The sequence below is a fragment of the Pan troglodytes genome, chromosome 1 (genome assembly GCF_028858775.2).
Source record: "Pan troglodytes isolate AG18354 chromosome 1, NHGRI_mPanTro3-v2.0_pri, whole genome shotgun sequence".
Classification (NCBI taxonomy): Eukaryota; Metazoa; Chordata; class Mammalia; order Primates; family Hominidae; genus Pan; species Pan troglodytes.
In genome coordinates, this window is record NC_072398.2 from 120,944,597 (window position 1) to 121,072,500 (window position 127,904).

Consider the following 127,904-nt stretch of genomic DNA (forward strand, 5'->3'; position numbering starts at 1 on the left):
ATACTTCCTGCAGCACCCCAGGTGGGTGGGAGGGGTGGGGAGCCTGAGAGGACCTCACCCTTGAGCTGACAGAAGGGACTTGCTTTGGCCAGCATTCCCTTGGGATCACAGGCCCCCCAAAGTGGGAAACCACCCAAATAGTTCAGGATCCTGAAAATGTCTCATCTTTCCTGCATCTGCCACTCTCCAGACATGTGGCTGATAGGGATCCCACCACAAAGTTTGGCTGGCAGTTTAAACTTTCGGCCTCAATTCTAAACAAGTGCTTCTTATTCATTCAACATTTACTGAGTCCCTACTTAATACTAGGTATGTTAATAATTGAGTCTCTGCCATCAAGCCGAACAGGAGACAGAGATATGTCAAAATATAATTTCCAAAAAGTTAGAAACACAAGTCTCATACAGTTAAAGTATGAATATGTATCAAAGATTTTATTGAACTCATTAACTGACAAGGGAAACAATACGATAATAAAGTTGATTCAAAGAGCATTTGAGGAACTGGGATTTAAAAGGCACACCAAAATAATTTTTTAAAAAATACAAATCTAGTTAATGTCCTACAGAGAAATAAAACTGGGGTTATTTTTCCTACTGGATACAAATCACTTGAATCTCTAACAGGCAAAAGAAAACCCAAAAACAAAAACAAAAACAAAACCCTATAACATGTAACTTCACACTCTGAGCCCTTAATTAATGATAGCAAATGACAAAGTCAAACAATTATTGTCTTCTACTGCAGCACTTTCCAGTGGATATATAATGTGTACCAGGTGTATAATTTAAATTTTTCTGGTAGCCACATTAAAAAATAAAAACAAACAGGAGAAATTCATTTTAATAATTTATTTAACACATTCAAAATATTGTCATTTTGACATGAGGCACTAGCCACATTTCAAGTGTTCAATAGCCATCTGTTGATAGCACACTTCTAGAGAATTAATAATCTTCATGACAGACAAAGCGTTAGTATGATATTGAAGGAACATGCAGGCATCCTCCAGGTCACAGCTACATTCTGGATCATTTTTCCTACCATATCTACATAGGTCTCTGTGATCTAATTGGCCAGGGCTACAGGAAAGGTGGATCTAATCTATGGCCTTTGAAAGGGCCTGTGGAAAGCAGCCGAGTAAACATCTAGTGCAACATATGCTCTTGTAAAGGCATATCACTGGCTAAGGGGCGAAACATTCTGCCAGTGGGACAGGGTGGATTAGAAAAGACTTCACAAGGCCAGGTGCGGTGGCTCATGCCTGTAATCCCAGCACTTTGGGAGGCTGAGGTGGGTGGATCACAAGGTCAGAGTTTGAGACCAGCCTGACCAATACGGTGAAACTCGTCTTTACTAAAAATACAAAAATTAGCCGGGCGTGGTGGCACGCACCTGTAGTCCCAGCTACTTGAGAGGCTGAGGCAGAAGAATCACTTGAACCCAGAAGGCAGAGGTTGCAGTGAGCTGAGATTGCACCACTGCACTCCAGCCTGGGTGACAGAGCAAGACTATCTCAAAAAAAAAAAGAAAAAGAAAAAGAAAAAAGAAAAGACTTCACAAAAGAAATCAATATATCTAAAAGAAAGCCAGGCCTGGTGGCTCCCACCTATAATCCCTACACTTTGGGAGGCTGAGGCGGGAGGACTGCCCAAGCCCAGAAGTTCCAGACCAGCCTGGGTAACATGGCAAGACCTCATCTCTACAAAATATTAAAACTTAGCCAGGCATGATGGCATGTGGTCCCAGCTACTCAGAGGAGGATCACTTGGGCCTGAGAGGTCAAGGCTGCAGTGAGCTGTGATGGTATCATTGCACGCCAGTCTCGGTGACAGAGCTAGATCTTGCCTAAAAAAAAAAAAAAAAAAGTACCTGCACTCGTATGTTTACTGCAGTATTATTCACAATAGCAAAGACATGGAATCAACCTAAATGCCCTGCCCACCAATAGATGATTAGTAGATAAAGAAAATGTGATACACATACACATGGAATACTATTCAGCCATAAAAAGAATGAAATTATGTCGTTTACAGCAACATAGCTGGAACAAGAGGTGAAATACGTTAGACACAGAAAGACAAGTATGTTCTCACTCATAAGTAGGAGCTTAAAAATGTGTACACATGGATGTAGAGAGTGGTGGAATGACGGACAATGGAGACTCAGAGGGAGAGAGGGTGGGAGAGGGGTGGACAATGAGAAATTACTTAATGGGTACAATGTATGTTATTTGAGTGACCGATACTCTAAAAGCCCTGATATAACTACTGTGCAACTAGGCATGTGACAAAATTGCACTTGTACCCAATAAATGTGTACCAAAAAAAAAAAAAAAAAGAAAAGAAAAAGAAAGAAAAGACTTCACAAAGGATGAGCAGATTCACAGGTGGAGGAAAGCCAGGGGACACTCCAAGCAAAGGGAAGCGTGTGACCCAAAGCAGGAAAGTGCATACATTCAAACACTTCTATGTGCATGGGATTGGAGTGCGAGTGTGTGGGAGGGAGGGCAGGGACTGACTGAGGCCCAAAAGAGAGGCTGGGACCAGACGGTGAAGGTTCTGGGGAAGCCACGCTCAAGCTTCTAACCTTTATCCAGCAGGGAGTCAGAGAAGACTTTTCGGAAAAGGAAGGGCCTGACGAGACTTGTCTTTTAGCAAAAGCTTGTTCGAGGAGCTGTTCTGTGGCTGGAGGAATCTTCTCCAACTCCCTACCCTCTAGTCACACGGTTGTAAATGGGGATGAAGTCTGACTCATGGTTGGTAGCTAAAAATGTTTTCTGGACCCCAAGTGATAGATGTGATTCCTAAATACAGGAAGAAGAAAGCATTGGCAGAAGATGCAAGGTGGCTTCTGAGGTCAGGATGGAGTAAAGACTCCTTCTGGGATCTGGAAAAGGCTGCAAGATGACTTTTATAGATTGGTGATTTAGTAGCTGATACTCTGGCAGCCTTGAGATTGGGTTAACATGAGGTCAGAGAAATCCCAGTTTGGCATTAGCTTAGCCACTGGACAAGTGAGGCAAGAAACAGGCTTGGACTGTTTTTATCCCCACCATCTGGATGGAGATAAGAGCTGGCTTTGATTTTTCTCACCCTTTACATCGGAGAAGCCCAGAGTACTTCATGGGCATTCCCTACGATGCTGGCCACTACCTCCTGCAAGAAGCAGGTCAAACAAGGGCAGCTAGAGCTGGAACAGGCACAGATAGTACAAAGAGCCAAGAACCTCTTCGTTCTCTGAAACATCCTCCTTGATACCCACCCTCTCAATGTCAGAAAGAGGAAACTGACTTGTTCAACTTCTAGTTCTACCTGAAGACAAGATATGTGCACTGAGCAAGCTTCTTCAGGCCAAGAGAAGAGAAGAGGAAGAGAAGAGGCAGTGTGGAGGAGAGATTTTGGGATGGTTCCATAGTCAAGCCAACTCTGTTGGGCGTGCGTTATGGGAGCGGGGCCAAGGGGTCTTAAATCAGCTTCCTTATGGTTGCTGGTATGTTTCTAAGTGGCTAGTCTTGGAAGAGAGTGGACTTTAGGGTCCTATTTCCATTTAGGGTTGTACAATCACCACGTGCAGGATAACTACCACGTTGAAAACACTGACCGGAGATAAGTCTTCTAGCTTCTGACACTTTTTGCCACGAATTGATCACCAGCTGGGTCTTCATGTGAATGCCATCTGATGACGGGGAGAGCAGAGAATACTGAAGCCCAGAGCAGCAGGGTGAACTGAGTTAGAACTTGAGGAATGTACCTAGGTCTGCCAGCTCTCAGCCCCATGTTTAAAACTGAGCTCCACAAAATGTCAAATATTTTATTAAAGCCAAAATCCAGCCTGATTTCCAGCTGTGATCCAAATACCATATACAGGTTCAGTTGCCTCTCTGTCACAGAAGCCGCCAGCACTTAGGTTGAGACCTTCTGATCACTCATGTCTCCCCTTCCCTCCTCCACCAGACCTACCCCTCCAGCCCCAGCCCCTCATGGGGAGGCTGTGGGCTGGGCTGTGTTCCTTTTCTCAATTTAGCTTTCTTCAAAGGTTCTCTAGTGAATTGGGAAAGGTTCTTAGAGCTCATTCAGAAAAGAAGGGAGAGAGGAAGGAAGGAAATTAAACCTTATAAAATGTCAAGTTATTGAGCTAAGTAGGAGGGACACAGGATCTCATTGGAGCTTTATGAGAACCCGCTGAGGTGGGCAGTATTATCCCCAGTTTTACAAACGTGGAACTGAAGCTCAGCCAAGTTAAGCAAGTTGCCAAAGACTGCACGGCCCATGGTGGAAGCGAGGCTGGAGTTCGGGCCCCCTAATTCCTGTCCACATTCAGGCCCAAGTAGAGCTGACCTGAATTCTAGAGAAGTCAGTGATGAAGCAAATGCCCCACAGTGCAGACACCTTGGATTGGGCTAAATGGCAGCTCTGGGGGCCACTTGGCTCCAGTTATCTTCATAGCCTCTGCTGGTCCCATGTCTAATTTCTGGACTAAAGGTTCTGCATATTGTGTGTTGGGGGTTGTGGGGAGAGGAGGGGAAAAACACAGAGGTGGCGCTGCTGGTGATCAGGGAAGGAACCAGCCCATGGCAGAACCTCAGGTGGCCTGGGCACCTCCCAGGGCGAAGTGTGCTGGTGTGTGTGAGGCATGGTGCAGTTCTGTGAGCTGAGACAGGCAGGGCCCCTCAGGCTAGTCCTGATCCATCCTGGAACTGGGTTTTGTTATTTATTATTATTATTATTTTTAGACAGAGTCTTGCTATGTTGCCCAGGCTGCAGTGCAGTGACTAATTTAGAGGTGCTATCATAGTGCACTGCAACCTCAAACTCCTGGGCTCAAGCCATCCTCCCATCTCAGCCTGCTGAGTAGCTGGGACTACAGACGTGTGCCACTGCACCCGAGTTAGGGTTTGTTCTAGTAAGGGAAATAGTATTCCATTACACAGCTTAGATTCCTCAACCTCCATTTAGAAAGTGGATTAAGATCTCTTCTCCCGAAGCCAGTGGCATCCACAGTTAGAATAAGAACCCACAGTGGTCTTGGTCTCAAAGTAACCCAAACCTTCCACCTGCCAAGGATGGGGTGGCGTCAGGCTAATCCCGCCAACAAGCCAGCCTGTTAAAAATAATGATTACGTAAAGAAAACATCCCGGAAAAAGAACCCCGACTAATCTGTGCTGGACTGGAACACATGCCTCTTGTTCTGACCTGCCTCCAGAGTGAAATGAGCCACTTCTTCCTTGCATTGTTGCTCCTTTCTTCTCATTCACGTGCTTGCTCAGCAGACACCCAAACAAAGCGTTTGGGGTTTGCCCAGCTGTTCTATTTCCAGCCTGTTCAGTTCATTTTAGGCCCCGCAGCCTCTGCCCACAGCCGGGTGCAGTCCCTCCTCCTTCCCCTCCTCTGCCCCTCCCCCTTCCCTGCCTGCTTTTTCTCTCCCTGCTCCGCGGGCTACTGCTCCTCTCTCTGCCTCTCCCTTCCCCCTCCTCCTCCTCTTCATCTTCCTCTTCTCAGCTTCTGAGATCTGCTTTCAGTCTTCCCCTGTGCTTCCTCTCACCTCCCTGCCTCCTTTAATCTCATTCCCAGGAGCTCACAGGTGTGTGTGGAAAGGACTTGGGGCAGCTCCTGGCTCCAGCAGGTCCGGGAAGCAGGGAGAGAGGGGAATGGAAGGTGGGGCCGAGGTGCCCACATGCAGGGAGCAGCCTTTGGAGCCAGCAGCTGTGTGGGTCTCCCTCTGGCTTCTCACTGCTTCGGGAAGCAAGCACACAGGTGTCACTACTTCTGGGTCACTAAGGCGGAAATGGTCATGACAGTGAGTTGTCTCATGAGCACTGGTGTCCCAAGGCCCTGCCTCGAGTTGGACCTGCCTCCATCCTCTCAGTCCACAGTGAGAGGCCCTAGCAAGGAATTTCTGGAAAAGGACTTCTAGTGCTTCTGTTGTGCTCAGGCCTGCCAGGCAGGGTCTGTCAGTGTCAATAGGGAAGGACACACACTGAGCACTGTTTACTGCCTGGGTCTAGAGCCACTTCACATATCCCACCTCCATTTACTCCTCTGGGCAAAATCTGGAGATGTTTCCTTATCTCCATTTCACAGACCATGCTTAGAAAGGTTAAGTCATTTGCCCAAGGTCACGCAGCTCACAAGTGGCAAAGCCAGTGGAGCCGGAATTAGCAATCTGGCCGTGGACCAGAAATCGATGGCAGTGGTGGTGCTGGTGCCAAGGGGCTGGCCACAGAGCCAGTGTAGAAGCATGGTCAAAATCACCTGTGAAATCTATCTGTGAGATCTCCGTCAAATTACTCTCCGGTTTCCTCACCTGTAAAATGTGAGTGATAAAAAAAGCCCTTACCTCCTGGGGCTGCTCTGATCCATTAAGCCATGTAGGGGGCTTGGGCTGGTCGTAAACACTCAATCCACGTTAGCTATTATACCTTCCAGAGGCACCTGCCCTCTGACTCTGGAGGAACACCCAAGTCCTCGACAGAGAGAAAGCCAGAAGAATGATAACCCCTTGCCTCCAGTGGTGCTTCAGGAGTTCCAAAGGACCCATCCATCCACTCTCATTTAATTATCATCCCACCTTGGATGAAGGCAGGGGAAGCTTAATTCCCATTCACAGATGTGGAACCTCAAGCCCAGCAATAGCGTGGGATTGGCTCAGACCCCTCTGGGAACAACCCTTGCCAGCCTCTTTTTCTATGTCCACTTATGTAGCAGGAGTTTTGTCCAAGAGCACAAACCTGAGCACCTAACTAGCACTCGGAGAGTTGGGGTGGGTGGAAGGCTCACAGAACACCATTAATGAAAACTGAGAAGGAAGCAGACGGAGGGAGAAAGGACCCAGGACATAGCCCCCCCGCCGCTGTTCCAAGTTAACTGTGATGTAAATTGCGGCTACTAACATCAGGAAAGAAAGGCCCAGATGGCTGAAGCCTGGAGAGTTGAGGGGAAATGGGGAACTTTGGAAGGGAGTACCGATGGTGAGGGTGGCGTGGGTGAGAGGAGACTTGGCTGGCACATGGTGGTGGGATGGCAGAGTGAGAGGTCCAGCATCCCAGATAATTATTCTGGACAAATCTTACAACCCAACCATGGACTAGAATGACAGGGGTGAAGGGCAGAAGTCAGCAGAGGGCAGCTAATTCATTCACTCCTTACTCATTCACTCATTCCTTTGTTCATCTTTGAGCTCCTGACCACTGAGCAGGGGCTGGAGGTAAAAACATTAAGGAAAGCATCCATAAATGAGTAAACAAGCAACAAGTTATCACTGCAGTAAGTGCTATAATGGAGGAATATTCAAGGTTCTGTGAGAGCATAAAGGACAGAGGAATTCTACCTGGGAGAGCCCAGGAAGGATTCTCAGAGGTGACAGTTGAGTGGGCCTTGAGGGATGAGTAAGAGTTTGCCAGGCTGAGGACACAATAGTGGAATGTAAGAGGGGAGCACAAGGAGCAGGAAGATCTTCCAGACAGAGGCAGCCTCCATTGCATATCACTTTGGATTTCTCTTTTGTGCTCCACGTCCTTCTTTGTTAATTGGAGTCAGGCCAGAATTCCTTGTAGAGCTCCGGACCCTAATTTGACCCACACAGGAAGTTTTGGATTTCTTCCTCTCCTAATCGAAAAAATTATCTATCCTGCTTGGAGCTCTCTGGTGCTAGGACTTCCTATCACAGAGAACAAGGCTCTCACTCCACAAGTTGAGAGAAGGTCAACAGTCCTATCTCCTGGGAAATAAAATATACATGGACCCTAAATTCATACTAGAGTGCTGATGACTGACACAAGATACTTTCTTGTGCATAGGTCAGAAAATGAAGAGAGCAGGACGACTCTGGAAATGTGTGTTTATGTTTAGGTGCCAGTATGTAAGGGGACAGTAGTTAGCAAGAGCCTCTGGCAGGGGTGGGAAAGAACCCAAGAAGAAAGATGGAGAGTATTAGAGAGCAACTCTCCAGTCCTGTCCAGGGAAACCCAGCTTGTCACCACCTAGCACTGAGGCCCACAGGGAGCCTGGTATCACTGGAGCCTTCTTACCTCCCTGCTGCCCTCAACATCCCTTCCCCCAGGCGCCCTGGGAGCTGGTTGCCATCTCTAGTAGGGTGCTGACAGAAATGAGGTCCCTAATCAATTTTCCAGGGGGGCAGTGTCATCCCCTCAGGGGAAGAGCGGGTCCTGGGGCACACAGCGGGATGCTGCCGGGGTGTTGGAAGGGGGCTGATTGTGACTCCTGTTCCCTGGTACTGTGGCTGCCTGGCATGGTGAGATGATAGCACAGACTGGTCTCTCAGCAGCCTAACTAGGAGGGAGGCCCCAGGAGCAGCTTTGCTGTGGTGGCAGCCCTGGTGGTGGTGGTGGTGGCCGTGGTAGTGGCACTTGCTGTGGTGGCAGCCCTGGTGGTGGTGGTGGTGGCTGTGGTAGTGGCACAGCTCTGCCTCCCATGGCAGCTTAGGAGCCACCACCCCAGGGAGGGTCACCGTGGCAACAGCTACTCTGGGAACAGATCCTCCGGGCCTCTGAGGCTGGCCCCTGGACTTCTCGAGGGGCAGCTGGCAGGCCTGTGCCGGGCGTGGGGAGGAAGCAGGGCATCTGTCTCTGAGCCAAGCCTCTGGGGCCCCAGGGCTGAGGCAAGGAGGAAAGCTGGTGTTTGTTTTCCTTCGTTTGCTATGAACATTTGATCACTGATGCTGGATTTGGAGTTAATCGTCCTTGGATCAGGGGCTCAATATGAGGAGCTGAGGGGAGGGGAGCTGAGGGGAGTCTCTAGGGATCTCAGGGATGGAGCTGGGCCTCAGGTTAAGGAATCCTGGGCTCTCGTCCCTGCAGAAGTCTCTTCAGGAGCAGTCTCTCCTGCTCCGGGCAGCCTGGGGTCTGAGCTGAGTTCAGGGTGCCCTTGGTGTCAGTGGCAGGCTGGAGGAACCCTGCTGTCCCACCTAAGGCTGGGGCAGGCCCGGGAGGCTCCGAGTCCAGGAAGACTGGAAGGAGTGGGGTAGGGTGCTGGCTTGAGGTGGACACCGGGCCAGGGTTCTCTTTCCCTGTTTCCCACTCCCTGACCTCACTTCCCTCCCTCTGCTTCTTCACTCTTCATCAACCCCTTTGCCCCTCCCTCCTCTTCCTCTTTCCTTCTTTCTCACTCTTCCTTCTTACTCATTGCTTCCTTTCTCACCATATCCTTCATTCACTTCAACATTTCGCTGAGCACCTACTCTGCATGGACCACTAAGCTAGGCCCTCGAGTGGGAGCTGGGATGAACCAGCACCTCTGAGCAACTCGCCACTGTGGGAAGGGGAATTTGACAAGTACCAAAAAGTACCAGGTAGAAAGTGGTAGGTTCTAAAAGGAAGAGAGAGGAAGGGCTACGGGAACTCTCTCTCCAAGGCTTCCTCATTATTCTGACAGTTTCTCAGGCAGGAAATGCATAATGTAAAAAGAAGAGCGTTCATGTTATTCCCCAAGGACTCCCAGGAATGCCCTAGAAATGAGGTGCAAAAGCCAGCTGGAGACAGCTTGCGAGGAATAAGAGAGGATGGAGTTCAGCAGCTGCTCATGCCAGGCCTATCTCCAGCCCATTCATTCATTTGTTCATAAAATATTTACTGAGCCCCTATAGGCCCTAGCAACTTACAGGGAAGCAGGCAATACACAATTCATAGTTACAAAGGACTGTAAGTACCATGAAGAAAATGCACGGGCTGCAGTGATGGAAACTGACAGAGGCAGAGGGGTGTGGATGTGTGAGGGGAAAACGCCTCACCAAGAAAGTGAAATTTACAGCCAGGCCTTCTCAGCCAAGAGAAGGAGGTGGGGTGGGGCTGGACTGGAGTGAAGTGGTCCCCGTGAGGGAAAAGCAAGTGGAAAAACACTGAAGGTGAGAGAGCTGGGGATGTGTGGGAAACTGACAGGAAAGTGAGCTGCTGGTCTCAGGGGCTGAGAGCAGGGGCATGAATAGGTCTGCGGAGGCAGGAAGGCCATGAGGAGCAGCAGGGCATCATAGGCCCTCCTAAGGAGTCTGGATTGTACACGAAGTGGGAACCCAGCCATTGACAGGGTTCTAAGCAGGGGTGACATGATCTGATCCAGTTTCCATTTTAAGACGCTCTCTCTCTGGTGACTGGGTGGAGACTGGTGGCAGAAGGGCAGATGGGACCCAGGGAGACCTGGGAGGAGGCTCCTGCAGAGCTAGAAATGTAGAACTTGGTAATAGGTTGGAATACGGGTGGGAGATATTTTTTATCTATTGGTCTTCTGGCCTCTCTCCCTGATTAGAATGTAAGTCCCATGAGGGCAGGGATCCTGTTGGTCTTATTCACCATTGTTTCCCTGAGGACAGAGTTCACAGGTGTTTAATAAAGATTTAATGCACGAAAAATGAGTGAGTGAATTAAGGAATGAGAGGGTGGTTTTGACAACATCTATCTCAGCCTCAAGGTGAATGGTGGCAGCACACTGAGGGGGACCAGGGAGGCAGAAGGGTGGGATCACAGCTCGGCATCAGGGAGCTGTGAAGACACCCAGGCACTGCCACGCAGGTGTGTCTGTGAGCAGGGAGTGCATGGGGAAGGGGGTGTCTCTTTGGGTCCCTATTGTACACCCAGGTTGTAGAGCAGTACCTGGGACAGAGATGCCACATATGTTTGCTGAATGAATGAACAAATGAATGAATGGAGCTGACGGGATTTCTGAACTGGAACTACACAAGTGGATGACACCAGTACCTGGAAGATGTTTAAGGCAATGGGAGGGGATGAGGTCACCCAGGAAAGAGCATGTGAGGAGAGAAAGGGAGCAAGCCCTAGCCCCCACCAGCAACCAGAGGTTGCTCATTTCAGAAGCAGAGGCCCTAACTCAGCCCCAAGTGGAAGCCTACATTTCTGTAGACTTGTATTTGATGGCTATAGCATATGCTTGCTAACCACTGCTCTTCTAGGGATCCCTGGAGAAGCAGGCAAATAAGAGCGGGGAGTAGAGAAGCCCCCATAACCTGTGGGGAAAGAAAGGAGAGGCTTCCAGCGCCAACATCAGAAGGCCTCTGACCTCTTTGACTTGCAGCTGTAGCCGTTTGGCTCCCTCTCCTCACCCCCTAAAGCTGGGTCGGAGACAGCCTTGTCCCCAGAGTCCCCAGCGGCTCTTTAGCATGATGCTGCATTTTGAATGTGGTTACCACAGCCCCAAGTGACTGAGCCAGCTCACGTGCTACCTCTTGTGTGGGTACCAGTGTATGCACACACAGGGCTTGGAGCCAGGAACGGAAAGAAAGTGCTCACTGCAATAATGCCACAGGAGCCCCACGAGGGTGGGCACTGGATGGCATCACAACCCAGGCCCAGGACACTCCCCTCGCTCCAGACTAGAGGAGACACAGATGTCTCTCTGCCCTGCCCTATATCCCTGATGGGCTGGGAAGAGGCAGAGAAGAATTTAAGGAAAATCTTGCTAGGAAAGGAGCTCATCTGAACCCCATCTGAATACCTGTGTTCTGGACCTGCCTCCACCACTAACTAGCTGTGTGTGCCACGTGAGTCAGAAAGTCTTAGGATTGGAAACAGTCTTCTAATTCCACCTCCCACGCCGAGCAGAAATACTTCCCACGAACCCCGGTGCAGCACATGATCATCCACTGTGTCTCCAAACATTTTCAGGGAAGGGAACTTCACTACCCCGCAGGGAAACCCATTTTGATTTGGTAATTTTGTTAGAAAGTTTTTTTTTTTCAAAAAGCCTGGGAGGACCCACATCAGATGTTAACCGTGTCACCTCTGGGGAGGAAAGTGGGACTGACGAAGGGTGACAGGGGATTCCCTGTTGATTTGGTATGGGGATGGTTTCCAATACCTTGTATTAAATAAATGTTTGAAACAGGGTCTCGTTCTGTCGCCCAGGCTGGAGTGCAGTGGTATGATCATAGCTCACTGCAGCCTCAACCTCCTGGGCTCAAGAAATCCTCCCGAGAAGCTGGGGCTACAGGCACATGCCATCACACCTGGCTAATTTTTTCTTTTTCTTTTTTTTGTGAAGAGATGGGGTCTCACTATGTTATCCAGGCTGGTCTCAAACTTCTGGCCTCAAGCAATCCACTCTCCTCAGCTTCCCAAAGTGTTAGGATTACAGGCATGAGCCACCATGCCTGGCAGTAATAAATTTATAATAGCAAGGGAAACAACAGAAAATAAGGTTCTTATATATACCTACTATGTACCCACAAAAATTACAAATCAAAAATTTCATTAAAAAAAGATTTTTTAAAATTTAAACCCAATCTGCCCTCCTAACATTTCCACCTATTATTTCCAGATCTGCTCTCTGCAATCAGAGAAGAATCTAAACGCACTTCCCCACAGGTACCCTTTAAACACCTGGTAGTTGGGATCAGGTTTCCAAGACTTCTCCAGCTTGAGCCACTCCTCATGTAACTTGGGTTCCAGAGCAGTCCTACCCCCACTTACCCACTTCTGTGCGTCAGAGAATAAAACTCCAGTGGGGTCGCAGAGGGAAGGAACCAAGCAGTCACTGAGCTGGGTGTTACCTGCTGCTAATTAATGAATGAATCCCAAGAGGACATTCCTCCTCGCTTTATGTGTGTGTGGGGTGGGGTACATACACGTAAAAGGGAGAGTGAGTTTAATGATTCACTTCTCCAAGCCTTGGTTTCTTATCTGTAAAAGGGGGAAACAATACCTTTGCTATGAGAATCAATTGCAGTTAAGGAAGTAACACTAAAAGCACAAACTCCTACACTGGAGGTTATGACTCACAAGCTCCACTCAGTTCAGAGAGTGGCTAAGCATTGGACCCACAGAGCCAGACTGAGTTTGAATCCCAGCTTTGCTACTTAATGGCTGTGTGACTTTGGAGAAATGACCTGACATTGTTGTGTTGGTTTTCTCCTCGTAAAACAAAGGTAATGATAACATCAATCTTGGAATGCATCTTTATAAGCATGAAATGTACTGCCCAGCACTCAATAATTGTTCGCTGTTAGGTATAATCATCCCCTCTTATTCCTTCACAAGGAGATAAGGACTAAGGACTTCACTGAAATGAGGCTGATTCACTGAAAAGTGAGGTCATCAAACCAAACTGGTCATCTGTTACTGGAGTGAGTTGCCCCAAAATACTCCCCTCTCCCTCTAGCAATGGTTATGTGCTAGGCACTGTGCTCGAGGCTTTACAGGCGCCGACTCATTTCTCCTCATGGCTCAATGAGAGAGACACTGCCTCAGGCAGATACTACATTTAAAAGATGAGGAAATAGACGTTCAGAGAGGTTGAGTAACTTGCCCAGGGTCACACAACAAGGAAGTGATGGAGTCAGGACTCAAACCCAAGTCTGCCTGACTTCAAAAGTCTGTCTTATTCTTTTAAACAATGTCCTGTTCTTTTAACCAGCTCCCTACCTTGGGCTCGACTCCAGCTTTGGGGGACAGGAGGAAGCCAGAGCCCTTTCTTCCTTGACAGCACGGCCTGCTGTTTCTGTGAGGTGGGGAGGAGGGGCAGTCTGCTGCTTCTCTCGTCCACCCCTCCACCCTCCTGCACACTGCCCCCTCCTCTTCCAGCAGCCTGAAACGGTCACTGGGGACCCCAGTTGCCACCCCTTCAGTCCCCTCAGGACCACTCTGGCATCTAGTACCCCTGCTGCTGGCTGGGTTCTCAGCCCCTGACCATGAAATGGTTCCACATCGATCTACAGAAAAAACAGCCACTTTGGCCGTGGGCCCTGATGCGTAATATCATTATGGAGTCAGCAGCGCATCCCGTCCCATTATCGCCTGGCCAAGCTTTTCCAAGGCCAGCCTGGCTAAGCTTTTCCAAGGCCAGCCTGGCTGCAAATGGCTTTCTCCTGTCTAGGGGGGCCACAGCCGCTGTTTGCCCTCCACTACCGGAGGAGAAATTTTATCTTTAATTGACACTGGCTGCCTGCCACCCCCTTGCCTCGGCTGGCCCAGGCTCCAAGCCCGATCTTTCCTTACACTTCAGGAACAGGCTTCCCCTGGCTTCTTCCCTCTCCTCGGCCATTCCGTCCTCACCCTGCTGTTCTACACTGCCCAAGACAGCTCCCGGGTGTGTTCTTGTCCTTTTTTGGTGCAGCTGGACATGGAGATCTCAGAAGTCTGTGGAGAAAAGTCTGAGAGTGACAGGAACAGGGCAGGGAGGGAGCTGACACTGTGCCGCTACTATATGTCATGTCACAGGTAGACACGTGACACCAGGCCAGGCTCTTCACTCTGTCTCTGAAACAGGGGCCATCATTATTCCCTAACAAACAGGGAAACCATTTCGGTGAGTCACCCCCAAGTTACCCAGCTAGCAAGCAGCAAAGCAAGACTTTGAATTGAGGCCCCTATGGTCCTACACAGATGCCCAGAGTAAGAGTGAGGAGTAAGACAAGAATAAGGAGAGGCAAGCAGGCAACCAGACCCGCCAGAGCCTGGTGCAAGATGGAAACGCAGGGCCCCTGTTCAACCATTATTAATTTCATGATGGTGACAGCCAAGCATTAAACCCAGCATGGGGCCCTTCTGAGTGGCTGCAGAGGTTGCACACCCATGAAGCTGGCCCTGCGTGTGCCCCTATGTGAACGTGAGAGGGATAACAACAGTGAGAGCCAAGGGCCACGTCTGACCATCACTCACCATCTCCCCGTCCTATCCAGGCCCAGGATGTGTTCACTCTCCATCCCTAAGTGGTCCCCAGTTGTGCCACCAGTCTCTAGTTGGCCTCAGTTCATCAGCCATCCAGCCAATAACTTTGGCATCCCCAGGGTCTTGGCCGATTTAGAACTGGTACAATTGCAGGGAGGAGGGGAGGCCCCCTGCACAAACGGAATGCAGTGGAATTCCTTAAACAAAGAACAGTCTTTTCTTCCATGTTATGGCAGGGGCTTGGGGACAGCAGTGGATATTAGAACACTGTTTGGGACTCGGGGTCCTGGGTTAGTCCTCTTTGTGTGGCTTTGGGCAGATGACTTGTCCTCTCTGAGCACTAGTCTATCCCTGTAAAACGCAGGGGTCAGGCCACACTGATGATTCCTGCTGGAGTGGGGTTATGCTGAGTGTGTGCACTCCTCAGGTGTCAGGGGTGAGAGCCCCAGGAGGTCCCAATAGACACAGAGCCAGAAAGGAGAGGCAGAGGCAGGTGCTCACACAGCAGGAGCAGCAGGATGCTCCAGATGTCTTTATTGGGGATCGAGCACAGCATGACAGTTGGAGGCATGCAGACAGGGCACAGGGCCCAGCCTGGGCATGCCCCAGACACACACGAGGGGACAGCTTTAGAAAAGGACTGACCAACACCAGGGAGAAGCAGGGAGGGAGGGCCAAGGGAGGGGCAGAGGCCAAGGCTGAAGGGGTCACCTGGCCTCTGCTATTGCACGCATCCTCTGGCCACTGGCCAGGAAGTACAGTATTGCAACTGGTCTCCTCTTGCCCAAGGCTTCCCTTCTTGGACCCCCTGGGCCAGATGGGCAGACAGATCCTTTCCCTGCCCGTCTGCCCCAGCAGCATCTTTGACAACAAACAGACAAAGGAGACAGAACAAAATCAAATTTAAAAAAGACAAAATGCCCCCCTAAGTCAAGGACATAGATGGGGTGGAGGAAGGAGTGGAGGAGGCTGCAGAGGAGCCCCTGGAAGTCCCCCCACAACGAGGATGTGGGGTGGGAGGTAGAACCCCAATCTGGGGTGGGGTGGGGCTAGTGAAGCAGTGACCCTAGGGGGCAGTCTGGCCTTCAATAGACTTCACCAGGTTACTTGCTGACAGGGGAAACATCCCCAAGACAGGAGCCTGGGACTACCCAGCTGGACTGGCAATTCCCAGATGCACTTTTCTTGGGACATTCCACCCACACAGTCAGCAGAAACAACAGATATCAGTGAAGGGGATGGGAAACTCTGGGTGGGGCAAGGGCTTAGGGAGACACAGCCTAACAAAGAAGACAAACCACCAATAGCACGTGCACTACACACAAGAGTATAGTATGTATGAATATAGATACTATATGTGCATATATATCTCTTCAATGTACAATGGAACAGAACATCAGACCCAGATGGCTCTGGGCCCCGAGGGTCGCATGGGAGATTTTCCACCAGTCCTGTGCAAACAAGGATATCTGAGTCTTTCCCAGCGAAAAGATTCTTGTCTGGGTTCCAGAGTTTCCCTAAGCCTCTGGCTTTCTGTCTGTCTGCCTGTCTCTCTCACGTTGGTGCCGCCTTAAGAGAGGGTGAGGACTTCAGCCTGGGCATAGTTGGACGAGAGGGCGTCTTGGCAGGTCTCTGTGTTTAAAGAGCACAGGTGTGAGACACTGGGACGCACGCTTTCGGCTCAACATTGCCTTCTGGGGTTGGGGAGACAGGGAGTTCAGCAAAAGAAAGGGAGAAACAAAGAATGAGATGTTAGAAGGAAGCCAGCTGCTGACCCACAGGGTGTGGGCTAAGGAGTAGGCCAGGAGCAGAGCTGGAAGGCATGAGGAACCCAGGGCTAAAAGGCCAGGAAGAGCATGGATGGGTCAGGGAATGGGGTGAACCCTTCACCCCTCTGCCAACCCAACTCTGGTGACTCAGGTGATGTTGTAGCTCATCGCCATACCTGTTCAGGTAACCACTAGCTCCAGGAACCACTAGCCTCTTAGGTCTTCAAAGCTCCAGTGCAGTGGAGAAAGGGACCATAGCTCTGCAGCCTTGCATGGAGGCAGTGGGGAAAGTTCCTGATGTGGCCTGTGGCTCACAGGCCATCACCCCAGCTGTTGCCTGACCAACTTGAGCTCTCCCCCAAGTAGCTCCATCTGCTGTCACCACCCTGGGATATTCCATTGTCCCAAGGAGCTGGTGAAGAAGGCTCCTGAGTGTGATGCCATGTCGTGCCCAGCCCCCTTCCTCAATGTGGCAGGAACAGAGTCCCAGCAGTTGGAGGGCATGCAGCCTCAGGTGAATGCTGAAGGGGAAGGTCACGGAGGACGAATGTGCCTGTCTCAGGAGAGAAGGTCAGGAAATAGTACCTTATTGAGAAACCCAACCCCTCAGAGAGCCCTTTTGGGATCCCATCCTCAGCCTGGGATATCTACCACCTGGGCCTTTCCTTCCCCTACCTTACCAGTGGGAGCACAGGTAGGGCAGGCAGGAGTACTGCTGTCCCAGCTGCAGATCTGGGTCAACAGTGGAGGTGGGAGTTCCAGACCCGCTGGGACAACCCCTGCAGCTCTCAGGTCTGAGGTCTAGGGCTAGGCCTCCTGTCAAGGTGGAGTGCAGATGTGGCATCCAGACCTCACAGCTTCCATCCTGGGCTTCGGGGTGCCTCCATCACCTTTCTAGGGAAGGGGTGTCCTCATCTTGGGGTGATGCTGTTTCCATCTTCTTAAGACTGTATGCCCTAGCCACCTCCTTAAACACTGCCCCTTTGCCTACAAGTGTTCTGGGCCTCTGAGTACTATCCTTGAAATCAGAGGAGTTCAGGGTTCTTCAGAGCCCCATTTCTGAGGACACGCAGACAGAGCTGTGGTCTTGCCCTGTACTCCTGTCTGCGTAACTTAAGCAACACCTGCCACTGATCCCCACTCATTAGGGGACAGGGGAGTGCCTCTGGGCTCCCAGTAGGCAATTAGGCCCTAAGATGCACTGGTGAGAATGCCTGGGCTACTGAGGGGTCTAGGATGGGTCTAGGATGAGACAGAAGGAGTCACAGCAAGGCTGTCAAGTGTCCCAGAAGCCAGGGAGCAGAGCAGCCCATACCGAGATAATGGCCTTAGATTGCTTTTCCACTGGCTTCCATGGACTCTCCATCCTCAGGGACCTCTGAGAGTTGGGGAGGGGTCTTCCTAGGAATCTCATCCTGGATTCTTACCTATTTGACCCACCAGGGGTGGGGGAGGGATTTCAGAGGGTGACAGTGGCCAGAGCAGAGCAGGCCCTCCTCTCCCAGGAAGCTCTGTGAAAGGGCAGCCTGGGCCCTGCAGCCAGTCCATGGCCTCCCCTCTGGCTCCTGTCAGCCAGCTTCTAGGTTGCAGTGCCCTCCCCTCTGGTTCTACCTCTCAGAAGCCCTGAAAATTGGTCTCTAGGTTGCCAGTAACCCTGCTACAGACTGGAAGGTGAGGTTGTGAACTCCTACCCAGACTGCCTCCCAGTTCTGTGGGAAGGGGCTGAGCTCCAGCTGCAGGTGAAAGGCGTCTGACAGCAAAGTAGTGGGTGCAGGTCCAAGTCTAGCCCAAGGAAAACAAACTCTACTCTCGGATGGTGGGTGGGAGAGAGCCTTCTCTCAAGGAGGGAGGCTCAAGGCCTGGGTGAGCCTGACGCCTGTACAGGCAGCCACTTCCTGTGGCAGTGCCTGGTATGCAGGGGTTCTGCAAATGCCTGGGCTCACCCTGCCCTTTCCCAGGGCCCTGGGCAGGCCCAGAGGTGCTGAGAGGTTGTAAGGGCAGTCTACTCAGCCCTCCTGCTATCTGGGTTCTATCTCTCCCAGATGAAGCCAGAGAGCCAGGAGGGATGTGTGGGAGCCAGCTCCCCGAGGCATTAGGGCTCCAGCCTGGCAATGCTGCATCTTGTCGCCCAGGGACATCTGTGCCCACCGTAGGGGTGCCATGAGCAGGCCCAGCCCTGTGGGAGGGAAGAGAGGGAAGGAGGCGGTGGGTGCCGTGGAAACTTGGGCTCCTGACAACTTGAGGGCTGCCACAGAAATAGCGGCCTCGGTTCCCTGAACCAGAAAGGCAAGTCAGAGGAGAAAACAGTGGTGGCATCCCTGTGAACCTGCACACCCGGCTCGTTGTGTCCCTGTCAGAGCCCAGGCCCTCCATGCCAGGGAGCCCTCTCGCTGTTGGGGGAGGGGCCCTCGCATCTCCATCGTGTTCCACAGGCTTCCCCATCCCTGTCACTTCAAGGGCCTGCTCCCTCCTGAAGGGCAGTTGCATGGAGGCCCCCACATCCCCTCTTCTCACTTCTTATGGGTCAGGTCACTTCATTCTGAGAGCAAGTGGGAGGCAGGCCCCACAAACCACTGCAGGGTGGGGGTATCCCAGTGTCCACTCTGAACAGACCTTTCCAGAAGGACATTTCTGTGTCTGCCCAAGACTGAGGGAGGTGCCGAGATGGGGACACTCCGGGCACAGGCTTTACACAACACCCCCAACCCCATGCAATAATTTGCTCTGCCCAGTCCGCCTTTTGGGGAGCCTCAGATTTCCCAGCCTCTGCCCATCCCCGACGCTGCCCTGCCATCCTATCTTTGCCGACCATGGAAGGAGCAGATCTGGACCTTACTTAGTCATTCTCTCTGCAAAATTGCATAATCTGACTCTAAAAATTGCCAGGCGCACGGCTCTGCTGTCAGGTCTAATTCCCATCAGGTGAAAGAGGAAACGTCTTGGCTGAGGCAACCTTGTTCCTCAGGCTGTGGAGGGCCCCCTTCCCGGGAGTGGCAGGAGCAGGTGGGGGCAAGATGGCTTCTGTCCCCACACTTCCCCTCAGCTGCCCCTGCGCAAGGTGTACCCCTGCTCACCCAGTGACTCACAAACCTGTTGTGCTCCTGGGCTCGTTAGGTAAATGAATACACTTAATTATAGAAATTAGATGAGTCTCCGGTTCTGGCAGGAATACAGAGCGCAGAGGCTGGGTGGGAACGGCAGGTGACTCAGAGGCAGGGCTGGGAGTTTGAGGGAGAGGGAAGAAAAACTGTCGCAGAAGCAGAGGAAGCAGCGTGGAGAGCGATGCTGCAGCTCGGGGCGCAGAAGGGACACCAGGTGCCGCCAGTGGGAGTCACCACTGAATCTGGGCAGAGGCTTCCTGAGGGAAGGGCCTCCCTCGCCTAGGCAGCCCGCCCACGGCCTGCACCAAGCCTGAGGCTACAACGCTAGGGACCCCTACCTGCGCCCCAAGCCAGGGATAGAAAACATCAGGCCTCTTCTCCCAGGGCAGCACTGCCCATAGGCACTGCTCTTCCAAGGAGTCAAACCACCTTTACATCAGCAGAGATGCCCGACATAACAGCCTGGGTTCCTTGCTGGTCTGGGTGTGGGGTGGACAGACAGACAGACAGACAGGCTGTTCGGCTACTGGTTAAAGGCTATGAGGAATGGAAATACATTCACAGTGATTAAAAATATTAACATAGGCGTGGCTCCCCAGCAAGGCTGACTGGCCCCAGGCGCTCTGTGCACACATAAACGCCTGGTGGCTGAGACTGGCCCTGGTGGGACCCCGAGAGGGAGGCAAGGCCAAAAGACAGGTCCGGGGTGTGCACCTACAGCCCAGGAAGAGGCCAATATGGGGAGAAGCTCTGGGATTGCTTTCCCCTTTGCTCTCCGGTTCCAGAGCTGAACCTTTTGGGAAGCTGGGAGCTATAGAGGACAGGCTCGGGGGCCTAAGTTCTCCTCTGTCCTGACTACTCCCCTCTGCTCCCTCCTGCTGCCCGCGTGGGCCCTGGGGAGTGAGCGCTGAGGGCATGGAAGGGTGCCTGTTTGTGCGCGTGTGCCCAGAGGGGAAGGTGCAGCTAAGGGGCAGATTGACCAGGGGGTGGGCCGGTGAGGGGGTGGAAGGGGGTGAGCAGGAACTTTTTCAGAGGGTAGGGCGAGCTGTATCACGATGCCAGTGGAGACAGCCCCAGGCTGGTTCCAGCTGCTCCAACTATGTTGTTTAGACTCCGGGACTTTCCACAGCCTTGGTGAAGAAAAGGCACATGGGTCAGTGGGCGCAGCTCCACAGGGTCCACACTCCAGGAGACACTGTAGGGCGGGTGGCCCTGGGCTGGTGTGGAGGGGCCTGGCCCTCCTTGACTCTCCCTGGCCTCAGGTCTCCTGGGCTCCTGAGGACAGACTCCAGGGCCCCACACCCAGCTGACTTTTGTCCTGTCCTGCCCCCAGGTAAGCTCCCCACCAGCTCCTTGATAGCCCAGCTAGACAAAGACCCCACAGCCTCCAGCATCAGCCTTCTTGACTCTAAGAAGCCCTAATTAGCACCTGCCACCATCCTCCCAGGGAACTGACACTCTGATACATGAGCCTGTGTGGAGGAGGCCCAGACCCACTCACTCCTGGTCTTAAGCATAACCTGAGTGTGGAGAAGTGTGGCACGGTACGGCGTGGAGAAAGTTGCCGAGTGTGCATTGGGAGTTTGGCAATGTTAATTGCCACGCTTGCTTAGCAGGGCCTGTTTCCCAGCAACCCACCTGTTCCCTCTCGAAGGTCACTCTAATTGGCTGAGCTACACGCCTGTTGCCAAGAAGCAGTGTGGAGGCATCTTGAAAATAGAGCGGACAGGCCCCACAGGCACCGCAGGGATATTGGATGGTGAGATGCTGGCTCCCCTGCCCCATGCACGTGCCCGTGAAACTCCTTCCCCAGGTGCAGTCCACTCCCAGTACCTCGTGGTCCCTCCTGACTGGTACCCTCATGGCCTCTTCCACACCTATTTCCACTGAGCCCCTCACAGCCCAGGGAGGAAAGCAGGTATGCGTGGCACTCAGCTCTGTGTGCTCGAGTCCTACACAGGGACCGCTCGTTCTAGACTGTCTGCTTAGCATGGTCCAGCCAGACCAAGGCTTTGGGCCTGAACAAGGACACAGTGGAAGCCACTGCCTGTTTGGGATGGTAGGCGGGAGAGAAGGCCAAATCCAGGGCCCAAGGATAGGACACGGGGGTGAACAAAGGAACACAGGCGAGGGTAGAGGTCTGAGCACCCTCCATCTGCTGCCTTTTGCTGGGGTTGCTGGACCACTTCCTTCTAGGCACCAGATCACTATTCCCATTTCTGCCAGTCCACAGAATACATGCCCAACAAAGCTGGACACACACCTCTCAGGGGCTGGTTAGGTTCAGGGTGGCCTGGGGCTTCCATGGGAAGAGTGGTACTGAAAGGTCTGGGAAAGAAACTAGAAGGTGCCCACAGAGCCTGCATGGGCTGGCCGGCCACGGGACATTGGGACATCTTCAGAGGGACAGAGGCATCACAGGCTATTCCTGTAGCTGCCACTGCCCCTTCCTCACTCAACCTAGTTTGGGTCTGGGGTTTGGGGACAGAGGGAAGTGGGGGATGGGAAATCCAGCTGGTTAAGAAGTGGCAGAGAACCTGGGGAAGAGCTCTGTTTTGGAGGGAGTCAGGGTTTATTCTAGAAATAGGTAGAACATTGAGTGAGGTTAGGTAACAGGGACAGGGCAAGAGAGACGAATAAGTGATCGAAAACTGGGTAGGAGGGCCTGGTCCTAAGACCCCTGGTTCTCAGCCACCATGGGCCCTCCACCATCCTTGATCATTCCTACCCCCTTTCCGAGGCCAGGAATCCCTAGCTCCACAGCCCAACCTCTGCCCTTGCCTTGCCGCAGGCTTGGGGCCTGGGGATGGAATTTCAGCCTTTTCCGACAAGCAGAGGATGGGCTGCTCCCTCTCTCTCCAAATACTCAGAACATTCCTCAGATGGGACCCACTCTTCCTGCCCACCTATCCCACCCCTTGGTCATCTCTGGCACTGCCTCAAGAGGACAGTCACCCTCTAGGTGCTTGCAGATGGAAGTCTGCCCATCCTGTGCTCCAGGACCCCTGGCGCAGGATGGGAGGATGCAGGGCCTGTGTGGGGCTCCCTGACTCTTGAACGTTGTTGGCACCTCGAGGGGTGACCTACTTGGGAAGCCTTAGCTGTGTTTAAGGGAGGCCTAGGGAGAGGCTGGCAGTGACCCTGTGGAATGGGGCCTGAAGGCAGCAGCGGGAACCAGAGGTAGAAAAAGAGATGCAATGGAAGCACGGGGCAGGGACCCTGGCCTTGTGCACCCTCAACCCTCTAGCGCTGCTCTTTCCCATGGGCAGCTGGATGGGAGCCGTGTGCCCTTCTGAGATGGAGAAGACCTTTCTAATCCAGGGACTGGGAGATCAGGTACCCATTCTAAAAGTGGGAGTGCATCCAAGGCAGAGGAGATGGCGGCCACGGTCTCAGGGGAGGGGGGGACCTCAGGCTCTTGGGGGGGACTCAGGAGACTCAGCTCTGTGGGGGCTCCCCACCTGTCCAGCTTGGGAAGCCATACCTTTCCGGACACTACCATCGGCGCAGGCATAGTCCCCAGCGCTGAGCAGGAAGCAGGCAGCTGCCTTCTTGTTTCTGTCTCGAGTGGTGGAGCGTCGCAGGGCCCGGCGCTCCTCGGGGGTGGGGGAGGAGGCCAGGGGTTGGGTGAGGCCAGCTCCCTCCTCATCAGACAGCACTGCGTTGGCATCGCCATTCTGCTTAGAGTCTGAAGGGGGCACACAGAAAGGAGGCTGCATGAGGGGCCACCTGAGCCTTGCTCATGGGTCATCTGGGGTCTCCCAGACCCAGAGTGTTACTTCCTCAACCTCAGGAGGGGCCTAGCATCTACCTGGGAGGCAGCATTGCCAGAGCCGGGGAGCAGAGGGCAAAAGGCAGGGATGCTACACTTGGTGTGAAGACTGACTTCCCTTCCAGCCTCAGCTTAGGGTCTCTCCTCAGGGATGAAGCCACAGTGCAGATGCCCTACAGCAGTGACTCCCCAAATCTGCCTGCTGACGGCTGCCCCAGGAGATCAGCCCAAAGCAGTCCACAGACTCTACTTCCTCCTTGGGTCTGGCTCAGGCTGACTCTTGGATGAGTCTGCTTTCCCGTGGAGAATACCTGGCTTGCTAGGGGGGAGGGGTGGCACGGCAAGGGTTAAACCTATAAAGTGGCGTCTATGCTTTCTCCCTGGATGACAGTAATTCTTGTTCACTAGGCATCTAGGCCAGAGTCCTGTGCCCAAAAGACCTAGAGCCCTCTGCAATTAGGGCTGACCTTTGTCTGGGGAGGATACCATGAGAAAAGCTCCGACGCAGCTCCCAAGTGCTGTGGGCTTAGTCCCCACCCCTTGCCTCTGTCAGGCAGTAGCACAGGTGAAGCTGGGCCCTTGGATCTGGAGAAGGGGGTGCTACTCTATCTGAAGACAGTGGCCCTGCCATTGGCCAGGCATGCCCTTACTGTGGCTGCTGTCAGGGTCAGGCTGAGGGCAAAGCTGATAGGGCCACAGTTAAGTGTACCTTGAGGAGCTGACCTAAGGACTTCTACATTTTAATACTGGGATTCTCTTTATACCCTGAATGGGCCTCAGAGTGCAGCTGAAATTCCCCAGGAGATTAATATTCACAAATTAGGAAGCAGTGCCGCTTTGGTGGGGGAGAAATGGGAAGCCTGATGGATGCTATTCTATCAAGGCCTTTGGAAGACCCAGGCCCCTGACATGACCCCAGGGAATGAGTGGACCCGGGCATGTATGATAGGCACATGCCAAAGGCCATAGGTGAGTGTCCCAAGCTAGGCGCCTCTCCTGCAGGGTCAGTCCCACTTTGCCCCAGAGCTTAGCCTTAGTCTCCTGGCTCCAATCCAGCTCCCCATACCAGGAATTCCATACCTTTCCCAGGAGCCCAGCCTACACATAACAGTCAGGATGCCTTTCCCTCTCTCCAACCTAAGTTCACATTGTTGGGGATTAAGCTGTTTTCCATTTCCCAACTCCTGATTCAGGGGTGGAGATGAGCTTTCTTGGGATGGCCTTTCCCATCCTTGAGGGACAGGATTCAGATGCCCAGGCTCTCCCCTTCCAGGGCACAGATATCAGTTTCTTCCATGTTCCTCCCCTTCCCAACACTGTCTGGGCCACTCCTTCCTCAGTTCCTTTCCATCCCATGTCAAACCCTGAGCCCAGGACTCAAATCTAGCTTGTGCTGAACAGAAGGCAGCCTCCCACTGCTATTACATTATCACATTTATTAGGCCAAGATACCAGACTCGAACGTTTGCAAAGAAGTGATTCATGTGTTGATGTACCTTGGAAGAACAGCTGCCCTGCTCATTGGCTAATATTGACAGTACCTGACATTTGTAATGTGGTTCTGACTTCCCAAAGTACTTTCATATCTGTCATTCATTTGGGTCTCTCAAAGTCTTGAGAGTAGGATATGATATTATTCCCATTTTACAGGTGCCTAGAGAGGGTGAGTGACTGGCCTCAGGGCACACAGCACAGTGGCCAAGATTGGATTTAAAACCAGGGCATCTAATATACAGCCCCATGTACTGCCCATCACACCCTGCCCTGGGTGGAATACTCACTCCAAAGATCTGATGTTCGGGAAGCTATCGAAGACCCAGCCAGAGGATAGAGAAATTCGGCCTCAACACTTTGCCCTCATAAAGGCACATCTTATGCTTAGGGAAGCCCCACACAAAACACATGCCAAATCCCAAGGGCTGAGGTCCATTTGGAAACTCCCTAGGCCACTGGGGGAAAAGGGATTTTCCTTCCCAACCCCTAATCTCACCTGCCCGTTTCCTCTCGATCATACCCTCTTCCCGGGCAGGGGGGCTGGTATCACTGTAGGTGCTGTCCCGGGGGGAGGTCTCCTCAGACTTGCAGTACATGGGTGACTCCAGCTGGGCCGGCCGTGGCACGTGCTTCTTCCGTTTCTTGGGCAGCTTCTGCTTGGCCATGGCCAGGGAGTAGTACATGCCGAAGTTGTTGACGATGACAGGCACCGGCATGGCGATGGTGAGCACGCCAGCCAGCGCACACAGTGCCCCTACCAGCATGCCTGACCACGTCTTGGGGTACATGTCTCCGTAGCCCAGTGTCGTCATGGTGACCACAGCCCACCAGAAGCCAATTGGGATGTTCTTGAAGTCGGTGTGGTCATTACCCCGAGGGTCGGAGGGCCTGGCCCCAATGCGCTCAGCGTAGTAGATCATGGTGGCAAAGATGAGCACACCCAGGGCCAGGAAGATGATAAGCAGCAGGAACTCATTGGTGCTGGCCCTCAGGGTGTGGCCCAGCACGCGTAGCCCCACGAAGTGGCGTGTGAGCTTGAAGATACGCAGGATGCGCACGAAGCGCACCACGCGCAGGAAGCCCAGCACGTCACGGGCCGCCTTGGATGACAGGCCGCTCAGCCCCACCTCCAGGTAGAAGGGCAGGATGGCCACAAAGTCGATGATGTTGAGCAGGTTCTTGACGAAGTCCAGCGTGTCGGGGCAGCACACGATGCGCACCAGGAACTCCAGTGTGAACCACAGCACACATACGCCCTCGATGTAGGTCAGGATGGGCTCTGTCTCTACCTCCCGCCGGAAGTGCACGCTGGTGATGTTCCCTACGCGGAGGATCTCTGTCACGTTGCGGTCGATATTAAAGGCCTCATGGGTCTCCAGGCAGAAAGTGGTGATGGAGACCAGGATGAAGAAGAGAGAGGCAAAGGCCACTACCTATGGGCAGGGGAGGAGAGCAGGGGGCAGCTGTCAGACAGGGATGGATGGGCCCAGCTGGGGACGTGGACTTCTGCATGAAGGTTACCAGGAAGGGCATTCCAGAGTGAGAGGTGGGATTAACGTACGGAGTCAGGGCTGGAAGTCCCTCCTCAGAGGGTCTTTATCCATATGCTTGGGGGCTCTCAGGCAATGTTTCCCAATCTTTGTCACAAAAGATATAAGCTGTTCTTGGCTGGAAACACTGGTCAGGGATCTACAGCTGCTAGACCTGCCTTTGATAGCTCTGCCCACCTCTGACCTATCTGCATTTTAAGGCTTCTCAAGCTGCCATGGGAATCTTGTTACAATGCATTCCTGATCCAGAGGCTTGGGGCAGGTCCTGTGATTCTGCATTTGTAATAAGCACTCAGGTGAGGCTCTGTCCATGCACCACAGTTGCAGTAACTGGGCTTTAAGGCAACAGTCCTCAAAGTATGGTCCTGGACCAGAAGCATTAGGTCTCTGGTCCTTTGGTTAGAAACGCAAATTTCAAACTTGACCTAAAGCTACTGAGTGAGAAATGCCAAGGGTAAGATCCAGCAATGTTTTAACAAACCTTCTAAGTAATCCTAATGCACACTAGTTTGAAGTCCACTGTATGAAGGAATGCTCCGAGGCAGGTTGCTGCAAGGAATGACCCTGGACCACTTTCTGCTGGCTGAGCCTATTACCCATAGTCTCTTCTCCTGCCTCTCACCTTAGGATGTCCCCGCTGACTGCCTAGATGGTGAGGAAGCCCCTAAAGGCAGACAACATGCACCATGGCAGTTGAGAGGGTGGTCTGGTCAGAAGAACCAGTCTCACTCCTTCCCACAAACTGACATTTCCTGGAACTCTGAGCTCCAAAGAAAAAGGAACCACATGCATCAGCATCAGAGTGGCAGGGGCTGATCTCGACAGCTGCTGGGATCTCGGCTAGAAGGATGACAGCAGCACTCGGCAGAGGAACGGCGGCTGGGTTTAAGTGTCCAATCATTATGAATGGAGATGAAATGCATGTGTAATAACACCAATTATGGAGGCTTCATGTGTTATTCATGACGTGCCATCCACCACTGTCAGGATGCCCACTGATGGGGTCCAGTCTCATGCCTCCTGCTGCCGCCTGTCCTGCACGATGGCTGGACTGGGCTTCCTCCTTGACCAGACGGCTGAGCCTAAATAGGTGGGTAAGGGAGGTCTGTGGCCTCATGGTACCATTTGGTAATCCCCATGCCTGCCTGACCTACCCTGACTTCCACCTGGCTGTGTGGACAGGCACTGGCATGTGCCCGTCCCCTGTCCAGTGAGGACTCAGAGAGGTTTTCCTCCCTGGGAGTCTGCACTGGGATGGGGAGGGCATACCTTGTTCTTAGTACTGCAAAACACCAATGAAGAATACAAGGGGACCTGAGAAAATGAAGCAAGCAGCAGCACCTCCAGGGCTTCTGGAGCAGGAGCAAGTTTGAGGGGGAAAATCTGGGAATGAACAGTTATCAGCTGTCTCTTCTGTGCCTGGTACTGTTAAGCACTCTGTATATGCTTCAATCGCCTTCAATCCTCCCAATGACCCTGTGAGGCACGCCTCATCATCCCATTTTATGCAGGATGAACTGAACATCAGAGACGTTACACACTTGCTTAAGGTCACACAGCCTAGAAGGGATGAAAACCAGATTTGAACTCAGAACTGTTTAACTTCAAAGGCTGTACCTTTTCGTCATACCACAATGTTTTCACCACCTCCCAGGCAGGGTCAATTCACAGGCCTGGGAAAGCCATCTCTGAATCACTGATCCTGTTCCCAGTTAGCTCCCTGATGACTGCTATTTCACCCGTGGGAAAGTGTGCCTCAGGCTTAGGACAGGTCCCCCATCACACACCTCACTGTACCTCATTCGCGCTTTAACTTGGATGGGTTGATCAGAAACAGCATGGAAGGAGAAGGCTAGGTCCAGGGGGTGAATGGAGATGAAATGCATGTGTAATAACAATTACACAGACACACTTTCCCAATTTTATGACACTGCTGGAGTTTTTCCTGCTTGCTTCTCCCCAGTGAAGGTAAATTTAAGTTCCTTTTCTAGCCTCATTCTTCCTCCTCTGAGAAAGGGGCTGCCAAGTCAATGCAGGCTGATATGGGCAGTAAGTAAATGGCTCCAGCCTGTGGGCTCTCCAAGGCCATCCCTAGGTGGGCTGGCAAAAGTGCCTGTCCGTGGCCGTGGCCATGCCAGGAATCCAGTCCTGGCACCACCCTCTCTCCTGAAAAACAGAGTGGTTGAGGTAAGGGGCAGGGACAGCATATCCCAATTCTGCCAGGAACCATGGGAAGCAGAAGCTGGCTCTCTGAGGAAAAGTTAGCCAGGAGAGTAGGCCCACCTGGGAGACTGAGCGTGAAGTTAATTAGTGACTTGGAAAAACAAGTTCAGGAAGAGCTGCCAAGAGGGTGAGCAGAGGGAGGGAGGGAGGGAGGGAGGGCGGCATGGCCCTGGCCATCCTCTCATAGCAGGGCCAGGGAGCCTGCCTTGCTACCCTCCTCAACTGCCACCACCATGGGCTCATTCTGCAGCAGGCAAGAGAGTCCTTCAGGCCCCGCGGGCACCAGCCACATCCTGGATTAGGGAACAACCCCCTAGATTCCTGTCTGTCCATTCACCTTTGCTTTTTTTTCAAAACACAGAACTGTTCCATCTACTATTAACTGCTACCCCTCACCTCCACCCCAAGAAGAGGAGGGGAGCTAAAGAGTGGTCATGTGTGCCCATTTTTTAAGTGAAATAGAGGCACAAGAGAGGGCAGATGATTTGCTCAGGATCACACTGAGGCCAAGTCTCCTGACTCTCAGCTCAAAGCTCTTTCCAATTGGCCCCTCTGACCGAGCAGGTAGGTATAATCCCCTCCTCCTTTGTTGAAACCTTGGTGGGGCCTCAATCTCCACTGTGGCCTCTCCAGGGCTGGGGCAGCAGGCACTCAGCAGGCCCCAAGAAGCCCTCACTCCCCAAGGAGACAGAGATGCGGCCTGAGCTGTGGCACCTTGCTCCAGGTGGGTCCTGAGGTTACAGGTTCCCCTTCAGGGCCCAAATTATTCCTTTCTGCCCTATGTTGCTCCCCAAACTGAATTATTTCATAAGTGGTTGACCCTGCTTGCAAATGGTGCTTTTCACCAGGCCTTCCCCTCTGTGGGCAGGGATACACCGCTCCCTTGACTAGGGCTTCCTAGCACTAAAGGGGGCCAAGGGAAGAAGAGGTGGTTGCAGCAACACCACCCTGCTTAGAGGCCAAAGCCTCAGCCTTGAGCCTTCTATTCATTCCCCACTGGACCATCCTGCCATCCTACAGAGCTGGCAGTGGAGATCCGAGCCTCCCTCTCATGGGCCCCTGTGCTGACAGACTAAGGGCAGAGAACAGCTAAGGAACCCTACACTAGAAGCCTTGGGCCCGGGTTTAGACTTCTGGGATTCCTCATCCTGGCCCTGCCACTCAACCAGGTAAATGAATGGTAACTTCTGCACCTGTTTCCTCTATATAAAATGGGGACAGTACTAGTACCCCCTTCACAGTGTTACGGTAGGATTAAATGAGCTTCTACATGGTAAATGCCTGGCACCCAATAGGTGCTCCATAAAATGGAGATAAGAGTTGAGGAGGGTTAGGGTCCTCTGTGTGCAGCTTTTGAAGGTGAGCCGAATCTGGAGCCAAAATACCACAGAATCTTTGCTTTTTAGAAGTGAAAAACAGAGACTGAGAAAGTTATCCAGTTCAACTCCATTTCTGCTGTTTTACAGATGAAGAAACTGAGGCCCAGGGAGGAGTGCTTGTCCTGATTTTCATGGCTGAAGCTGCTAGTTCTTTCCACTACAAAGGGCATGGATTCTGCTGGAAGGCAAAACTTCCCAAGTAGAAAACTGCCGGTGAACTGGCTCCACCAGGGGCAGCTCCTCTCCTGCTGGGAGGATGCAGGAGGGTCTCAGCACCCTGGACAGCAGGCTCCCGTCCTCTAAGCGCCCCCTGGGCTCCTGTGTCCTGTTGAAAACTCACCCCTCTCCAAAGGCCCAGTTGTTCAGCCCTATTACCAGCCTCCTCCACCAACCCCACTGTAGGACTGTCCCTAGAAATGTAAAGCCACACACTTCTGGGTTCAAGTTGGGCTCTGCTACTGACTGCATATGAGACCTACATGAGTTCCTTAACCTCTCCAAGCCTTAAGGTCTTCATTTATAAAATGGAAAAGGGAGCGCCTACCAAGTACAAGACACCGTGTTTGGGAAAATACCAGACAACCACCCTTGCCCCTGGGACCTTACATTCTAGTGGAGGCCGACTTTAACAAATAAACAAGCAAAATACACAGTATGTCAGGTGATCTAAGGGTTAGGAAAAAAAATAAAGAGAAAAAGGAGATAACGGGTGGGAGGATAGGGGAGTTGTTTCCAATAGAGAGGTCAGGTAAGGCCTTAATGACAAGGTGACACCTGAACAGCCCTGAAGAGTGAAGGAGTGAGTCATACGAAGAACCAGAGAGTTCGAGGCAGAAGGGATGAGTAGTGCAAAGGTCCTGAGGCTACAATCTGCTTGCTATGTTTGAGGGGATGAGGGTAGTATCTACCTGGTACAGTTGTTTTGAGGATGCAAAGAAATGATACTTGTAAAACTCAGCACAAAGCCTAGAGCATTCCAGGAATCTGGCACGGGCTGGGTCGAGGGGAGAGGTGACAGACACCAATCATTGGGAACTGCATACAATCAGCGGGGGCAGGGGAGGAGAGCCCAGGAAGAAGGGCCAGGGAGACAGATGGACAGATAAACATAAGGAGACTCAGGCCCAAAAACCTATATTAAGGATGAAGTGTAGGAGAAGGGAAAATTGAGAACACAGCCAAAGACACTGGCAGAGTAAGATCTGTGGGGATGGGGTGAGGGACTGAGGGACTGAGCCTTCCAGGGAAGCAAGATCCTCGTGCCCAGGCAGTGCTGGAAGACAGTGGGGCAGTCCTGGGGGTAAGAGGCAGGAAATGAGAGGGTCTGCCAAACAAAGCATCTCTGAGCTATCCCTGGCTCCTGGCTGAGGGCCCGCACTAAGGCCTAGGTCCCAGTAGAGAAACATCCCCTCGTCTCCCCTCCATGGGTGCCCCTAGGAACAGGACCTGGCCCTGCCCCCACCCCATGCTGAGCCAGGACCTTCTGGTCCCAGTGTCCAGAACCCACCTCTACCTATGCTCACCCTCCGATGAGCCAGCACTTGGGGCCTCTCAGGGCCTCTGGGTTGCCCAGAACGGATGAGTCCCTACCCCAGAAGGAATTCAGTCTAGCCCGGATCACTATCCAAGAACCCACTATTCAGTCAAATGGAATTCCTGGTTATTGCCCACCCAGGCCCCACGCTGTCCAAGCTCTGCTTGAGCTGGTCACCTGACCAGAAAATTCCCCCTTTCCCTAACGCTGCATATGGTTTAGCTCTACCCACATGGAAATTTTATTTATTTATGTATGTATTTATAATGTGCCTCTTTGAAAAAATTATTTAAGGCACTAAGTCAGTATCCTACAAGGCCCACCCAATTCAACTTCTATTTCCTTGTGGAAGCCTCTCTGAACACCTCCTACACCTCATCCCACATAGAGGTGGGATTTATTGATTCCTCCTCTCACTTCCTATTGAACTTTATTTTCTTATGACTCCTGTGGCACCTCTCATGATCCGTCTTGTATTACTGTTGCCATTTCTTGTCACCTAATTTCCCTTGACTGCCACTTACTCTACCCGACTTGGCTTTTGTCAGGAGCAGGGGCCCCCTCTGACTCATCTTTGGATTTCTAGAACCCCACATGTGTATGGTAAGTACGCAGTAAGTGTTTTCTGAATGACTGGGGCCAAGGTGACCCCCTGCTCTCTCTCCTGGTCCTGATGAGCCTGTCAGAAGAAGAGGTCATCAGCTCCACTGACTGGGACAAAGTGACAAGGGTATATGCCCAGTAATACCTCTAGGTACTGGGGCCCTAGGACCTCTGCTGCCCTCCAGAGTGAGCCAGGTCCACTTCCTGATAAGGACCCTTGCTAGGGGCCAGGTGACCACCCCTTAGCCTGAAGAAAGTTCCAGCAGGGAGCAGGGCCAGAGGTCATGGCAAGTCAGTTACGCACAGGGAATGAGGGTTGCACAGAGCTCTGGTGCCCAGCATCCGAGGCTGACACTGCCCATGGGTGGGGGTGAAGGGCCCAGGGTCTCCTACCCTCAAGGCCAAGCTGCCTGGCTCTGCTCCTGCCTGCCTGCTCTTCCCCCAAGTCTCCAAAATAGCTCGTTTATTTTCTCCCCTTCCCCTACTCCACACCCCACCCCTAATGTGACAACCAGAAACACCTCAGCATTCAGAGACAAGATGTTCAGAGACAAATGTTGATCTGTTCAGAACAAGAGAAGAAAACAAACCCAAGAGGAAACTGGGAGGTTGCCCTGCGGGCAGGGTCTGCAGGGAGTCCTGCAGCCTTCAGCCCGGCCCCTGCCTGCTCCTCAGGAAGGAGGTGGAGGGGCTGCCCCGGGCAGGCTTGGCACTGCCCTCCTGGGGAGCTCAGAAAGCCAGGGTACCGCCCTCCTGGGCTCAGGTTCCTGGCTCACCCTAGCTCAGAGGGCACAGCATCAGTGAGTCCTGGCCCTCACTTCAAAGCCTGTCGTGATCACTGACCTGTCCCCCAGGCAATGCCCAGACCAGAGAAGCCAGGGAACTTCAGAAGCGGGCAGGCAGGAATGCAGCTCTGCTCCTTTCCTAGAAGGCCTTGGTTTCATGCTCTGCCTGGGCCAGGGAGCTTCCCTTAGTCTTTTCTCCCAGCCATGCCTCCCTTCATTTTTCCTATGGAAATCCCACAGTGAGAAGAGAAGTTAGACTTGACCAATTCTAGGGAGTGAGAAGTAAAGGAACAGATAAGAGCAGAGTGGAGGAAGAAGCTCTCCAGTGAGGGGCCACCCTCTGGAAACCAGAGATCCTCTCTGGGCAGGAGCCAGAGGCCATAGGAGGAGCACAGACTTAGATTGATGTGACCTAGGTGTGGATCCTAGTTCTACCACAAGTGGTGCGACCTTGAGAAAGCCCCACCAGGCCTGTTTCCTTATCTGTATACTGATACACAGATGTTAACAATACCTGCCTCACCTAGGCCAGATGAGTAGTAGCAGAAAGCACAGGCCAAGCCTCCCACATAGTAACTGACACTTAACAAAGGGGAAGACCCTGCTGGAGCTGCCTTCCTGGAGCAGGGAGTTCCTGTGGGCCCCCTCCTCTACTCAAAAGGGAAACATCACAGGAAGAATGTGCTGATTTAGCCAAAGGAGAGGAACTGTAATCCTTAATAAGGCTGATAGCTGAGCTAAAGCCAGCCCTGCCCTGGAGACCTTGGAGACTAGGGTAGGGGAAGGGCATCCTGGCCCCATTCTCCAGGCCTCTTGTCTGCTCTCAGAAAAGAAGGTGCAGGTTTCTAAAGTTTCGGATGCTGCCAAACCTCCACTGGGCCCCCTGAGGCTGTGAAGTCTCCATGGTGAGCCTTCATTCTGCCCTGCCCCTCATGCCTGTTCCCAGCTCAGGCCACAGAAACGGAACCACAGCAGCAGCTGCCCATGGGCCCAGCACAGTGGAGCAGGGGTGAGCATCCCAGTCCAGGAGCCTGCCTGAGCGGAACAGCTCCTTGGGCCAGGCCTGTAGCTAGGCAACAGGCTCTCATAATCAGCTCAGTTCACTTTCCATTTGTATCGTTTTGCTCCTGTCATAATGCACTACTCAAATGACCAGGTTGCTGTGTGCGAAAGGACGCCTCAGGGCAGAGCACTGCTCCTCTCTCCCTCTTCGCCCACCACCCCACAGTGCTGCGGGCCCTTCCAGGGAGGAGGTAGCTGTGAGTGAGGGAAGGTAGCACATATACCCGGGGGAACAGGGCTGGGAAGGATGGGACAGTGTGACAAGCCAGGGGCAAATGGAGCGGGGAAAGTGCAGCCCCAGAACTCCCCGCATGGCATAGTACCCTCAGGCCTGGAGGGGTAATACAGTAAGTCTTCCTTCTGACGTCTCCATCTGCCCCTGGGTTTTCTGATGCCATCCACAGGAGGTACAGAACCTCAGAAGGACATTTCTCAGGCTACAGTAAGAAACAAGCTCTCTGCCTCAAAAACAGCCTAGTTCAGTGGAAAGAAGGTGTTATAATCACAAGAGCAAGGGCTTGGGAGTCAGGGACTCTGGCTTTGATTCAAAGCCTGGCCACTATCTGGCTGTGTGATCTCAGGCAAGTTGTTTACCTTCTCACAGCCTCAATCTATTAAACGGGGATAATCACCGGGTTTTAAGTTTATTGGGAGGATTAGAGATTAACGTAAAGTATATACAGCAATGTATCTGTCTGGGGTGCTCAATAATGAGCAGTTATTCATTAATTTGTAAAAATTATGTATTCCCACTTGTGTGTCCCGGGAGCAGGTGAGGGTTGCCTTTGCCTGGGCTCCTGAGCAGGAGGCAAGTCCTCTTTTAGTGCATGTGTTGGCCAGAGCTCCATCCAGATATTCACATCAGGATGAACAACCAGAAGGCTGGAAACTAGGGGTGGTTTCCTGGCTCTGCTATTAGTTAAATGTCTTTGGCAAGAAACTTAATGTCTCTGAATCCTGGTTTTCTCAATGTTTAAATGGAAGAATTAACCTTGCTCCATCATAAACTTCAAGACCTCAGCTGGAATGCCTGGGCTGATGTGATTCCATGTCAAAGGGGCAAAGCACCCTGGGTTCCTGGAAGACTTCCAGGGGCAGGCCAGGCTCTGAGCTTACTCAAAGAGGCCCCCTGGCTTGGCCATTCAGCAGTGAGTTAGGAAGAAAATAAACTCAATGATATGTGGGGTGCCACCTGGAATTCCAGAGGGGAAGAAGAGCAGGTGAAAAGGCCCCAGAAGTCCCAGAATGCTCAGAAATAGGGCCTAGCTCCCCTAACCACCTCATCTCATCCCTGCTTCCCTGGTTTGTCCCCTTTCCCCATCTCTATCTCTGTCTCTCCTCCCCGACCCCCAACTTTGAAAGAGTCTGAATGATGTGTGCCTGCTCTCTCTCCCCTAATGCAGACAGCCAAGTGCTAACACTAGCAAGGTTAGTGACCTACATGAGAAGCCTGTAGAACTCACAGCAGACCCAGGCCAGGGGCATCACTATGCCCTCACCTTCTTAGCCAGTCTCAGGGCTGCAAGGAAAGAAACCCAGACAGTTGCCTCTAGCTTTGTTGTCAGTCCTGAGAAAGATCCCTGCCTTCTCGTGGCTGCCTGCAGCCCCAGCCCGGTATGCCATGGCCCCTGAGACCTCTGCTCCTCCCTTCTCTTCCAGGCAGAAGATGCATCTGCCCTGGCCTGGCATTTATGCCAGCCTGGCTTTTCCCTGCAGGCCTGTTCCCCAATTCCCTATCCTGCCTTCTTCTATGACTAGGAAGGAGTCCAGCACAGGGGTGCTGGGAAAGGGAGGGTGCTCTGAGACTCATTAACATGACAATTTGGGATGCTGGAGGAACCAACCAGGTTCCACAGCAAGCAGCAGTCCCCAGACCTAACAAGTTATACATTGCTCTTTCCTGTCTCCCAGACAGACCCCAGCCAGGCTTTAGGCTGCTGACCATGAGATCCGACACCAGCCCCCAGAGTTTGCTTTCTTTAAAGAATCTAAAGCCATCCTTCAGGGATTTTTTTTTTTTTTTTTTTTTTTTTTTTTTTAGCTGTCCAAGCATAATGGGGGAAGCACCATTATGCTCGTTCTCCCCTTTCACCTAAAGGGGTTAGGGAAACTGGATTTACTTGGGGAGGAGGTGGTAGGTCTTGCCTAAATCAACCTGTGCTTCCCCCTTCCCTCATACACCCATTTCAAGCAGTAACCTGAACCAGGGCTTTCTGGAAAGACAGTTTGTGCTGCAGCAGAAAGAAAAGAAGCGGCAACAAAAATCTGGTATCATCACCAGGAAGCCTGTGGCTGGCCACTGGCCGTGGGAGCCTGCAGAGCCTAGAACACTAGGCCCTTCGTGTTTAATTCTCCTCTCACCCCAGCTGAGGCCAGGACATCCCAGGTGTGCAGGAAGCCTCAGGGGCATGGTATCCTCCCTGGCAGAAAGAATGCCTTTCTTAAACCTGGAAAGGAGGCCGGATTGTGGTCTCAGCTTTGCCTCTTCTGCGCTTAAGATGCTGAAGCCTATATCCTCCTCTCTGAAGTGCATAGTTGTGAGCACACTGAGCTGCTGGGAGGATGTAAATGAGGTGGCACGGCATGGAAGCATCTAACAAAACCCACCCTAGTTTCCTTCCTCTCAACCCTGCCTGCCCCCATCAGAAGGCCAAATTCCAGCTCTTCCAGGACCGTAGTCCTGTGTGGAGTGGAGGGCAGCTGAAGATAGGGCAGCCTGTGCAGACCAAAGAAGGGGGTGGAGGAGCTGAGCTGGGCACCCCACTCACTGGAGGGGATGCGGCAAAGCAGGCAGCTGGGACTGGGTCCAAGTAGTAAGTCAAGTGTGTGCAATCTCCTGATGGAGCGTGCAGGGGAGAGGGTGGGAGTGTGTAATTCCCCTGCGAGCCACGGAGGGGGGTTGAGAGGAAGGCGGGAACAATCTGCGGTGGTAAGGTAAGTCAGGCTCGGTCCCTGCTCCTCCCGGCCCCTACCCACCACCCACCACGGACCCCTTGCAGACCCAAGATGGGGAGACACGGGCTCCTGCCACTCACCCTAGCGGCCCGGGAGGAGTAGGGATCCTCGAAGAGCGCCCACATGCGGGGCTGCCAGCCGCGGCAGCCCCCAGACCCGGCGCCATGGCCCGCGCCTCCCTCGTGGGGGCCCAGTCGCTGCAGGGCCAGCTCCCGCTCATCGTCGCCGGCCTCGTCGCTGGGCCCCGCGCCGCTGCCACCTCCGTCCGGGCTCTCGAAGATGTCGAGCGCCTCCTCGGCGTCGCGGTGCTGCCGGTAGGTCATCCAGCAGCAGGGTTCCACGTCGGTCTCGTCGATGCCCCAGAAGGTGAGCTCCTCTTCGAAGAGCGGCCCGCACACGTCGGCGGGGCAGTGCAGCTTGCCGGTGCGGTAGTAGTTGAGCACGTAGGCGAAGACGCCCGGGTGCCTGTCGAAGAAGAACTCGCAGCCCCCGCCGCCGCTGCTGCCGCTGCTGCCCACACCGCCGCCATCGGTCTCGGGCCGGCCCCCGCCGTCGGGGTCGGCCAGCCAGGCGAGGCGGGTTCCCGGTAGGGTGCGCAGGGTGCTGCGGTAGGTCTCATGTCGCGTGCCGCCCACGTTGATGATGATCTTCTCCGACGCCTCGCCCTTGGCCATCTCCTCCTTCAGACATGTTTTGGACGGAGGCTTGTTCCCCGACTTGCGCCCGCGGTAGGAGGAGACACACACCGAGCTGATCATAAGAAGCGCTGCGGGGCTCCGGCTTGGGGCGGCCGCTGCCCTCCAAACACCCTTCCCGAGGAGGCACCGTCAGACGGGGGAGGGGGAGGAGACGAAGAGGAGGCAGGAGGCGGTGGCGGCCCCCTCTGCGGCTTGGCCCTGCCCCTGCCTATCCCCCTAGGACGCGGAGCGGGAGGAGTTGGATTTCTCCGGTACACAGGTGGTTGGGGTTAGGGCAGGAAGCTCCGGAGAGAGGGAGGCGGAGAGAGGGAGGACCCGGGGAAGTAGAAGCAAGCACACACGCGGTCCCCCGCTACAACGGGACACACAAACGCTCTGGGCCGGGGACACGCCCCCGCCTTCACCCCGACCAAAGACGAGGAAGCGCACAGTCCACGCGCACCGCGAAGGTTCGGGGCGCTCGCGCCCACACGGGCCACCCTCCGGCTCCAAGACCGCACCAAGCCCCGGAATAGCCGGCTTCCCCGCAGCGGCGGCAGCGCAGCAGCAACAAGTCCTCCGAGCGGCTGCCGGGGCCAGGCCGACACTCTCACGGCAGCTGGAGCTCCGTGGGCCCGGGCTGCTTGCGGTCAACACGAGGCGGCGGCGGCGGCATGTGGCCTCTTCCCCCCATTCATAAATCCAGGGCCGGGCGAGGAAGGCAGGCGGGGCAGAGCAGAGCGCGGCGGCCGGGCGGGCGGGGGCTGCGCAGGGCGAGGCGGCAGCTGGAAAACAAGCGCGCCCGCAGGAGCGAGCCTCGGGTCCTGCGTCCGCGGCTGGGAGCTGCGCCGGACCGGGCGCAGCGATGCGGGGGCCGCGCTGGGGCGGGGGTGCCTCAGACGGGGCGTCCTGCGCGGAGCCGAGCCTGGGGGGCGGGGCCGCTCTGGGGAGCCGGGCTCTGGGCACTGGCGAAGGTGTACCGGGGGCGGCGGCCGAGCGGCCAAGGACACCTGCAGGCTTCCCGGGCCGCGCGGAGAGGGAGCCTCAGCGCAACGCCCCGGCGCCTGGTTCCTGCGATCTGGCGGCGCTGGGAGCCACGCCATCTACGCGTCTGCCCATCTCCGGGCGGGGCGCCGGCCTTGGCTCGCGCGCGGCAGGGGGCGGGCTCGAGGTGGCATAGGGGAGGGGGCGCCTCGGCGCCGGCGGGCTGGGGCCCTAGGGGCTCATGGTCTCCCTCCGGCGCTGGCAGCGGCCGCCACGCCCCAGTGGCGCCTTTTCCTCCGGGGCCCCGCCTCGCCCAGACGCGCCCTTCGCGGGGCGGGGTGGGCGGGGCGCGGCGCAGCGCGGGGCCGACCCGGCTCACTGCAGGCCCTGGCGACCGAGCGCAGTCTTCCTCCCCGGAGCCGAGCCCCAACCAAGCGCGTCACCTCCTCGCCGCCAGTGCCCAGCCCAGCGCGCCGCCCCTGCGCGCCTCCGCCGGCAGCCCCTCCCGCCCCCCTCAGCCCTGCTCCGCGCCTCCCCCGGGCCCGCAGCTCCTCCCACCGCAGCCCGCTGACACCGAAGCGCTCTCGACCCCTGACCTGTAACCTCCGCCCGGCTCTTCTTGCTTCGTCCCTCGCCCCTCCCCGCCAAGCTGGTCGCACTGTTGCCGTTTCACTGCGGCTGACGGAAGGCCAAGGAAGAAAGAGGGTAGAGACGCTGTCGCGAAGATCAGGCTGCCCTCTCCTTTCCCAGGGACCGTGTTGGGGCCTTCTGACCACCCCGCCCCGCATCCTGCGCCTCGGAGGCCCAACGTAGCCCAAGACACCCATGGTCTTGATGCTCTCCGCCTCTGTCCCAGCCACCAAAGCCCCCGCGATGGAATGGGGGACGGGGTGGCCTTGGGCAGAGAAGCGCTTCTTGTGCCGGATGGAAGGAAACCGTAGCTCTGGCTGTGTTCATCGCGAAATGTTTTATGGATGTGGAGTGGGTGGGTGGCCCTGAAAAGTCATTAGTTAAAGCCTTTGCTCGTCATTGCTCTGGGGTCCACATAGGAAATGCCTGTGTCCTGCCTCATGACCCCCTCCTGTTTCTACTCTTATTCTACCCATTACAATTTGACTTTGCCTGTGTATATGTCTCCTCTCCCCTCCCTAACCCTGAGCTCCTGCAGGCGGCATTGTGCTTTTTCATCTTGATAGCTCCCACAGTGCCTGCCTCTGAGAACATGTTTGCTAAGTGATTGAGAAGCTGCCATACCCAAAACGTAGGCACCAACAGGACTTTACTGGCCCTATCCCAAGAGCAATTTCCAGATTCATTTGTTTTTGTTAAGTCCAGAACCTATTTTACATCTTCATATTAATCCCCATTGGGTTTTTTTTTTTCTTTTTTACAGCTTCAGGCAGCCTCCATGCCTGTCTGGATGATGTAAAGAGATCTTGAGGCAGAAATGAAAGGTGAATGACACACCTGCCCTGGACACCTGTGCACCTTCCCAGTTCCAGATCAGGCAGTACCTAGCTCAACTGAGAAAAACAAGACAAGGGCCTATGTGTGTCTCAGGAAAGGTTAAAAGCTCAGTGCCAATGCAAGGGATTTTTACAAGCAAAAGTCTCATTATTAATGAGGCCAGAAAACCAAAATGACAATGATCTTTGATGATCTGTACTGATACGCAGGGGAGGTGAGTTAATCAGAAACACACATTTACTGGCACCCCCTTTGTGCCCAGTCCCTGCTCCTCGAAACTGATGTTTGTATTTCAGAGTTTAGCTGTCTTTGAGTTTGCTGCAGTGAAAAGAAATATCCCAAGTGTGACTGGGAAGAGAAGACCCGGGACAGCCAGAAACTGGAGTGAGGAAGAAAGAACCACAGAATATTAATGTAATGAATAACTTTCAAGTCCTATCTGGTCCGTGTCCTGGCAAAGTCCCTTGGGGTCTCTCCCCTGCTTTCCGTTCATCAGGATGACTGAGCTCAGTAATTGTAAGAAAGGGAGTGTAGTAGGCAAGGGGACAAAACCCATAGTATCCCACCCCTGATTGACTATTGACTTATTAACTCAATGAACACTTATTGAATACCTACGATATGCCAGAAGCAGTTCCGGGCAGTGGAAATACATCAGTGAATAAAACAGCCACTCATCCTAGTAAATCTGCCCAACTGGTGCTTCCACTCTGCAGTGCTTGTGGATAGTGATGAGCACCTGGGGAGATGGGTAAAGGGAGAAAGCTGCCAGGGAAAAAGGAGGCCAAGAGGGAAGGGAGGAAGATCAGAAAGTTGGGACGCGGGCATGGGAACCTAGGAAGAACTGACAAAAACAGAGGGCCCAGCCTGAGAGAGGCAGCTGGGTAAATGTGCATGGGACCAGGGCTCCCAGCTCTGTGCACTGACCAGCTCGGGAGAGGGGAGCTCAGCCTCAGTCCTGAGGCCTCCAGAGAATGCCTCACCCTTGCTGAAGGTTTATTCTAGAACTCTGGGCTCACCTGTTACGTGTACCTCTCTGAGGGAGTCGATATGCTGCAGTTAGCACTATGGGACTTGTCCCCATCATTTCTTTGTGTGAGGTCTTGGTGTTCCCTCAAAACACAGAGCTGGGGAAGGATAGGAGAGCCCCCTGCCCAGGCTACTGTGACACAGCCTACCATGGATGTGAGGGTGCTGCCCTCTGGTGGTGCTAGAACATCCTGGCTCCAGACCTCGCCCTGAGCTCTGGGGGCTGTGATGTGGGCAGATGGGGTGGCAGCAGATTCTGGGCTTCTTGTTGATGCCAGGACCTCAGGTACATCTTCTAGCCTAACTCTGCCATTGGGACTCTGCCTACTCCCTCCCTTCTTCATTCCTCCAAGACCTTGATACCTGACAGGCTTAAGCAAGACCACAAAGCAGCCACTATTGGAAATTCCTAGTTCCCCAAGCTTCTTTCCCTCATTTTCACCTTTTCTCTTCTGTCCTCTCCTGAATGCCCTGGTTTCTTCAGGCTGTCAGGGAAGAGCACCTGTCTGAAAGCCAGTTCACAGAAGGTGTCAGCCACAGCGGGTTTCCCTCATCATGGGTGAGGGTGTGGTGAAAGAATAGGAAGAGAGGGCCATGGGAGATTCTAAAGGGGCACCGATGGAGGCTGTCAAGCACCTGCACCCTTTCCAGGCCCCCCCTCCACCCGCATAATAAGGTCCTCACCCTCTGAGTGCCGACGCTGACCCTGTCCGTAGAAGCTGAAAGCCTGAAATCAAAGCCGTTTACCCTTCCCCTTTCCCCACTGGGAGCTTTGTATGGGCTCAGCCTCTTTAGGATGACTGGAGCCATCCAATCTCCTCTCCATCTTCCTTCTTTGAAACCTGTTTGTGGTGAGGGGCTCCAGGCCAAGGCGAGGTCCTATCCATTGGTGCTCACACTTTCCCTTTTTGGTATTCTAGCTCCTGCCAGGGACTGAGCCTCCTTCAGGTCCAGGCCAAGGAGCCAGCATCCTTTCCCAGCATGCCTCACTCTCTCCCAGCCTGGAAAATTGAATTGCTTTATCAGACTCATTAGAGGGTGATAGGGCCTCCCCGCTCATGGGGGAACAAGAGAAGGGAAGGCAAGAGCAGGCTGGCAGCCTCCTGTCTGCGTCTCAGCTCACTTCATCCTGCCTCCCCCAACCCCAAGCAGCCTGCAGAGACTTGCAGGCTCCAAATCAAATGTGAGAGCCTTCTTGGGGGGGAGGGGCTCTGGGGAGAACCTAGCCCTAGTAATTCAGGTCTTGTGAAGATCAGTAGAATGGCTCTGCCTCAGGACTGAAAGCAGGATTGGGTTGCTGTGGTAATCCCAGTGAAGTTGTATCTGGGGCTCAAAGGCGGCCTTTGAGGGCCCAGCTCTTAAAGAGAAGAGACCAGAAGCTCGGGCCTGGGCAGGGCTCAGGGCCTCATACACTATGGACCTGGAGTCATAGGGTTGGAGGGGACCTGAGTGTTAGCTCATGGACACCTTCCCCCCACTTAGGGATGTCAGGCCTAAGCAGCAGCAGCGAACTCTGAGAGACGGAGCTAGGGCTGGGGTTGGGCCAAGGACAGAGAACGATATGGGGGCCACCAGCTGAGTGGACCCTAGAGGCCTCCTTGTTTAAGGCTCCTGGGCTGGGAACTCAGCCTGCATCCAGACAGCACACCCCTGCCGCCGCGCCTGCCACATGCACGCTAGCCCAGGGTCCGGCTGGCAAGACCTCTTGACACTTAGCATTTCTCCATCTAGAAAAGTACAGATTGCTCCCACCTGGGCTAAGTTCCAGGAAAAACTGGTTCATTCCATTAGAGTAGTTAATTAGTCCTGATGGGCCCAGTCCCCTCCAGCAATATCCTGGGGAAAGGGGAAGCAGGTGTCTGGAGAGACAGGCCAAACTCAGGTTCCTCTTGGGTGCTCCTGAAGTCCAGGGATTCTTCCCTGCTTGGGTCAGCCCTGGGCAGAATGGAGGGACCCAGAACCCAGGCAGCTCAGACCCAGGGACAGAGAGCAGATCCCCACTGAGTCTTTATGCTCTGCAGCCAGGACTGTGCCTGGCATGGATCAATCTTTGTAAGGGTTTGTGGTTGAATGACAGGCATAGTCTTCTCCCATCTCGCAGGTTTCTTCCCACCTAAGATGATGTAATTAAAGAATGCAGCAGCGTGCCTGGCACCAGTGAGTGTGCCAGGAGGGGAGATGCCCAAGTCAGATTGTGACTGCCTCTGCGAGCCAGGGACTCTTGCCTGGTCCTTTGTATATTCCCAGTGCTCAGCGCAATCCCAGGCACTCAAAATACCTGATTCATGCTTGCTTGATGCATGGAATTAATGAGGCGGGGGGTGGCGGGGGAGGAGTCCTCCCTGTCAGTTTCTTGCTGTGTGACAGAGAGTGCACTAGATTGGGAGTCAAGAAACCCAGGCATTGGCCCCAATCTTCCCCTTGCTTGGTTGTGGGAAGTCTGGTCTTTTCCTCTTTGGGCCTCAGTTTCCCCCATTGTTGTACAAGGAGGTTTGACCAGATAATCACTAAGGTTCATATTCTGGTTACTATTGTTATGAAACAAATTACCCCTAGTATGTAGTGATATAAACCCAACAGCCATTTTATTTTGTTTATTATTTTATGGGTCAGGAAATTAGGAAGGGCTCAGTTGAACAGTTCTTGCTTAGGGTCTCTTATGCAGCTACAATCAGATGTCAGCGGGCTGCAAACATCTGAAGCTCAGCTGGGCTAAACGTTCAGTATGCTGTGTTCATGTGGCTGGCAGTTGACACTGGCTGTTGGCTGGAAGCTCAGCTGAAGCTGTCAACCTAAGCATCTGCAAACATATCGCCTCCCTAGCATGGCAGTCTCAGGGTGGTTGGCTGTCTTACATGGCAGCTGGCTGCCTCTAGAATGAGTATCCCTAGAACACCAGGTGGAAGTGGCATGGCCTTTCCTAATCTAGCCTTGGAAGTCACATAGCATCACTTCTACTATACCCTGTTGGTCACAGGAAGCATTTGCTCACCCAGATTCAAGAGGAGGAGTGTAGACTCCACTTTTGATGGGAGAAGTATTAAAAAGAATTTGGGGCCAACCAACAACAAAGAAAACAAAAACAAAACCCCACAATAGCCTTGTGGTCTGTGGAATACTTTAGCCTTGGCCCAAGTCCCTGTGACTGGAGCTGTCTGGTGGTGACTGCTGGGGTGAACATGATAATGTACAGGATCAGTGAGACCCCCACACTCTGGTACTCCCTTTCCTGGAGAGAGTTCCTTTTCTGCCTTCCTTCCTTGGCTTCTCTGGATTTTAGGCTGAAACTGTCCTTTGTTAATAGCTTTAGGAGATGGCTCATTGCATGGGTGATGGGGCCCCGAGAATGAAGTAGGCCCCATGGCCTTGCCCAGGATCGCAAGCAAGGAAGGAAATATTTAATGAGCACCTATTGTATCCCCATATGGAAAGAAGTCGATACTGTATTCCAGTAGATGTTACTGATGAAGTTCATTTTTCCCTCATACCATCTCTAAGGAAGAGATTTTACTGTCGTCCTCCTTTTACAGATCAGAAAATGGAGATGCCAGGGTTAAAGTGGCTTCCCCAAGGTGGTATGGTTGGCGACAGACCCATGATTCAAACCACTCATGCCACCTGCCCTGGGGCAAACCTGAGGCAGAAGCAGTGGCCTCACCTGTCCTCCTGCATGCCCTTCTCATCCTCCTCTGACTGCTCCCTCCACCCAGGGCCCAAACTTAACCACTCACCTTCCCACCAGAAATGACCTGCTGTGTGTCCCAGTTCTGTGTCTCTAAGCTGACATCCCCTCAGGAGAAAGCTTCCATGTAGGTGCTGGTGACTGAGGACAAAGATCCCTAACACTCTAGAATCAGCCCATTACATGGGCAGCCAGACTCTCCCCACTCCCCATCAACAAGGGGGGCTTCTGTGTGCCTTCCCCTTTATTTGGGCAGATGCTGTGACCCACAGAAGATGGTAGAGGTACTGTGCCATTTTCCAGCCCCAGGCCTTAAAAACCTGGCAGCTTCCACCTCCTGTCTCTTGAAATGGTCTCTCTGGGGACCCTAAGCCCTTCAGTCAGAAGTCTGGCCAAGTAGCCATGCTGGAGAGGCAGTTGTAGGTGCTCACTCTGGCCGGCAGGCCCAGCTGAACTCAGTCTTCCAGCCATTCTCACTGGAGTGCCCGGCATTTGAGTGAATGTGAGGGCAGCTGCCTTGGACCCTCCAGACTAGTTCGCTGCTAGTTGAATATCACTGAGTAACCTTGGTTGCCACCAGAAGAGTTGCTCAGACGAGTCCTGCCTGAATTCCTTACTCACAAAACTGCGAGATAGAATGGGTGTTTTAAGCCGCTCAGATTTGGAGTAACTTGGAACACAGCAATAGATAACTGGACCAACATGTGTTATCTCATTCAATCTATTTATTATGTCTGTTTTACAGACTAGGACATTTAAGCTCAGAGCGATTAAATGACTCCCTCAAGGCCTCCCAGGAAGCAGGAAGCTGGGTGGCATTTGAACTTGAACTTGAGAAGTATGACTCTAGAGCTCCTTGGAACCAAAGCCCTTGTTATGCTGCATCTTGGTGGATCTGTGTGCCCCTCCTGGCAGGAGGGCTTGCATCTCAACCAAAAACATTACCTTCAACCAAAAGACTGAATACTTGAGAAGGAGTGACTTTTTCAGCACCAGGCCATTTCCCGGTTTGAAAGATACATGGGGAGATGTGGAGTCATAGGGCCGGTCCCCTCCCTCTGCCAAACTCAGGACAGCAGGGGCTGATTTTATCTTTATTCGTCTATAGCTGGCATGGAGCCTGTCCAGGGTGGGTATGTAATAAATGTTTGTTCAACAAATAAACTAACCCACAAAGGAATAAATGACAGAGAGGAAGGCAAGCAGACTATGATCTGGCGAGAAAGGTTTTCTTGCCATCTGGTGGCTATTCCTGGAACAACACTTTCTATGGCAAGAGAAGAAAATGGCAGGTTCCTTCAGGGTCCTTGGCTGTGTGCGTCTGAGTGCAAGCAGCATCATTCCAGCCTGGAGCTGGGTGGGGTGGGGGTGAGGCCTCCTCCAGGAGCCAGACTTCTTGTTTCTTTCAATGTCGGTGCTCCTAGAGGGTGAGGCAGGAAGAAGAGCTTCCCAGCCACCAGCACAGTCCGTTCTTCACAGTGCTGAGTATTCAGTGGGTGTTTAATAAATGAATACTTGGGGCTGGAATGTTAGAACAGAGGTGATGTCAGATCCCCTAGTTCATCTTTACCTTCTACTGAAGTTTGCAAAAGGGATAGCTATCTTGAAGAGAGGGGCAGAACTTTAGAATATGCCTGTTCCAGGGGAGCCCACCCCCCCACCCCCAGCACCCAAGAGAGTCCTGGTCCTTGTGAGACCTCTCAACACTGGCACCTTCCCACCCCTGTCCTTCCCTGAGGTGGGCCTCCACACACCCCACCCTTGCCAGGCTGACAAGTATAGCTTTTCCTGGTAGTCAGGCGGGACAGGAGTTTCCCCTACAGGGTCCTGTAAGAGACCACCAAATACCATCCTCATTTCAGATGCAGTTTCACCTGGAAAAATGTAGACAGCAAAGGGTCTCCCTTAGGAAATGGTTGCAAAGATGACAGGAAATTAGACGTGGAATCGCTGGACCCCCAATAGGGCCCTCTACAAGTGTGTGCATTGTTAATACCTAGGACAATTCCTAGGAAAATACAGATATGAACCTGTGCACACTCCCCGCGCTGCTCCTCAGCCAGCCAGCACCCACAACCCCCTCAGCAGTCCTGTCCACCCATCCCAGTCCAAGCTTTTCACCCCAAAGCTTCCCGCAGGATCCTTGGCCACCCTTCCCTCTCCCTCCTTGCAAGAGCAGGTGAGAAAGGCAAGAAGGGTTTGGTAAGAACAGACACTTTATTGCACACCATGGTGAGGGAGAGAGGAAGAGGGGTCTAGGGTGACAATGCCTCATCCCCTCCCCTGGGCTGAGTGGTTTTGACCCAGGGCTCTGACCAGCCATGGGACACATGGACTTGAATTGTTCTGAACTTATGCCAGAACCCAAAGTGACGGCCTGGTGTGTATGCTTGGGTCTGTACAAAGCAGAGCTTTCAATGAGAAGAGGCCCTAGGACCCCTCCCCCAGCCAAAGTCATGGGGTCCCAGTGAAGCAGCAGACCTCACATCTCAGGGCCTATTTGAAGGATCCAGGGATGCTCAGGGAGCCAGGTTCATTCTAACCAGTTTAGTTTCCAGCTCTTTTCACAGTGGGGAGTACTCTGGGGGAGTGGGGTGGGGCGTGGGGGTGAGGAAGGGCAGAAAAGCAGCCCCTCTGCCTGGTAATACTGCAGGCCTGTGCAGTGCCTGGGACCATGTCTCCTGGGCCCCAGCCTCATGACCCACACAGGCTGACTCGGAGCGGGGGTTCTCCTGGCACTGGGAAAGCAGCAACCCCTGCACATGTATTGCTGGAGGGCAGAAGCCGACCTCACTGGCATTAACTGATGTGCCCTACCTGTTCAGCCCCCATCTGGGCCTCGGGCTTCATGTTGCCTCAGTGAGGAGGGCGGAAGGCTCCCTGAGCAAGAAGCTGGTGATGGGGCTGGAGGGCAGGCACAGGTAGGGGATCAGGGGACTGTTGACTCTTTCAGGCACATCCCTGCCCTGGAGTTCCCTCTGCCTTCTGGTGGGCACTGTGTGGACAGCACCAAAGCCAGTGGGGGTGGGGACCCTGTGAAGGGACTTGGGGACCTGGTCCTCTCCTGCTACCTCCTGCTCCTCCAGGATTCTGGGGCTGGATCTTAGCTCATCAGGTGACCCCACCTGCCTTTGACTCCAAAGGCATCAAAAGCACAGTGGGGAGGGGGCAGGCGGCCCTTTTCAAACACTGTCAGGACTGCGTCAACGGCAAATGCAGCAGTGCTATGAGATCCCTCTTGGGGTCTCGCCATCTTAAGAATCCTAGTACTTTTCCTCTGGAGAAGAGCTAGCGATTCTACTGGGAACAGCAAGAAGCTGACTGGTAAATAAATTTGAGGATTTTTTTTTTTCCCTTAACGCCCTCCTTCCCTGTTTCTGGCAAACCCAGTGGTGTGAAGGCAATGAGTCACCAGCAAGAAACACATGCCTTTCCCCATAGCAGGGGGCTCCCGAGGCACCCTGCCGGCCCTGAGGCTCCCGATAGAGCCAAGAGGAGGAGGAGGAGGCAGGGGGAGGGAGCGTGGTCTTCAGGAAGGTGGTGAACACTGGGAGTCACAGATCAGCACGCTACACACACCCACACTCACGTATGTGCACACCATACACACAGCACGCACACACACACCCCGAGCTCTAGGCCCTACGTCTAACACACAGCGAAGACACAGCAAAAGGCTACAACGAGCACTAGCGCGCCCACACCTAGCAAGCACACAGCCCCAGCTCAGCCCCTCCCGCTGGGGCCTGGCCCAGCCACACGCTACAAAATTAAAAATATATCAAATATACAATGAAAATAGATCTGTACAGCACTGAGGATGAAAATAGTCCACCAGCCACAGTATAATATTGGGTTTGTCATTTAACAGCATTTACACCCACATGTACAGAGTGAATATACAATAGAAACAGAATATATAGAAGAGTATATATAGTAGAGTGTCTCTCCTGGGGCTCTGCTTTTCCTGTTGCTAATTCTGCTTGGGATTTGGCAAGGGGCCAGGTAGGAGGTGTTGTCGGGTGAGGGGGCCTACGGTGGGATGTTGTGCCCCAAAAGCTCATCTCTTTGGGGAGATGTGGGTCTCTCTCTCCCCTCAAACACTCAGGAAAGACAGGTAGGGCAGAGGGGGCTAGAAAGGGGAAGGTGTGGAAGAGGGATGAGTAAGGGAGATGGCAGGGTTGGGGGATAGACCGCTCCCAGGCTTGGGGGAACAGTAAGGAACTCGGGGGTGAAGGAGGGGACCCTGATTCTGGTCTGTCCCTCCAGGTCCTAAGAGCAATCTGAGCCACAAGAGTGACTTGTGACCCTTCGTGAGGGTGTCCGGGTTGAGCACTGTGGCCTGTTTCTGCCCTGCCCACCAGAGCTCTCAAAGATAGAGCCAGTATTCCCTCCTTTCTCCCTCCTTTCCTTCCTTCCCCCACCCCATCCGTCCATCCATCCATCTATCCATCCACCCCCACCCCCCAACTCATCCATCCATCCATCCATCCATCCATCCACCCCTACTCCCCAACCCATCCATCCATCTATCCATCCATCCATCCATCTCTCTGCAGACATTTACTCTTGGGTCAGGTTCCTCCCTGGCTGCACTCTGAGAATGGGTTCTCTTCCAGAGGAGGCCCTGAAGGTAATGGCAGGTGGGGTCGCTGTTGTCAGCTGCAGCCTTCTGCACAGACTGGCCTCCATCCTGAAGACCAGCCCTTGCCTTTGGCAGCCTCTACTGTCCACAGCACTGCCTATGGCACTGGCCACTGTGGGCCAGGAAGGCTTGGGAAAGGTTTCCAAGGTGTCTGCACATGATGTGCACACTGGGCAGCTGTGCTTGTGTAATAAGGAGAGTGAGTGGTGGCTCAAAGGGGCAGTGAAATTATCTGTCTTTCCGCAGGAGTGAGGCTTCCTGGGGATAAGCCCGTGAACTCCGGGGACCCCTGTTCCAGGGGAAAAGCTGCCACTAGACAGAACATTGGACCCCAGGTGAGGAGGGAGGGGAGTGTGCTTCACAATTGTGCTCCAAACCATCTAATTTGTGCTAGGAACCAACAATTTGTGCTCTGGAAACCTCTCCTTGCACTGTCCTTCTCTCTCCAGGAAAGAGGCAGAGGCCACCACTGTGGGCTGGGGAGGGGTGCTGGGGACAGGGAGATGGCTAAGCCCTAATTGAGGTGGGGAAGGTTCTGGTCCCGGTCACTGCACTCCCAGACAAGATGCAGGAGCACACACCACACACCCCAGGCAGGGCCAAGGACATGGGAAGATTCCACCCAGGGACCAGGGCAGAGGAGGTTCCTCACCTTCTGCTACCAAGGCTCATGCTGAAGCCAAGGGCAGCACATACCTCAGAAAACAGAACTTGGGGCTTCTGTCTAGGCCCTCCCAAGTCTGAGCTCTGAGCCCTGGCACACCTGCTCCCACCCTCCGCCTTCGAGCAGGTAGCCTCTTGGGCCAGGAGCAACCCCGTCTGGGCTGGGCAGGATGGTGTCCTGTTCCCATGGCAGAGTGAGCCAAAGTCCACTCTCCTTCCCCAGCCCCAAGGCCTCTCACCACCACCATCTGACCCCACAGCCCTAAGAACTGCAGGTGGCAAGTTACAGGGAGAGAGGGAGGTGAGTGACTCCTGCAATGGCCACTTGGAATCTCCCATGGACTGGGAGGCAGGACTGATGGGTTGTTCCAATTACATGGCTGCAATTTGGCGGAGGCTCTTGGAGGGCTAGATGAGTGGGGTCCTGAATTAGGAAACAGAGCTACTCCCAGCCTCCTGCTCAGGGCTAGGGAGCAGAGTCTACTGGGACTGAAGAGGGGAGTGAGGCAGGGCAGATCCTCTCTTCTTGGGCAAAGGGCCTGGCCTGGGCCTGGTGGCCACCTCAAGAAAGAGGCCAGGCCTGGACAAGTGGGCAGGTTGAGCGTGGGGGGAGAGGTGGGCAGGACTGGGGCAGTGGTCACAGCTCCGACTCAGGGGTGCTGGCCAGGAGGTAGCCGCTCCCATAGCGTCCATTGGGGTTACCGCTGGTCTCCAGGGGTGATGTGCTGCCGGGCCCCAGATAGGAACGGTGAGTGGGCATGGGGGAAGGTGCCTCACTGGGCACCTTGCTGAGGATGAAGCGGGTCTCATCGTTCTCCTCCAGGTTGGAGATGTCCTTCATCATGCGGCCCTTCTTGTAGGACACGGAGAGGGTGTTGGAGCCATCAGAGAGCAGGTGGAAGTGCCGCAGGACGAACACCACAGGGATGGGCAGCGTCGCCACGACGATGAGGGTGATCAGGAGTGCCATAGCCCAGTTGGGGAAATACAGGTAGCGCTCGGCAGCCTGCGGGTGGGCTGCCTTAAGGGCTGCTGCCGGCACTGTGACAGCACTCCCCACCCAGGCCCTCCAAGACTGCTCTCCTGCCCTCACCCATGGCCTTCCACTCCTCTCCCCTCCCACCATCCTGGCCAGGCACAGCCAAGGATGGGGGTTTACCTGGTCACCTTGGTGAAAGGGTCTAGGGTGGTTTCTCCTACTATAAAATGGACTAATTCCACTCCACAGGCATGGAGAGAGAATATGGGTTAGAAAGACTGGATAAGTGCATTAATCTTTCTGAGCCTCGGTGTCCCCATTTGTGCTACAGGGATGATGCCACCTCTGTCTTTGGCTTGTTGTAAGATTGCGGTTTAGGCGTGAGGCACCTGGCAAGGCCTGGCACATAGCAGCTGCCCTAGAAAGGTGTATCCCTATCAGTGGTTGCATTAAAGGCCTGAGAAGATGCAAATGTCCCTGGGGTTTGGGGCCCCACCCCTCACCTCCTCCTTGATCCAGGCGCTGTAGCCCGGGGGCGTGACCCCCAGCTGGATGATGCTGGCTGTGGTGAGCACAGCCATGCATAGTGGAGACACGAACTTCCACATGTAGAAATAGAAGCGGTAGGGGCGGAAGCCCAGCATCTCCGTCAGCTCCTGCATGAACCTGCCAGGCATAGCAGAGGGTCCAGCAGTTGGCATCCCTCAGTCACACCTCCCTCTTCCCCCATCACCATCTCCTCCAGAAAGTCTTCGTTTCCCAGTCCCTCCCTCCTGGGCTCTTCTATTCTTCACATTCAGTGCTCATTGTGTGTGGTCTGGCTGGTTTCTGGGAAGGCTCTACTGTCCTCCTCTAACCTCCTCTGATTCCGTCACATCATACCCCATCCAGAGATATGATAGGGCCCACCAGACACACCCTGGGCAGGTGCACGTCTGTTTTATGTATAGACAGCTTGTGTGTTCAGGGAGGGGCCTAGCCCTTTCACACTGGCCTGGCTGAAGGCTCCCCCTGCTGGAAAAGCAGTAGAAGTACACTTCTCTAGAGTCCAAAGGTAGAGAGCTGCCCTGACTCGGGTTTCTCACCAAGGGGTGAGCAGAATTCTGGAAGGCAGGCAGGCTTGTGCTTGAATGGCATACAAAAGAATCATCTTTACCTCAATAACCGCTAACTGAAATCTTGCATTACTTTCTATTATATTATGAATGCAAGCAAACACAGTAGTATTAACAATACCTGTGACTGTCACCAATAGATTATAGATATTTTCATATTACATCCCAGTTATTGAAAATATTGAGTCATCACTGATTTTCATCACTACTTCAAAGTTACCACTGTTATTAGATCTATAGCTAGATCTTGTAACAATGCATTAAAAATAAAGTGCTCATACATTACTATATCACAAATTTTAAATGATATTTCGCTATTTTTCAATATAATAAGTTTCTTATATAACCCTACACATTTTATCTTATGCATTTAAAGTAACATACAGGGACATCACCAGACTGCCGAAGGAGTCCAGGACACAAAAATCAGCCAGAGTCCTTTGTGGCAGTGTCTTACAGCCCTGGCCCACAGCAGGTGGAAGCAGAGGAGTGTCCTTCCCCCCACTCCCTGTCCCCTCCTGTGCTCTCCTAGGAAGCAGACGGCCCCTGTGAAAGAGCCCCACTGCCAAACCAGGTCCAGGCATCAGGGAGGGTCAGACCAAGTGGGTTAGTGGAGGTGGGTCTTGCCAAGGACAAGGACAATGTGGTCATGGTCGATGCTGAGTGAGTCAGAGAGACCTAGTTCTAGAACTCCTGGGAACACGTATTTGCCCTAACATGAGGGATGAGGCCAAGAGTTTACAGTAAGTGTACAACTGCCCTAGGCTTAGGCTGTGAGACCCAATCCTTTCTTAGAGCTGAATCCTCTTACCCTGCACAACCCCAAACTTGGGGCCAAAATCATACCTCATCTCATCTCATACCCCTATCTAGACCCTTACAATTGTGAACCAGGCTGCTGAAGTCTACACGTTCTCGGAGGGCAAGAGCCTCTTGTAGACCCACTAAGCCTTTCACAAAAACTTAACAGAATTCTGAAGAGTTGGTACCCAGGAAAGGTGCTGTGGTAATTTAAGGATGATGCCAGGACCTGCACCCAGGACACCCAGTCCTCAGACTGGCTCTGTTTCTCCCTGGACAAGTGGCCTTAGGCAGCCATGTCCTTGCACTACACCTCAGTTTCCCTAAATGATCCGTAAGGGCACTTTCAGCTCTGCCATTGTGACCCTATGATCTGCCTCTCCAGGGAGTCATGATAGGACAGACCCCTCCTCCCATCCCACCTTTCCCCCATGTTCCTCTTACTTCTTGGTTCCATAAATCCAGGCCACAGCGATGTTCTCAAGGATGACGATGAGAGTGAGTGGCAGGGTGGCCGAGTAGTCATCGAACATGGTGACAAAGTAGTTTCCGGAGCGCTGGACGAACAACAGCCCCACGAGGAATGCAAAGACACAGCAGCCCACTACAGAGAGCCGGGAGGCCGGTTTGGGGGCAAAGGTGCAGGGTGGGCGGGGCCCTGGGGGTCTCGGGGGCACCCAGGCCCCTCCCATCACATCCCTCCCCCAAGCATGCCTGCAGCCCTCCTGCCAGCAGGCTCAGTCCTGCACGAGGGATCCAGATGCTCAGGTTCTGAGCCCCGCTCTACTAGTCGGGGAGCACCTGAGGAAGGCGTTGTGTCTAACTTTCATCCCATGCCTCTGCCCCAGCACAGGGCCTGGCCCGTGGCAGGTGCTCTACTTAATTGCTGTATTTAACTTAAATGATTCATCTGATTGTTACCAGTCTTTTTCTCCACCTCAGTTTCCCCATTTGAGAACAGAAAGATACCCCGCTCTAGGGATGCAGATGAGAGGTATCCCTCTATGGGCCCTAGATCAATGCAGCAAACCCCGAAGGGAACTGTGGACACAGCCCGGGACTGGAGTGACAAAGATGGAACAGGGCGCAAGGCCAGTGAGTGCCCCTGCCCAAGACGACTCAGCACCCACTTCCCAAGATGACTCAGCAGGCCCTTGGGGAGAGGGGCAAGTGAACTAACAAAGGGGCCTAGATGCAGGCCTCCCGGCTCATGTTTGCTCCAGATTTCCAAGTAGCTTTCTCTTCCTGGCTTGTGAGTGCTAATCACTGAGTGGCACAGCCAGGCTCCGGCTGTGTCCCAGTGTGGGGTGGAGCCTTCTGGGTGTGGGGTCATGAAGGACCCAGTCAGAAGCCAGAATGGAATTGTTGTCTACAAGGGCAGCCTGCAGAGCCTGGGCATGGGGGCAGGGAGGAGTTACCTGTGAACATCTCCTTGGGCACCTTGAAGGTGTCGATGATGGGCGTGGTGATACCTGCCATGGTCCCGATCATGCTGCCCAGGCCCAGGTTGATAAGCATCAAGAAGAACATGACGGACCAGAACGGGGAGGCGGGGAAGTGCGTCATGGCCTCAGTGAAGGCGATGAAGGCCAGGCCTGTGCCCTGTACGGACTGAAGGTGGGGTGGAAAGCAGGGCCTGTGAGGTCACCCCTCCCCAGGGAGCCCACTGCTTCCTTCCCTCTGCCCTTCGAACTTTTGGAATAACTATTCCCTCTTTCACAGGGGTTCCCACCTCCACCTAAATCCTGTTGATTTTGGCCAGTGGGTCTCGAACTTTAGCAGGCATTGGAATCCCCTAGAGGTAGCTCAAAAACACCAACTTGGGAGTTCACCTGTGGGACCTGGAATCTAAAGGTTGTACCAGGAGCTTAGGTGATTCAAGTGAAGATGCTCATGTTTAGAAATACACCCAGCTCAGGACCCTGCTCCTCTAAGATGTCTTTCCTGATTGCTCCAGCCACACTGTGGCCGCTCCCAGCTCAGAACTTCTGAACTGCAGATCTTCATGCAGTGGTCTCAGCCTCGGCTCTCAATGGAAGCACACCGGAGCCTTTAGAAACACCGACACCTGGGTCTCACCCCAGGGACAATGACTGGATTGGTCTGGGGTGAAGCTGGGTGTCAGAGTTTTTTTTAAAAACAAACAAAAATACCCCAGGAACTCTAATGGGTAGCCAAGGTAGAGAATCACTGCTTTAATGCTTGGGCCATGCTTGTGGGTCAGGTGACCACACACTGCCCCCTGTCACTTACACGTTGCCCTGTAATGTTCAGTGATTGTAAGGGAACATTTCTTCCCCACTAAGTGAGTGTATAATCTTGTCATTTGAATGCTATCGGAGTTGTATTGTATGAAAACACTGCTATAAACCTAGTTTTATTCAGAGAACCAGGCCATGCCCATGAGAACTGAGCAGGGTTTCAGAGAGTGTGAAAAGGGGAGGTCCTTTATGCTGCCAGTTACCTGGGGAAGAAACTAGGGCAGTGGGCCCGAGATTGGGCTCTTTTGCTCTTGATCCGCAGGGAAAGGGTTGGGGTGCAGGATGCAGCTCCCTCAGCATTAGGATGGTACCATCCAATGGAGCTGACTTTTAACATAGAGCCCAGGGAAAGCACCCCCTTCCCCAGTCCCATGAAGGACAGGGTTGACCCAGGCTGATGGGAGCTGGCTCCGCCCCATGTGAGCCTTGGCTCCAGCCTGGTTCCCAAGATGCTGTGGGTATGTCCCTTTCCTGTTACCCCTTCTAACAGAACAGTCATTTTGAAAGTGTCCAGCTATGTAAGTATAAATAGAAGCAAGGTGTCCTAACTTGGGCCTGAGCACTGAGGAGGAGTCAGCACCCCCAGGACCACCCTAAAGTCTAAGAGTCATCATGGCAGTGAGATTGGAATGGGGACAGGTTGGGGAGGGGCAGAAGCATCAAGAGGTGATTCTGAGCATGGGCTCTGGACCCAACTAACTGGATTTGGACCCAACTAACTGCCTCTCTCACTTACTAGTTGTGAGACCTTGATCAAGCCCCCCATCTCATAGGCTACTCATCTGTAAGGTAGGGAACAATATGAATACTCAACTCATAGAGCTGTCTTGAGCGTCAAAAGAGATAGACAGCAACGGGCAAACACTAACTTCAACACTTCTTTGATGCACACCATGTCAAGGCACTGTTCTGAGTACATTACCTGTGGCAGTGACTGATGCACGAGAAGCCCACTCAGTAAATGGAAACATCATCCCATACACTTACTGTGACTTCTGAGAGGTGTGTGTCTGCCCTACTTCTTGTCTAGGCTCAAGCCTACCTCTGGGCAGGGACTTTGGCCAATACCTTTCTTCCCTTTCACTCCCTCTGGACACACAGCAGATCCTTGCTTACCAAGTAAACTAATGACTACCTGTCAGCATCCTGAGGCCTGAGCCCAAGCTCCCGCCGGCCACAGCTGCTCTCTGGGTTCCTGCCTGTCCTGGGAAGGGCAGCCTGTCCCCGCACCTTGTCCAGCTCATCCTCCAGAAGGCAGGGGTCAAGGCCCAGGGCTGAGAACTGGTCCTCCTTCACGGTCATGATGACATTGTACATCTCCATGTAGTCCTTTGTGGTCAGGTGGGAGAAGTTGACGTGGGGTGGGATGAGGTCCCGGCTCAGGACGTTGGTGTTAAGGTACCCTAGGATTTTCTCAGCATTCCTGCAGCACAAAACCGAGAGGACCAGGTAAGAAGGCAGGGGTGGGCAATGGGTGAGATCCTGGAGGCTCTTCCCAGGCACCCAGGTGGGACCCTCATGGGTCACTGACAGAGGCATCTCTGAGCTTGTCCCTGTGGCCCGGAGCTGGGGACAGAGAGTGCTCCTCTGATCTCCATTCCTCAGTCTGAGTGGAGGGGACCTCTCTCCCCATGCACACCTGCGCCCCCACCCCTGCCCACTCCCAGGTAAGGTAGACAGGGAGAAGGAGGGACAGGAGGAGAGATGCCACCTACTCGACCACACACTTCTCATTCATGATGTTGGCCTTGAAGCCCAGCACAGCAAACACCACAAGGGTGGCCAACACTGACGTGAAGAAGTTGATGAAGGACACCAGGGCGGCATCGAAGTGGCAGTTGTTGTCCTGCTTATTGTAGCTGGAGAAGGCAATGACACCACCAAAGCCCAGGCCCAAGGCAAAGAAGACCTGGGTAGCTGCCTCCCGCCACACCTGGGGGTCCAGCATCTTGTCCAGCTATGGCAGAAGACCAAGGCAGGAGGAAGAAAAGAGACACAGAGAGGATGGTTTTATTCATGTGCACTCCCCCTTTCTCACATGCACACCCCCTTTCTCAGCCTCAACAGAGTTCAGAGGCAGCAGCCCATAGTGGTAAGAAGCTGTGTGAACTTGGGCAATTTCCCTACTCCTCTGAGCCTCAGTTTCCCCAATACGCAGATCACAGGAGTATCAACTTCAGAGGATGACTGTGAGGACTTGGTAAGACAACATAAATGCTGAGTGCTTACATAGTAATTTAACTGCTACCATGGCTTCCCATGCAGCCATCATACTAAGGAACATCGTCAAGGCCATCACATATGGTCATGTAGTACACAGCTCTAGAGAGTGCCATTCACTTGGACTACAGTGTGACAAGTGCCTCCTAGAGTCCTGCAGTGAACAGCTTGCACAGCAGCACAAGAAAACTGAGAATACCAGAATCTCCCTGACGCCTTCTCCACCTCAAACTCCTCTACCTCATGAAAGGAAAAAAAACCTAAACCACCTGCTTTTCCCCACCACCACCCAACCTGAAGCACAGAACCTAGACAATTCCTGGAGAAAGGGCCTCCACCTAAGCTTCCATCTGCCCTCATACCTGACAGGAGCCTGAACTGCAACAGCATTTGGATGGCATGGAGCAATTTCCAAAGCCCCTTTCCAACCTATTTTCCTTTTATTGTTTGTTCCTTGGGGCAGGGACCAAGCCTTGGACCCAGCACAGAGCTTTAGAGTCTCAGACAGATCCAGATCCAAATCCTGACTCCCATCTTTAAATGGCTATGAAGCTTTCGGTAAGTGGCACTGACTGTGTTATGAGCTTCAGATTACTCATCTGAAAAAAAGGGAATAGTAATAGAGTCTCGGAGTGAACGTGAGGATCAAATGTATAGCAACAAGTAATGCCTGTACATAGTGGCACTCAATCCCAAGAGAATGAGGCTGACCTCGTCAGGACAGGGTGTTTTGTGTTTTGCGGGGGTGCAGGAAGCAAGGATTACTATTCATGTTTTTAAAGGGTAAACTGAGACCCCAAAGATGAAATGACTTGCTCAAGGTAATGGAGCTTGTTAGTCGGGGCAGAGTGATAACTAAAATATAGATATTCTGGGCCAGGCCCCCGCCCCCGGCCCCAGCACCAACTCCTGACTCAGTTTTTCTATCACCTATACTCTTTAAAGCATTTTCCCCTGCGACCTTTGCTGCTGAGGTGAACCTAAGTGACCTCACTCCAGACAGACTAAGGAGGCAAGGAGCCAATTAAGAGAGTTCACTTCCCTGTGGTGACAAGCCCTGTGTGGGTCCTGGCCCGGCTGCCCCTTCTGAGTACCTGTGGGTAAGTCCTCACCTGAACAGTGAGGTGTTGGACTTTAGGGTCCGTCTGGACTTCAGCTGTCTTTAATATCACAGCCCTAAATAACATCCAGGACACAGGGCCCACCTGCCATCATCTCAGCAGCTTCCTAGGCATGTCTCAACTCCTGGCAGCACTCCAACAGCTGAGATGTTGGCAAGCTCAGAGCGCTGGCAGAGCAGTGAGGCTGAGGGCGGCACCCCCATGCTGAGGGGAAAGAGGTGGGGGATGGTAGTCGAGCCTTTGAGCTTCAGGGCCTGGGCACAAATGGAGACCCAGGAGGACTGCCTGGTCAGACAGCATGTGTACTCCAGGGGAGATTAAGGTCCCCCATCCAGCACAAAATAAGTAAAACCATCTTTAGTCCACCAAGAAAGCCCAGAACCCAGGCCTTAAGGATCTAAGGGCCCCTTGGCATCTATGAGGAGACCCTCTCCCCAGCCCACCCCTGTGTACTTATTAGGTATAAGGTGTCAAGGCCTCCCTGTGGCAATGACATGTAGCCACTCATCCATCAATCTCTGAGCACCTGCTGTGGGCCAGGCCTGGTGCTAGGCGATGCAGAGGCCATGGGGAATAGAAGCAATCAGGCTCTCCAAGTTTACATTCTAGTTGGAGAGAGACACATTGGTCAAATGATCCCACGAACAAATGCTAAATTGCAAATGTGACAAGGGCTGTGAAGGCTGGGCACCCAGTGCTTGGAGAGCCCATAAGAAGGGGATCTGAACAAGTTGGGAGGCCAGGCAAGGCTTCCCAGAAGAAGGGGTCCTCAAGCTGACATTTGAAAGCTGATGAAAGCGAGGCCACAAGGGGAGGGAAGAGCATTCGGGAAGAAGCATGGACAGAGGTCCTGAGATAGGACAGAGGATGGTGTGTAAAAGGGAATGGAAGGTGCCAGGGTGGCTGAAGCAGTGAGGACGAGGTGGGGGTGGCACAGGTAGGGCTGGGAGAGGAGAGAAGTTCGATCAAAGGCCTGTACAGATCCTGTCTTCACCCTAAGAAAGCACCTAACCCAAGAAGCCACCGAGGGGTTTAAAGAAGTGGGGACACAATCATGTGCATTTCCAAAAGAAGTAAGTGGATTCAGCAGACCTTCGAGGAAGCGGCTTCTGGGGTCCAGGCTGGAGGGGACAGTGGCTTTGCTAAGGGGCTGGGTGGTGCCAATGGAGAGATCTTCGCAGGACAAACCAAGGAGACCTTCGGGATGGACTGGAGATGGGAGATGCTGGAGAGGGAGAGGCCGAGGTGAGGGCCATGTCTCTGGCCTGCATACCTGAGCAGGTGGAGATGGGGACAGTGGGAGAAGAACAGGTCGATGGTGTTGGGCCGGGAGGATCAGGACATTAGTTCTACAAAGGTTGAGCTGAATGTGTCTTTAAGACATCTAAAATGAAATGCCAAGTGGTCTGCTGGACAGATGAGCCTGGAGTCAGAGAGAGACAAGCTGGAGATAGACTTTCTGAGTAGCAGGTGTGCTGGCAGGAGCTGCGGCTGTGGCTGTAGTTACAGAGGGATAAGAAGCAAAAGCCTGCTCCTATCTCCAACACTGAATGCAGGGAAGAGGGAGAGTCTCCTGAAAGGGAGTCAGAGAAGGAGAAGCAGCAGAGGCAAGAGGAAAACCCAGAGCCTGGAGGAGGAAGGGTCAGTGCTGCCAGTGAAAGACCCTGAGGGAGTCCACGCAGGAGGCCACAGGGGGCTTCAGAGGCTTCCTCGGAGTTGCTCCCTGGCAAGAAACCAGGGGAAGTGAAGAAAAGAGAGAGGCAGAGGGGAGGAAATGGAGGCAATGTGGGTAAGCAGGTCCTCGGAGAAGCAAGCCTCGGATCAGGAGGAGAAGGGCAGTATCAGGAGAAGGCTATGAAATCAACAAAGGGTTGCATTTTTATATGTTGTCTTGATTTCTTTTTTGTTTTTGTTTTCAATGGAGTGTCTTGAAAAGCTGGAGGGTAGGGATCGGGATGGGGTGGGAAGCTGTCCTCCATAGGACCACCCTTGGGCTGCTCATTTGAGAGAGGAGGGAGGGAGGACAGGATGGGGCAGCTGCAGGCAGGTTTTATGGTCGGTTTCTGTCTCTGTCATCTGAGGGAGTTTCTTGGCAGCTTCTGTTTTCCCTGTAAAGCAGGAGGCAAAATCATCTGCTGGGGATGAGTATGCCGGAAGGAAGGTCAGAGGGTGTGAAGGATTGGAAGGGTTTAAAATAGCCACAGCGGAGCATGGGAGAGCCAGGTGACCAGAGAAACAGGGCAGGGCTGTCCTGTACTGCTGGGGGCCCACCCCCTTGCATAGGCGGATGTCTGGTTTTTAAAGTAAGATGAAATGTTACCTTCTTTACAAAAGTAATACAGGCCCACGGTTCCTTATCTAAAAGCCCTGGGGGCTGACTGGTTTTGGAGTACAAGCTTTTGTTTCTAATTTAATTTTAGAAAGGTAATGTGATGCATATGCTACTTAATTACATATCACCCCCAGCGGGGTCTGGGGCAGCACCCTGTAATCAAACACGTTAGTATTTCTGCAGCAAAATATGAATATTCACACCAAGTGAATCAATAAAGACTATAAATAGCCTCACATCTGTGCAGGTCATTTTGCTTCCAAGTGAGTTCTGGAGGATCAAAACCAAACCAAACCAATTTTTGTTTTTCATGGCTATTTGGATTTTGGTATTGTGGATAAGGAAATGGGGGCCTGTACTGTGCCTAGTAGAAATTTGGAGAATAGAAAAGGAGAAGAAAACAATCATAGTTCCACCGGGAAAGGACTTGCGTTAATTCCCATCTCTTGGGTGAGTTTTTGAAAAATAATTTTTCAAGAATGCTCCAGAAATGGGCATAAGGGTGACTTATGCCTGGAAGGCATGCTGGCTGGCCTCCTCTGGTATTCGCAAATGTCAATCACAACAGCCCTACCACAATCTGCTGGAGCCTGGGCGCTTCTCCTAGGCTAGAAACCAGCACCTCATGGGAGGGCTCTGAGCAGTTTGGTGAGTTCTAACTAAGAAGAATTATGAAATTTTCTAAAAGAAGGTATGTTGAGATTATTAAATCAAGTTTAGCCTAAAGCTGCCTCCTTACATATTTTAAGTTTGGCCTAAAGGTTTCTCTGTACATCATGAACTGTAAGAAGTGGAGGTGTAAACAGACTGTAGCCTACCCTTGTGCCAATCATTGAGTTTTGGCCAATCAAATGTGGCCAACTGCTTGAACCAACTTCAAATAAGGCAAACGACAAGCTGTGACCAATCCAGCTGTTTCTGCACCTCACTTCCGTCTTCCGTAAGTCACTTTCCTTTTTCTGTCCATAAATCTTCTTCCATCACATGACTGCACTGGAGTCTCTGAACCTACTCTGGCTCGGAAGGCTGCTCGATTCGCGAATTGTTCATTGCTCAATTAAACTTTTACATTTAATCTAGCTGAAGTGGGTTTTTTTTGTTTTTGTTTTTGTTTTTTAACAAGATGAACACAGCTCTGGTCACGTCGCTTGCATGCTGAAAAATATCTGATGGTTCCCCACTGTCTTCTAGAAAATCTTTTTCCATTCCTTTATGTTCTGAACATTCTACATGCAGGTAGCTTACTCCTCTTCAAAAGCACACCTCTGGCCTTTGCCTAGGCTGTAATTTTTTCCTGAAATTCCCTTCCTCCTACTCACTTTCTGGTAAACTCCTACAAATTTCTCAAAACCCACCATGAATATCATTTCTTCGTTAAAGTTTTTCCTAATTGCCTCTGGTCCTTGAGCTCTCACAGCTCTTGTCAATACCCACGTCACAGGTTTATGTGTCTCGTCTCCTTTCAACACTTTGTGCTTAGGGGTGGAGCCCATCTCCTCTCCTGTTTGTATGAACAGTGCTGGCACGTGTGAGAGAAGGAAAGAGTCGGGAGCAAGAGAGAGAGAGAGAGACTAGACAAAAGCTGACCTTTTTCTATGAGTTGTGAGCTGAGCAGGAGGGACCAGACAAGGGGCTACAAAGTTGTACCAGCCTTTTGGGCTAAGATGCTGTCTTCTAGAATAAGAGGACGATCTTAGGACTTCAAACTTCTACTTTCTAAAACATGGCTATTTTAATACTGGCTTCATTTTATTATCCTTTCCTCTTCTCTTTCTTTCCTTTTTTTTTTTTTTTGGTAATTATTTCCTTTTTTATCTATGTCAATCATTTTCACAAAAAGGTCCAGACTACCTGTGAGACCCAAATTCATACCATCATTAAGATTTCCATCACACCCTAAACCTAAAAGGTTTAGGATAAATAAAGATGTGAATAAATTCCTCAGCCTAGTAACACTTCAGGGTCAAATTTCATAAATGGAGACAGCCACTCCTGGGAGGATACCACAATCCCAAACTGCAGATCAGAGCTGGCCCTATATAGCTTGGCGATTTCTTGGAGGATGGAATATTCAACAACTTTGGATAGAACAAAAATTTGTTTGTTAAGATTGCTCTTTTTCCACTAAAAAATTATGGAATATTTATTATAAAATGTACAAAGGTAGAGAAGATAGTGTAATGAATACCTATCACCCACATACGTATCACCCAGCAAATTGATGGAACCAAATCTGACGTTGACAGGGCCCAGGAAAGCATCTGAGGGTGAACTTGACCTTTGAGGAGAAAAGTGCCTGGTGCAGGTGGTCCCTGGGCACCCTCCCTTCCAGCCTGCAGCTCAGAGGGGTACTCTTGCTGATGGAGATGACCACAGATGCCCAGTGCTAATCTGGGGGTAAATTGAGCCTGGCACCTTCAGTACAGAATGCTTATTGTTCCTTGCATTTAAAGGGGCTCTTTCCAGGATTCCTGGGGTGATGGTGCATGATTCTAACAAGCAGCAACAGAGGATGAACCCCCGGCCAGACTCAGAAAACCCCACGCCCCTTCCAGGCATCAGGATGTGACTGCAAGAGGAGGATGGGCAATGGACTTTTCCCTCAGAAAAGAAGGCTCGCCCCCTCCTCGGGGTGTCTGCTCTAAAACAGAGGAACAGCTTCCTGCCAATTCTTCAGCATGATGGCTGAACTACTTCCTCACTCAGGGAAACAAAGTGTATCAAGGTGTTTGACTCGTGGGCATGATGATGCTTTTGAGCCCACAAGCAGCTGCTGAGCCCTAGCCTGAGCGCATGCGTGACAGGAGCACACACCTTGCTTCTCAGCACTGCTGTGCATCTGCTGGTGTGGAGCCAGCCGGGGCCACGAAGCACCAGATGGCACTGGAGCATTGGGCTCCCGCTGCCCAAGAACAGTGTCACCTTCACAAGGGACGAGGATAATAATAGCTAACATTTACCACATGCTCTCCACTTGCCAGGAGCAGTCCTAAGCACTTTCCCGACAACCCCACTGGGGAGGTGCCACTGTCCACCCCATCTTGCCATTGCGGAAACTGAGACCCTGAGGGTAAAGGAACTTGCCCAACAACTGCTGAGTGATGAGGTAGAGTCTGAACCAGATCGTCTGGCTCCAGAGCCCACGCTCTGATAATGAGGCTGGGCCACCTTCATCATCCTGCTGAGAAGCCCTCTCTCTAACTGTGGGAGTCAAGAAGCTCCACCCCTAACCTCCACCCCTGGGCCTTCCGAACTTGCAGAGAACCCACTTCTCTCCTCTAGGAGTTGATGCACACCCCTGATCCCTCAGTCTCCTTTTCCTCATCCCTGTATCCTGTAACACCTGGTTCTTCTTCTCCAGATGTACCCATGATGTCAGTTTCCGGTGTACTCCCCTGTGATATTTTATGCGTATACCAGCAGTATACACACACACATACATTACATACACATATACATACACGCACGTGAATATGTGTGGGTGTGTTCCTCTTTTTCCCTACTGTCCACACCAGAGTGGTCACGGAACTCTCCACACTCCTGGGGCCACTGCCCTTGCTCCCAGCCTCGGCACTTCCTCAACGTGCTAAGTTGGGAACCCACAGAGTCCCAGAGCTCCTGGCACACTGCCCCTTCTGCTCTTGCCCACTCATAGCCTCCTCCCTACAGTTATCCACCCTTTCTGTGCTTCAGTTTTCCCATCTGCACAGTGGTGATAATGAGAGTACCGACCTCTCCAGGGTTGTTAGGAGGTTTAAATGGGTTAATATATGCAAAGTGCACACAAAAGTGCCTGCTACAGAGTAAGCACCATCCACTGTAAAACACGGGCTTCTGGGCTGCGCGCAGAGGCTCACATCTATAATCCCAGCACTTTGGGAGGCCGAGGTGGGCGGATCACAAGGTAAGGAGATCGAGACCATCCTAGCTAACATGGTGAAACCCCTACTAAAAATACAAAAAATTAGCCGGGCATTGTGGCACATGCCTGTAGTCCCAGCTACTTGGGAGGCTGAGGCAGGAGAATCGTTTGAACCCGGGAGGCGGAGGTTGCAGTGAGCCGAGATCGCGCCACTGCACTCTGGCCTGGGCAACAGAGCGAGACTCCGTCAAAAAAAACAAACAAAAACAGAAAAAACAGGCTTGTATAATTGCCTCACTGATCGTCGGAAACAGCGTGCTTTCAGAGATGTTCAAATGTGAAAAACTGTCTATCTTGGAGTTGCGGAAGTGTTGGCGATCTCCATGCTGGAGAGTCCACTGCACACTCCTGACCCCTAGCCTCCAGGGGGCCCTTCGTGCTGCCACTGCCCACACATTTCTCCCATCTCTTACACAGTTACTTCACACTCACTCCTCCTTAGCCCTCCAAGTCCTCCTCCTCCCTTCCTGCTCTCAGACAATCACCTTGTCTCCTACTTCACTGCGAAAAATGACACAATCAGAAGAGAGCTCCTTCCCACAGCATCTCACCTGCCAGCGTCCATGCGCCGTGGCCCAGCCTTTCCCTCCTGCTACTATGGGGACTGTGTGTGGTCCTAGCTGAGACCAACTCTTCCAGCTGAGCACTGCAGTCTCTCCCTCCTGCTTATTTCTCCTCTCCTATAACACAAACTACCTCCTCTTTTTTGAATTTTTTAAGTGCACAATTCAATCGTTTTTAGCGTATCACACTGTTGTGTAACTATTACCACACTCAATTTTAAAACCTCTTCATCACCCCAAAAAGAAAACCCAAACACATAGAGTCATTCCCCATGTCTCCCCCAACCTCCCCACAAGCCCAGTACTAACCACTAATCCACCTTCTTTCTCTATGGATTCACCTATTCTGGACATTTCATATCATTGGACTCATACCGTGTGTGGTCTTTTGTGTTTGGCTTCTTTCATTTAAAGTTTTCAGGAGTTGCGTGTTGCAATGTGTATCACTGCCTCATTCCTTTTTATGGCTGGATAATATCCCACTGTATGGATATACCACATTTTAAAAATTTATTCATCAGTTGATGGACATTGTGTTGTTTCTACTTTTTGGCTATAATGCACAATGCTGCTATGAACATTTGTGTATAAGTTTTTGTGTGAACATGCTTTCAGTTCTCTTGGATATGTGCCTAGGAGTGGAATGGCTGGGTCATATGTTAACTCTGTTTAACCTTTTGAGGAACTGCCAGGCTGTTTTCCAAAGCCATTATACCATTTCACATTCCCACCAGTGGTGTATGATGGATTATTTTTATCATATAGATTGTGAAATAACACCCTTGACCCCATGACCCTCTCCAGTTACCATCCCATTTCTCATTTCTCTGCTCCTCTATAGCAAAACTCCTGAGAATAACTGGTATCTATTACTTGTCTCCAATTCCTCGCTCCCATTTTCCCTTCAACCCATTATTATTAGATTTGCCCTCAGCACTCCGCCCAAGTAGCCCTTGTTGAGGTCACCAGTGACCCCTCTGTTGCCAAGTGCCTCGGTCAATTCTCAGACCTCATCACCTGACCTCTCAGCAGCTTTGGACATGGCTGATTGTTCCCTCTTTCTTAAAACATTTTCTTCACTCTGCATCTAGAATGTCTGTTTGTCTGTCGGCCTGCCTGTCTCTCTCTCTCTGCTCCTATTCTTCGACCTCCCCGCCACCACCCACCCACAGCTATCCCGCCCTCAGCCTCTAAACACCAGGGCCCCAGTGCTCAGCTCTCTTCTCTGTCTTTGTTCATTCTCTAGGTGATTGTGAACCAGTCTGTGGCTTTAAATTCTCTCTGTTATCCCACACTCCCAAATGTAGACCTCCACACCTGACCTCTAGATCCATACATCCAACTGCCTCCTCAGCATCTCCATGTGGAGATCTATTAGATATTTTAAGCCTGCCATGTCCAAAAGAGTACTCTTGATGTTCCCCACCGAATCTGTTCCCTCCACTGTCTTCCCCATCTCCATGAATGTCAATTCCATCCTTCCAACTGCTCGTGTAAAGGGCCACAGTCATCCTTGACTCCTCTCTTCCTCTTACACCTCACAACCAATCCAACAGCAAATCCTTTCGACTCTGCTTCTGAAATGTATCTTCCATCGAACCAACTCTCATCACTCCCATTGCCATCACCTGGGCTCAAACCCCAGTCATCTCTCACCTGGAGGACCTCCTGGCAGGTCTCCCTGTCCTGTCCTCATTCCCTCAGATTTTCTATAGAAGCCACTTAAGAGGCTTAGAATGATCATCCTAAGAAGTCAGATCATGCTACTCCTCTGCTGAGAACTCTCAATGGCTCCCTTTTCACCAGAGTAAATGTCAAACTTCTTACCTTAACCACAGGACCCTCATGATCCGGCTGTACATTACTACCGACCATACGTCCTACCTCTTTCCCCTCCTGTTCGAGCCACACTGGCCTCTTTGAATATGCCAGCCACAGCCAGTCTCAAGTCCTTTTCACTCATTGTTCCCTCTGTTCAGGATGGAATGCATTACTTCTAAATATCCACATAGCCTGCTCCCTGGCCTCCTTCAGGTCTTCATTCATACGTCACTTCTCAGCAAGGCGTTCCTTGACGGTACTGTCCATAATTGCAACTCTTCTCCCCGAATGCCCTAAACCTCCTTTCTCTGCTTTATTTTTCCCCTTGGCATCAACAGTTAATGACAATTCTTTATCTTATATTATCTGACAACATCTGTCTCCCTCCACCAGAACGTAAGCTCCATGAGGACCAGGAAGTCTGTCTGCTTTGTTCACTGCTGGATCCCGTGACTCGGAACAGTGCATGTAACAGGTGTTCAATAAACCTTTGTTGAATGAATAAGTGAATGATGGTTATTTGGGTTGTTTTCAATCTTTTTCCACTAAAACAAATGCTGTAATGAACAACATTGTACACTGATCATTTTGCTTATGTATGAGTACATCTGTAGGACAAATATGTAGAAGTTAAATTGCTGGGCTGAAGGATATGAACAGTTGTAATTTTGATAAACATTCTCTGAACATTTTGGTGGTTAAAAATCCGACCATAATCTACCACTTCATATCGAGCAAATCACATGATTAATTGCAGGTAGCCCATGCTGACCTGGGTTTTTACCTACATGGAAAGAAAGTAATCAGGAGAAAAGCTGCCCGAGGAATTCAAGAAGTTCCTTAGCCATCAACACGAGTTACTGTCCTACCAACGATGCTAGTGGGTCATCATGGCAGCTTGGCCACATTGCATTCATCATACCCGGTAACTGTCTGCTTGAAGACATGGACTGCAAAGTCCAGGTCCGATAGCCTGAATTATTTCTGATGTTGGAAGGCTCTATGGAAGGGAAGGCCTTCCAGGTCATTTAGCACAATCTATGGAGAGCCTATGCTTCTCCCACATGGGCTCTGAGATGCCCTGGCCAAAAATCCTTGGACTCTGCCAGAGGTACCAAACAGCATGACCCCTGGGGATGTCATTTATATTATAGTCTATATGAATGGAGCAGTGCACAGCACGGGCAGCTAGGGCAGTGACCTGGTACTTTACAGCATCATTGTAGGGCAAGAACTTGAAATGGCTCCTAGGACCCCTCATATCTCCCCAATCCTGTGCTGAAAACAGTCACAGCTCTGCAACAGTAGTTTGCCACATATAGACTGTCAGGCCATTGTTTCTGAGAGTCGGCCTACCCTTTCTGCAAATGACTTGGAGGGATTTGTAAATAGGAACCTCACCCCAGCCATCACCATTGGCCTCACTTGCCTGACTCCCTGAGGGGGCTTGGATGGAGCCCCCCAGAGCTTCCTTCTCAGCCAGCTCAGCTCAACCATGGGGTGTAAGATGGGGAAAGGCAGATTAGCAGTAGTGTGCTGGGGTTTTTGTTCCTGCAAAACCTCTCCTGCCCATCCCCCAAAATGTGGGTTTGTTTTTAGCCATTCCCAGGAATATAAGAAGGAATGATTTTAGATGAAATTGTAAGGTAGGGGACGTTTCTATTTAACCCTCCACTCTTGCCACCTGGCCTTCAGCCACCAATTTTCATGAAGCCAGTTTATCAGCTGGAGAGCATGGGATGTGGAGTCTGTGGACATGAGTTCAGGTTTGCCTCTGCTTCTTGCCAGCTGTGTAGCTTCGAGAGAGTCACTTTATTTTTATGTTGATTTTTAATTAATTATTTTTTGGAGATGGGGTTTCACTATTGTTACTCAGGCTGGTATCTAACTCTTAGACTCAAGGGATCCTCCCACCTCAGCCTCCCAAGTAGCTGAAATTACAGGCACATGCCACCGTGCCTGGCTCCTGGATTTGATTTTTTAAAGTCTCATGAAGACCCTGGCCTCTGCAAATGCCAAAGTGGATTCACATGGTTTCCTGAACATCCAGGAAACTGTTTTAGAAAGAAGCACCCCAAGGCCAGGCGCAGTGGCTCACGCCTGTAATCCCAACACTTTGGGAGGCCAAGGCGGGCGGATCATCTGAGGTCGGGAGTTCGAGACCAGCCTGACTAACATGGAGAAACCCCGTCTCTACTAAAAATGCAAAATTACTCAGGTGTGGTGGCGCATGCCTGTCATCCCAGCTACTCGGGAGGCTGAGGCAGGAGAATAGCTTGAACCCGGGAGGTGGACGTTGTGGTGAGCTGAGATCGTGCCATTGCACTTCAGACTGGGCAACAAGAGTGAAACTCCAACTCAAAAAAGAAAGGAAGGGGAGGGGAGGGGAGGGGAAGGGGAAGGGAAAGGAAGAAGGAAGGAAAGAAGCACCCCCTACTGCTCAAAGTGTACATAAACCATTTTGCATCCACCTAATTGGCAAAAATTGAAGACTGACAAATGTGGAACAACTGGGATTTTCATGTACAGCTTGTGGGAGTGTTAGCAGATACAACCATTTGGGAGTGCAATTTAGTCAACATTGAATAAGACTGAAGATATGCATACCCTTTGAGACAGCAATTCCATTCCTAAACATAGATACCCTAGAGAAACATGTATGCATGAAGACCTGCGTAGTGTTTATTGTAACATTATTAGCAATGGTGAAAACTGGAAACAACTTAAATGATCATTTACTAGAGAATGAATAAATACATTTCAGTTTAGTCCTACAGCGAAATACTTGCATCCATGAAAACTGATGCACTAGAGCTATACACCAAAATTGGTAAATCTTAGAAAATCATGTTAAGCAAAAATAAAAGCAAGTTGCAGAATACATATAATATGATGTCATTTATGTAAAGGTTAAAGGTATGCAGAAATGCTAAACATTGTTTATGGATACACATATATGTGTAACAAATTTCAAAGAATGTATGATCAAGACAAATCCCAAATTCAGGAAAGTGGTTGCTATAATCTGGATGTTAGTATCCCTTCAAAATTCCCATGACAGAACCTAATACTCAATGTGATAGATTAAGAGGTGGGGGTCTTTGGGAGGTGATTAGGTCATGACGGTGGAGCCCTGACGGGATTAGTGCCCCTATAAAAAGAGGCTCAAGTGAGCTCCCTTGAACTTCTGCCATGTGAGGATGCAGTGAGAAAGCACCATCTTTGAAGCAGAGAGTCCTCACTAGATACTGAAGCTGGGTGCCTTGATCTTGGACTTCCCAGCCTCCAGAACTGTGAGCAATAAATTTCAATTGTTTATAAATTATCCAGTCTAAGGAATTTTTGTTGTAGCAGCAGGAATGGAATAAGACAGTTGCTATCTTTGGGAAGGGAAGGGAATGGGATCAGGGAGGGCTACACTGGCACTTTAATGGCATCTGTAATATTTTATTTCCTAAGAATTTTTATTCTATTATTAGATATGTGTTTATATGCCTGAGATATTTCATAATTAAAGAGATAATTTAAAGTGTGTCTGAATCCAGTGGGGAGCAGTATTGTGTGTGTTGGGACCAGCAGCTGCTCCTGTGAATCTGTTCCTCTTGCTCCTAGAGTTACATACAGGGGGCCCTTAACGCCATTGAGGGGCCCATCTGGAGACCTCTGTAAAAGTCCACACTCAGGAACAACACCAGAGCATATAATTTCCTCCCAAAGTTTAGTAAAGTAGAATTGGAAAACTGAAGTGAACGTTTTAGACTGATCATGGTTCTAGAAATACAGTTGTAATCTGTTAAAAACAGTTGGCTTTCTTTTCATGGCTATTTTCTCCCAAAGAAACCAGGTTTTTATTTTTTCTTTGTCAGATATCATGTGTTTACAACAACCCTACGGCCAGCCACATGGCTCAGGATTCACATTCATGCCTCAGGAGATTCATTAAGTGCTTCATAAAGTAGACCTTTGAAGTTGGTCACGTGTAAACCTCTGATATTATATCCAAGAACACTGAGGGACCATTTAGGCACTGTCTGGTGACCATGGAGTGGCGTGTGCCCTAGCCGGTACTACCCCTGAGACATCAGGAGCCTACAGGGATTTCCAACCCTATCAGATCTGGGTTCTTCTTCCTGTGTCATCCTGCACGAACTGTTTGTGTAAAGGGGTGTGTGTGTGTACACACATGTGCAAGGTGGCACCAGTGAACACTGAGGCCTTCAAGCTGGCCTGACAGAGCTCTGACCCTGTGCCCATGGGCTATAGTCTCACCAGGTCCCTGCTGGTTGCTACTGATCAGCTGGCATTTAGAGATGGACTCTCAGCCTGACCAGCTGGGGTTTCTGATGTACAGGGCTTGGGGCAACTTAGAGGGAGTGCCAATCTGCATTTGAAAATCTTTTAGTCCTCCATGGACTGAGGCATGCCAGTTGTGCCCAGCGGTCTGAAGAGTCATAGAGAGGCAAGGCCATGGGTGGAGACAGACCGTCTTTAGGGAACCTGGGTATACATCTTCAGGATGCCCATGCCTCTGCTGCACCCTTTGTGAAATGTGAACAGTGATCCTGCTCATCTTGCTCCCCGGGCTATTGAGAGAATTAAGAGGAAGTGTGAATGGCTTTGGTAAGGTTAAAGTCACCACTCATGTAGTCTATTATCTTTAATAAAATAGTAACTTCTTTCCTCTGATTTGGGTACAAGGGGAGATTCCCAGGAGCTTTCTTCTCTTAGGCATCTTCTTGGTTCCTGCTGCCACACAATGAAAGCCCCCATGAATGAATGAATGAATGAAGCTCCCTGCTCTCATACCCTAGCTAAACCTGACTTCCCACTGTTGCCTCAAGCACGTCCAGTGTTTTCCCACACCCTTGCTCATGCAGTTCCCTTTGATTATAATGTCCTATGGCAGCTCACTGCAATCCTACCTGCTCCCTAAGGCTCTTTCAGATGTTACCTCCTCTCTGAAGCTTTTTCTAATTTCACCCAAATCGATGTGACACGCCTCTCCTTGGAACCTGGAGGGCAGGGCCCATGCCCCCTTCCCTGTGCATCTCTCCAGGGCCTGGTACAATACCCAACACATAGCAGGTGTTCGGAGTGCATTAAATTCCATGAAATTGCAGGAAGCTGACCAGGCCCAGTAGACCTGTTGCTGTTCCCTGGCATGTGGGAGCCCCAAACCCTTACCTTGGGAGTGAACATGTGTAGGATGCCATCAACTGCCCCTCGCAGCAACAGCCCCCGGACCAGGAAGCAGGCCAGCACCACGTAGGGGAAGAGGGAGCTGAAATACATCACCTGCAGAGAGGACAGGGAACCCCCATCAGGCAGAGCCCTTCCTGCAGCTGGCACCCCCCATCCCTGCTCACATCTGGGGCACATGAGCCGCCCCTGATGGCAGCAGAAAGCAGAGCCCTGGAACCCCTGGGCAGAGGGCCAAAACTGCCACACATCTGGCACAGAGCCAAGGCAGAAGCAGGAACAGGACAAGCTGGAGTCTGCATGGCTGTGCCTGGGGTTGGTTTTCTCCCTTCCAGAGCTTCTGGGGCTGAGCTAACAGCCTCCTCACCCCAGAGGGCTGCCAAGGGGGTAAGGGAGTCCTTTGCTGTCCCCTCCTCATTCTCCCATGTCTCATTCCCCCAGTGGGCCCCCTAAGGATCTCCCCTGTCCTTAGAGTCCTTTGACGGAAGACCTTCAGGAGGTTATAGACACAGCTCCCAAACAGAAGACATCTGAAGAAGTCCCTAGCCCCTTGTGAGGATGAATCGTGTGCTCTTCTCTACCACAGCATTTCTCGCACATGTCTATATCCCTGCGTGCGTGGTACATGGCCTCACACAAGAGATGCTCACAAAATGTTTGCTGCACTGAAACAAAGGAAGAGGGCTGTTTGGGCAGGGTGGTGTAAAGGCTAAGAGAATGCAAGTCTGGTGTTAGGCTGCCTGAGTTCTAACCCTGGCTCTACCACTTACCAACATGTGGCCTGAGGCATTTCATTTAACCTCCATGAGCCTCCATCTCCTCATCTCTAAAATGGGTGTAATCATCCCTAACTCATAACGTTGTTGTGGACCAAATGCGTTCATACAGGTGGCAGTACCTGAGAAGTGCCACAAAGCATCAGCTACTATTTCAGCCTCTGGAAAGGGAAGAGGTCAATGGCTGGGGTCACTCTACCTTTCTAGAGCTTAGCTTCCTTGCTCATCAAATCTGGAAAAGAACCTGAAGCCTCAAACAGCCAGGGTTCTAGTTGCAGCTCTGAGACTGACTGGCTGCGTGATGTTAGCTGAGGTGCTTTCCCCTCTCTGGGCCTCACTTTCCTCATCTGTAAAATGAGTAGTCTGGGATACAGGATCTCTAATCCAATCCTTCTCATCCCTGGCAGCCCATGAATACTGGTATGTGACAAGTAAGAAAGGGCCCTTATTTAAAGGGGATCTGAAATGCTGGGAAGAGGTGTGGGGCTTGGCTGGTCTACCCCTCAGAGACTGCTATGGAGCTGCCCCCTGAGGCCTCCAAGACCCCCTTCACTCATAGCATCTACCTGCTCAAAGGGCCCTTTAGCTGTAGGCATGGCAAGCTGCTGGTTTTCACCAAGAACTGCTCAAAGCAGGCTCTTCTAGGCCTTTTGCTCTTGGGAACCTGAGGGTCTAGAATCTAGACAAACGTCCCTGGGTCAATACTTCTAGTTTTCCTCCTCTCTAATGTTTGCATTAGAGCAGGACTGAGTTATCCGAGCATGGAAGCGGCTGGGGTCCAGGGCAATGACTTTCCAGCTATTCCATTCCGGGTAGGCTGTCCATGGTGAGCAACACTATAGGAATGATACTTCCACACCCTCCTCTGGGGGCCTGTGTTATCCACCCAGAAGACCCTGCAAAGGGCAACCTGGAATTCTTAGCCCTGTGCCCTCTGTGCTTTTCTGCTGTTCCCCATTTGGGACCTGGGTGCCCCCCTCAGCACTCACCTTCCCCGAGGACTGGATGCCCTTAACAACAGCCATCCCCACGATGCTCCAGGCCACGAGGAGGCACAGGGTCATCTTCCAGTTGAGGCCCCCACTCTCCGAGATGGAGTCAGAGATGTCCAAGGCCTCTCGGTACCAGAAGTAGGTAGTGGCTGAGCTCTTTTCACACTCTGCCTCCACCACTGAAATAGCAGCAAAGGTCACAGGGCCTCAGTGGCGGGGCCTATGGGGTCACTTCCTCTGCTGGATCCCCACTCAGGGCAGCAGTGGGTGAGGGAGCTGCTGAGCGTGGGCAGCTGGGAGGGGCTGTGCTCATCTTGGGTTAGCCGGGATCTGGCAGACCCTGAGGAATCCTAGGCTCCCACTGGGGTCTGGGAGGCTTCAGGACACACCAGCCTGGCTGATTCCCACCCATGCCTCCTGCTGCCCATGTCTCTCTATGGAAGGGAGGAAACGTGAGGCTGAATTGGCCTAAAGTTCCTCGGGGAAGGTCCTGAGCTGGGAGCTAGAGACCTGGATTCTCATCCCAGATCATTGGTTAGATGAGTGGTGTGAACATGGGAAAGTCGCTTCTGGGCCTCAGTCTCCTCATCTGTGAAGTGGAATAACAGGGTGAGTAATAACAATTAAAGTCACACTTTCCAGAGTTTTACCTACACTCACTGTCTTATTCAATCCTGTCAGAAATAGGCTGGAAAAGAGACCATTCCCACTGGGGAAGGGGAAATGAGGATCAGAGATGTTAAGTGACTTATCCAAGGTGACACAACAAGTCTGAAATTCCAAATGTGTGCGCTAAGCCTGTGAGACCCCTTCCTGGGACAGGGCTGGCTGGCATCCCCAGCTGGGCCCCATACTTGCCTGCCACGCTCCCATTCCTGACGACAGGACATTCACTCCAGGGCAGCGGGTACTGGAAGGACTTGAAGAAATAGAAGATGCTCCACCCGATGATCACATTATAATACAGCCCCACAAAGAGACAGACCTGGGGACAAGCCCACTGCGGGGTCACTGAGGCTGCAGGCAACTCCACCCTGCCCCCACGCTCCACCCGAGGCCCAGCACGTCGGCAGCGCCATAAACACAGCAGCACAGCCTCAAGAGAGGCAAGGAGGGATGGGGTGCGGGGCCGTGGAGGAGCTCCCCTCACGCTCCATTCATCTGGTATTCAGGAAATCCACAAAGGAATTTTTCAGATGTTAAAATTCTCTCTTTTAAGCAACAAACTCTTAAAATGTTAATCCTTTCCAGTTTGAAATTCTTCTAAGATACTTGAAGTACTTTCTCCTCCTCATTTCCTGATGACTGGGGATTGTAATGACAGAGATGCCCTCCAGGACTGTGAAGGCATGCACAGCTTTGGCCCCTATGGTAAACAGACCCAGACTGCTGTGCTTTTACAGACTTTGTGGGTGTTTCTTGTGGATTCCACTCTCTCGGGCATGTTAGCAGCCTGCCTCTAGAAAGATGGCACTTGTCATTTCTTGGAAACATGATAACTAACATTGGTAGAATTTTATTTAAAATAGGAGTGCATGGACTCTGCCTGAGGGTCCAAGGGGCTTCTTTGAAAGCAATGTTTCTATGGGCAGGGATTTGCTGCATCCACTCTGGACACAGGGTGGTCCCTTCCAGAGGCCTGGCTGTCTCCTGCATCAGTGAGACTGGCGTCAGTGTGAGAGCTGAGGGCCACTTGCTTCATCAGTCTCACCTAAGCACATGTGTGCAGGAGCAGCTGCTCATACAGCAGAACTTTCTGGGAGCACAGACAGAGTGAGACACCCACTTCTTTTACTTGGGTGCTTTCAGTCCAAGTGGGAGACCATACACACACTCCTGTGTATCAGCACGCAGCCAGCCCCAGCAGAATACACGGCATTGGCCAGTGCAAAGCTGATGGCTGACGTGAGAGCAGGGGGCTGCAATAGGCCCTCTCCCAGTCTCTGCCTGAGGCAAGTTTGGGCTGGCCCTACTGCCAGGCCTGGCGGAATCCTTAGTCCCTTCCAGAAGTTCATTTCAGTCTTTATCCCAGGTGTGAGCAGTGAGCATGGGCCCCTGTAGGCTTTGCCCTTAAGGGATGCTGTTTCCTCACGTAGAGCTCTGAGCAGGTTCTCATCTGTAGCCTTGTGGATGAGCCTGGAGACCTCACAAAGTTCTCCATCCAGGGCCACTGGCGTCTCCCTGTCTCTCACTGTTCCAAAGCCTCACCCACCTTGGGTTGACCTTAAGTTTCCTGTGTAAGTTCTCCAACTCTGCTCTTTGGCATAACAAAATGGCAAGGAGACCCTGAGCCCCCTGCTTGCCTGCTTAAAATACTCTTTGACCAAGGAAAGAGGAGGGACCTCCCTCATGGGGAGCTGAGGGACTGGTAAGCAGAGAAGGGCATCTGGGCTAGTCCATATGTTCCCAGAGAACTCTGGCTGAGCTGTCCCAGGCGGCCCCATGTGAATATGTCCCAGCTTTTCCTCCTTAGCACCAATGGCAAATCTTCCATGCTGTTTCAGGCAACGTGGTCGACTCTCAGTTTAGGAAACATGGTGACTGGGGTCCTGGAACCCCAGCTGTGAGTAATTCCCATGTTGAGGATCCCCCTCCCTGCCCTTGTCCTGACGTAGGACTCTGGCCTGGAAACTCGGTGACCTCGTCTCCAATGCCCAGGAGCAGCCCCCTGCCTCCCACTCAGTGCCTGCCCCAGCCCTTGACTCACTATGCAGCTGGAGAAGCCGATGCCCCCCAGGCGGGGACATATATAGTGCCACACACCAATGCTGCCGCGGCGGATCCTCTGACCCACAGCCAGCTCCAGGAAGAAGAGGGGGATCCCGATGATGATCAGCAGCACCAGGTAGGGCACCAGGTAAGCACCTGTGGGGAGAGCAGAGGGATGGCAGAGGGGCTCTGGAGCACAGCAGCAGAGTGAGGGAAGGGGCCTCAGCCATGTCCTCCAGTCTCAGCCACATCTCTGGTCATCCGCAAATTGTCACCAGTCCCGGTGCTCCTCCATGAATGATGTGGCCATACGTGTGGCCTACCACACAGCAGCCCACCCAGACCCTCCTTCTCCCCCTTGACTCCCCTGACCCAAAACACTAAGGGAGGAAGTGTATGTATGTCAACTCACAAGGCTAGGTTCAGAAACAGACAGACATTGCACTGCCTCTCCAGAATCCACATGTCAAGCCACACGCAGCAGACACACTCATCTCATGAGGCGCTCCGTGGACACCTGTTCACACCCCCTCCTGACCACAGAGAAGCAGCCCCAGATGGCATGGGGGCTTACTCGCCCCCAGATGCACAGACACGGGTGCAGCCTTCCCAGAGTCTGAACCAGACGCTGACACAGCAGACTGGGCAGCTCCAGGGAAGCTGAGCTTGGAAGCTCTCCAGGGAGGGGGGTCTGACCAGCTTTGCCATTAATCTACAGCTAATTGAGAGGAACGGGAGAGAAATTAGCAGTTCAGGAAAGCATAGCCAGGAGGATCATAAAGGATAGAATGGGTCTCGCTAAAGATTCCAGATGATAAATTAATCTCGCTGTCCTGGGCCTCACTGCAGAAACAATCTCAATTCCAAGTGACAGGGCATTTAGCAGGAGAATTAAAACCATGTCTGGACACAGATGAGTGCACCCTGCTGAGAGCTGTGCCAACAACCTAGTCCTGTTAGCAAGGCCCTGCCTGTCTGTCAAACACTGTCAGGCCAGCCCCAGTCACCAGGGCCCTGATGGTCACCCAGCACCCTCTGACTAAGCCTTGCCAGTAGAGAGCCTCCAGAAGCCCCCAGCTACACTGCTCTGACCCCATAACATCCCACATGTTCACCAACGTGTGCCCAATCTGCCAATGAACACTGGCAATCAGCCATCTCCTAGGCACAAATTCTGGCATTTGGCAACAATCAGCTATTTACTGCAGGTCCACTCTGAGCCTTGCACAGGCAGCGGGGAGACAGTGGAGTAACAGTAGGCACAGACACCATCCTAGAACAGTTCACGATCTGCCGGGGAGGCAGGCAGAGTCACGTGAGCAATATGAGCACACATGTGTATACACACACACACACACACACACACCACAGACTAGTCACACAAGCCAACCATGCACATACATGCTGAGGAACGGGCCAGGGTCCAATGGAGCTAGTCAGGAAAGCCCATCGGGGAGGCAACCCACCAAGCTTTATATGACAGCATCTAACTCACTAGATGCACACGCACACATACATTCAACTCGTCACTAACAAGCAGCCCCATCATGGTGCTCAAAGGAGAGAGGGCTCAAAGGAGAGAGGGCCCAAAGGGCCACATGCTTAGACCCCTGGGTCTGTCTTTAACTCGGTCTCTTGGTTTTGGGTGTGGGGAAATGGAAAAGAAGCTAAGTGATCTGCTGCAGGAAGGCAAACGGAGACAGCCTCACCGGTTTTTTGTTTTTATTTTGAGAGGGAGTCTCGCTCTGTTGCCCAGGCTGGAGGGCAGTGGCGTGATCTCGGCTCACTGCAAGCTCTGCCTCCCGGGTTCACACCATTCTCCTGCCTCAGCCTCTCAAGTAGCTGGGTCTACAGGCGCCCGCCACCACACCCGGCTAATTTTTTGTATTTTTAGTAGAGACGGGGTTTCACCATGTTAGTCAGGATGGTCTCGATCTCCTGACCTCGTGATCCGCCCGCCTCGGCCTCCCAAAGTGCTGGGATTACAGGTGTGAGCCACTGCGCCCAGCCAGCCTCACTGGTTTTGTATTTCGCCCCAGTGTTCTGGGTGGGGCAAGATGTGCAGGGATGTGAGTTTCAGGGTGTCTGCAAAGTGGGTTGGCACCTTCTATGGATGCCTCTTTTTTCTCCCCAAAGAATCAGGGAAAGCCTCCAGGTAACTGCCGCCAAAGAGTGACAGGGGTGGGAGTGCAAAGACAAGGTACTGGCCCCTCACCATCCAGGCTCTGTCCACCTCAGGCAGGCCGCCAGGCCTTGAAGTGACTGCAGGTCTCTCTACCACACCAAGGCCTAAACTAACCAGAGTGCTCAGGGGGCCGCGGTCAAGATAGGCAGAATTTGTGGTTAATAAGAGGTATTTTTTCATATCAACCTTTGTTGCAATCACTTGAAAATGCAACAGCATCCTCTTCCGCCTTAGAAAATACAACTTGGGGACACAACTGGATTTCCTTTTATGTTTCAACAGCTTTCAGGAGCCTAAAGTTGTTCATCCGAATAGCGGGGAGCACTGTTCAGGATGTTAGGAGATTTATCAGGACAGGGCCAGGATCCAGGATCTCTGAGGCCTTCTGGATCTCTAATCATCTATGCCTCGGTCAGTATTCTAAGCCTTACTTCTGGCAAACCCCGAGGTTATTCCTGGGGTTTAAAAGACCATCTTGGTGGTAAGAGCCAGGTCCTGAAGTCAGACCTCCTGGTTTTAATGACTTACTAGCTGTGTGACTTTGGGAAAATTATTTGATCTCTCTGTGCTGCTGGTTTTCTCATCTGGGTAAAGAGGATGAAAATGTTACGTATAAAATTGCTGATATTTGACCATTTTTGACTTACAAAAATGGCCATTTCATAAGCTTTGACCCAACACCTATCACACAGGGCTGTTGCAAAGATTGAATGAGTGGCTTACCCATAGTAAGCACTGGTTGAACATTTGCCTTTTTCTCATAAAAATAAACAGAAGAAAAAGCAAACTAGGAAGATGTCAACATTTCGTGGAGCTAAGGAGAGTGTTCCAGAGTTTCTGTCCAGAACTATGCAAAGTTTGATTACATCGACTATGGCTCAAAAGCACAGACTCAACTCTCAGACCAAACAGCTGTCTCCTTCCTGTGATAATTTGCCTCCTCCTAAAAAATATTTAAGACAACTTGATATAGACTCTGTCTCAAAAAACAAACAAAGAAAAACCTGTAAAAATACTGGACAGTTAAAAGTAGAGATAAAAAGGGATTGCAGGAATCAGAGAAGATAGAAAAAGGAAGGCAGGAATGTGGAATGGAAAGCTCAGAATTCTGAGAGTTGACAATGCTTTTCCTCTAGGGTAGTTCTTTATGTCTGGTGCCATGGTGATTGGTGTCATTGTGAACAATCAGACTGTGGCAAGAACACTGCCCTGGGTGTGAGTGCTTGTGTGTGGCATAGAAAGGGATTCTGGAATTCATCACCAAGTGCCCAGGCAGAACTGATCATCTAAGCTAGAAAGAACAAGGTTAGAAGTTCCCAGCTAAGTCCTCCAATGCCACACGTCCTTTGAAGTCATTTTGGTTGCCTTGGAGCTCTTCTCAACATCTCACAGGGCATAAAGAAACCATATACTTGTGTATCTTTGCTTTGGGCTAGTCTTACATCAACTCAGTTACCATGCCATTCAGGCCACAAGCTCTGATTGACAGTTACTTATTAAAAAGTAAAAAAGATCTTTCAAGCAAGGAGACCATGCAGCTAATATAACATGCTATGGGGGAAAGATGGAAGCCTTTGGCCTAATTCAATCACAAGAGTTCAGGTGGGCATTCTCACTCCCTGCCCTTCAAAAGAAACTGGAAAGGAGAAGCCTCCCAGCCAAATGTGGCCTTCTAAACTAGGGAAAGATGCATCCTGGAGAGGAGGGGACTGCGTCTTTGGAAAAGGTTACATGGCAAGAGTTCCACAAGCAAGGAAGGAAGGACTGGGGTAAAATGCCTGCCAAGCTGGGGCCACCCAACAGGCTGGAGCATGCCATGCCAGGCACAGGGACTCAGGAGCACAAGAGCTCTTGCTAGTTGACCTTCCCAGGACCAGAGGTCTGGGCTTGCAAATCTCTTTGTTTCCAGCCTATTGGGGTTTTCTTTATTTTTAGTTAGTTGATCTCTGGTTTCAGGGAAAGCTGCCTTTGGACAATTCCTGGGGGCTGGAAGTGGTGGTAGTGGTTTGATACCAGGGGCAACATCCTCAAGAGGGATTCAAGCTTAGGGGGCAGTGTGAAGGCCCCTCCTACCTGGAGGCAATAGGTGTGGAGGCTAAGTGCCCAGGCTCCGGGCAAGCCTCTCCAGGTTTGCATCCTGACTTTATCACTAGCTGTAACCTTGATCACCCACAACCTTGAACAAGTTATCTAACCAATTTGTGCCTCAGTATTGTAGTCTGTAAAACAAGGATGATAATAACTCCTTCATATAAGGCTGTTGGGAGGATTCGATGGTTGAATCACATAAAATTGGTGCTTTGTTGTTCTAAGATGCTCAAATATCAGCAGTTTCAGGCACTTAGCCCTAATATCCATTAAGCCCTTAGAACAGTGCCTAGTACCTCATAAGCATTTAGTAATAATGGCCAACAGGTGCTCCTTACCGTGTCAGGTAGCGTGTTGCCCATTCTGCACGTAAAGCTCATTTAATCTTCCCAACTATCCTGTGAGGCAGGAGCTACTATTATTCTCATTTTGCAGATGAGGCACAGAGAGGTTAAGCAATTTGTAGTAGGTCCCAAAGTTGATTGGCAGGGCTGGAATCTGAACCCAGGCAGTCTGGGGCCAGAGCCCACTTTCTTATCATGTCCTGTAGTCTCTTGGTAGCTACTAACCATCATTATAGCTATTCCTGGGCTGTCTTACTCTGCAATCCTGAGCTCCAACCTACAAGGGCTCCAGTTCTGCCTCAGCAAAGGGGTGTTCTTTTTTACCCCTCAGCCCGGCCTATTTGCAGGGGACCCCTGATGCCAGCAGAGCTGTCTCTTACCTCCTCCATTTTTCTGGCACAGGTAGGGGAACCTCCAGATGTTGCCGAGGCCCACAGAGAAGCCAATCTGGGCCAGGATGTACTGCAGCTTACTGTTCCAGGCCGGCCGGTCCTCTGCGTCCAGCTCCTCCTCCACCGCCTTCTGCTTGCCGCCTGTCTCACCAGCCACATTCAGTACACTCTGCTTATAGTCCACAGGCTCCTCGAGGGCCAGCAGGTCGGCCACGGACTCAGTGACATGCTCACTGCTGTGCTCACGCTGGGTCACTTTGCTGTTCTTCGGCATTGATGCCACCTGGGCCGTGTAGCCCTGCTCCCCAGCACACAGAGAAGATGGAATTCAGCTGCTGTCAGCTCCTTCTCATCCAGGGACCTAGGAAACCAGGTGAGCAGTAAAGGATTATCTGACCACACCAGGAAGGTGAGGAGCCCAACGTGGACACAACCCAAATTAACTCCCCATCACACTGTGAGGCAGGTCAAGGGCCTCATATATTCAGCTTGCCCTCCCTCCCCATCAGGGGCTGCCCAGTGAGGAGCTCAAGGCCTACAGACTCAGTTTCTCCAGAGGCTTGACCCGAGCATTATTTGAAAAGTAAACCTAAAGGGGCAAAATAGGCAAAGCCATACTCCGAACCCAAGTAGAGCGTTATCCGTGAAGACATTTCTCTCTTCCATACTGCAGAGCTTAGAGTGCTCAAGCCCCTTTGGAGGCCCATACAGCCTTCCCCTTCCAGGTGTTCTGCTTAGCCAAAACCACCTGGCGGAAGCCACGGAAGCCAGCGCCTTCCTTCCTTAGGGCCTTTTCATTCAAAATGCAGGGATTGCACCAGGAACTGGTTAGAAAGGGGCATCTTAGGCTCGCACCAGACCTCCTGAATCAATCTCTGCCTTTTTACAGGATCCCCAGGTGATTTAAAAAAAAAAAAAAGGCTCTTGAGCCATCACCAGGGGGCCCCTGGACACCAGTGCCGATGGCATCTCCATTCCCCTAGCTGGACTGGTTGACCAGGCTCAGCTAAAGATTCTGGCACCAGAAGCCAAGAGCTGTTTGCTCAGTGCCAATGAATCTTGGGTCATTGCTCAGCACTGACATTATCTGAGGACTTCTGCAGCCAAGAGCTGGTTCTCCATCCTTCAGCGACAGTTTTACAGCAGATAATGTCTGCACAACATGGGCGGGGGAGGCAAAACCCTCCCCTGCTCCTGCCAGTCCTCATTTGTCTTTCATGCTTTCCCTTAAAGAAATAAAGCACCAAGAAAATGAAGCCTTTGAAGAATTCCACCATTCCGTTATATTTCAAGGCACCCCCTCATTAAGGGAAGGTTGGAGGATTTAAAATTAAACACACACACCCCAGCCTGCGGTTGCCCTGCATCTTTCTAGGGATGTAACTTACCCAGCTCTGTAATTACTTTATTAAGGGAAAGAGCTGTCTCTGGAAGCTGGGCTCCGTTTGTTCTCCTCGTAGGTAGGTGCCACCTGAATGGCACAGGCAAGCTTGCTGTGCAGTACAAGGGCCAGGCCCGTCCTTCCTGCCAGCCTTGACCCAGACCTCCTGGCTGACCCCAGCCAAGGCCTGACCATCAAGGAGACCTGCCAGCCAGGCCCTGTTACACATGTAATGAAACTGGGAGGTTTATGGGGTTGGCTAGCCCTCCGTAGGCCAGGTCTTAGACCACATTAGCAGGTGACACCTGCTGCCCTCCTCTTCCAAGGGAACAGTGAGTCTTTAGTGACTGCCCCCTCACACCTCAAGCATAGACAGGGTTAGGCTTTGGGGTAACTATGACAGGGCCAGCCTGGTTAGAGGACCACAGAATTCCCTATAAGAAGCTCTCTGCTGGGACTCACTTCCCAGTGGGTCAGCTGAACACCCCATTGCATCCTAAAAGGTGCCCCACGGGTGGCACTTGTGCATCTGTGGAACTTTCAGCCCTGGGCCTCCCCCTAGGGCTGCCGTGTTGCCTGTGCTACACAAGTGAAGTGCGGCCCTAGGAGTTACGCAATGGAGAGGCCTGTGTCCTTGCCTGGGCTGCCAGGGCGAGCTCCTCTCCTCACTCAGCAGGTCGCCGTCTGCAGGGCATGCAAACAGAGAAACGGCTGCCTGTCAAGGCATCTCCCCGTCCCCTACAGCTTACATACAGAGCTGTTACTAAAGATGAGATCTGGGAAGAAGGGTGGGGGTCCCTCTGGAGCCTGCAATCACTAGAGTTCCTTGGCTCAGAGCCTGTCTCCAGCCACTCTGCCTGCAGCAGGGTTTGATCAGAGCAGTGCATTAGGTATGATTTACTGATCATCAAGCCACAACTAGAGAAAACCAAGGGAGTTTCCTGCAAGTCTGCAGAATTTATCTTGCTGCTGACCAATTGGAGCACATGTTTCTCCATAAATAGCCTAGTGAGTGGCAGCTTCGGTCACCAAGATGAGAAAGGGCTGGGAGGAAAAAAGCATCATTTTAAAAGAAGAGGACTCAAGGACATTCTGGTAAAGCAGAAGGAGGATACCTACAGCAGCATCCAGCAACCACAGGGCATCAGCTAATACGAGCTTTCTCCTTCTTCCCAAGATGTCACTGACGCCATGCGCATCCCGCACTGAGGGATGGGGGCCCAAGAACTCCTGTGCCATTAGGTCTGCAGGATGCAAAGGGCTTGCACAAACCTCCAGGCTGAGGCACTGGGCTGGGCTGCAGTCATGACTGGAACCCTCTGTGTCCAGTGAATATGCCCAGGTGACAACAGGGTCAGACTCAGAAATTAAAGCTTGAGGGACCCTAGCAATTGTCCAACTCAACATTCCCATTTTATCTCTGAACAAACTGAGGCCCAGAGAGAGGAACTGAATTGCCCAAAGCTACTCAGGTTCTCCTAACACCCTGAGCAGAGCCTTGTCTGGGACAGAGTCAGACTCAGTAGAGGTGGGGGACACAGGGAGAAGATCACTGGGTGTGGGAGTGGGAGGCATGAGCTGTGAAGCCAGACAGGCCTGGAGTTGAGAGTTCTCACTTCATTCATTGACTCACTCACTCACCTGACATACATTTCCTGAGTGCCTCCTATATGCCAGCCTCTGTTCTAGGTGTGAGGGATACAGCAGCAAACAAAACAGGTGAAGTGTCTCCTCTTGTGGAGTTTGCATTTCATGTGGAAGGGCCGGATACTAAAGAAATCGATGGATAATATAATGGCCAGGGGTGATACATGGGGTGACTCCATGTATCTCCATGTGACTCCAGGGGAGTCACACCGGAGGGGTGGAGCAAGCTGGCAGGTGGCTCTTTTATGCTGGATGCGGGGGTTGGGGGGCAGTCAGGAAGGGCATCTCTGAGGAAGTGACATTTGAGCAGAGGCGTGAATGACAGGAAAGAGCATTAGCAGAGCGAACAGCAGACACAAAGCTCCCAAAAAGGAAGCAGCCCCGGGAATTCCAGGAAGAGCAAGGTGGCCAGAGCCCCGGGGCAGAATGAGAGGCGGAGACAGGGAGAGGTGTGCTGGGGAGGGAGGAGCACGGCTGTGCTGTGTGTGAGGACTGGGGCAGGTGCTGAGGGAGGTGGGCAGCCCTGGGGCCTTGGCCACACACTAGCTGTGTGCTCTTGGACAAGGCACTTTAATTATGTGAGCGTCTGTCTCCTCATGGGTGAAAAGGTTGCATTTAATGATAGCTCCCATCTCCCAGGGAGGGCTGCTGTGAGGGTCCAATGAGCGGCCGCACACAGAGTGCCTGGCATAGAGCTTGGCACACAGAAAGGACCCAAATGGTAGCAGCCACTGCCTGGAAGACTTGCGTTGTTTATCTTTATGCATTTAAAAAATATGTAAGTCCCCATATTGATATTTGGTCCCATCAATCCCATTTCTTCTCAAGAAAGGCCAAGGAGAGCTGACCAAGGGAGTGGAGGTGGGTGGAGAGAAGCATCCTGCACCACCTCAGCAATGCCCACTTTCTTCTCCAGAACTGGTGTCCACCTAGGGCACCCCCTAGAAAGTCCTACCATGCACCACACCCCAGTGTCAAAGGAAGCCAGGCAAAGGTCCCGCAGCTACCAGCTTGGATCCAAAAGACCAGCAATATTATTATTAATAAAAACACGGCCTGTATTAAAAGTTTAGCATTATTGTTATTAAAATGTACCTCATGTTTGGAATAGCTTGAGACCACTTAAAACCATTTTTTTTTTTTTTTTTTTTTTTTTACCAACATGGGTTGGTGATCCTGCTCAGGAGTAAGATGGCCTGGGTTCCAACCCCAGCTCACTGCTTGCCAGCCACCTGGCCTGGGCAACTTTTCTAGCCTCTCTGAGCTTCAGTTTCCTCATGTGTCAAGGGAGGATGCCAGCGGTGCCCACCTCACCATACTGTGAGGAGGATACATTGTACTGGTCTTAGAACCATGCCGGCACCCAAGAAGTGCTCATGAATGGTACCTCTTCTTCAGCTCTCATTCAATTCATACCCCAGTGGAAATAGTGACTTGGAATAACCCTCCCTGCTCCACCACCAGTTCCCTGAAGCCATGTGCTGGTGAAAGGTGAGCTTTTAGAGCAGGCAGGGCCTGGGAATCCAAAGTGTACCCAGCCAATGACCCCAAAGCCTTGTCTGGGAGAAGCATCAGGATCAGAGAAGGACCCTGAGAGGGGCGATTCCTCTCTTCCCGTACCCATGTGTCTCATGGAACCAGCCACAATCCAGGCATCAGCAGGCCAGCTAGGTGCTGGGCCTGACCAACCTACTGTGCAAACTGGTACTATTGCCCTAACTTCTCCGGATCTCAGTTTTCCTGTGTGTAAAATGGGTTGGCATGGATGGCCTCCAAGACCCCCTTCAGCTCTAGCATATATCTATTGAGAGTCCCTCCTGCTTGTGGGTGTGAGCAAGAAGCCACCTGCCCCAGGCACCTGTAACAATGGATGCGAAAGGTAAGTTCTGTCTGCCCTGCCACCCTCCATCAGCTGAGAGCCCACTGGAGCATGGTAGAGATGTGGTGACAGCCAGCCCAGCCGTATTCTAATTATCCCCCCCGTAGTAGCTCGGGTGGGTTGTAAAGTGGCTTTCACGAGCAACACGTCGGATGATGAAGCTGCAAGGTACTCTCTGAAAGGAGTGCCTCCATCCCTGAAAGCACAGCGCAGAGGGGCACGAGTGCCGAGAAGGCCCTTGGTGCCAGCTTGTCACTTAGCAACAGAGGTGGCTTGCAGCTCAGAATAGCTCCTGTGAGAGAAGCAGGTCGGAGCAAGTGAACTGCGAATCTTCTTGAAAGGAGAAAAAATAGTGTGACTGGGAGGCAGACAGGTAAAAATATCTCCTGCCAGAGGGGTGAGGGCTCCACGAAAATTTTTCAAGCACAGCATCCGGCAATTAGCTCAAGGTGGTGGGGGATGGCTGCTCTCACCCTGGCACCAGGACAAAGCCTGGAGCCCCTCCACCCCACAGCAGCCGGGGAGGAGGAGAAGGGAAGAGGGGCACTTTTGTAATGATGAAGGCTGCTCCCTGAGCACCCACCTCCTGGGCCTGGGGTGTTTCTTGCTGGGGAAGGTTCAGGTAACTCAAGGGACAAAGAGAATCATTTATTTTCCAAGTTAGACTCCCCAGGGGAGGTGAGTGGGCGAGCCACCATCTTTGGGGAAGCAGGCAGTCAACTAATTACAACGACCACAGACACCATAGTGCCTACCCTGCCCCGCCCCTCCCCGTGCTCCTGATCCTGCTACCCTTGGGTCTTGTGGCTCTGGAAAGAGTGGCTGTGGCCAAGCACATCCTTAAAAAGCACCTCTTCAGGGTGTTCCAACAGGCACCCTGAAGAGCCCCCAAGAAGAGGAAATCAGTGGAAGTGGTCCCCACTCAGGACCTCAAAGCCAACATCTAACTCAGGTATAATTGGTGGTGAGTAGGAACCATGTCAGAGGATGCTTGGCAGCTTCCTGATTTCTTCATGACAGGCAGCTGTGGCCCAAACTGTTCTCCTAATTACCTCAGAGCCCCTGAGCTTTTACTGAGCCCAAAACAGGCCGGACTGTTATCAGAGACACAAATTATTTTTAATTGTTTTATTAAAACCTCTGACAGTCACTTGGGGCAAACTGCTCCTGACAGGGCCTGGCCTTGACTTGGAGGCTGCTGCCCCTGGATGCTGCTGGCCCAGGACACAGGCAGGGACCCCACACCCTTCTTGACCTCTCTTTCCTCCACCCCCACCAGGTGTTGCAAGTCCTATAGGTGTGCTCAGCTCTGTCCTCTTCCCACCCCTCTGCTCTAGTTCAAGCCTGCTCTCTGGCTAGATGCCTACAGCAGGCTCCCAGCTCACTTTCCCCGCTGGCATCCTACACATTGCCTTCAGTGGCATCTTCTAGAAATGCCACGCCGCCCCACTCCCACTGCCTACTGAAGGGAGCCCAAGGCCCTTTCCCAGGCATTTGGGCCCCCTCTATCTCCCAGGCCTCGGCTTCCACTTCCTCCCAGCCCACTCACCACTCACTCTAGACTAACCACTTCCCATCCCCTGACAGCTGAAGCCTTCTAGGTCCCCTGCCTCGCCTCTATGACAACTCCTGCGAGTCTGTGAGTGAGCATTAACGCTCTGCCCTTCTCAGCACACTCCTTGTAACACCCTTTTACACTATTTTACTATTTGGCTGTCTGGTACAACTAGTTGTCGTTACGCCTGATCCCTTTTCTGAACAGCAAGCTCCTTGAGGCAGGAGCGAAGGTGCATTCAGCTTTGTGCCCACCCTTCACTGCTTCCTACCCAACCAGTGCCTTGCACACACAGATTATCCTACACATTTCTGTGGGCAGAACATGGTATTTACAGGTGTTCTAGGGTCCCTGCCTTCCAACCCTCTGAGAACAACCTGCTTGTCATGTTGAAATCTTACTACTGCCTCACATTTGAAACAAAGAGGCGGGGTAAAACACTAACAGCAGTGACTAGAGAGACATTTGAACCTACCGGAAGTCTGCATGTCCCAGCCAGGGGGACTCTAATCCAGTGCAGCCCTGCAGCACACATGGAGAGAGCCCCAAGACTTGGAAGCCAGTTTGTTTCTTATTCATCTGTAAAATGAGGAGCAGTGCTTGCCTGCTTACCTACCAGCTGCATCTGGTTACCACATGGATGGAAGGAGAAAGAGAAAGAAAAGCTTATTGAAAAATCAAATGAACAGAGTGGTGATTTCTTTTTATTCCATTTCACAGATTTGTCGGGTTTGTGTTTTGGTCTTCCATTTCATACCTCAATTGACACCATCTTTGCTTCTGCAAGGCCAAATCCTGGTATCTTATCATAATATGAGCATGATAAATATGATATGATGGAATTGAATGAGTGCATAAATGAATTGATCCATTTTTGAACACCCCAAAGTTCCTGGAGTCCGATGTGTTTTTCCAGCTTCTAGTTTTTTCCATTTTCTGATGCAATATTCTGATGCCAAGACCATATCATGCCCCAAGGATGCCCCAAGTGACAGTTTGAAAGCCAGGATACACTAAGAAGCCTGGCCATCCCTTTGTGACTTTTGGCCACTTTCAAAAGAGCCAGTATTTGTGCTGTACCTTCCCTACTTTGTAGACAGAATCCATCCTCACCTCAGGGAAATCATCTTTGGGTGGGCACCGTCCTGACACACAGCATGGCTTGGGACTTGTGGGACCATTCCAAACAAGAAATCCAGCTGAGGAGCCAGTGGCACCTTCTGCAGCCCTTTCTTACTTTCCTGTTGCATTTGCTGAGTCTGTTCTCTTGAGTCAATATCTTGTTTTCTTAGTCAAGAAGGAAGGGAAGCAGGAAAGGGGGCAGATGGTCCAGAGGGGGAGGAACTGGCACTGAAAAATGTGGGTGTGGCCAGTGCAAACAGATCTTGTGGTTCCACTTTACCATCTCACGTGGGAGAACGCATGCTCTGTGTGCATGTAAACAAGGGCAGCCCCAGAAAGCACCCCCCCAACCCATGCATTCTCTCTTTACTAGAATTCAGGTGCTGAGGGATCCACTGGGGGAACTTCTGAAGGCAGAGTGGGGTGTAGTAATAATAACAATGACAACACAGCACATAGGCCATAATTCTTGAGTCCCATCTCTGTGGCAACCACCATGCTGAGCACCAAACAGATATTAGCTCCTTTAATCCCGCCAGTAATTATATCAGGTAGATACCACTGTTACTCCCATTTTACAAATGAAGACATGGAAGCTGAGAGGGATAATTACCTATATTTCATTGAATCTAGGATCCTTTGATGCTGGCACTTTCTTGAACTTACCAGAAAGGGTCCATCAAAGTTTCCCACCCAACTAGGGTGAGCTGCCATAGACCCACAGCCATTTTGAAACAGCTATTGATTGCATGTCATGTCCTGATTTTAAGATGTGGCAATGTGCAAAAATACACATTTTGGAATTGATGAAATAAGGCAAGTCATCCAAAGCCCCTGGATCTGCACTGACAGACTGACCCTGGAGCCTGACTCTCAACCTCAATGCTATCATGGGTTTTAGAGCCAGGAAAACCTAAAGTCCTGCTCTGCCATTTATGAGATGTTGGTCTTTGGGAAAGTACACAACCCCTCTTGGTTTTACCTTCTAGACCTGAAAAGATAGGGATGAAGGATGCTACACCTCGTAGGGTTGTCATGAGTATAAAATGAGGTAACAAAAGAGTTATGCTCAACTCAGGCCAGGCCCTCAGGGGCATGCCATCAACCAGTGCCAGCTACCACCTTCATGTGAGAACATGTGGGAAATGGGCTTAGCCAGGAATCAAGGCGTACTCACCCACATCCCACAACGCCCTGGAGATAGGTGGGACATGCACGTGCAAGCCCAAGGACACAGTGGGCTGACAGGGGATACTGGGGCTCAGTTCTCCGACTTCTACTCCCCTTTTGGCCTGGAAGGAGAATAGAGCCCAGCGACTTCTATGAACTAGAGGTACTGCTGAAATATGGGATTTTAAAATATGGGATTTAAAATATTTTTAAATCTCTTTCCCTCCTTCTTTTCCTTTACTTCTTTCAACAAATATTTGCTGAACATTATGTTCTAGGCCCTGTTCTAGTACAACAGAGAACAGAGCAAATAATGTCCCTGCTCCATTGGATTTATTTCTAGTGCAGAGGAACAAATAGAAATCAGACAAATATATAATTTATAGTGTACATATAAACATACACTATATCCGATAGTATATATATCAAATAAACATATACAATATAGAGTATGAGGGGGTGGAGCACAGCAGGGATGCTACAACAGAGATGGGGGTAAGGAAGTATGCTCTGATAAGGTGACATAAAGACTTGAACGGAGTGAGAGAGTGGGCCATGTGGATGTCCTGGGAAAGCATTCAGAGCAGAGGGAACAGAAAGTGCAAATGTCCTGAGGCAGGACCTGCATGCCTGGTGAGTACAAGGAACAGACAGACGGCCATGTGCCTAGAGCACCCTGAACAATGGAAGAGTGGGAGGTGCTGGGCTAGGAAGACAGTGAGTGTCCAGAACAGGCAGGACTCAAGGAGCATGGAAAGGAGTTGGGGTTTTCTTTCAAGGCTAATGGGAAGCTGTTGGAGGTTTTCAAGCAGAGGAGTAATGTGACCTGACTATTTTTATTTTTATTTTATTTTATTTTTATTTATTTATTTTTTTGAGATGGAGTCTTGCTTTGTCGCCCAGGCTGGAGTGCAGTGGCGCAATCTCGGCTCACTGCAACCTCCACCTCCCGGGTTCAAGTGATTCTCCTGCCTCAGCCTCCTGAGTAGCTGGGATTACAGGCGCATGCCAGCACACCCGGCTAATTTTTGTATTTTTAGTAGAGACAGGGTTTCACCATGTTGGCAAGGATGGTCTGGATCTCCTGACCTCGTGATTTACCTCCCTCGGCCTCCCAAAGTGCTGGGATTACAGGTGTCAGCCACCACACCTGGCCTGACCTGACTGTTTTTACAGGGATCAATGGCTGCTGGTAGGACAAGTGAAGAAACAGGGAGGGTAGGTAAGCGATGATGGTGATATGGATCAGGCTGTTGGATGAGACTTGAGATTTGAAGAGAAAGGGAAATGAGGACGTGAGGTGCTGAAGGGCACACCAGGTCTTAGACAGATTAAGGACCTGTGAGAGTATACCAATTTGGAAAAAGAAAAATTTTACAAACCAGATGTGCAAATAAAAGTCCAGGAATAACTAGTGAAAGCCTCATTCCCTTCTTTCCTCATTCATGGGGGGACCACCATGGGGACAGATGAGTCCTCACAGCATCTGCCAAAATAATCTGACCTGGATTTTCTTAAAACCACTATTTTCTGTTGTCTTAGAAAGAGACAGAGGGAACCAAGGGTGTTCAATTACCTGAGTTACCAAACGGACTGCTGAAGAGCTCTTGAAGGAATAGTGATCAGAAACCCTTAATTACAGCCCCAACATGATGTCTCTTTCCTGAAAATGAGAAGGGTTTGTGTCTCTTTTCTCATCAGCCTCCAGTGCAGCTTTGTAGAGGGCTGGGCAGAAAAGCATCCTATTGGGACAAGCCACAGGTGACCCACTGTGCTTACATGTGTTATTTATCCTCCCAACAACTTACGATAAAATACAATTCTTATCTTCAAGACAAAGAAGCCTCTATCATGTACAAGATTACCCAGCCATAAAATGGAAGAGCGGGGATTCAGACTGTCATCTACCAAACTGTAGCTATATTCTTTTTGACATACTGGTATGTTCCAATCTTTTGCATGTCATGACACAGAAAATAACACTATCATGGCACACTGGGGTACACGGAGGAGGCGCCACCATGCTAGGCCATCCCAGGCTACTCCAAGGGATGAGGGCATCATTATTTCTGGGCCACATGCTACCCATCTGTGGCACTGGTTGGGAAGTTCTGCAGTGCACCATGCAGCCTTGCAAAATGATACATTCAGGAAGTCAACAGTGGACTGAGCTCATCTACCACCATTTCTCCCAGAGAGCAGGATCTTCCTCACTTGACCAAGTTCTCTTCCAAAACTCACAATATAAAGCAATTTGGGGAACTGGTCAAGGAGATTCCTTTCAGCTGTTACGTGGAGTCCCAAATTACCAGCAGGCAGATGGCCCCAGTGGTGTGGCAGGACCATGGACAGCGCCCACCGGGCAATTCTGCGAGCCAGCCCCAGGTTGCGCAGTACAGAACATCTGCTCTCCTTCCTTTAGACCTGGGCAAAGGAAGGGAGACCCATGTCCTCAATGAATACTCACTTGGCAGTACATTCTGGAACCACCCTATCGAGTGACTATTCATTCCTCTTGCAAGGTAGTTTTAGCAAACATTGCTTCTGCTCCATTTAGAGCTGGTGTGGGATTTAAAGCCTCAGGAACCCAGGAGTCTTATAATTAAAGAAAAATGTAACTGGTAGAATTTTGGGGTGTGGACCAGTGAATTCCACTTGCAAGCAAAATAGAAGGTGGTAAATTGGTGGGATGCAGAATCCAGCAGAAATTCTAATTAAACCACTAATTAGAAATGATGGCATACAGTGACAGGCAACTTGTTATCTTCAAATAAACTGCTAGGTAGGCTCGGGAAGGCAGAGTGGCAGCTCAGTGGGACAACTGCAGCTAATGAGGTGACCCCAGGGCCTGTGAGCTGGGGTACTCACTCCTCTGCTCTATATGTGCCTCACTCCCACTCCACGAGAGGACATAGACTGGACAGGGCTTTGTGCCTCAACTCCCTAGTTGGGGACTCAGGCAGCCTAGAACTCACCTGACCCAGAATTATTCTCTAACAAAACATACCTGGTTCTGAACATGAGAATAAGTGTATACAGTAATTCATATTGCATCTGAGCTTATGTTCTTACATGTGAATTTTCTGTACATATTGAACGTCTAACTATGTATTTTTTTAAAAAAAACTGGATTTGCCCATAAATGAGCAATGTTTTAAGAATCACTCATGGGAGGAGGAGAAGGAAGAGAAAGAGAATTATCAAAGGACTTATCTCCACAAAATGGCTGCCTATGAAGCAAGGGTTTCTGGGAAGTCCTTTTCGTCCACTGCCAGTGAGGAGCATTAATACTTACATTCAGTTATCCACCTTCAGGAACTTCCCCACTGAGATCTCAGGTGGTTTGGAGATGATGGGCAGGCTAGGACAGCATGGGCCTGTTCTGGGGATGGCGATTTTTCAGAGAAAGAGAAGAGACAGAGAAGCTGGAGGAATCAGGTGCCATGTTTCCCAGAACGGCCACGGACACGTGTGGCAGAGTTTTGGAGTGAGGAGAAAGTGGGCTCTCCGTGGGAAAAGACCAGGAAGAAGCAAGTGGAATCTCCCCAAGCAGCCCTGCCAGCAGCTGCTGTAAATAACCTTGAAGTGTTAGTAGTTTTCTCTGGGGTCTGGGGCCTCACCAGAAACTGCTACAAATCCCTGGCATACACTCTTCAGCAGAGAAATCTGACCCACCAAGCTCCCATCAGCAAGTGGCCGTCCTTGATTCTGCATATGCAGAAATTCTCAAGGCAACATCCACCGGCTCTGACTGCTCTACACACGAACCCCTAGCTTGGACAGATTTTAAGGGAATGAGGTCAAGGGCAGTAGAGGTCAGGAAGAGAAGGGCAGGGAAAGGACAAGAAAGCACCAAGATGGAGCCTGGGATCTTTTTCTGTATTTCAACCCACCTGGAGCCAAATACCATGTTCCCCAAACCTTGGACGTTTGGTTATGTTTGTTTTCCACCAATTTCCAATTAGTACAGGCCCATTTCCCCTTTTCCCGGGGCACTAACTTAAAAAAACTGGACCCACAGCTCTAGACAATCTTGTTTGGGTAAATGCCTAGGTTGTCAGCATTTATTAAGAATGTATTGCGGAAAAGTATCACATAGAGGTTAGGAACATGAAGTTTGGACTGATAGAGTTCCAATTCTCTAGTTGCCACTCACCTGTGTGACCTTGAACAAATTATTTAACCTCTCTGAACCTTAAATTTTACAATCTGTAAACTGGAGATAGCAATATCTGTCTCCTGGGATTGTGGTGAAGATTAAATGAGATGGTCTGGGAATAAAGCACTTAGCACAGCACAGAAGCCTCAATAAGCAACTGGATATTATCAATTTGTGCCAAGCACAGTGTGAGCCACTGGAATCCAGAACAGCACTCACCCCTCCTAAAAGCATGCAAAGTAGGCATTTCCTCACATATCACTACCCCACTTGAGTTTGGGATACTGCTCTAGCAATCAGATCTACCTATGGCACTGTGCTTCTGACCTCTGGCAGCCAGCAACATCATTCAGGGGAGGGAAACACAGGGGCTGAGGTGACAGGTTTTTTTTTCCCCCATCCTGGTGCTCCAGATGTTTGGCTGTGAGGACTTCTTGTAGCTCAGCCTGGGAGCAAGTGATAACTCAGAGCTAGTTCTAGCAAAAAAGCTTAAATCCATCTTCCCTTTAAACTATTCTGCTGCTTATCTTAGCAGCTTTAAAGGGATTAATGATGAATTGTCCTGCTGCAGCAAACCTGGACAGAAAAGGAGTATAAAGGAAGGGAGGGTACACAGGCAGAAGGAACCTGTTTCTCTGGAATCTTCTCATCTCTGTTTCTGCCATCCTTGGAATTTGCTCCTGGATCCAATGGGGAGGGCATTGGCTACAGAATGAATGGTGAATGCAATGCACACACACACACACACACACACACACACACACATTTCCAGTAGCAGATTGGAGTCCCCTGAGCCAGCATGGCTTCTTTCTTGCTGCACTGGGGATCCGCTTATTTCCTTCACTCTTAAGGCACACACATCTTAGCTCAGCACCAAATCTGGACATTTTATAGACGGAGAAAACTAGGGGCCCAGGGTCCTTCAGGAAAACAGGAATCACACACCTCACTTTCCTTTCCAGGAGAGGCCAGTCTCAGCTCTCCTGAACAGTTCTCTTGTAACTTTCAATTCTATTATGGATAGAATGGGTGGGGAGGAGGATGGTAAGACCTGAACAAAGAGAAATGACCCCTGAAGTCCACCCAGCACGTGCTGCAGCTTGGGACCAGGCTACAGTCAGAAACAACCCCAAGGAGTCAAGGTCTGTGGTGCTGGAGTCACCCCAGAGCTGTTGCAGGTGGCCAAGGGCAGCCAGCAGACCCAGCACAGCTGAACCCCACCCCTACCCCAACACTAATCCTGCTCTTAAGCAGGCTTCCCAATTTAGGGTCTCATGGGGAGACTTGAGGGTTGGAAACAGGTCTATGTGAAGCTGAGTTACAGGTCCTTCTTAATCACATGGGAAGCACCGAACCTTCATGTGTCCCCACAACCCCTTTCATGATGGAGCAGAAGCAATGAGAGAAAGAATTGCCTCTGGTTAAGGCCCATAAGGGAAGGGATGGGGAACTAACATCTAATGAGCACCTGCTGTGTCTAGCACCTGGCTCAAAATAAGCCTGCAGAAATAATATCAAAGGCATCCCTGTTTTACAACTGAGGAAACTCTGAGACTCCCGAGGTGAAGTGACTTGCCCAAGGTCACCCCACTGGCACATGGCAGAACACTGGGCCCAGTTCTGACCACAATCACAGAGCCTTTCCTTACCCTCCCCTTCACCTCTCCCCATCTCCCTGCCCAGCCCAGCCTGGCCCTGCTCACCTTCCCAAGGAGTCAGAGCTCCAGGACCCTTGCTCAGCAGCCAGAGCTCTGCTTAGCTCCTTCAGAGGACTTGCCCACCTCTGCCCAAAACACTTGGGCTCAGGCCATTCCTGCTCACGAGTCCTGCTAAAGAACTCCAATCAACTCACAAACAGCTGACACACGACTCTGTGTGTGACTCAGGCCAAACAAACTCACTCCAATCAGAGCTGGTGGGCACCATTTGCCTCCTGCACTGAGTCACCCTCCAGGCTGAGCTGCAGGGATTCGCTGAAACTCAACCACCTACTTAGCCACAGATGTTCCATTGGAGAAAAATCCGGCAGTGGAGCTAAAGCCTCTGACGGTCCTCGTGGATGAGCCATGGCCAAGGACAATCAGGTGTGACCTCAAAGCTCTTCCTGCCCAGGTGATGGGTCCGCCTCACAGAGCCATGGGATAATGTAAGCACGGAACGAGACACAAGAACTCCCCACTGTTAACCTCAACACATTCTGACCTTGTTCTCCAGACATCAGTGAGCGTGTCCAGCAAGGCCTTAACAGTTAGGCACTAACTAAAGTTTTGGCCGAATTTTTTTGGAGCCATTACAGGATTGTCTTTGTTCCTGAAGTTCCTGTTAACAAGGACAATGCCCGGAAAAGAATCTTCCTCCTCATTACCACTTCCCTGTCTCCCCAACCCACCCCCATCTGCCTCAAGTTCACAGCTGAATTGCCCAAAGGTAGCTCTGGTTAGAAATCTCGTAATCCAAAAGGCCTGTTAAAGTATTTCTTAAAAAAAAAAAAAAAAAAAGGAAAGAGGAATGGGATCAAAACATATTTTCTAAAGCCAACTTGACAGGGCCTAGGTCCTATAAGGTGAATGGCCTTGGGATTTCTGAATTTGATTTCTGACAGGGCTGTCTGGGCTTTAAAAGGAAACATCACGCTTCTTTCCAAGGCAGCCGCGCCCCTGGGGAGCGGCCCACCCATAGTACTGCGAGCATCCAGCATCGCTTCAGAGCACGGCGCACACAGGCATAAATGCAGCAGAGGCCTCTCGCCCGGCCAGGACGGCGCCCCCTCCAGATGGGCACCACACGCACGTCCCCTGTCTCAGCCATTCCGTTCCCCAGATGCGCTTCCCACGAGGGAGGAAGGGCTCTCTGCTAGCTCCGAATCCAGCGAGGACCAGCCCCAGGACTGAGAATTAAATATTCATCTCGGGCGTGAGAGTTCTGCTTCGCTTGCCAATGTTACTGTCAAGGTCACAGGCCTGAGGCCGAGCGGCTGGGGCTGGGGTCTCCAGCTGCGTAAGAGGCTCCCAGTGGAACTGCGCCCTGGGCGCGCAGTTTCAAGCCGCGGATGGGCCGGACAGGCCCCCTCCGGTTCTCCGCGGGCGCTTGCCTCCGCAGCTAAGCCCAATTTCCTCCGGAGTTCTTGGGCCCTTCTGAGCACCAGAAGCTGAAGCCCGGTGTCCAACCCGTGCGTACGCCGCTGGGGACCCCGATGCGCGAAGGAGAGCGGGCCCCGGGGCTCCGTCGCCAGGCAACGGCGGCTGGAGCGGCGAGAGGAGCCCGGGACGAGCGCAGGGTCGGGCGGATGCGGGGGCAGCGCCGCCTCACACCTTGGTCCTCAGCCCTCCCTGGCTGGGGCGGGGCCAGAACAGGGAAAGTTGCAGTGGCCGGCCCGGTAAAGCCAGGCGGGGCGCGGCCAGCGACTCACCTGTCACGCGTGGGTAGTCGCGCAGACTCGGCCCGTGCACTCCGGCCGAGCAGCTGCGGTCCCCGACGGGTCGCGGACGCACAGCTCCTCCCCCGGGCCACAGGCCCCCGGCTGGGGCTGGGGCGACCCGGAGCTGCGCGCCGGCGCACGCGACTCCGCTCGCTCCTCACTCCCTGCCTCACCACCAGTCCCAACCTGGCTCCCGCCCGCCGCGCGCTCGGGGCTCAGGGGAGCGGCGCGGGGACCCAGGTCCCACGGCGGAGAGAGCGCGCGGGATTGCGAAGACTGGGGCCGAGTGCCGCCCTCCCTGCGCCCTGGCAGCGCCGGCTCTGCGGAGCAGAACGGAGCTGGGCGGAGCGCTGCGCGCACTGTTCCCTCGCTTTCCGAAAGGCCGCCCTGGCGGCGGGGCGCCGTGACGCAGGCTTGACTCACGCGCGGGCCGGCGTCAATGCGAGGCTCTCGGGCAGCGAGCGAGGCTCTGACGGCCGACGTAGGCGGAGAGGGTGGGCGTGGGGCGGGAGAGGGAGTTGCAAGGGGGCTTAGCTTCTTGAGGCCCCTGGTCAGGGGATGCAGACCCTGGAGCCCTCGCCAGGGCTTCTGCCCTCGGAGAGGAATGGGGCCCCAATGGTTAAAGCCCTCCTGGACCCTGGGCCTCACTTTCTTCTTTTCAGACTCACCTCTTTTGGCCTTCTTTAATGAACTCAATCTCAATTCATGTGGTTATTTCCCCTGCCCTAGACATTTCCACCTCCGTGCTTCTGTTCCCTTTCCTCGAGATGTCCTTCCACTCCTCCGTCCTTCCTTCCTACCATTCTGCAAGGCCGTTCCCTGTGCAGGTCAACTCTTAGGACATCACGCATCTGTTGAGCACCTACTGTATGCCAGGGGCTGCAGAGGCTGAAAGGATCACAGACGTGAGGGAATGGAACCTCCTGGAGAGGCAGTGTGGGTTGACCCAGGTCTTTACAGTACAAAGCGAAAGGATTGGAGAACCGTACAAGATGAGTAAAGTGGGGAGACAGTGACAGGGAAATTCTGACTGGTCTCTGAGTAGGCCTCTTGGAAGATCCTGGCCTAAAGGATGGACAGTCAGAAGGGGAGAAGGATGACCCCCGTGGAGTGGACAGCATGGCAAGGGCATAGATGCAAGAGAGTAGAAACGTATGCGTGGGGTGGGGTGGTGGTTGCCTGAGCTGGAGCAGGGGTGGGGATGATGAGAGGTGAAGTTAGACAGGGAGGCAGGAGCCATCCTGCCAGGGCCTTGGGGGGCTGTTATGAGAGTCTGGATGAATTATCTCTCCTCTAGGGAACACTAAGGGGGCCTTTGGCATCCAAGGGAGGTGTTTGGGAGGAATGGGAGATGGAGGTTGTCTTAGTGAAAGGTGGTAAGGGCCATTGTCAAGAACTCTGAAGAGTGAGATTTTACACTTACAATCTAAGTTACCCTGCCAGTTTCATGGATGCCAGCAGAAGACAGGAAACTCTGGGCCAGACACAAAGGACTTTAATTACTCATGGCACAGCAGGCTGCAAGAGCTTCACATTCAGATCACCTCCCCTTAACTCTGAAGTCCTATGGGTGGGACATGAGACTGGACCACACACACTGAGAAACTCCAAGCTTAGGAAACCCCAATCTTTTATAATGCGCTGCAAGCAAACTTGCCCGACATTTGCCTTAGACATATCTTTATTATACTGGACAGCAAACAGAACTGCTCTCCGCTAGAGGGAGACGCTATCGTTGGAGGCTGTTTGCTATGCAACCATCCTCTAAAAGATAATGGGAACAAAAAAGCCATCAGTGCCTCTGCCCACAAGACTTGTGGGAACACAATAAACCCATAGAGAATTATCTCCTGATAGAAAAATTCTTTCAACAATTATTTAGTGAGCCTAATGGTTACTTTACACTGTTCCAGGCCCTAAGGAGACAGCAAAAAATGAGACAGATAATAATCTCTGCCCTTATAGGGTTTACATTCTGGTGGAAGCAACCAGGGAAGCAGATGGGGTGGAGTGGCATGGCAGGAAGTAGCAAGAGACAGGACAGAGATGAACAAATAGAATGTGACAACTGACGTGGTATGGGAGGTGGGAGGAAGGAACCTATCAGAGATAGGCAGTATTAAGGCAAGAGAACTTACAGGTGGTGTGGTCATGGAAAGGGGAAGGACTTTGGAGCCTCATAGATCTAAGTTTTCATCCTGACTGCCATTTACTAGAGACCTTGAGCTAGTGACATAACCTCTCTGAACTTCTGTTTCCGTGTCTGTAAAATGAATGATACATACCTCATAAGGTTGTTATGATGATCATGAGATGATTGTTCTAAAATATCTGTTATTGGCCAGGCACGGTGGCTCACAGCTGCAATCCCAGCACTTTGGGAGGCCAAGTTGGGAGGATTGCTTAAGCCCAGCGTGGGCAACATAGCAAGTGCTCTTCTCTAAAAAAAAAAATAGTAAAATATCTGTTATCATATCTGATAACATGTTCTTAATAAATAACTGTTATTAGGGGTATTACTAGATGATTGTATTGTTATTAACCAAGATGGGGAATTTAGAAAGAGGAGCAGATTTGGGGAAGAAGGTAAAGAGATAATGGATTTGGGACATATTGAAAATGACATGTCTGTGGGATATCAAGGTGACAACTAGAAGATGCCCTTGCCTCACTGCCTTTTATCACATCTACCCAGTGAAACCCCACCCTTGAATGAACTTAATACCTGGTTTCTTTGTGCCAAGTTCTCTAGACAGAAACACACCACAGACCAGTCTCTGTCTGCCTTCATGGCCACCAACTTCAAGTGGGCTCCTCACACTTCCTAAGGACTTCCCTGTAATTCTCTGGTCAACTTACTTCCCCACTCTGATCAAGGCCATTCCAACCAGAGCTCTTCCCAAACACTCATCCTACTTTCCCCCCACGTCATACTTCCCTGCTGTCTCAGGAACTGCCTTACTTCATTTGGAAGCCCCCTCGGTTTTCCAACGAGAATTAAACCGTTTCCATCTGCACATACCCTCTTCTCCCTCTTCCCTGGATATGGTAGGGAGAGTCTCTCCTCTGTAGACCAGCCCCCACCTGTCCCCTGGGTCCCATGGCCCCACACCTTCTTGAGAACCTCAGCTACCCATTAGTTAATCCAGTCTCTCCTGTCTGTCTCATTAACTTTCCCTTTCTCTGGATGCTTTTTAGCAGCTCGTGAGCATATGCAAATATCTTCCTTTAAAATGTCACTAGAGTCCATCTCAAAAAAAAATGTCACTAGGCTCTCATCCCTCATTTCTTCTTCATTTTCTGCCTCCATTTCCTCACCCCTACACACTCCTTAACACACTTCTGCCCCATCATGCTGCCAAGAAGGGTCTCACTAAGGTCACCAGTGACTTCTGTGTCACTAAATCCACAGGACATCTTCCAGTCCTCATCTTACTGACCTTTCTGTAATGCTTATTGTGGGTGCCCTCTCCTTCCTTCTGACACTCTCTTCCCTCCCCTTCTGGAACTCTGCGCTCCCAGGTTTTCCTCCTAGCCTTCTGCTCACCCCTCAGTTTCCGTTGCTGATCTTTAAGTGTTGGACGTCTCCCAGCCAAACCCTCTTCTCACTCTGTACCCTTCCTAGACCATCTCCTACACTGATGACTTCTGCATGTCTGTCTCCATTCCAGACAGTCTTCTGAGCTCCACATATTCACCCTCCAACTCCACCTTTCCACTTGGCTCCACAAAGCTACACATGTTGAAGAAATGAACTCAACATTCAAAGATCTACCCTGCAGAACATTCAGCAGTTGGCTTCTTGCTTCTCCTCCTGTGCTCCCTGGCTCTGTGAATAGTTGAGCCAGCCAAAACCCCAATAATCACCCTTGAGACTTCCCCTTTCATAAAATCTATCAGTAAATCCTGGAGATCTTAGTTGCTACATACCTCTGGGATCTGGTCGTTTCTCTTTAATTCTGCTGCCACCACCTCCCGCCCCCAACTGCCTATTCCAAACTATAATAGTCACTCACCTGGACTCACAGTCCCCTCTTGACACTAACTCCAGTCTTACTCCCTTCTCTCCACATAGCAGCAAGAGTGATCTTTTAGAAGTACAAATATAATCACAACCTTTTTAAGCTTGCAGAGTTGCACCCACATCTTTAGCATGTCTTTCAGGGACCTTCCCTGTCTCCAGCCTCATCTCACACCCTTCCCCCCATGGACTTCCCTGTAGCCCACTAATACACCACCCTTCTTTCAGCTCTTCCTATCCCCCCACTCCTTCCTGACTCAGACTTTAGCCCATAAGCCCTCTCTGACAGGGATCTGCTCAGTCCCCCTTGTTCTCTTCCCTCACTGCCTGCCCACTCGTCCAACAGAGTTCACCATGAACTGGACCCTCTCCTGACCATGGAGAAGAACTGGGTCAACCTCCCAGCTGGACTTTTCTCCTCCTTTTTAGCCCTTGTCACAATTGTAATTAAGTACTGAGGGCATGACTGGTTGCTTAGGGACAGTCTCCTTGGTTGATGTGGAAGCTCCACAGGACAGAGGCCATGCCCAACTTTAACACACAGTAGACTGTCCATAAATAGTTGATGAAATCTGAATAACTAAAAATAATATTGCTAGTCTAAAATCACTCCCATATTGCTTTGATTTGTAAGTTCAACCTTGTTTAAATAAAAAGAAAAACAATGTGAAAAAAAAATAGTTGATGAAAGAATACCTAAGGTGTGGTTAGAAATATGAGTAGAAAGTCCAGGAAAGAGGGCAGGAGACACACACTTGGAAGTCATAACCATAAAGGGTTTGGGGGAAGGTGAGACTCTCTGGAGGAAGCACACAGAAGATGGTCATGAGGATAGAGGCTTGGCAGGACATGCTTATTTCTGAGGAGCAGGAGGGGCAGGAAAGAAGACAGAGAAGAGTCAAGAGCTGAGAAGATGACATGTATCACAAAAGAAAGAGAATTGTAAGAAGGAAAGGTAGTTCACAGTGTTGAAATCTGCAGCAAAGTTAAAAAGATGAAGCCTGAGAGGTGTCCTCGATGACAGCACTCATGGGGAGGTGGGCCTGAAGCCACAGGAAGGGGCTGAGATGGAAATGGGAAGAAAGGCCTCCACCATGAAATCTTCCTGAACACTCCAGCTGTCAGTGGCCAACTCTCCTCTGAGCATCTAGAAAACAAATTCTTCCTTTTCTATGGCATATGGAAATACATAAACTTATACAGTGTAACATTATAGGGTCAGTATTATTCAAATTCCCATTTCACTAAAGGGAAAATCAAGGCTTAGTGTGGTTAAATAATCTGTCCAAGCCATACAGTGAGATGCATCCTGGGTCTAAAGTCCTTGTTCTCAATCCCGACCTTTAGGGCTTTATAACATAAGTCTGCCTTCACGTGTCTACACCTTCCTCTCAAATTAGAGTGTGATTCCTTACAGGGGAGGGATCTTTTCTTCTTCATAGCTTCATGCCGTACAGCCCCAGCACAGTGACTTACATACAGTAGGTGCTCAGTCAAAGCTTACACACTGGGCAGCCCTGTCAAACATGGTGGATCCAACACGATGACCTAATCCACTCATCCCAGCACTAGTCCTCCTTGAAAGAGGAGACACGTGTACTGGCTAACCTTTCCTTCCCAGCTATCCCCCATCCACTCAAGCCTGCTTTCCTGAAAAGAAAGGCATTGAAGTGATGTTCCTAATGTTCATCTCCTTCTACATAGCCTCAAAGATACTATTCCCAAATATGTTAAGTAGGAAGATGTAGGACATATTGGCCTTTTCCCAGGACATGGAAACAACCCAAATTGCAATTCACCTAAGTCGTGTTTGTGTTTCTGAGTGTCTTAAACATACAGCTGCTGAGATACACCCTCTCCTTTGTTCTTGGTGGCACAATTATTAGAGTTTCCTCACTGTGTATGTTTTAAAACATGGCCTCAAAATTCTTTGACAATGCTGTCTTCAAGAAGTGAAGTCTATATTCCCTCCCTTTGAATCTATGCTCTGAGACTATGTAAACAAGATAATTAATATCATGTTTGTTTCTGGATACAGACCATAAGAACACAGTAGCTTCCATTATCTCTGTCTTGGTATGCTTGCTCTTGGAATCCACCTACCATTCTGTGAGGAAGCCCAAGCAGCCTATGGAGAGGCCCATGGGAGAGAAACTGAGGCCCTCAGCCCACAGCCCTGGCTGAGCTCCTGACCTACAACCATCCCCAACCTGCCAGCCATGTGAGTGAGTTATCTTGGAAGCAGCTCCTCCAGCCTCCAGCCAAGCCTCACAGCTGACACTGCATGAAGCAGAACCACTGCCCCTCAGTCCTTCCCAAACGCCTGACCCACAGAAACCACAAGGGAGAAAAAATGACTGTTGTTTTAAGCCACTACACTGTAGGATGATTTGTTATGCAGCAATAAATAACCAGAACAGCCATGTAATCATTGAATAAGTGTGGAAGTAGCAAGATGACCGGGGACCACTTATCCACCTGCTCCTCCACACCTTTGAGATTTCCCTCACCCAGTAAGCAGTAAGAGGGGCCTCTTCCCATAGCCATCATAGGAACCCCATCCTCCTAGATTGTGTTAGATCAGCAAAGAGGATGAGTAAACCTCACCAAATTAGCATTCAAAATCTCAAACACAGCTGATAAGAAAGTCCCCAGCCACCATCGTTGCCGTATAAATGTATCTGTAGAATGAATGCTCGGCTGTGTGGTGCCTTGAGATATGGTTATCCTCTTGTGGCCTCTGAGAAGAAAGCTGATCCGTGTGGGTAGGTGGCATTCTACCTGAAGGAAGAGGCAAATGCCAGTGTCATTCCCTGGGGGAAGTAGCAACTGGGACCTGGAACATGAGCTCCATGCTTCTACAGGGCTAACCCACATCCATGACACTTCAGTTTCCTTCATTCCCTTTCCTTGCCCATGGCCACCATCCCTAATACATTTTGGTTTGATTTCCCATTGAGACCCTACTTGGCCTCATTACATCACCAATCAGTTGGAGTCAGCAGAAGAAATGAAGCACATTTTCCATCCTGGGTTGGAAAATGAGGAGACATGAAGCTTCAGCTCTCAGAGGCAGGGACGAGGGGGCAGCATAGTAAGACAGCACACTGAGGGTGTGGTTAAAAACTCGGCCCAGGAGTGGAGGTGCCAGGGTTCATCGTCTCACCCCATTATTACCAGCTTGGGATGTCTCAGGGCCTGCATATCCTCACCTGTGGAATGGAGATAATAACAGTTCCCTCCCTCACAGGGTGTTGAGTAATAAATGAGATTTTTCCAAGCAACACGTTTATAACAGCAGCCTGGCATACTGCGAGGACTCAATATATGTAAACTGCTGCTGCTGTGATGATGATGATGAAGATGACAACATTGTGAGGGGCGGGATCAGGAGCTTGGAAGGCGGGGGGCGGCGGGGAGGGATGCTTCAGGTCACAGCTCTTCATCCAGGGATCCTGTGTGGATGGAACAGAACTTTGATCCCACAGAGGGAGCTCTGCATTGCAAGCCAGGCTGTCCAGAAGGTCACCTGTCCCAACATGAGCCATGTGTTGAGCGGGGAGCAGTGAAAATCTGAAAGGGGACAGGGACTTCCTCGGGCAGACTCAGGAGAGAGTGGGCAGCTGCCCCTTCTCCCCTGGCCCACCTGGTGCCAAGCTTGGATGTGGCAGCCCTTCCCACATCTCCATGCCCACCTGCTCCTGTCTGCAGGCAGTGGTCTGGGTTTCAAGTCCAGCAAGTCATATTTGGGGGAATCTACTGTCCGTCAGGTACTGTGCTAAGTTCAGCCAGCCCCTGGCAGAATCCAGAGGAAAGGTTTTACAGTCAGCCAAGGACAACTTGGAAGATGTCAAGGAGCTAAACAACTTTCCTCTGTAGGGACCAGGGCCTAGTAAGAGCCCCAAAGCAGCCCCAGAGGAAAGGAGACAGTGACAAACTTCATTCAGATATAAGAGATGTTTCCTGATGTTTCCTAAAGCAGTGACAAAGGGACTTTGTTATGTTGCTTTGAAGAAAGAAATAAAATTGATACTCTCTCTCTCTCTCCATATACATCTCTCAATTCCATCAGAGTTTATATGAAAACTACCTAGAGTTTTAGTTTATTCCAAGCTAAAGAAAAATGAGGCAACAATGTAAAACAGCCACTAAAACAGTAAACTTAAATTTGAGATGCATTAATAGAATTACATTTTTCAGACAAAAAATGATTAAACAAGTCCATCTAGCTTCCTATCGGAGCTAGGAAACCACTGTAAAGAAACAGAGAACAAGCAGGGATTAGCTCATGAAGATCAGCATGTCCCCGATCTCACAGACCTGGGTCTGGATCCAGGTGTGCCATTTAGAAGCTGTGGACTTAGGGAACTAGTGGAAACTAAAGCTGGAAGGTGATCTTGATTCTCTAATGTGGAGGCCTGACATGTCATGGTGGAAAGCCTCTACTTACGTCAGAGGATAATAGGGAGCCACTGAAAGCTTTAGAGCATGATAGTGACATTGTGGGGATGACTTTCTATCTAGGCTTAAATGGGAGGTAGAAACTTCAGAACCCTTCTGAAGCATCCCTACTCCCTCAGAGGAGACCTCAATTTCTATTCCCAGGTTCCACCTCACAGGAACTTCTAGAAAGTTCTTCATTCAGACTGTAAAATGGAAGCCTCCCTGCAGGGCCTGAGGAGGATTCCTGACACTAACAAACCCCAGTGGCGAGCAGGGTTGGGGGAGGTGGAGGAGAAATGGGGCAGAATGTGAGGAGAGAGAGGGGCAGAGAGGGGCAGAGAGGGGTCAGAGGCCCTGGAGGCCAAGAGGAAGTGCCTCCAAATCCTTTCCCATGCCCACTACCTCACCTTCCTCCATCATGACCCAGAGGAGCCTCGGAACCACCACGCCCCATGATGAAGGGGACAACTGGACAACTCTTCACAGGACCGAGGCACATGCAAGTAGAGGTCAGGCCCCCTTGCCCAAACTCCAAAGGCAGCGTGCCTCTTTGGCTTGTTGGAGCTCAGAGGCACAGCATATTGCCCCTAGAGAATCTGACTCTATAGAATCCTTATTGAGCAGGGCAGGCGTGCCCCCAGCTAAACATACCTATGTGTGAATATCCAGAGTGAAAATCAAAGCAGACCTTTGGAACGAGTGATTCTAAAGGACGCTTCACTTTACAAAAAGATTCCCCTCTCTTTCTTTTCCTCGAGACAATGTGATGTATATAGTCAGAAAAACTCAGGTTCTGACCCAAGCACTATCTTGACAGATGACTTTTTTTTTTTTCTTGAGACAGAGTCTCACTCTGCGTCCAGGCAGTGCAGGGGCGCAATCTCAGCTCACTGCAACCTCCACTTCCCACATTCAAACAATCCTCCCACCTCAGCCTCCCAAGAAGCTGGAACCACAGGTGCACACCACCACATCCAGCTGATTTTTTTGTATTTTTTGTAGAGATGGGGTTTTGCTATGTTGCCCAGGCTGGTCTCAAACACCTGGAATCAAGCAATCTGCCTACCTTGGCCTCCTAAAGTGCTGGGATTACAGGCGTAAGCCACTCCATGTCTGGCCTAACAGGTGACTTTTGACATATCACTATGTCAAAAGAATGTGACCTTCAGAATCTTTATTTGGAAAATGGAAGTAAAATCTGTCCTCTAACCTCATGGGGGTCATTGTAAAGATTAATTGAGATGAAACTCTGTAAAGTCAAGGCAATATTATCACTGTTGCTATTAGCAATAGCTCAGAAGATGTGCCAGGCACTACTCTAAGCAACTTACATTTATTAGCTCATCGAATCCTTAAATAGCCATTTACCCTGGGGGTTTTAAATATAATGTGCATTCTTCCCTTAAAGGCTGAAAGCCTCATTTAAAAAATAATTTACAACTGGCTGGGCGCGATGGCTAGCACCTATAATCCCAGCACTTTGGGAGGCCGAGGTGGGCGTATCACCCGAGGTCAGGAGTTCAAGATCAATCTGGCCAACATGGTGAATCCCCGTTTCTACTAAAAATACAAAAATTAGCCAGGTGTGGTGGTGCGGTCTGTAATCCCAGCTACTCGGGAGGCTGAGGCATGAGAATCGCTTGAACCTGAGAGGTAGAGCTGCAGTGAGCCAAGATCACACCACTGCACTCCAGCCTGGGCTAAAGTAAGGCTCCGTCTCAAAAAATAAAAATAAAAATAAAAAATAATTTACAACTAAAAAACTTATACAAGATAATTCAGTAACATGGTTGGATACAAAATTAACCTATTAAATATCTACACCTTCAGATATACAACAGCCAGTAGTAAGAAGATATAAAAAATGGTTCAGTTACAATAGCAACAACAACAAAAAAGAAAAATACTTAGGAATAAACTTTAAAAGGTTTCTAGAAAGTCTATGTGAAGAAAGCTTCCGAATGCTACTCAGAGATCCAAAAGAAGGTGTGAACATAGGAAAAGAAATTATATGTCCTCAGAGTGGGAGACAAAACAGAAGAAACATGTTAATTCTCTCTGAATTAATCCATAATTCTAAAATGACCCCAGTGAAAATAACAAAAGCTTTTCTTCTTTTTAACTAAACAAGCTAGTTAAACTAACACTCATATAGAAAAAGAAACAAAGAAAAAGCAGTGGAATTAGGAAAGGGAGAATTAGTGGGTGTCAGGTGAGGAATTAGCCTACCAGAGGGTGAAACACATTACAAAGCTACAAGTTTAAATTAGTGTGGACTCAGAGATGGCACCACTGCACTCCAACCTGGGTGACAGAGTGAGACCCCGTCTCAGAAATAAATAAATAAGTAAATAAAAATAAATTAGTGTGGACTTAGTTATGAGAAATACATGAGGCAGAACACACAGTCCAGAAGTAAACTCAGATACAGTCATTTAGAACATGATAAAGGTTATATTTTAAATGAGCAGAAGAAAGATGGATTTTTAATCAATGATATTGATTTGGTCATTTGAAAAAAGTAAGTTTGACTCCTTACCTTACTCTTCATACCAAAATAAATTGTAGATGTATCAATATTGATAAATGAAAAAAATTAAGCCACAGGGATGCATCAAAAGCAGTATATAGAGGGATATTTATAGCTTTAAATAGATAGAAAAGAAGAAATGTTGAAATCAATGAACAAAGCAACCATCTCAAAAATGCAGGGAAAGAACTACAAAATAGACCCAAAGGAAATAGAAGGAGGGAATGTAGAAATTAATCAAATAGGAAAGCAAACATACAATAGAAAGGATTACCAAAGTCAGAAGTTTGTTCTTTGCAAAAGGGGATACCAGAGGCTGGGAAGGGTAGAGAGAAGGGAGGGATAGGAGCTAGATAGGAGAAATAAGCTCTAGTGTCTATAGCACTACAGTTACAGAACTATAATATATTATATGATTTCAAATAGCTAGAAGAAAGATATTGAATGTTCCCAATACAAAGAAATAATAAGTGTTTGAGATCATGGATATGCTAATTACTCTGATCTGATCACTATACATTATATGTATTACAACATCACTATGTACCTCATAAATATGTACAATTGTGTCAAAAAAGTTTGTTTTTTGCAAAGTCCAATTATTCTTTTAAAAATCATAAAAATACTATGGAAAAAGAAAACACAGAAAAAATTATCATGTTGGGTGAAATGGGTGGTGAGACCTCTCTAAATATGACATCATCACTGGTTTTCCCTTTGTCTCATCCTGCTTTATTGCTCTTGAAATCACGTATCACCATCTGGCATTCCACTCACTTTCCTGTTCATTTGTTTGAAGATGAAAGCAAACTAGATGAAAGCCGTATCACCAGCGCCTAGAACAGTCCTGACACATAGTAGGTGTTCAGAAATATTCATTGAGTGATTGTTAAAGAAGGGGGACAGGTTTCTTTAATGAGCAAAAACCTCCTGAAAATCAGTAAGAAAGAGATAGAAAAGGATATGCATAGAAATCTCATAGAAAATGAAATATAAAGGCTCTTGCACATGTAAAAAGATGTTCAATTTCATTCATAATCAGAGAAATGCAAATTGAAAAATGAGATTCCATTTTACCTATTATATTGGCAAATAACTAAAACAAATGACAAAAAGTTAATAACACACATGTTCCTAATGAGAGAAGAGTTAAATTATACAATCTCTGTGGAAGATAATTAGGCCATATTTATTAAGATTATAAAGGCACATACCCATTGACAATTTGGCCATATCTATCAAGATTATGAAGTCACATACTCATTTTGCACATGTGTTTGTTTAAAGACATTCGTTTAAAGATACCCCTTGTAGCAGTGTTTGTAATTTAAAAAAAGGAAACAATTAGATGTCTATCAACAAGAAACCATTTAAATAATTTATGGTACCTCCAGCAATGAAATTCTTTGCAACCATTAAAGTGAACAGGTCTGCCCTATAGGTTCTGATCTGGAAACATCTCCAAGACACATTGTTAAGTGAAAAAAAAAAAAAGGCAGAATAGTGTAGAGCGGGTATGGCCATTTGTATATGAAACATGTACTTATAGAGGCATTGAATACTTCTGGAATGGTACGTAAGAAACATAATAGCGCTTGCCTCTAGGGTGAAGAACTACACGAGTGGGGGCAGGCATGGGAGAAAGATTTACTTTTCATCATCCGCCTTTTGAATTTCATGCCATATGTCTGTACCATATATATTCAGTACATCCATGTCTGCTCCTATATGCACATGAGATCTCTAGAAGGAGAATATCTGAAACCAGCCACAGTGACTTCCTCTGCAGAGGCGGACTGGACACTAGACGACCCTGAGAAGGGAAACTTAGTATTGGACTTATTTTAATTTTGTTTGATTTCTTTTTCTTGACTGTGTGCATGTGTTACCTGTTCATTAAAATAACAAAATGCGTTTCTCCCTGCTCCTCTAGACTGCCCTTTCTTCGGCTCTGTCCTCAGCACCAGCATTCCCTCCTGCCTCCTCCTTTTGAGCACACTATCTGCCACACTCCATGGCAGGGCACCGTGGGAAGAGCATGGACTTTAGGATTGGATGATCCAGGTTCTCACACGGACTCTGAGCGTCCTCATCCTCATCTGTAAAATGGGGATAAAAGCAGTATGTTATAGGATGTGGTGCGAATTACATGAGATAACTTATAAAGTGAGTGCTCAAAAACAACAGTTCCTGCTGGCTCACTTTTCTGGAACACGACTATCATACCCATGAAGGGCAGAGGTGGCTGAACCTTTCTGTGGCTTGCATTCAGAAATATCCTCCCTCCCTTTACCAGCAACCTCCAAACTCTTAAGGAAGAAACAAGTGGCAAAGTCTTTGAGGAAAGCAGTATCCCTCTAATATTTAGAGAGCAGCAAGGACATTCCTCCAGTTTGTACATGGGGAAAAGGGTGAAGAAGGGGTCCCAAATTCCCAACACACCCAGCATCCTGGGGCCCCAAACTCCAGCCTGGAAGGAAGCATCGTTCAATGTAAACAGAATAGGGGAGTCAGCTCTGGCAGGACCGGCATCAGCTGGGAGTAGGGGTGGGGGGGTTCTGCCAGGAGACAACAAGAAGGGGAGGGGAATGTTTGCCCCACCAGGCATGAGGAGAGAGAATCAGACGCAAAACCTGCCTTGCCCCAGGGACAGCATGGAGGTTTCAGTACCAGAGTCAAATATAGACCCATTTCCATAAAGGCACCAGCCACTGCTTCTATAAATACCTCAGCCAGTTTTCCGGGGTTCTCATGTGACTTTGATGCCTACCTCGTCTGCGGGGATCCGTCGCCATGGTGACCGGGCCATGTGACCAGCCACTCTTCATTCATGACAGGTTGCAGTGTCCTGGATTGGGGGTGGGGTAGCGAAACACGGCTGGAGGGAGGGCCAAGGAGAGGGAGAACGAGGATGAACAATGAATAAAGATAAAGTTTCCAGCCTTGGGGGAGACTGCAGAGCTCTAGGTTTAGAGCAAGGATGCTCTGACAGAATTATCTATTTCCCCAGGCTGGCTGTCAGGAGAGGAATATATTTATTCAAGAAGCCTTGCCTTTGAGTCAGAGAATCAAAGGTTTAGAGCTGGAAAGCATCATAACAATCCTCTAGGCCACTACCCTTGATTATACAGATGAAAACAAGAAGACTCAGAAAGGTGGACTAACTCTTCCAAGGTCACACAGCAAGTCAGTTGCAAAACTGGGGCAAGAACCAGGCTATTTGTCATTGTCAGATTCCTCTCCATCTAACTGGGGCCTCTGGGCTGGGGTCTGTGGTGGGCCACAGATTTAAGTGTGACTCTGATGAGTGGAACTTTAGGTACCTTTGTACCCAGGTGATTCAACACAGCTGGAGTCATAGGTCCTCCAAAGGAGGTAAAAACAGATCATTTCATCTGTGCCAAGGCTCAGTCCTGGCCCCGTGGCCAATAAATGTGGGAGACAGTGGCTAATAAATCGTGAGAGGTCTTGCATTATTGAGCAAAGCTAGATGTCATCCTTGGTAATCTATGGAAATCTCTTTTTGATCAGAATGTCTCAGATCTGCCTCCACTGCTGAATCCCTCAAACATTACCAAGTCCTGTACCCTTCCTTGCTGGGTGTTGGGGATAAGATGAAGAGGCAGGAAAAGAACGCTTCCTGCCTTCACAGACCTCCCATGCTTACGTACGTATGGATAAGTAAGTAGAAGAGAATCTTGTTACCCAACAAGCTATGCTCTAGGGAGTTCTCAGGTCTAGAAATAGGACAGGCCACTGGAGTTGGGGAAGGCTTCCAGGAGGAGGTGAGGAGAAGGAGGTGGCCTGGCAGGCAGATGAGAAGGAGCATTCTCAGGGGCATCAGATAGTGGAGCAGGAATTAAGTGGGCGGGGTAGGGGAGAGTACATTTGACTGAGGTGGCCAAGCCTTCAGATAGGTCGGCTGCCAACCGCATAGCTGATTCATATGGTTCAATCACGTGGGCGCAAGCAGCTGGCAGTGAGGGTCCAGGAAGAGATGGATTCAGAGAAGACAAAAAAATACTTGCATTGAAATATTCCTGAAAGAGACCAAGAACAAAGCAGACATCATCACGGGGCCGGAAGACCGTCAGCAGCCGTTGTGAGCTTTATCACCACCTGGTCTTGAGACAGCAGTCCAGCAGGCTTCACAGAGGTTAAAATTCCCCATGCTGGAGCCTGGTAGCAGCCAGAGTGTCCCAGCCTGAGGCTCTTCCTCTCTCCTTCTTCACTTATGCCATCCTGGTGGATCTTAGGGGTAAGGGCAGAAGGCAGGGATGAAGCAGAGGGCAGAGCACCTCACCTGCCCCCACCCCAACATCTGTTTGCCGGCAGAGTAGACTGACCATCACAGCCTCCTCCCACCTGGAAGGGTGAGAGCACGTAGTCTGATAAGGGAGGCTGTGCCAGCCCGTGTGAATGCCACACTTCCTCTGTTCTTCTCAACCAGCTGAGCACCCATGCTGTGTGTGTTTACCAGAACTGCAAGCTGCTGGAGTCCTGAGACAATGCCCAACCTAATTCTATAAACCCCTCCCCTGGCTTATAACAAGGGGCATTGAATGGAAGCACAAAGTCATCTGGGTGGGCCTGGGAGGGGTTGGTATTTAGTATGCCAGTGCAGGCAGGGCACACCTTGGAGACAGACCTGAATCTGAGTCCTGGCTGTGTCACTTACTTTCGTGGCCTTGGGGACCTTCTTTAGTCTATCTGAGCCTCAGGTGCTTATCTTGCAAAAGGGGATAATGTCACCTGCCCTGATGAATGGCTGTGAACAGTAGACGTGATGATTACAAAGTGGCACATAGAAAGTGATTTTGAAGGTAGTCGCTTCTATTACAGTAGGCGGATGAATGGGAGCATTTCCTCGTGGGTTTCCAGCTTCCACCTCACCTCGAATTTTCCTGAGACTTCATACCTAGCTCCTTTCTGTGCATCATCCCTTCTGCCCAGGAGGTCCTCCCACTTGGCTCCACTAATCCAAAGCCTCTCTGACCTTCAAAGTCCCATTTAAATGTCATTCCTACCTATCTTGCCTGATCACCTCCAACCCAGAGTGATGTTCCACAGGCCAACTCTTCCAGCACTTATGCGTGGCCACAGCACCATCCTTCAGCACACAGCACACCCTGCCTTTAACAGCAACAGTGAGAAGTATCTCATGGAACACCATTTACTGTACCAAGAATCTGACATATATGAGACTTGGAGAGGGTAAGTGACTTGTCCATGATCACACAGCTAAAAGGTGGCAAAAGTGGAAAATAAGCCCAAGCCCCTACAGTCCCATGCTTACACATGCTGCACATCGCTGCTCTGCATCCTTACTGTTACTCACTTGAACATCTTGACTCTCTCCAACTACTCCAACTACATTATAAGCCAGTGTGTTTCAGGAAAAACACAAGCCCTGGAGTCAGTTCGAAATGGGTTGAAAGCTTGCCTTTGCCACTGACTGGGTGGGTGATCTTGTGTGAGTCGTTACCTTCTCCAATCTCAGTTTCGTCATCTTGAGTTACTGAAGGGTTCGTTTAAATGATATGACATGTAGTGATGGAGCTGTTTTATAACAACAAACATTTGCACTTATGCTTCCTGTTTGCTCCCAGGCAGCTGGGTACACAATGAAAGCTCCAGCTAATACCTGAGTGCATAATCTAAGCGCTCCTTGTGCATCCGTTCATTTTATTCCTTACAACGTTACAGAGTAGATACTGTTAGTGTCCCCACTTTCTCAACAGGTTAAGAAACTCGTCCAATGTGACATCACCAAACAACAGAGCTGTGATTTGACCCTAGATCCTTCAGATCCCAAAGCCCATGCTCTAAACCATGATACTATGGGGCCCCTCTACACAGTGGGTGATGGGTAATTCCTCATCCATTTCTCCTGTGAGATAGTTCAAGCAGAAATCACAAATTCCATCTTACAGATGGAGAAGGAAAAGCCCGGGGGTATTCAGTGACTTGTCCAAGGTCACAAGCCAGCTGATGGCAGAGTCAGTCCTAGAACTCAGGACTCCTAAACCCAGTGCTCCATGTTCTGTGAGCTGCTGCCTGTGGCTGAGGTTCCTGAGATAGACATGCTGGGACTCTGGGACCTTGGCCAGGAAGTTGGCCATAGGCCTCAGCCTGGGCCCAGGAAGCTTCCAACCATGGAGGAATTTGCTTTGAAGACAAAGGATGACTCCTGGCAAGGGGAGTTGTTCCTATTTCTGCTCCAGACAAATGGGAGGCTGCTGCAGATTCCATGATGAATCTTTTTGCGAAAGATGATGCATCACTTTGGGCCAGTTACATGCATAGTCTTTGGACATTATACAAGTCAATTACTAAGACCAAGTTCTCAGCACTGAGCAGAGATATTTTCATCGAGTCGCTGTAACGGAGCCAGAGCCTCCCAGGGATCTGGCAGGGAAGCTGTTCCACTTCATATTTTATGCTGGGGGTGACTGCAGAATGGTGAGACCTGCCCAGGTGCCCAGTGGGAAAGGCATCCCCTCCCATCAAGATGACTTCCACTCAGTGTTTGCCCCCGAGGATTATTCTGCCCATTTCAGAATCCCCAGCCTAATGTGTCCTCACTCTCAGCTGCCTGGAGTCAAGGAAATAAGTTTCCATTCGAGGCTGAACCCCCAAGTACAGGTCTGCAAATAGGGCCTTGCTTTTCCAGCCTCTAAGTCCCAGAAGCACTCTTCTATAAACTAGGTATCCTAAACATTTCCAGGTCATCTCTCCTGCCCCCTCAAAACCTCTTGGGCATTCCAGCCTGCCAGGCCAGTCCCTAGGAACTGCTCCAGGCCAGCAGATCCAGCCTCCCCTCTACTCTGCAAATGAGAAGCACATGGCTGGTCCTCCTGAGGCCAGGGATTTCAAAGCTAATATGTTTATTTCAAGAGGGTCCTTCTCTGGTCTGATGGCGGCTTTTGGTGTTTCAGAATGAAGGTTTGAGGTCCTGGTAAGAGCACTGTAGGCCTTACCCACTGGCTGTGTGGCATTGGGCAGGCCCTTAACCTCTCTGGGCCCCAACTGCCTCAGCTGAAAATGTGGCAGGTGGTCTGCCTAGCTCCAAAATGCTCTGATTCAGTCTCTGGGATTCCAGGAAGGCAGCTGGAAGTGGCTGGAGCAGAAGATGAGGGGGCTGTGGGTGATAAGAAATAAAGAGACAAGATTAAAAGGTGAAGGCAGGGGCTTGAAGCATGGAGAGCTTGAATGTTATGCTACAAGGCTTAGATTTTATTTTAAAGGTAATGGAGAACCAGGGGAAAATTTTAAGCATGGGTGTAGATTTACTAAATTTAGCAAATAAGAATACCAGACATCCAGTTAAATTTGAACGGAACTGACCATCCTGTCTTTTATCTGGGAATCCTGCATGGGACCAACAGAGAAAGTTCTCTGGGCAGTGAGTGGAGAATGTATTGGAGGGAACAAAACTGGAAGCAGGAAGACACCATTTGGGAGGTTATTATTATACTCTAGACAATAATTACAAAAGCTAACTAATATTTGTTGAATGCTTCTTTGTGGGTTGCTTTTTTTTTTTTTTTTTTTTTGCCAGGCACTGTTCTAACTGCTTTACATATATAAATTAATGTAATTCTCATAACAAGCCTATGAAATGTAGTATCTAATATCACCCCCATTTTACAGGTAAAGAGGCTGAAGCACACAGAGATTAAGCAACTTGGCCCAGGTCACACAGCTACTTAGTGGCAGAACTGGGGTTGGAGTCCAAAGCCTCTGTGCTTAACCACTTTGGCATACTAGCACCCAGGGGGCCACGAGAGCCTGGCCCCAGGCCATGTGATGGGAACTGGGTGATAGACTGTTTTAAAGCCCCAGCCTCTGGGGTGGGGATTGGGGTACCATGACAGGTAGACAGGTGAGAAGGGAGGCTCAGGAATCCGGCTGTGTCACAGTGACACTCACATTTTCTTTCTTTTTTTTTTCTTTCTTTTTTTTTAAATTTAGACAGAGTCTCACTCTGTTGCCCAGGCTGGAGTACAGTGGCGTCATCTCTGCTCACTGCAACCTCCGCCTCCCTGGTTCAAGCAATTCTCCTGTCTCAGCCTCCTGAGTAGTTGGTATTACAGGCTCACACCACCCCACCTGGCTAATTTTTGTATTTTTAGTAGAGATGGGGTTTCACCATACTGGTCAGGCTGGTCTCAAACTCCTGACCTCAGGTGATCCACCCGCCTTGGCCTCCCAAAGTGCTGGGATTAAAGGCGTGGAGCCACTGCACCTGGCTGACACTCACATTTTCAGATCACTTGATCCTTTTTATAGCAGAAAGAGGGACTGGTAAGAAAAAAAAACTAGCCTTGAAGAAAGGCATCTACCAAACACCAGGCCTGGTGTGCAGTACTTTCTGTCCATCATCCCGCCTAATCCCCTCCACTGCCTGCTGAGGTAGGTAATGAATTTACTCCACGAGTGAATAGGAGATTTTTTTAAGCCAGAGGATGAGCTGCAGGTGGTGGTTGGGGGGCAGGGGGGTGAAGCGAGAGGCCAGTCAGATGGCTGCCGTGAGTGCCAGAGCTGAGGGCAGCATTCAGGACCCTGAATGCAGGGTATTTAAGGGGCACACTCAGCAGCACCTGGCAGCTGCCTGGATTGGGTAAGGGCAAGGGAGGGCTGAAGGACCACTCCAGCGGTCCTTCTCGGGGACTGCCAAGGGCCAAGGATGACATTAACCAGAGAGCAGGTGTGGGATGAGGAGCAGCATGGGGCCTAGACTGCAGAGAAAATTTCCTCAGCCCAGGACATGCTTACCTAATTAAGCACAAAGCAATGGGGCTGTTGAGGCCCAGAGAGTTAAATGACTGTCGTGGAGTCGCACAGAAAATGTTAGGGCAGAAACTGGAACTGAAGTCTCCTGACAGTATTTGGGGTACCTGACCCAGGTGGAGCCCTAGTTCACAGACGGGATGAGGATGGAGACACCCAGACACAGCCATGGTCAGCACTTTGGGGCCGCTGTGATGAAATTCAGGCACACCTGGGCGCCCAACTCTGAGAACAGATGTTGCCCCTTCAATGCTGAACAAAAGCTGAGGGGAGGCCAAGAGCAGTCTCCCCGCAACAATTTTTCTCCGTCTGTGAAAAGAGACAACCACAACCCGCGGCAAGGTTGTTTTGAGGACTAAATGAGGGGAACCCGCAGGGACGCTGCTGTACCGCGCAGACCACCGCACCCCCCCGCCGCCCCTTCCATCCTCTCCATCGTCCCCACCCCCATTTCCTCATCTTCCCTCATTTTAGGCCTTGGGGCAGAGCCCGTTCCCGGGGTTGTCAGGCGATGAGCTGCCTGAGACAAACGTGCTCACCCCCCAGCTCGGCCAGCCTGGCTCCCCCTGCTGCTCCTGCTCTGCCGCCTCCTGCGCCCGGACCAGCCCCACCTGCCTGCCGACATACCGCGCACGATAGTCCCAACGCGGGCCTGTCTCACCTGGACTTCCTTCCCGCCAACCGCCCTTTCCCCCCAGTACCTCCCCTCCTCCCTCATCCAGCGGTCCCCCGCCCCCAGGGAGCTGCGGGAGGTGGCCGTAGGGACCGCCCAAGAGGCCCAAAGGGATGGGAGGCTCCGGTCTGCGGCCTGGAAATGTACAAAGCCCATCCTTTGGGACGGTGAGAGCCTGACGTCAAACCGAGGCTGAAAATACAGTCTGGAAAGTCACGCGGCACCCGTGAAAAATGAGCCACCCTCCCCAGCAAGAGGCGTGGGAGCCGGGAAGGGACATAAATCCCGGCTCTGTAGAGTATCCAAATAGCAGGGCAGCCGATGAGCCTCTAGAATGCCTGCTGAGAGGTCTCGGGGTCCCCAGTGCCCCATTCAGAGGCTCCCTTGGCCAGAACATCTGCAAACACCGCCCCCCGCCACCTTCCCCATATGCTCCCACCATGCACACACTCCTGAGAGTGGCCAGCACCTAGAGAAGGAAGGGACTCCAAGAGGGGACGTGGGGAAATTTCTCACAGCTGGTCCGGTGCTCCCTTCCCCACTCCCACCCCTGCCCAGAGCATCTGGCTAGGACACAGTGTGCTGGGGACAGGATTTTCCAAACCATACCCCAAAGGCCCAAAGAGTCACGGGTGGTGGATGTCACAGAGGGCCCCTGAATCCTCTGCAGCATGTGGTTCTCAGAGACCAGACTTCCCTCCGGCTTGCTCTCAGATGCCCCAGCATCCCCCTCAGACTGGGGTCAAAGGAGCAGAGGAGCCACAGGCTGCAAGGGCTAGTCACGGATTAGGGCTTTCCGAGACAACCGGAACAGACCTTCAGGACCAGACAATGGCAAAGGCAAATGTCCCCACCCAAAATTACCAAGGTTAAGTTTTCACTCCCCTGCAGCAACAAAGTCAAAAGAATTTAGGCTGGGCGTGGTGGCTCACACCTGTAATCCCAGCACTTTGGGAGGCCGAGGCGGGAGGATTACTTGAGGCCAGGAGCTACAGACCAGCCTGGCCAACATGGAAACCCCGTCTCTACTAAAATACAAAAATTAGCCGGGTGTGGTGGCACGTGCCTATAATCTCAGCTACTCCGGAAGCTGAGGGAAGAGAATTGCTTGAACCCAGGAGGTGGAGGTTGTGGTGAGCTGAGATTGCACCACTGCACTCCAGCCTGGGTGACAGAGTGAGACTCTGTCTCAAAAAAAAAAAAAAAAAAAGAGAGAGAGAGAGAAAGAGGGAGAGACAGAAAGAATCTAAGCTGTTTTAGAAAATAAAGAACATTTAATTGACTTCCCATCTATTTTGAGGTTGAGACTCTTCCACACACGTTCATGTCTGGGTCTTGTTCGTGGTGTTCCCTCCTTCTGGTCAGCCTTTAACACTCCAGCTCCAGTGTGGTCCACTCTCTAAATCCCCCACTCACTCCCCACCCCCAGCACCATGGTTGCTCCCTCCTCTGATGTGAAGAGCCCCTTCACACTACATGTGAGTGTGTCACAGACAGGTCTGTCTCCTTCTACAAGGCTTCTATTTGTAGAGAGGCACCTTGGGCATCTCTGCAACCTCAGGGTTCAGCTCAGCCCTGCCCCAGAAGAAGGCCCTGGCTCATGCTCATGGAATCAAATCAAACAAGGTTCATTTGCACATCAGCATTTCAAAAACCTTACAAAGCCAACAAAGGGCTGGAGCCCTGGGCTAGGAGGCAGAGGCACCACCAGACTCCCCTTCTCTGGCCACCTGTCCACAAAGTCATGGACCTCAGGCTTCTGACACTCCTACAATAGGTCTGGGTGGGAAGCAGGAGGCAGCCAGTGCCATGTGACTGTCCAGGGGGACAGTCCTCCTTATCTAGATGGCCACGTGCAGGGTCAGGCTTCAGGGCGGCTAAGACATTAGAATGAAAACCTAAGTCAGTCAGAACATGCCACTCCTCAGCTCAAAGTTTTGTCCTGTTCCTCATTTCACCTGGGGTAAAAACCAAAGTCCTTAGCATGAGCCCTGTGTGATCCAGCCCCTATGACCCCTCAACTGATGCCAGGCTGTGCTCTGCCTCCTTCTTCCTGTTCTAGCCACAGCAGGCCTCCTCTAATGCCACTCCCCCAGGACCTTGGCACCTGCTCTCTCCCATTGCTCAAATGTCACCTCTAGAAAGGTCTTCTCTCCCCACCCACCCTGTTCAAAATTACACACACACACACACACACACGTACATGCACACACCTGCACTTGCACACACACACATGCATGCACATGTGCACACGCATGCTCCTTGTCCCTCTTCCCTGCTTTATTTTTTTTATCATTTATCACTAACTGATACCTATATATTTTATTTATTTGTTTCTTTATTTCTTTTCCTGACTAGAATGTAAGCTGAATCAGAGTAGGAACTTTTAACTGTTTGATATTCATTCTTCTCCTGATTAATTCACACTCCCCCCTTTAATATCCTGTAACTTAAGTTCTGAGATAGAACGTTAACTACTATCAAAGCATCTTATGTTAAATGGTAGGAAATGAGGGAGGGAAAGAAAACAAAAGTGCTTACTGGAAATGCATGTAAAAACATATTCATTAGGAAATACAGTCCTTGTTTCTACAACCAGCCATGTGGCCCTAGCAGGGGCTTATGACCACCTCTTCCACTGGCCAGTTCATGCTCGCTTTGCCCTCAGCAAGCACCTCAGCTGGTCGAGTGCCTTGCCTTGCTGCGGGGTGCATGCACATGATGGACCCTCAAATAATATTTACTGAGTCAATGAGGAAGAAGCTGGTCTACACATATCATAGTAAGTAGGGAGAAGCCAGGAGCTCGTCTTTGATCTATACAGATAGACAGAATAGATAAACTGAGTTTTAATGTTTTAAAACTAAGCAATTTACCACCCAGATCAGGAAATACTCTCCTGTCAGTTTTGCTGTGATGGGTGTTGAGACACATCACTCTAGCCGATGCTGAAGAGCTACCTGCCTCAGTTTCCCCACATCTGTAGAGGGCCCCCTCAGGGCTGGATGGGCAGGAGGGCTTAGCTGGATGCAGCGTGCAGGGAAAGGTGGAAGGTAATCCCTTGGGTTCTGCACACCTCTTCCTCAAGGCCTCCCTCAAGAGGGCACTTTCCAGAGTCATTATCAGTGCCTCTAACAAGGCCCAGGGGACCCTGGGGGACTGCCACCCACTTCCTGCTGGTGCCAGGAGGCTCCATTCTTCCTGCAGGCCCAGAGCACCTACCTCCGCAGAGGCTTCACCTGAAGGGAGTAAGCCTGAGTATTGCTCAGGGCAACCAGGACCAGCTAGGAAGGCCAGCTCAGCAGATTCCTGCAGGTCCAGTGTTAGCCCTGATGCAGCCACATACCCCCTAGAGAGGCATCCCTGGGCTAGATGCCCCAGGAGGGCAGGGAAAGGGTCTGGCCGACATTATTAAGGCTCCATCTCCAGCTCGGGCCTGGCCCATGCATGAGAGACACTTGACACTAAGGGCAGAGCAGTTATAAAGCAGCTAACAAGACAAGTAGTGCTGCTGGGTGGCTGTGAGGGCCCCTTGGGTAAGCCAGGACTCACTTCCACCACCTATTAGCCAAGTGATTTCAGGCCAGTCACTCAGTTCTGAGTCTCTGATTCTTTATCTGAAAAGCAGAGATAATGACACCTGTCTCGCTCAGTGTTTAAATGCCATAATGTGGCCCTGTGTTTGTGCCAGGCCAGCAGACAGACAGCAAGGGCTCCACAAACAATGTAGACATGTGGGCAGAGGCAGGGCTTGCCCTGCCATAGCCTGTGCATCTCTCTGGCACCACTGCAGGGGCTTCCACAGGGGTTCCTCCACCAGGCACACCTGATTCCTTGTTCCCCAATGCCTCCTACCACTCTGTGTCCCAGGAGAGGCACCCTGTATCTGTCAGAGGTCCACAGAGAAGCAGAGCCAGTAGGAGATGTATATGGATTTGTTGCAGGAAATTGGCTTATGCAAGTGAGGAGCTGGCTACACAGGTGGTCAGGAAGGGAAAGTCATGGCAGGCTGAATCCCACAGGCATGAGTCCCTCTCAGGGAAGGGCTAAGCCTTAAAGGGCTTCCAACTGACTGAGTCAGGCCCACCCAGGATAATCTCCCTAATTTAAAGTCAACTGATTAGGGACTGTAATTACATGTGCAAAATCCCTTTACAGCAGCACCTAGATTAGTGTTTGACTGAATAAGAGAAAGAAGGGGAGTACATGTGACAAAATGGCCCTGCCTCCTTCTGTCCTCCAACTTTCATGAGAGACTATCGCCTGTGGCCTACCCTATCTGGAAGCACACTGGAGAATGAATTCTGGATAATGTAATTTTGCCCGGCCAAGCTAACACACTGCGAAGCCTTCACATACTTCACTGGCTTAAATCTGCACAAGAGCACAGTAGCCACACTGCACGTCAACCTACAGGCATAGCTTACATTGTCTTGCACCATCCTCATGACAGATCTTTGAAGGGAATTTAATTATTTCATTTTAGTGGTGACTTAACCTCACACACAGCTGCTAAGTGGCAGAGCTGGGATCTGAATCTGTGTTTACCTGACTCATTCAGGTCCTCAATGGGGTGTGAGTCTGATAATGAGAGGGAAGAGAAAAGAGCTTTGATTTCTGGCTGTACTCCAGAAAAGGCCAGAGGAATAGAGACCTAGGTTTCCAAGGCCTAAATTTTGGTTTTGCTGGGACTTCGTTCTGGATGATAACAAGATAGGGTATCATGAGTAAGAGATTTTGCTCTCCAACATACGGTGTTTAAAAGGTCTCGTTTCTTTGTCCAGATTAAATGTAATCTGCTCCAAAACTCCATCCTACCAGCCCAGAGGGAAATTCAATTTGCCATATTAAAGCTTCCTTGCCCATGCACCATCAGAGGCAAGCAAAGACTCTGGGGTCTCCCACATTGCAGAACATTTAGAGGACAGTCTGCTGGTCTTCACACATTCTGTCTACACAGTTATGCTCATTGACCAATTCTCATGATTCAGGAAGGGTGATGGGTCCCTGCTTCTAGGCCAATTTGGGGAAGGGTCTCTGCTTAGAGTCAACCTTCTCAGGGTACCCTGCAGCCATTGTCCTAAGGCCCTGTCACCTCCCTGGGGTCCCATAGGGAAGGATGGCTCCAGTCTCATCTATCGTGGACCCCCCACCCCCAACACATCTCTTTAGTCTGCTTTCCTTCCAACTTTCCTCCCACTGCCCCCTTCTCCAAGATAATCCAACACAATCTCATCAATGAACCTAGAATTTGACAAAACAAAAGCCAACAATGTGTGAGAATAGTCTTCTGAGTGATTAACAATTGATACTTTTGGCTCTACCACCCCAAACAGTAGCAACAGTAAAGTTTACTGTACTTTTACTATGTTCTAAGCTCTTCATTTGTGATCATTCATTTAATCCTGTCTATAAGTCACTAAGGTAATAGATGCTACTTATCTCAGTCTGGATGATAACAAGGTAGGGTATATGAGTTGTCTCAGTCTGTGTTGCTATACAAGGAATGCCTGAGGCTGGGTAATTTATAAAAAAATAGGGTTTATTTGGCTCATGGTTCTGCAAGCTGTACAAGAAGCATGGTGCTGGCATTTACATCTGGTGTGGGCCTCAAGCTACTTCCACTCATGTTGGGATCCCTGCCTGGAGTGTGCAGGGATCACACAGCAAGACAGCAAAATCACAAAAGAAATGAGGAAGGTGCCAGGCTCTTTTAAACAACCAGCTGTCATGGAACTAATAGAGCGAGAACTCACTCATTACCATGAGGATGGCATCAAGCCATTTGTGCAGGATCCATCCCAATGACCCAAACACCCCCCAATAGGCCCCCCCTCCAACACTGGGGATCAAATTTCAACGTGAGGTTTGGTGGGGTCAAATATCCAGACCATAGCACCATATGGTTAGCTACTTTGGTTAAGGTAACATGCCCAATGTCAGCCCAGCTCACAAGTGGCTCCCAGCATTCTAACTCAAGGACCTATGCCCTAACTGCTACTCTGTGCCATCTCTCACCAAAATCTGGTATAAGGCAAGGCTGCACAAAGGACTGGTTGTAGCCCTGAGCTGGGGAAGAGATGATTAGTTATAAAAGTGAGATCAAGCCACAAACTAAAGTTGCAATAAATTGTTCCACCTATGTGGGTGGGGAGTAGGGAATGGAAGTAAAGGATTCGGATACTGGATCTGCTATGTACCAGCTCTATGACCTTGGGAACTCACTTAACCTGAGTTTCAATCTTCTCAAATATAAAATGGGGATGATAATGACAACTTTTCAAGCTTATTGAGAGGACTAAAAGAGAAAAAGTATGTGAGAGCTCTTCATACCCTCTACACCTATGAAGATATTACATGTTAAGGACATTGAGCAGAACGTCTGACTCGACAATGCCTGGGTTTAATAACCTCCACTTTGGCAGTCAACAACAAAAGAATGCCCAGTGGCAAGGGCAGGTCCCTCTGCTGGGAGCTGGAGAATCAAGGAAAAAGCTATCTTAGAGACAAAGACAGAGTTTGTTTCCTGCACTAAAGAGACTGGAAAGTGTGTAACCACATTTGCCAGACTCCTTTGCAGCTAGGGTTCATGTGAGACCCAGTTCCACCAAGAGAATCCTCACATGAACCTGGGGAGGGGATGGAGAGAGGAGCTATAGAGTTAAAAAAAAATGTAAAGCAGTGGTAGGCCAAGGGGATTAAGTCCCCTGGGCCAGCTGTGGGGGTTTCTAGCATGTCTCCCCTGAGGAGTGGACAGCAGAGCGGTATTTCCACCAGATCTGTCCTGTGAGATGCTCAGGTATTTCTCCTGACTGTGCTCTTCTGGGCCATGTAGTGTCTTGGCCCTCTCCAAGATTCTATGTAATATCCTCTAATAAATTCCTTTCTGCTTAAATCAGCCAGAGTGAAATCTGTTGTCCCCAATTTAGAACAGTAACTCATACCAGAAGAGATTCTAAGCAAGAAACCCTCAAGGAAATGAGAATCTGGGACTGGTTTTCTGAACACATTGCATTTTGAGGCAACAGGGAGCTGGTCGGCATCAGAGGACAGGCTGCTGGTGGTGGGTGGCTCACTGTGATGAAACAGTTACTGACGGGCCTGAGGCTGTGCAGCATGGCAGCTGTCAGAGGCAAGGCTTCAGCAAACTGAGCAGCACTGAGGTAAAGCTTGTCAAAATCTTGTGTTATCAAACATTTCAAACACACACAAAAATAGAGTAGTATGAACAACCCTATGTACCTTGTACCCAGCTTCTAAGGTCACTCCATGGCTCCAGAAACTGCCTCTGTCCCACTTCACCAGATTATTCTGAAGCAAATCTTATGTACCATTTCATCCAAAAATATTTCACTGTGCATTTCTAAAAGATGACTTTTTAAAACCATAACAACTATACTATCATCACACATTTAAAAAATGCATACTAACATTTACTAGCATCAAATATCAAATTGATGTTCAGATTTCCCTGATTGTCTTGCTTTTTTTTAAACAGGTTGTTCAAATCAGAATGAAGATAACTCCACACATTGCAATTAGTTGTTATGTCTGTTCAATTTCTTTTAGTCTATAGAATCCTCTCCCTCTCTGTCTCTCTGTCTCTCTCTCTCTCTCTCTCTTTTTCTCCCTATAGCAATTGATTTGATGAAGAAACTGGGTCATTTGTTCCACAGGAGAAATTTCCCACAGCCCAACCCCCTTTCCAGCTTGTTGGAAAGTTAGAAGTTACATTTCCAGGACTCCCTTTCAGCTAGGGTTCATTGCAATCTGGCTGCTCCCAGTCAGACGCTGTATGTGACCTCTGGGTGGAAGAAAGTCAGGTGAGAGACGGCTCTTGAGGGTGCTGGTGGGGGCACTGGGGTCCCCTAAGAACCCGTGCTGGGGGCTTCGGGCTCTCACCCCTGGAACCGCAGGGCCAAGCAGCAGGCAAGGTGGTCACCGTGTGTCAGGCATTCCTCTTGGTTGCAGTGCTCTGGCTAAGTGTCCAAGTCTGGTTCCTTGGCCCTCCCAGTAAACCACCCACCTCTGCAATAAATTATTCTATGTATAAACTGGTATTCTGTTGATCGCAGTAGAGATTTCTGTAGAGAAAGAGGGGGATACAAATAAGGCTAAATTCTGCATAGCTCTGTAGGGTTTACAAAACACTTTCCCATACCTCATCACTGGGTGCTCTTAACTACCCCTCAAGGAGGGCCCTATTATCCCCACTGTACAGATGAGGCCCCTGAGGGTTAGAGAGACCAAGTGACCCACCCAAAGTTGCACAGTTAGGAAGTATCTCAAGACTGACTCCTAAGTCTTCAGATTCCAAGTCTAACACTGTCTCTGTCACCACCTTGCCCCTGTCTCCTTGTGGACTGCCATCTTCCCAGCTCAAATGAGGAAGGGTCTGGAGCTACAACGGCCCCAGGAAATCAGGCGGCCCAGAGAGTTAGAGTCTGGAGAAACACCCCTCTCTTTGTTTAGGATGAGTGCCTCCTCCTCAAACTTCCCTGCCCAGTGAGGTCAGCCACAGGGCTGCTTAGACAAAATCCTGGGGCTTGGAGACCCGATGCTTCCCTCCTTCTAGCCAGGCTGGGCTGCAGGGAGGGGCAGCAGTGGGTCAGGAAAGGCCCCTCTCCAGCTGAAGCCCTGGCCCCAACTCTGTCACCAAAGCTCCTCCAGACTCCCTGTCCTGATGGGTGCAGAAGGTGGGGTGCATTTGGAGATGGTTGGGAAGGGGGTTCAGGGGAAGCCAGGAGTACTGAGGCTTTGTCTAACGTGTTACCATTCAAGGTTAAGTAGCAGCAGCAGCCTGAGGTTGTCTGGGTGAGAGGAGGGACCAGCAGGACGGCTCCAAGGGCCTCTGCCCTGTCCTCTCTGATGGACAGTAGCTTTGATCCTGGGGTCTGAGGCTTATAAATAATGTCCCAGGCACGGGTGCCCTGGGACTCATCCAAGGGCGGCTGGCTGACAAGGCAGACTCCGCCGGGCCACAGCAGGCAGGCCTGGCCCCACTGCAGCAGGCCGTGACGGGTTTATGACCAGCCACCAACAGTAGTTACCTCAGATTTATCACCCTTCTACAAGGGCAGTGGGAACTGCTAAAGGCTGCCAGGGAGCCCTTAAATCACAGTGATGGGAAATGCTGTCGGAGGGAGCAGAGAGGTAGGTAGGAGCCATCCGGGGGGCTCAGGCTTCCTGCTGGCTCCTCAGGTTACAGTCCCTTCCAGAGGGGATTTACAGCCCTGGAGCCCAGCGGGGCCACACAGCACCCCTGTGGAGGAGCCAGGAGGAACTG

General features: G+C 50.8%; 2 protein-coding genes and 1 pseudogene across 8 annotated transcripts; all 3 read right to left on the minus strand.

Annotated features, from left to right (window-relative positions):
- Nucleotides 1-443: 443 nt before the first annotated feature.
- KCNC4 (potassium voltage-gated channel subfamily C member 4) lies at nt 444-38,805 on the minus strand. Of its 7 annotated transcripts, XR_010152874.1 has the most exons (5): nt 36,941-38,805; nt 25,266-26,202; nt 22,988-23,191; nt 16,579-16,955; nt 15,131-16,265 (listed from the first exon to the last, which is right to left on the minus strand). XR_010152874.1 is itself a non-coding variant. In XM_016925872.4 (4 exons), the coding sequence occupies exons 1-4, from the start codon at nt 37,616-37,618 to the stop codon at nt 1,838-1,840; spliced, it is 1,830 nt and encodes a 609-aa protein (XP_016781361.3). In that variant the 5' UTR covers nt 37,619-38,782; the 3' UTR covers nt 444-1,837. The 7 variants fall into 7 exon arrangements, 6 of the variants coding, with proteins under 6 accessions (XP_016781361.3, XP_513651.4, XP_009428026.3 ...); XM_016925872.4 differs by lacking the exons at nt 15,131-16,265; nt 16,579-16,955 and adding an exon at nt 444-1,848 and having other exon boundaries at nt 36,941-38,782; XM_513651.7 differs by lacking the exon at nt 16,579-16,955.
- Nucleotides 38,806-46,897: 8,092 nt separating this feature from the next.
- On the minus strand, nt 46,898-98,539 carry SLC6A17 (solute carrier family 6 member 17). The gene is made up of 12 exons (XM_016925880.4): nt 98,150-98,539; nt 81,816-82,188; nt 76,817-76,974; nt 74,968-75,094; nt 74,107-74,288; nt 72,327-72,437; nt 56,879-57,120; nt 56,394-56,586; nt 54,321-54,513; nt 53,347-53,506; nt 51,490-51,652; nt 46,898-51,013 (listed from the first exon to the last, which is right to left on the minus strand). The coding sequence occupies exons 2-12, from the start codon at nt 82,099-82,101 to the stop codon at nt 50,645-50,647; spliced, it is 2,184 nt and encodes a 727-aa protein (XP_016781369.1). The 5' UTR covers nt 82,102-82,188; nt 98,150-98,539; the 3' UTR covers nt 46,898-50,644.
- LOC101059166 (uncharacterized) lies at nt 48,521-49,248 on the minus strand (annotated as a pseudogene).
- Nucleotides 98,540-127,904: the final 29,365 nt, after the last annotated feature.

Coding starts and splice junctions, on each gene's coding strand:
- KCNC4 (XM_001163681.6), bottom strand. CDS start 37,618: ATGATCAGCTCGGTGTGTGTCTCCTCCTACCGCGGGCGCAAGTCGGGG. Junction 23,192..25,265: donor GATCGAGAGGAAACGGGCAG/GTGAGATTAGGG, acceptor TGCCCCCTTCAG/ACTCTAAGCAGAATGGCGAT. Junction 16,956..22,987: donor CGATGGTAGTGTCCGGAAAG/GTATGGCTTCCC, acceptor CTCCTGAGACAG/GCACATTCGTCCTCCGTGAC.
- SLC6A17 (XM_016925880.4), bottom strand. CDS start 82,101: ATGCCGAAGAACAGCAAAGTGACCCAGCGTGAGCACAGCAGTGAGCAT. Junction 74,289..74,967: donor CAGGAATGGGAGCGTGGCAG/GCAAGTATGGGG, acceptor CTGCTATTTCAG/TGGTGGAGGCAGAGTGTGAA. Junction 57,121..72,326: donor TACACATGTTCACTCCCAAG/GTAAGGGTTTGG, acceptor CTTCTGCCATAG/CTGGACAAGATGCTGGACCC.